General features: G+C 39.5%; 1 protein-coding gene and 2 long non-coding RNA genes across 6 annotated transcripts in view; 1 reads left to right on the forward strand and 2 right to left on the reverse strand.

The window, feature by feature from the left end:
- Positions 1-350: 350 nt before the first annotated feature.
- Positions 351-69,999, forward strand: ANO6 (anoctamin 6). Of its 3 annotated transcripts, none has more exons than XM_085043738.1 (20): positions 351-528; positions 25,297-25,373; positions 33,874-34,002; positions 41,828-41,893; positions 43,537-43,815; positions 44,173-44,286; positions 46,127-46,242; positions 46,655-46,789; positions 48,074-48,179; positions 49,410-49,470; positions 52,798-52,943; positions 54,432-54,509; positions 55,976-56,201; positions 57,084-57,253; positions 57,814-57,911; positions 58,873-59,003; positions 59,805-60,010; positions 64,145-64,355; positions 64,798-64,903; positions 65,827-65,979. In XM_085043738.1, the coding sequence occupies exons 1-20, from the start codon at positions 441-443 to the stop codon at positions 65,843-65,845; spliced, it is 2,562 nt and encodes an 853-aa protein (XP_084899864.1). In that variant the 5' UTR covers positions 351-440; the 3' UTR covers positions 65,846-65,979. The 3 variants fall into 3 exon arrangements, with proteins under 3 accessions (XP_084899864.1, XP_084899848.1, XP_084899856.1); XM_085043722.1 differs by having other exon boundaries at positions 352-528; positions 64,145-64,344; positions 65,827-69,999; XM_085043730.1 differs by lacking the exon at positions 41,828-41,893 and having other exon boundaries at positions 352-528; positions 64,145-64,344; positions 65,827-69,999.
- Positions 70,000-78,539: 8,540 nt separating this feature from the next.
- Positions 78,540-92,567, reverse strand: LOC146443385 (uncharacterized). Its single transcript, XR_014847109.1, has 3 exons — positions 92,388-92,567; positions 92,134-92,252; positions 78,540-78,649 (listed from the first exon to the last, which is right to left on the reverse strand). It is a non-coding gene; the product is annotated as an uncharacterized LOC146443385 (long non-coding RNA).
- Positions 92,568-131,763: 39,196 nt separating this feature from the next.
- Positions 131,764-144,179, reverse strand: part of LOC146443386 (uncharacterized) — a 15,707-nt gene continuing 3,291 nt past the window's right edge. The window contains exons 2-3 of one of the 2 annotated variants that reach the window (XR_014847116.1): positions 136,226-140,789; positions 131,764-136,110 (exon numbers count right to left, since the gene is read on the reverse strand). This is a non-coding gene — a long non-coding RNA (uncharacterized LOC146443386). Of the gene's footprint in view, positions 136,111-136,225; positions 140,790-144,179 lie in introns of those variants that run through there. The other variant, XR_014847117.1, reaches the window with a different exon arrangement.

The raw sequence follows: 144,179 nt of genomic DNA on the forward strand, positions 1-144,179 counted from the left end.
TGAGGCCAAACTTTTACCTGTGAAATAGTCAACAAGGAGTTGAATACATTAGTAGAGCTGTGGAGATGGGCTTTTTATTCAGTCCTTAAGCTCTCACCCTCCAATTTCCATTACCTTTTCCAAATAATTCTACCATTACTTGTTGCTTTGGAGCTTTTTGCCTAGGTGGGCTCCACATTTTCAGCAGTACTTAGCAAAGGTGAGTCCTTCCGCGCCCGGGTGCATATTCTGACGCTTGTTTAACAGAGCCGGTCGGGGCGGGCACAGGGCAGGGCCGTGCCGTGCCCGGCGGGGCGGGGGCAGCTCCTCCTGCCGGGAAGGTGCCGCTGGCCGCCCCGCCGCTCCGCCCCGCTCCGCTCCGCCCCCGGGGCTGGCAGGCTGGCGGCGGGCTCGCTCCCCGGCGGCAGGGAGCGGGCGCGGGGCGCCGCAACTTGGGCGAGATGGATGTGGAGAACCAAGATGTGCTGCTGGATCTGGAGGGGGAGGAGGAGGAGGAGGAAGATGATGATAATGATGATGGGGAGATCGGTGAGTAGGAGGTTGGCGGGGAGAGGGACGCCCCGGGACACCTTCGGGGCGGCGGTGGCTCGGCGGGGCTGCAGCCTGGGCACTCCCGGAGGGGCTGCGGGCGGAGAGGCACCTGGCGGCGCCGAGCCCGGGCTGTGGCCGGCCGGGGCCGGAGGGACTGGCGGGCAGCGACCCCGCTCCGCCGCTCACCGCCTTCCGCTAAAACTACCTGTGATTGTGCCCTGTAACACATGGGATGTCTTTGTCCGCGCTGGCGGGTGTGCGCCAGGTGTGGCTGCCTCATGGAGCGCCGTGGCGATGCTCCTGGTTCCGTAGCATCGGCAAGGTTTAGTGGGCGAGAAGCACCGAAAACTTTGCCTGGTCCTTTACCTCTGACGGGAGTGGAAGGAGTGAGAGAGGGCAGAAGCAGCACTTTGCAGTGAGTGCCCTGCCGGAGAGCTTTGGTGCCGCAGTGATCTCCCAGCAGAGGCACAACCCGTGCCCCGGTGCCGTGGTCCTTAGGAAATGCAAACATGCGATCGCCTCCGCACTCCCCGCTGCTCGCAGCATCCCTTTCCTCCCCGTGCTGCCTGACCGGCGTGCCTTAGCTTGACAGCCGAGCTAAAGAGGGAAATCACAGAACGGCTTGGGATGGAGGGACCTTGAGGATCATCCAGTTCCAGCACAGATGCCGTGGGCAGGGACACCTTCTAGCAGACCAGGTTTCTCAAAGCTCCATCCAACCTGGCCTTAAACACAGCCAGGGATGAGGCATTCACAACTTCTCTGGGGAGCCTCTTCCAGTGCCTCACCACCCTCACAGTAAAGAATCTTTTCTAATATCTAATCTAAACCTACTGTCCTTCAGTGACACCACACCCTCCCCCCAAAACAAACCAACCAACATCACAAAATCAAATATAAGGGGAAAATTGGCAAAGCAAAGAAAAATAGTAATTTTCCCGGGGGAAGAAAAGGCATATTGTGTCTGCCAGAAAAGCAGACAGTAGAATGGACAGAGAGTTTTAAATTCAAAGTGTATGTTAGTCTTGTTCCAACGCCAGTAGCCCAGGACAATAACATTGTATTTACTGTGGGAACGAATTCTATTAAAGTATTTCCAGAAAACAGCCCAAAAGGCGTTGTTTCTCAGCTGGTTCAGGCTGAAGGGATCTGTTAATTTCACTGAAGAGACACAGATTTACTTCAGTTCAAAAGCTGTTTTCAGCTGCATTAGCCAATATTCTAAAGTCTTTTATTTCTAGTTAACTTGTTAAATCTGACAAAGAAAGAATGCAGGCAAAAGTCAGTTAGACAAGCAAGTAGAAACTGGATCTGTATATATAAATTTTAACATATGAAAAGGGTTTCTGCTCATTATTATGTGAAAGGTTTTGAATGTTTTCACTGAAAAGCAAATAATTTTGATGATTTTTTAGTAGTGGGTCTGAATTCCTGCACTTGTAAAAAATTCTAGTGACAACAGCTCTCTCTGATACTCTTACTGCCTCCAAATACTAATTCTTAATAATGGTATATACAGCCTGCCACATTTATTCAGTTAGCTCACTCCAAAAGTGTATAAAGTTTGAGCCTCACCCAATGCCTGTGGAAATCAGGGAATGTCTTTCCTCTAGCATTATTAGCCTTTGTTTCAGATGGGAGTATCCCTTGACTTGCAGTAATAGTCCAAAGACAAATTCAATTTTCCATATGAAGTGAGGCAAAGGTATTGTTTGACTCCACTCCCTGAATTAAAGGGTGGACCAGCACTGCAGTGTATTAATCAACAGATGTCTTTTCCATTCTTCACCCCAGAGAGCAACTGAATTGTTTCCTACTCATGACTTTTTATCCAACTTGGGGATAGTTCAGCTCTCAGAGCCAGCAAATAATGAGCTTCATATACTGGATACAACAGTTTGGAACAACTCGTGCTATGTGGCAAAATTGCCTAGAAATTGAGCAGTGATGATTAGATGAGTTGTTATGGAAAGCCTGTTACACAGCACCTGGCTTTGTCACATTTGCTACTCTGCCTTGCAAAAAGCATGTGTAACTGTTTTAAGGTTTTTATATTATGTGTAATTACAGGAGAGCTATTTTATTAGGCTGACAAACTTGTAAATCATCCATTTACCTCCAGTTTTACTGTACCACTTGTGTCTGCATTTTTCCCGAGGACACCGTCCCTGGTTGAGCAAGTAAACAGGATTTATGAACTCTTTCCCATTCTATTCAAGATCAATCCAAAGTGTTTATACCTCATCAGAAAAGCATTATTATGGAATATCAAATTTTGTGGTCATGGCACATAAAGGGAGAGATCTGTCTCATTTTGGCATGCAGTTGGTTTTGGTTATCCACACTGATGACTAGCAAACCTCTCACGTCAGAAGCAGTATTAGGCAGGCATCCAAAGAAAGAGCTGTACTCATGAGTCTCAGCCCACAGGGAGGTACCAGAGCTGCTCTGCCTTATGTACAGAGCTTTGAAATGAATTGTTTGGGTCAGAGCTGTGATTAGGGAAGAAAGTGTTGTCCTGAGGTAAGACTTCATGACAAGATGAAACTTTTTCTTTCCAGTGCTTAAACAAGATGGGCAACTTTTTCATTTGGACTCAGACTGTTCTGAAGAGGATGGTTACATTAGTGGCATCAAATTATTTCCATAAATCATAAAGTTTTTCTTTCCTTGGTGTAAACTTTACTCCACATCTAAATTGGTTGGCTTGTGTTTGGGAATTTACAGAATATCTGAGTATGCTTTCTGGAAACATTAACTTGTGCAGACATATATATATATGTATATAATATCCAAAGGCATCCATCCTGACTACCCATCCCACAAGAAATACTTTTGTCTTCATAGGGATATGTTAGCAACTTGCTTGCTCTTTGTTATCAGGGTTTTACTCAAATATATATCCTAGTTGTTCCTTGAGCCTTGAGTGTTCATCTACCCATCTTTTGACACTGCTGCATTAATGACCAGACCATGCTTTATACATGACCAAGAAAAGGGTGTTCATATGTCAGCCTTTTTCTTCCCACACAATGTAGAACTGCTGATGAGGATTCAAGGAGAATTCCAGCTCTTCTTTCTGAAAAGACTTTCATGCTGTTTTTCAGGACCCATTTTTAGTAACTACAATAAAAATGTACAGCAGTACTGGTTTATTCAAGCAACATTAATTGTGGAGTCACAGCCTAAAATAACCAGTTTTGTTCAGCCCACTGTAGAACTGGAACACTGCCCTAAGGGGTGGTGTTGTAATCCAAATGGTGTAGAGTAGGCATAGCTATTCTTCACCTCATTATTTTTGCTCACTGTTCTGTTCTCTGCTTCTTTCCTTATGGCATACACTGAATTTAGTCATGCTGCCTGCCTTGAGCTTTTTTATTTTCCTATTCAATAGCTTCAATAACTTGATGCTTCTTGTATGACCCTACAAATATTGTTGATATCATAGAGTGTACTCCAATATGAACATGCAACATACCAACAGTGTCCTCCAATCTACTCCAGTTTACCTTCACGATGGTGTGAAATGGACAATTTTCTACAGAAGTCTTCTAAAGTTGATGGAAAGCCTGAGCAATTAAATTCCATGTTTGAGAAGTGTGGCTTCGTCCTGCAATTTTTTAAGTATAATCCCCACCTGTGGGAAATCTCAAAGGGCAGGAGGTGCAAGGGCCAGAGCTAATAATTTTTTATAAGCAGACTCTTTTAAAAAAACATAGTTCTGTTTCTGAAAGGACACTTGCTTCCTTTTCAGTCTACTTACAGTAGTAAAACTGACCCAATCCTCTCTTTTCACACCTGCTTTTCTTCTCTTTTGCTTCTCAGACTTGCAATAAACCTAAAAATGACTGGGGCACGTTGCAGTTCCCCGCTCTCCCAGAGATGGCAATGAGCTGTCTGATGAGCTGAGAATCAGGAATTTCTGCTCCCTGTGTTCTGTTTGCAACACCATTCTCACACGTGTACATCTAGGAGATGAGGAGCAGGAGCAAGCAGGAATGTACACACATGGTCTCATTTATTCTGAGTTACTATTGGGGCAGCAACAGACTCTTCCTGGTGAGCTGGGACTTGCACAGGTCCAGACAACACTGGTCTGTTACACTGGTCAACATTTAAACTAATTTTCATGCCTTCATGTCCTTTCTCTTGTATCTGTGACACCAAGGGTTTACCTACATTTCTTCGTCTCTTCATACTTCAGTAATTTTTTTTCCTGAATTTCTGCCACTTCACTGTCACAGAATCCAGGCCACAGTGAGACACAATCCAAGCCACACTGTGACATCTACCTTGTCACCAAGGACAGTTCCATTTGAAAGTACCACCCACTTTTTAATGGTGATTTAATAATTTTTCTACAAAACTCTTAAACCCCAAATTGTAAGAATATAAATATTTAATTGCAATATAATTACCAGTTTGCAGTTATTTATTATTCATAAATTCTGGAGGAGATCAGATAATCAGGCAGGAATTTAGGAAACTTACAATCTTCACAAATGTACCTGATTTTCTTCTATTTAAAAGGGTTTTTACCACACCTGAATTCCCAGTTGTCTATGAAAAACTTCCTGTACTTTGAAAGTATTCTTTGGAAGTGTTTTGAATTTAGCTGTACTGAACATATGAGTGCATTTTACAGAGAAGTCTACAAACTGTAGGAGGACTTACCTGTCACTGTATCAGCTTGTGCAATTTGCACAACTTTAATAGTAATAGTTTCATTTCTTTTGCTGGTTATTAAGTAATAAATTTTATATTGGATATCTATCACAAGCCATTCCCTGAAATTTTTCCTCTATTTACACAAGCCACAAGTTCCTTTAAGAGGAAAAATACTTTACACTTTTATGCTCAACATCTTAAGATTTTTTAAAAATTACTTTTCAAGCATTATCTTTTGCCAAAAAGAAAGCTCATTAAAACTAATATGTAGGAAAAAGCCAGAGTTTTGTTACAGGCTGCAGAACTCCAGCAGTTCTATATTGTTAGTTACTGAAAATAATGCAATCAAAAACTCACAAAAACCAGTCCTAATGTCAGTTGATTTGCGCTTTATACAGTATATCAAAATGCAGATAGAGAGCTTGAACTTGAGGAGACCAGAGACATGGAAGATGTACAGATACCATAGCAGATGCTGTGTTTCCACACAAAAGGACCTTTTGAAAGTAATTAGAGAAGGATAATTAGTAAGATCTGTCACTATATGCCTGGGACATTCACAAAATCACAGAATAGATAAGATTGGAAAGGACCACAGCAGGTCATTGAATCCAGCCTCCCTGCTCAAGCAGTGTCATCCTGGAGCACATTGCACAGGATTGCATCCAGACAGTTCTTGAGTATCTTCAGTGAGGGAGACTCCACAGTCTCTCTGGGCAATCTGTTCCAGTGCTTGGTCACCTGCACAGTGAAGAAGTTCTTCCTTATATTCAGGTGGAACTTCCTGTGCACCAGTTTGTACCCATTGCCTCTTGTCCTATTGCTTGGCAACACCAAGAAGAGCCTGGCTCCATCCTCTTGATATTCTCTTCAGATTGTGATAGACATTGCTGAGGTCCCTTCTCAGTCATTTTCTCTTGAGGCTGAACAGGCCCAGGTCCTTCATCTTGTCCTTGTAAGAGAGACGCTCCAGCCCCTTCATCATCTTTGTCACCATCTGATGGATCCTCTCCAGGAGCTCCACGTCTACTTGTGCTGAGCAGCCCAGAACTGGGCACAGCAGTCCAGATGTGCCTCACCAGGGCTGAGTAGAGGGGCAGGACCACCTCCCTGACCTGCTGGCAATGCTCTTCCTAATGCACCCCAGGATTCCATCGCCCTTCTTGGCCTCAAGGGCACTGCTGGATCATGGACAGTTTGTTGTCCACCAGGCGTCCCAGGTCCTTCTCCACAGAGCTGCTTCCCGGCCTGTGCTAGTGCCTGGGGTAATTCTGTCCCAGGTGCAGTATCCTGCATTTGCTTTCTGAATTTCAGAAGGTTCTTCTTTGTTCATCTGTCCAGCCTGTTGAGGTCCTTCTGAAAGTCTGCACAGCACTCTGGGATATCAGCCACTCCTCCCAGCTTTATGTTGTCCATAAAGTTGTTATCATTTATGTCATTCAGTTAAGTTGTTATCATTTAAATCACCTCATCCTATTATTTCCTCATACCTGCCAGTTCCTAGGAAATGATGGGTTACATGCTGTGCACTTGAGGTCTAGTTTGCCACACTGGACATGTGGCAAACCCCAAGGAGGATCTGATACTAAAATGGGTGCTTCCTGCTATGATTAAAAAAAAAAAAAGAAACTAACACAAGGGTGCTTTTGTTTGATGTGGCATAAATTAAAAAATCTTTTACCCCCTAAAAAAATCAAATAAAGTAGCATTAGCCTAAATTTGGGATTAGCTGGGGTAGGCAGGAAAAGGGGTTACTGACTGCTGTGCTTTTTACATAATGCACAAATAATAAAATTAAATATCCTGTGCTTGACATGAGAAAACCTTTAGAAAAGGTGCTTCAGGCCTTAAGCATGTGGAACTGCTGCAGTTGCATGTTTAATAAGATAATACACTTAACAGAGTGTGAATGTCAAGGAGGACAGCACTGAGGCAGGTGCCATGGGTTGATTTGTGTGCTGTTCTTATACTGAGGAAACAAAAGTGAGGAGAGAAATATTATGCAAGTCCTGAGCTCTGTATCCTGATAACAGAAAAAAATCAGATTGTTTTTACTGGACTGTCACTTATGCCACAATGCACTTCTTTGGCATGGTCCTTTCCAATGGTCTGAAGTATTGCTGTGCAGGATATATATTATTATATCGATATTTGATATATATTTTTTAAATTAAAATATTCCCTAGGGCGTGGGCCTAATATCACGTGCAATTTTCAGTGTTTTTTTATTCAAATTCAGGCTTAGTGTGAGTGTAGGTGGAATAGTCTTACCTCTGAAGAGGGTGTGTCCATCTGCTGCACTGGCTGTGAGGAGAGACCACTCAGACATTGCTACCATCTGGTGTTACGGCTCAAGTCTGGTGGCTCTGGAAGCTGAAATGAAAACTGGAGGCTCTAATGTCACAAACGTGAAGCAGCACAAGTTGATTTGGCTACCAAAAGGAGTGTTCCCATCCACATCCACCTCAGAGCAGCAGCCTAAGTCTTGTCATTCTGGCTTATCTTTCATAGGGGAGTCTCGGTGTAAGCGCAGCAGGAATGCAAAGCTGCAAAGAAGGACACTGCACACTTATCTTCTCATTGCTGGTGTCTGTGGTAACTGAAAACTGGCAGTCATGCGCACTGTCACCAAACAATAGATTGTGTTGGGTAGTCAGGCTAAGAATGCAAATTTCTGAGCATAGATCTTTTGTCTTTTCCACCCCTCACATTTTACTTGGGCACCCCATATCTCTCTGAGGGCTTTGAGACAGAAGAAGTGTTTTGATTACTTTCCAAGGGAATATACAGGTATCTGAAATATGTTTTTGCTTGATTCAATGGAATTACTCTCTTCTTACCTACCCCATTCTCCAGCATTTGATAATAGCAGTAGACATATAGGCTCAGTTCCCTGCATGGACTTGAGAAGTAAGCTCCTGAAACATCCTTAACGAATGCCAGATTCAGACTGGAAAATTAATAAAATATATTAAAATACAAACTGAACTTTAAGAAGTGTAGTTACAAGTCTGCTGGACCATAAATATTCTTTTAATTGTTTTTGTGCCTCGTGTGGTAGAAACAGCAGCTTAGTTTCAAAATATTTTATAAAGGCCCTTCAATTTAGTTTTTACAGTAAATAATTTCCTCTAATGCACTATTCATCAATATTATTTAGACACAACTGAAAATTAAAATTTTGTAAGAACTGCTACCAACAGCAGATTTTGCTTTGCTTTTACTCTTTCCCTTCATTTCATTTTTTTGTTGATGGATTTCCCCTGGCCCCATTAATCTGGTTAGTCAGGTTCTCCAGCATTTTTTAGATATGATTTATCATGGGACATTAAATATTTGCATATGAGACTGCTTACAGTACAGTCATCAGAATGAGCTGTGCAGCAGTGCTCTGGAGGGAACAGCTACCACCTCTTTAGTGTTTGAGGTCAGCTGGTGCAGTGGGCTACATGCGTGGTAAACCTGAGTGCCCATGGGGTGTGTCTGTCCCATAGGCTTCTAGCATGGGTGGACGAAGATCATAGAATCATAGAATGGTTTGGCTTGAAAGGACCTTTAAAGCTTATCTAGTCCAGCCCCCCTGCCATAAGAAAGTTGCTCAGGGCCCCATCCAGTCTGACTTTTAATGTTTCCAGGGATGGGGCATCCACCCCCTCGGGGCAACCTCTTCCAGTGTGTCACCAACCTCATTGTTAAAAACTTATTCCTTATAGCTAGACTGAGTCTACCCTATTTTACCCTAAAACTATCACCCTTTGTCCCGTCTCTAAAGGCCCTACTAAAAAGCCTGTCCCCATCTTTCTTATAGGCCCCCAATAAGTACTAATATGACACAGTAAGGTTTCCCCAGAGCCTTTTCTTCAGGCTGAAAAATCTTAGTTCCTTTTTCCACAGCTGCAGCAGAGACCCGTGACTTGTTCTGCAATTATCACTATTTTGGGAAATTACAGTCAGATAAGGAGTTGCCTCTGTCTAGGGAAGAGTGGGAGCAAGAAGTACTTGTGCTGAGATGCCCTGCACCTCCTATGGTGTGGTGATGCTAATGGACTTGTGTCAGGAGAAGGTAATGAGATAAGTGACTTTTCAGTGGGTGAAGTATTGTGAATTCTTTCCCTCCTTTTTGGGAGGAATAATAACTAAAAATGTCATCTGGATTGCAGATCAGGTTGGAAAGTATGAGAAGTGATTATAAAATATTGGTGGTGTAGCAACCCTGCTAAGGATGCTGGGAACTGATATTAGTAATCCAAGGGTGCGCTGACACAGTGGAGGAGTTAAGAGCCATGTCCTGCTTGTGGAGAGGCTGGGATCTGTTACTGTTGTTTGAGAAAGCCTGAGATAAGCACCAGACCTGCGCTTAGATCACTGGAGAGACTCATGTAGCACAAACCAAGGTCTTGACTGAAGGTTCTCATAAAATAAGAAGTGTTGAAGAAATGAAAAGAGTAAGGAAATGGATGAGAAGGCACAACATCTGTTGAGTTCTGGATACAGACTAAGAAAGAAAGTAACTAAAAGTGAAAGAGGATGAACTCTTGACAGTATTCACAAGGGGAGAGGTGGCCAGTGCAGCTATTGAGAAGCAATTCTTCACTGTGAGGGTGGTGAGGCACTGGAACAGGTTCCCCAGAGAAGTTATGGATGTGCCATCCCTGGAAGCGTTCAGTGCCAAGTTGGATGGGGCTTTGAGCAACCTGGTCTGGTGAGAGGTGTCCCTGTCCATGGCACGGGGGTTGGGAACTAGATGATCTTTCAGGTTCCTTCCAAGCCAGGCCATTCTATGATGCTATGGTTCTGTGATTCTATTCACCTATTTATGTGGTCAGGAACTCATTAAGCAGTGGCATAAAGATTCTCCCAATTGAGTTCATCAGGAAAATAAACTACGGAAGGGACTAAGGTAATATAGCTATGGATGCAGTGAATTGAAATAATTAATCTGTGGCATTTTCATGCATATTTTTAATATATAGTAAAAATTGCAATGTGTTCATTGGTAAATTATCCAGCAGGAAAAAAAATACTATCTTTATACCATTAGTTATTTGCAAAAAAATTCCACTGCTGTAGGTTTGGCACTGCAGTTAGACATAATAACAAGGCTGAGATGATAATCCAGAGGGCTCTAGCTGTGCCAGAGAGTTTTATTAGTTTGTGTGCAATATTAGTAAGGTTATTGGTGTTCTTTTTCTGTGTGTTTTTTCTGTAAGTAGTCTAATGGAGTTTTTATAGGCATTAATGAACAAGGATGAGGTCAAGCAAGGCACGCTTTACCCTTGTGAGCAAGTCTTTTGACTAGTGTGGGAATAGCATTATTTTTGCAAATATTATTCATAGTAGAAAAGGCAGAATTAGTCCCTAATGGAGGGAATATCTTTATTAAATCTTTCATCATCTCCGTATATGCTGATTTATTCTAGGAAAAATAATTAAATTCATTTAATTATTCTGCTGTCTATAAAATACAATAAAGAATTCTGCACTAAAGCACAATTAAATCAATAAACTGATGGCAGCGCTTAAGACACAGCCCAGCAATAGCTCCTAAAATATTTGGTAAGATTTAAACATACAATAAGTTAAAAAAAAAACCCTAAGACCTGAAGCATAGAAGAGTCAATGCTGGATTGTATTTTTTGACTTGTTCCTTGCTGATAATCAAGTGAGGAGAGAAAATGCTTCAAGGGCAATGCAATCCAGAATTACATATTAAGCTGATTTGGAAGGGACCCACAAGGATCATTGAGTCCAGCTCTTATCCCTGCACAGGACAGGCCCAAGAATCACACCAAGTGTCTGAGAGCATTTTGAAATGGACTCTGCCAGGCTTGGTGCTGTGCCCACTTCCATGGGGAACCTGCTCTAGTGCCCAACCAGCCTCTGGGTGAAGAACCTTTTTCTAATATCCAAACTAAACCTCCCCTGACACAGCTTCAGGCCATTCTCTTGGGTCCTGTCACTGTCACTACAGTAAAATCTGAAGAGTCCTTCAATTGCTAAAACTACAAAGTATTTCCTGATTAGGAAGCAAAAGTACAGTTTGTTTCTAAACTCTGGGTCCAACACCAGGAATGCTTGCAGGCAGGAGTCTTTGCACATACCCACAAGTTGAAAAGTGCCTCTAGGTTTTGACTTTAAACTTAATATTTTCATCATCAAAGTAATTAAAAGTATCTTTTTGGGACCCTCCTGTAAACACACTATATTAACAGCTGAGTGTGAGAAATACTTTTAAGCAAACATGCTGAGAATCTCATTACGGAAATTCAAATACATCTCCTTTGAGACATGTAAATTTAATAGCAGTGGGTATAATTTTATAAATATATCTCTAGATTTCTAATTAGATAGCTCATTGATCCATAGGCATTGAAGTCTGACCAAACAGCCATCTGCAATTACAATTGGGTTAATGATTGCAGCTCCCAACAAAAAGGCTCCATAGCTGCTGCCTGGAGGCTTGGCATTGGTGAGGAGTACCAAGGGATCAGCTTGGCTGCTGAAAAACCTGGGTTTGGGGCAACTGCTGTGCATGGGCTGCCCTCCTGTAAAACACAAGGAAGGCAGTGTATTCTTGTTCCCCCTGTAATGGGGCAGTAATCTTTGTCAGTATGCTTGAGGTTGATCTTGGCAAATCTGTCTCATGACAAAAGCAGAAGTGGCTTGTCTTCTTTATGTTTCCTGCCTTTGTGTTTCCAGCTGATTTGTGTTAGTTGGTCTGGGATAAAAAACAAACAAGCAAAAAGAAATCACATTGTTTTAAGCAGTCAAGAAAACACCTTCTGGTTCAAGAAGGCCCTTGGGGACCTGCAACACTGGAGGAGGTATAAAAACAGCTGATCAGACTTTTGGCCAGAGATGTAACTCTACAGTCCCCTCCAAAGTGTTAGGTCACTGTCCTACAGAAAATCAGCCTTCAGAGTACATGCATGTTTATCAGGCCAGGTTCTGATAAACCCAGGCAGGGGAGGGAAAATGTTTGCACAAAAATAAAAAACAGCTTGTGCTGCTTCTTGGTTTCATCCTTTCTACTTCTTAAAATATCAGCAATACTGTGGTTTAACAGAGCTGATTTAGAGCAGATCTCACTAACTCCTCTGAAATTTCTCAGGAAAAGAAAACATAAAACCAATGATATTTTATGAAGTTTGGGTTCAAGTTTGGACTCAAGCTTCTGGTAGCTGTTACATTGCCACAGTTTCACGTGCTTGTCTCAGGCAGTGGTAGGAATATAGTTCTCACACAACATCATAAACTATAGAGAGAACTCTATATAGAGATGTTGTGTGAGAACTCCTATAGTTCTCACACAACATCATAAACTGCTGAGGGAGCAGGCTGCTGCTCGTTTCTGTGTTCCAGTCCATGTAGAGATGTATGAAAAGCCAAACATGAGAACTCAAACATGAGAATGATCCTTTTGAAGTAAGTAGAGCCAGCAGCATCCATGAATTTTTTTAGGTAAGTGTTGCAAACTTGGTCCCCAGTGACTGGGGGAAGCTGTTCAGTAGGTGTTTTTCAGTGTGTTTTTGTTCAGTTGTTTATTTTCCAGTTATTCATGATGAAAGCGTGCATAATAATAGTCCATTTATCAATTGTGGTTTGTTGTATCCTTGTCTTTATTTTTATCTGTTTCCTCGAATGGAGGAGAGTTTAATTAAATGCATTGTGAATAGATGTTTATCCTGTGCTCTAAGATCAAATGTGTCCATCAGAAGAGCTTCTGCATCTGTCACTGTGTACAGTTCACTGAACAAACCCATTAACCCTTCTTCTCATTAGGATTTTCCTTAGGAACACCTTGCATGCAAAACTAAACATCAGAGAAATTCTGCAGTTTGCAGACACTAAACTAGATGAAAATCTGTGGGTAAAATCCTCTGCTTTGTGTTCAGATCAGACTGTATGACCTCGCTGGTGCCTTCTTTTCTTACAGTCTAGGAGGTGGATTCACAGATTACAAAAGGTCATTTTTCTTACTTTTGACACAAAAAATGGAATCTGCAGTAAAGCCACTGTGGTCTCCTCTTCAAACACAACAAATCTCAGCATACTGATATCAAGGGATAATGACTAACTTCCTAAAAGCCCATCCCACTTGCATTTTCCCTACTGTTATAATGAGATGCATAAGCATTCTTATCTCAGCTTAAATGAAAAACTAACTCTCTAGAGGCTGCTTGTTGGGTTTTGGTTTTATTTCATTAGAAAACTGATTTTTTACATCTTCTCACTTCCACGGTTTTGGAGAAATGGATTAGAATCTCAGTGGAAATGAATTTGTGCAGAGGGCTATCCCTGGGTCTCTCAGCACTGGTTGTGCTCTCATGGAGATCTATACTGTTGTACAAAATGAGCAAAGCCTGTGGTTGTTCCTGTGCTACTGCCATCTGGTATGTTCATTACATCATAAAGCAGTTTAGCAAGATTCTTTATAGACACCAAAGTAAAATGTCTTTCCCAAGCTTCCCAAAACAAAGTTTGCATTTCCTCCTCTGTATTTTTTTTTCTAAGATTTCATGGAATTATACTGTGGTGTAGGTGAGATAGGAAGACAACAAGGGTTTGGCTCTTTCCTCCTTATGATTCTTGCTGCTTGGTTTTGTTATAGCTGAACGGTATCTAAAATTCAATACTAGTCATTTTTCATCAGCATCATTAGAGTATATTCCTGAGCTGTGTTAGCTCCCTCCTGAGATAACCTATCAAAATACCCATTTGCTGTATTTTTATTCTGTGCCAAGCACAAGGAGACTTGTACTTTTAAATTCATGCGTATTCTTTCCTGAGACATTTTTAGAGTGAATTCACTCACTGTGGGATGGCTAATCTCCTATGAAGGGGTGGCAATTGCCAGAGAAATCTAGAAATGGCACTTTATGCCAGACTATCACTTGTTTACTGTGCTGGGTCTAAAGCTTCCTCGGCTATTCCTGCATTGAAATACCTGTTCAGAGTGGTGGTGGGTGACCATACTGAGATCTGAAATATGACACTACCCAGAGAATAATCCTTCCATATAGGGTGCTTATAAGCACAAATTTTAAGATAGGTACCTGATACTTTATTAACATTGTTGCACGTCAAGCAATCAAAAAGCTCTTGCTGTCCCATGGGCAGCACTGTTCCTATGTTTTCTCAGGCATCTTTGGCATCTGCCTCAGAGCTTGTAGTAGTATGTAACATATCTGAGAATATTTCTAATGTGCCACTTCATGGATAGGTGATTAGAAACTTGCTGCTCCTCACTCATCTCAGAGGCAAGAAGTATAAGAAGCAGTTGCAGATGCAAAAGCATTTAGGATGATCTAGAAAATAAAATACTGCTTCTGTCTGATTGCATACTGTGGGAGCTTCCCTGACTCTGTGCCCTCATCTTACAGTTCAGAACATTAAGTGGTGGTTTTGACCCAAAGCACCATTGGATTCTCCTGGGGCCAGGAGGCTAGGCTAGGTGGGCCACTGACCTTGTGTAAAACTAGTGAATGGCCTTAGTGCTCACTCACTGGTGAAAAGGAGCAGTAAGACCTTGGACAGAAGGCAAACTATAGGACAGTTATTCTGCTGTGACATAAAGCTGAGGACTGGGAGCAGGCATTCTGCCCAAGGGCAAAAGGCAAGAACTAGTGCTTAAGGCCTGCAGCTGAATGACCACAAGGCAGTAGTGTGTTTCACTCCTCACCTGACAGAAAGGACAAGCCACCAGCTGGGCTCACAAGCCAGATGACAAACCACCCATCCCAACTGCTGAGAGCAGCCAAAGGTGGGGCCTGATGGTGGCATAATAGCATGGGAAGCTTATAGCATTATCAACCCTGCCTGAGCTCAAGGCTTAGTCTGTAAATATGCAGTGCCTGATCTGTGCAGTCACCTAAAGGTGAGGGCTCTTTACCAGTGACTGGAATGACAAGGACCTTCAGCATGACATTCTTTTCCAGAGCAATCTACTTCATTTTTTTCATCCTTGCCTTGTTAAATGACTGTAATGACTGTTGAGATCCTACATCCTTCTACTTCCATGTTCTCAAGGTCCAAGGAAAAAATGTTTGTGATCTCTCTGGAGTTTGATTTTATTGCCTTCACATTTTCCAAATGTATTTGTGTATAAATTTGTTGAGTTGGTGTTTTCATATGCATTTAGTTTTTAACTTTAGTTGAAGAGTAGACTTTTCATTGCCAGGCAGAGGGAGAGAATTCTTATTTTCCATCAGCCTGCTCACACTACTGTTAGAAAGCTGCATGTACATGTGTCCTTCTTTCTAATGCCTCTTTTCCCAGAAAGTAATTTAAAAACCTATGTCCTCAAAGCCACGATTACCTGGCATGAAACTGTCAGACCTTGCCCATCTGTAGTTGCTGGGCATTATGAGTTGAATTTCCAACAGAAACTAGAACTTTTATTTATCGTGATTCTAATAAGCTAAAACAACCACACTGGTTATGGTTTTTTCCATCATGGTACTGAATTTAACTAATTACATTATTCTAAACTGACTTTTAAAACTCAATAAATTCGATCCACTAGAAGAAGTGTCTACAGTTACTGTGATTACTTTTCTTGCAGTGCATTTTGAGATTTCTCTGCAGCAGCACAGAGTGCTGGTACATATGGACCACTAATCAAATTGCCTGATTAGGTGAAATTCTAGACTTTCAGCAAAGTTTCCTTATGCCAATTGCAGTAATAATTGTTACATCATTTCTGCTCAAGGGAATTGCTCAAATGCTTCAGATGTAATTTCATTTCTAAACTGACTGTATAATTAAATAATACAGTATAGCCAGCAGTAATCTTTCTCCATATTTAAATGTAAATTTTACCGGTTACCAGCAGGAGCCATAGCATCCCTAATTGGTTGCAGCTAATAATATATTATGACTAAAAAATGTTAACATTAAGGTTATGAAATCAAGCACTTAGAACTGGGCAGTGTCAGCATTAACATTGCCCAGGCAACTTCCATTTTCCTGCCATTTGTTTAAATGCAAGTTACAGTTTTTATGTACACAATCATACTTTTTCCCCTCCTAAGTCCACTGCCTCATTCAGTAAACTGGTAGTAATTGCAGATTTCTTTTTATCTTCCTCATAAAGAGCATGGCTCCATGTCTTGTTTAACTTGAATTATCCAGTCATTGCACAGAGCACTTTCTTTCCTTTCATCCTCTGTGTTTCTATGGTACTTTTGCCACACCTGAACACTATATCTAACAGGAATGTGAGTGTGAGGTTGCCTAACTCCTGTTTTTGGGAGACGTGGAGTTTTAGGAATCCAGGCTCTTTTGATAGGAACACAGGCTGCTGAAATGATTACTAAGATGTGGGGAAGGTAAAATACTTCTGAATGGGTTGTACAAACACAAGATGCTGAACAGGGAGATCCAGATAGCACTGGCAGGAATCCCTAGAGTGTGTCTTCTGCAGGGCCACAAGAAAATAATTCCTTTTCAACCACTTTTGTACAGTCAGGTCTCAATCCCATTTTGGGTTTATAGATTATAAACTCCCTGCTTTTCCTATGAAGTTTTCTAAAAAATGCTCACCAATGACAAAAGCTTTGGGACACATTTTTTCAGAAATAAGAGCATTTCCCAGTCTTGCTATTACAAATACCACACCATACTTCATCATAGAATCTTTGTAGAACAGTTTGGGTTGGAAAGAACCTTAAAGATCATCTTGTTCCAACCCCTCTGTCATGGGCAGGGACGTCTTCCACTGGACCAGCTTGCTCAGAGCTCCATGTGTTCTACTGAATAATGACATTGTGGAGCGTACAACTGAGGTTATACCCAGTCTGGACCCTGGCAACCCCCAGGGAAGTACAGTGCCTGACAGCAAGGCAGGACATTCCTGTTAGCCACCAGTTGCAAAGTCATTATTTCAGTTTGCACTTCTGGAACTGAATGTTTTGGTTACTCCCAAATCCTGTTTTAGGGGCCTATATATCTTCTTCAATTCTATAGATACACATTAATTTCAGGATGTATATAGCTCAATGCACACTTACTTTGATTTTTAATTTGTTGTTGTATAATTTCTTTCTAATCTACTAGATAATTCCTATTTAACCTGAACTTGTATATAAATGCATCTTGTTGGTAAGTAGAGTTAATAAACCATAGAGAAAAACATGTTTATTAGTTGTCTTAAACATGCTGAATACTTTTTTTAAAGTGCATTTATGAAACATTTTGCATTTAAAATAATTTATTAAGCAAGGGAAACTTTAACTGTTGTAATGAAATTGGTGTATCGATTACTGAAATTGATTGATTCATGCTGGTCACTAAGGACCACATGCTATGTTAGATTTAATTTGGCATAAAAACTTTCAATCTGTTTGGACACTTTTGAATACATCAGCTAGAATTTATCTGTAACTTTATATGCCTAATATGTTCTGCAAATCTGTCCTAATGCCCTTTGGGTTCTTAAAATTAGTGTATCTCATCCTTTGCCACCTGGATTTCATTTACTGCAATAGGAAAAAAATGCAGCCTCTTCTTCTTGATCCCTTTTGCAGACAAAAACAAATTATTCCAAGTAAAGAAATTTTTCTCTCAGAACTTTCTAACAAAGCTAAAAATCAAAGTTGTCTGTAAGCTGGTGCAGGATGCAGTGACCCAGCTGATCCCTAATGTCTTATGTTCTTAACGTGACTGAGGTCGTTATTTTTATTAACTCTAGAAAATAAGAACTTGCATTTTTTACAGCAGAAATGACAATGTTTTCATTATGGTTAAAAATGAATGAAATAAAGTATAAATGCATGTATGTATGCCTCAGTTTGGAAGAGTGTGATGGAATCAATCATGAAGAAGGCTAGGCTGGCAGTCAACACTACAGTAGTTTTCTACCTGATTCCATATATAACTAAACCAAAGCAGCTCTTAATTGAAAAATGTAAGAAGTCTTGTTTGTTGCATCGTTTTAATATATCTGAGTTACTAGATTATAAGAAGATGTATGTGGAGAAGAGAAAATTATTCAAGCCCATATTCCAGCATGAGATTAATACCTGGAAAGATTATCAGTCTGAAGCCTGCTGACTTAATCAGTTTATTCCATTACTTTATACTTTGACAAAGTGAGCCATGTGTTTACCATGCATACAATCAGTTTACAACCAAAAAGCATACCAAATATTGTTTAAAATTATAGCGGGTAGACATGTTAATACATTCTAAAACCAAAGGTTGTTCATCTGCCTGTTGACAGATGAGAGCCAAAATAATTCCTTCTGACATCCATTTCAGCTGTAGGTGAGTAAACTGTTTAGCTTGAGAAAAAGCATTTGGAATATTCTAATTAGCAACTGAATTTCTGCAGTGATTTACAGTCAGCTCGAGTCAGACGTGGATACTGGAGGAAGCCAGGCTGGTTCTGGCATGCACTGCAGCAGTGTAAAACAGGAGCCAACGTTGGCTTTTCTGCAGATTAATCTGAAATCACAAAATTGTAACTAAAACATCATTAGCCCAGTGTTTTGGTTTTGAAACTGAGGTTGGGGCTAGTCCAGGTCTGACTGAAGTGTTTCAGGAATTTTGCCACAGGTTTTGGGCAATTGGCCAACTCTGAGTTCTGAACACGTCAGAGCTGTTTGACAATTACTGAGCCCCCTAAACATTCCAATTCAGTATATTTTAAATATTTAGGGACTGCTATCAGCAGAATCAATTCTACAAAGTCAAATTTTGTGTTTTTATAACTGCCTGCTATTTACTTTGTTATTTTTGGTGAGCTACCCTGACTCAGACTTTCAATACCCCCTATTATATTCCCAACTGAATCTTTTCCTGTTTAGGGTTAGCCATGAAAGAGCATTTAGTTTTGAAAGTCATTCCACATGTTCCCATCCTTTGTTTGCACAGCTGTAAGAGAAGATAACTTAATGGAAAGAACAGTCTTTCAAACAAGAAAGAATCATCTTCTAAGACAGCCATTTCACTTCCTTTGTGCTCCAGTGGCATCTATACCTTCATTAGTAGGTTTCCTTGGGCTTCTGAAATGAAAATCAATGTTTTTCTTATTATGTGGCATAGATCAGGTTTTTTGGGTTGATGATACCTGCAGGTCTGCACTGTGTGAGTGCACAAAGTATGTAATTTATTGACAGCTGGAAAGCCATTTTGGCATGACTACATTTTAACATTACTAATTGTCACCGTTTTTCTCACGTACTCTAAGACTGCAGGTGACCATAAGAAGAGAATGAGACTTTCACATGGAAGGCAACTGTGTAGATCCCCTATTACCTGTAAATAATAAGTTATAACACATAGTTTGATATAAAAATAATTCAATTTCACTTCAAATACATAATTTTTATGCAAGTGAAGAGTGTGGGGTTTAGTAGCATGTATTCTTCAAATGAGGTCTGCAGGTATGAAATAAAACTAATTTAAACACATTCTAATCACAGAACTTAATGAATGCTACTAAATGCAAGCCAATAGTATTTTGGTGGAATGAGGCGAAACCACTGATAATTTGTATTTATAATGTCTGCTCTCATATATGCCTGGAGAAATGGGACATCCCAGAGATGTATCCCAGAGAGCCACTAGTCAGGAAAAATCAGCATCTAGACAAACGCCGAAGTCTTTGGATCTTCTTGTTTATCCCAGAAAATGGGAACAATCTGACTCCATCCAGTTCTTTGTGCCTCACAGTGGCAAACCTGATATGATCTTTTCATTTAATTTTCATTAGAACACACAGACTTTACTAATCACTATTTTCTTTTCTAATGTGATGACACTGCTGTCAAACATATCAGGAAATGTATCGATTCAGATAAAAATTGCATGTAAATATTTCCTGATACTTTCCAGTCAGTCAGTGAGGTATTTTGTTATTATAGTAATTTTCTTTGCAATCTCTTCGAGGCCCAAACAACCTGAGCGTGTAGGTCAGGTGTTGTGTACATAATGTTGGCACATTTCTGCGTGCAGTAACTGTTGTTGCCTCAGGCTCGGCTCTGTGAGGGCAGGGCTGTGAGCAAAGCTTGAGTGGGGCTTTGAAATCTCATCTACTCAGTGTTCTCCTCCAGTAAATGCGTGCTGCCCATTCCCCCTGCCGTGCTGTGGGGCAGCCTGTGCGTGCAGCCAGGTGCTGCAGACCAGCTGATGTGCCCCAGCGCTGTGCTCTGGCTTTGCAACATCTCCTTTTCTGTAACCACACTGTAAACTCCCATCTTTGGGGAGGAGGCACTCCATGCTGCAGGCAAGTGCCACTCAGGCTCTCAGCAGATGTTCTTGAGCACATCAGTTTTGTACTTAGAAGAGCACAGAGTTCTATTAACTTATTTTTCTCCCTGAAAGAAGAGGATTTGGGACTTAGACTGTTTAAAACTTCTGTGAGAGACAGTCAGCACTCTCACAAAATACTCTGAGGGAAGTGAGAGGTGATATGATCTCCATATCAAAGCCTGAGGATTCCAGATGCCACTTCCTGGCTTTGCATTCATGGTTGCTCACGAGATATCATGTTCAGTGCCAGGGCTAAGATCTTGTCCTTGACAATGTCTCACAGGCTTGTTAAATATCAGGTAGTATGAGTTTAGTGTTGTAAATTCTTCTTGACTTCTCAGAATAATTTGGTGCCTATTAATTTGGGTTAATTGAGGTGATTTACAAGCCTAAAGAGTGCTGCTGCTCTTTTTCACCTCTGTCTGTTTTCATTTGAGAGGCAACCAATGATAGCAAATAGATAGAATTTCTTTGTCACAAAAATATTGGCATCTTCAGGCATGTTTGAAAATGTCCTTGGTACAGAGCCAAGCTCAGTGGTCTTTCCAAACATCGGCTTATCCAACACCTTTGTGCTTTTCTTGTCATTAATGGGGGGTTTTTTGACATCTTTTTTTGCTTCTGGATACTGCTTTTTTTTCACTCTCAGTCCTCTTTAATTTAGGGATTCAAAGAAACCTGTTTCATCCCTACTGTGTGTGCTTTGGACAGCTTTCATTATTTCACTATTCAGTCCCAAGGAGAAGTTTAATTCTTTCTATTTACTACTTCTTTATATTTCTTACAAAGGAAGAGCAGCTTCCATGTCTATCAGTAGGCCATAACCTCTCACCTATAGCAATAGGTAGAGATTGCTAGTAGTAATGTTCATTAAAGTCTTTACATTTGAATTATTCATAGAGAAGGCACAGTTGTTCAGTGAGAAGTCACTGAACTTGCGAAACCATTCACTGTAAATATCAATTAACTAATGAAAAAAATGGATATTTTGCATTGACTATCAAGGAATTTTTTTTGTCTTTATTCAGTCCAGTCAGAAATTCTGGCTCACCTATGAGAAAGCAAAGTTGTAGAGAAAACTTGTAAAACAAATCACTGGTAGAATCAACAGCAGGATTCATCACCCATGGCCTGGCCAAAAGCATGGGCTATACATAGGTTAAAGTAGTGTAGGGTTAACATGGAATTCTCTGTACTTCTGTATAGGCATATTTGAGGTAAGCTGTGAGGTATTGACAACTCAGTTTAGTGTCCTACATTGAAGAACAGTCTCCAGACAGCTGGAAATACCACTGATATATTGACAGCTCGGATACCGCCAAGATGTTCTTAGAAAGTAGTTTGCACATTTTCAGTACTTAAAATTTTTACAACATCTTTTCAGAGGACTAGATCAAAGACCAACTGCTATCATTGAGCAGACACTCAAAACTATGCCTACAATAGAAAGAAATTAGGTTAAATGTTCTGACGAAAGCATATGTTGCCTGGATTGCTTGAAGACCGAACTTGATATATCAGTCAATTAAAATCAGCATATGCTGGCACAAAGTGAGTAAATTTCTTTATTCCCTTGCACTTCCTTTGCTTTACTTGGCTGGGTGATAGAACACAATCATGTAGCCTTGATGTACTGTGACTTGAATATTAATAGGAGTGATAACATTTCTGAAGAAGATATAAGTAAGCAGAACTATTATTTTAATAAAAAATCTCAACACAGTGGCCTTTGGACATAACTATAAGAACACTATGACCAGATTTACACTCAGAGGAAACTTGACCTGAGGAAGGACCCCAAAAGCTCATCTAGGCCAATCTTGTGAAGTTCATGCCAGATTCAACATGGCCTAAATTGTTCCAGGATACTTAATTCATCTGTACTAAATAATCTGTGATGTTGAAGACCTCACATGACCTCACCTGCCTTTCCAGGCACTCTCTTCTACTGTTCTTGCTGTTAGAAAGTTTTTCTTAGTGTCTAGCATCAAGCTTTTGTGCTGCAATCTTTTTTTGTCCTCCATACTTAAAACTGACTTTACCATAATGCTGGAGGGGAGGTAGGAGAAATAAATTAAGTGATTTTGGGGGTATAAAAAGCACTTTGTGTGGGTGCAGCTTTTTCTGGCAAAGCTGGTTTTTGCAGGTACCATTTTTGTATTTCTGAGAGACTAGAATTATCTCTTCCAGCTAGAAACAGCACAAATTGGCACAACTGCCCTTGAAAACCACTGTCAGAACAAATCTTATCTAAGTACACATTCAGATATTCTCAAGGCTTTGTATTTCTTGTTTCACATGAACATTAATCTCTAATCAACTTGAGAGAAGTTCTCGGCTGTTGTCTCATAAGAGGTGAGAGTGGCAGGTCTCTTTTACATAAGTTTTTCCCTAGGGACAATGACCCAGGGACTGTACTGAGCAGTATTTCAAGTACAAATATGTTAAGATGCTAAATATTGATAAAATTACAAAGTTTTCATGGCACCATATCAGGAGGAAGGTATTCTGGCCAGAGACACTGATGCAGAAGCAACTTGTACTCACAAATTTCACAAGGATAATTTTGACCAGCCCCAGATCCATCAGGATTTGGTAGAACTGGAGTTCTTCCTCCTGTGAATGCCACATTTCCACCTTCAGCTGTGTTTGAAGGGTTTGCTAGACAGGACCAATGACAGGGGTGTGGTTACTTAGCAGGAAGGCTTAGCACTTCAGCTCCTGATTCTGCAGTTCAGTGGCTGAGAGTCTTCATATCTGTGTCCACATCTGCATCTTCTGTGTAATGGCACACACAGAGTTTCAGAGAAAATATTTATATTTCAAAGCAAGATGCTTATCTTTCTCATTCCCTCTGCCTGTTAGATGTGGGCAGAAACATTCCTTCTTCTGTGAGTTTTCAGAAATACTTTGTATCTGGATATCTTTTTGTCCAGAGAGAGAATAAAGAATGAAGGAAATGCAAAAAGATGTCCGTTACACTGACATCGAAAATATGTATTTGCCCTTCTCACCCTAGTCTAAGCTGAATCCATTAAAACATAATGATGCAAATGTTCAGCAATTTTTCATTAGTTGCTGAGAGATGCTTGTATTTTCTGAGTCCTCATGTTATTTTCTCACAATGGGACGTTTGCATGCTGCACTAATACACATTTTCCTGCTCTTTTTTTTAAATGCTGGGAAATGTTTCTGAAGATCTTGATGTTTTTGAGAGCTTGCAGACCTTGATTATTCGTCTGGGCAGACCTTTGGGCTGCGGCTCAAATATTTCAGAAAAGATTCATGGACTTGATTTGTCTTCTCCCTGGAGCATATATTATCACCACAGCAGAGATCTGGAAACTGACACCACCACCTGGAACTAAGTCTCTACCAAACTATGAAAGACTATTTAAACAAGAATTTTCTGCTTAGAGGCCATGAGAGAATTCATAACAAGATTTCTAATCTTGTTATGCTCTTTTCCTAATTATTTTGACATATCTTCAGCTGGTAAAGTGAGCATCATCAAGGAGAAAAAAGAAAGCTTCTTAAAATGTCTTGAAAATTTGGCCATTTAGCAATGAAGTTTTTAAGCAAAAAAAAAAAAAAAACCCAAACCAAACAAAACAAAGCTAAACTAAACCAAAACAAAACCAGGCATATCAGTTATGCTCCTCCTGGCTTTGTATCTAATGATATGCTCCTCCTGGCTTTGTATCTAATGAGTGTTTAGCTATTCTAAAAGTACTATAGATTCGATTATTTTAGAGTTTGGAGATCTTCTTTTAGTGTTATAGTATTCTTTGGTGGGTTAAGGTTATCCTTTTCAGACAACACTGGCACTTAGGTACCTTTGCTATCCATGACCCTTCCTCAGTGCAGGACAGACTTAGCTAAGAAACATCTCAGCATTAAGGATCTATAAATAACAGATGGGATCCATCTGCCTCCCATGCATAGGCAGGAAGCATCCTTCTCCCTTCAGCTGCTTGATGTTATCTTCAGCCTCAGGATGTTATCTGACTTCTTCTTAAGACACAAAAATAGTTGTGAAGAAACAAACCAAGAAACCAAATACCTTGCAGCAAATGTAGAGCTTCTGTAACTTATTTCCAGTAGCTTTGTTAGGATGAATTTCTGCATTACCCAGTGCTTGATTTGGTAGCCAGTTTTCCCAGTGTGCTTGATAATGGTTTCATGCAGCAGCAAATTTGACAAGGTCATTTTTAATTTACATTGTATTTTCAGGAAACCAATTCAGTTTCCAGGTTGTTCATTTTTAACAGGTATTGATGAAATGGGTGAGGAGTAGCTGAGGCATCAATACACATTGAAATTGTTGGTGTATTTTTAGGTTATGTGTTAATGAGTGAATGTTACAGTATCACTGCCTGCATCACACTCATTCCAAGCCTTGTGAAGAATTCTGTGGTACTGTTACTTGTTATTGCCTGAGAAGTACAGTCAGCCTGAGCTAGGGTTATTTGTGCAGTTGGAGCCAGTTCTGGTACCCTTATTCATGGAAAAATAAGCTTAACTGCTTCTACATTGTGCATAGAGATTCTGAAACACTAAATAACTAGTAAAATACTAGTAAAGGGATGCTTTGCATCACTATAGACTGATCAGGATGCTCTCCTAGCATTACCTTGTCATCCTGGTGTTTCACTCTCTTGCCACTTGCTGATTTTAACTGAAGTGTGAGACACAATCGTTCATTTCTGAAACACTAAATAAATGCAATAAATGGGCTTCTCCACAAATCCTTAATAAAATATAATTAAAAACAATAAACCCATAAAAAACCCATACCACAAAACATGCTAAGACATTTTAATTTTTTATGTTTCATTTTAGTCTTGGAACTGAACCAGGTGATTATTCCCACTTACGGAACTGTGCCAGACCAGCAAAATCTTCATACTCCTGAATGGGTGGGTATCTGTTTACTTTAACTGTGACTACCTGTAAAATTTGCTCTTCTAGATATTCAGCAGCCCAGTAGCTGTTGCTGATATCCCCATTTCACTGAAGGCACCTGAAGTCATTCACTCAGATCTAAAAGTACATGTTGTCTTAGGCACTGGACTCCATTACAAGTGACCAATATAAACTCACTATATACTGATACGTATACATAGACCTCCTGTCTATATGCAATTTTGTTCACAAATATATGGGATTTCTGTTTATTCTATACAAGAATAAACAGTTCTGAACATACCCTACATATAAACACACATACACTGTAAATTCATACACAGCCAGGTATTGGTACACTAACACATGAGCTCAGCATTCATTTTTACAGAAAGCTTGGAGACACCAAGAAACTCCTTGCTTCAGAGACTGAACTGCCAAGAAGGAAAAAGACCATTCCCTTTGTCCAAAGTTGAAGATTCCCAGCTCACCTAACACTTTCTGCAGGTAATGGGCTCCTGGCTCTAGCCCAAGAACCCCTGCCTCAGGTCTCATAGGAAACCAATACCCAAAGTAACAGGTAATGAGTTTCTTTCTGGGAGGTGGACACCCTCACCTGCCCTGCCCTTGTGTTCTGTAGAAGGGTGCTCATTTGAAGCTGTTTAAAAACATTTGAAGCATGAGGTGCAACCAAGAGCTTCCACTTCCCAACTGAGTGCTCAGACTTGGGTGATATGAAAAACCTTCTTAGGCTCTCCTTGTGGGTCATCAAATTTTTTTATGTATTTCTATTAAGGGAAATTGCATCAAAACAGCTGGAATGTCATATACGTGGTGGTTAGAACAGTCTCCTTTGAGCAGCCTTGGTAGAATTTATTTTTATTTTTACTGAAAATTGATGGCCAAAATCAATTTTTATTTTTGGTTACACGTGTTTACCAGCAGTTGTAGTTTCTTCTCAGCTTTAGCAGCATATGCTCTGTACTGCTCCTTCTGTGTCAAGTCATCCTTGTTGGTCACTATATCGTTTCAGTGGGTTGGAGAGGCCAGAAAGATAAAATTGAGATGTACTGAACCTGCCTGCTAAATGAATTAGGGCTAATTGTAGCTAGAAACAGAAACTGAAGAGGAAGCCTAACCTGAAATGGTTGAATAGAAGGGAAGTACTATGCCTTTTGTCTAAACTTAGATCATGCTTTGCAGCTGGAAGTGTTCTGGAAATTTGCTTTGATTTTGCAAGTTGCTCTGAGAAAGCCAAAACTGTGTAAATTATTGGCTAATAGGAACACTCCTGTTCTTCTTATGGTGCTTTCTCTAATTACAGGATCATATGCTAAGTTTGCCACATCCCTGCCTCATTTGGCGCATGAATAGGACAATTATCTCTGAAAAGCCCAAATTCTGTGAGGATATTGTTTGTGGTACTTCAGCAAGGTTTAAATGTGGCAGGAGATTGCAGCAAAGCAATGAAATGCTCTTACCACTAGAGAAACTGAGTTTGGTCCTAGATGATTAGGCAAGCCCTGCTATAGGGTTTCTATGCAAGACTTACAAATTCACAGCCAGCTTTTTTTTTCTTGAGTGCCAAAGGAGAACATCCATGCCTCTGTTTGCATTAGTTCAAGAGAGTGACATATGGGCCTGGAATTTAGTGTATAGCTCTTTGAAGAGAGAGAATTGCTGAGCTCTCTGGAAAGATGCCACTGTCCTGGTGCATCAAGCTGTAACTCCAAATTTAGGAGACCGTGAAGAGGTTTTAGCATTGATGTTTAGATGCCTTATGTGATCACCATTAAAATGAGAGTTATACTGTTACTTTCTCTCCTGGGGTATCTTTTAAAATTAAATTTCACATTTGCAGAACACTGAAATTCTATGAGGAGACTACCAAAGGCATAGTCAGAAGGAAATTCCTATTTTAGGCATTTGAGCTATTTAGATGAGGTGTAAAAAGAAAAACAACAAAACACAAAAACAAAAATACATTAAATAAAGAAGATAATAAGGAGTATTCCATAACTACTACAAGGAGCATAGAAATATGGCATGTGATGCTATAATTTATTCATGTATCATAAAAATATTTACAAGGAAGACAAAACTGCACAGACAACATTAATTCAAGCCTTTTCTGAGTCATGTTTCATTTTGCAGCTTATCAGCTTTGCAGGTAGATAATTTGAATTTGCATGTAACAATAAGATTTTTTTTTTTGAGAGTGAATATCTGTAGAGAGGAAGTTAACTTCTTCAAACTGTCTATTACTGCTACCCCTCACATACAATTTCTTCAGCAAGTAGGCTTCTGGGAAGTTCAAAAGAGTGAATTTCCCAGCTCTTGCATCCCAAGAAAGATGGGAGTTGCTGAAAAGCAGGTTTTCAGTGAGCACTTTCCTAATTTTCTTTAAAAGCAAAGCCGTTTGGTCTCTTTCTAATCAGGAGTGACTGGAATTCCTCCTGCAGCCAGCAGTGACCTGACGCTCAGACAGGAAGTCAAGTGGGTGTCTGGTCCAAACTTAGCTCAGGGGACAAGGCATCCCAATGCCTGGCCAGTTACCAGCTGCTTTCTGTTGACAGAAACGTATGACTGTAATGACACCCCGTATTTGTCTTGTCTGCTTGTCTTTCGTCTCAGTTTATTTCAGTTTGTTACATAGCTAAAATTCCTTTGCATGTTGAGGAAGTAAAAAAAACCTTCTTCTGATGAAGTGCTTGTTAATATTCACATTATTGTGAAAAAGAGAACTAAAACAGTCCTTTGTTGTTATTAATAAATAAAGGAAAATGTTAAAGGCACAACAGTTTTATGGCCCTCCAGAGACAGACCAACATTATTATGCAATATGCAAATAAACTTAAATCTTCCAGTACTATCTTATATATTATATATATCAATATCACCCAGAAATAAATGCTTGTGTTGGTCTTAATGTCAGAAAGTTTTCTCTATTGGTTGCTCAGAACCCAAAGCAATAAAAATATTTTTATATGGCTGTGACAGTAAGAAGAACTTTGTGTTTCAGTAATATTTTCTTTAGATGATCTCAAAGTCCTTTATAAATAATTATGTTTCCTTATACCCTGGTAATATAGCTTGTTTTCTTTTTATTTACTTGTTTTAAAGTTTCCTGAGGCAGGTAGAGAGAAATAACTGTGCTCCTAATTAGCCACTCTGAAATTTTCCCCTTCATAAAACCCACAACTGAAGTGCAACCTGTGGATCCCCCATGCGACTGTCACTGTGCCCCAGTGGGAGGAGTTTTTGCAGGTGCCTGTCAGCAGAGGCAATGCTACACAGGCTCTGCTCTGCTCTCTTCTTTCCCAGTACTGATTTATTCCCTGGCATGCTGCAGGAACCTGTTTTGAAGCATATCTGAAAATTATGTGAGGTTGCAGACAAGTAGTTTATCCCTCTAGTAATGATTACATTTGGCACTATTGACAGTCACACCAAAGGCTCTTTTAGGAAAAATAAAGCACTTCTTTTATCTTTCCAGTTAGAGAAATCATTCCTGCAGAATCTCTTGTTATTTAAAAAATCCAGCTTACAATACTGTGCTTGTTCAGGGTATAGTAAACAATAAATAGCTGCAATTCCTGTGCACATAGTTTTCTTCGTGCTTGTCTCAGTGCTGCCCTTCCCACCATTACCCCACTGAATGTTTAACTGTGTCATGCCTAGAGAAGCCTGGAAAAGTGAGGCAGGTTTCTTGGTAAGGCAACCATTTTTCCTTCCTGGCACATTGCTGTTGCTGAAGGGAGCTTTCTTCTTGTGTGTTCCCTTTAATCTACTGCAGGCACCACATGTAGCCATGGCTACAGGAGCAGTTCTCAAGAGTGGGACTCAGCACTTCCCCGTAGATACCAGCAGCACTGATTTTACGTGTGGAGGGACACAAAGAAGGCCCCCTCGTGAGGAACTCCGAGTCAAGGGGCTGAGAGGGCCTTCCATGAGGTGGGCATTTGAAGGCAAACCAGTTCCCTCAGCCTTGTGTGCTGGGGCAAGCTCATCTTCATGTCCCACTTTGCCCCTTTTCCAAGTGCCAATCTGTCCCGGGGCCTGGGGAAGCCAATGCTGTCGGCTGGTGATGGCTTGTGCTGCACTACCAGAGTGCAGGAAGCTCCTTATTCCTCTGCCAGGATGGCTACTGGGGGACATATTCCTGGAGTAGGAGGATAAGGTGTGTAAGGGAAGGGGAGTGCATGGCAGAGGACCACTGATGACCAGCACCTCCAGCGTGACCACTGCAGTGCAGCGCTGCCCAGCTCCAGCAGGATTCCAGAGCCTGCGTGTACATCTGCTGCCAGTGAGGGCCTGAGCAGTGGGTCTGTGCAAAAGGCTTTTGGTGCTGAGGAGGCGGTGTTTGCATTGCACACATTTCTGGGCTTTTTGTTACTGCAGGCTCCTCCAGTCTCATTCCCTGGAGTGAAGAGCCTCTGATGCTCCCCTGATCTGCCCTGTTCCCAGCTGGAACACAGAGGTGACACCCACATGGACATGGCCATGCTGCCTCTAGGCTAGCCTGTGTAAGTGTAACCTCAGTGTTACAAACACTTTTATGCACAGCCAGGTCCTTGTCTCCTTCAGATTCCTTCTGTTAATGAAGCAACTAATATTTCCTCATTTCCCACTGGCAGGCGAGCAGTTTGTTGTACAGCACTTAGAGAGTTCCAAAAGGCTGCAGACTGTGTGCTAAATATAATTAGCATTTCACAGCTATGGATATTATATTTTTTTATTTATTAATGGTGTTAATCAATATTAACTTGCTGTCCATTAGGGTATTATTTAAACATCAGAGTGCACAACTGATTGCCTCCATCCGTACATAAAAATGTGATTATACCAAGGCTAAAAAAATTAGATAGTGCAGTAAATAGACCTGTGTTTGTTTCTTCCAAAAAAAAGAGGTATGAATGGGCCTGTTCGTCATTTGGGGTTATAATTTGCTACTGATACTTTAAAAAATTATGTATTGAAATTTCAGCCCCATTAATTGATGTGTCTATGCACGCAAGCTTGTGTGCATTGGTATGACAGTAACATTTGTAAAACTGTCAAATAATATTACATATTAAAAAAACCCCAAAACAAACATTGTCTCAAAGGAATTGCTAACTTCAAAGAAATGGAAACCATCTTTTTGGTTTCCAGTCCTCTTTTTCCCCTTGTAGCTATGTTGAATAATATATTACTTTTCATTACCAGCTATCCAGTAGAGATTACAAAATACACCACACATGTAAGTTAATATGGTTGTTGAAAACTTGGATATTACCTTCCCTTTTGCATGTTACTTCTTAATTCTAATTGAGCAATATTTAATGCTACATTACAGTCTATCTGTGTGTATCTTAATCATGATCTCTTAAGTATTCAGGCTTAATGAGTCAATTCTTTATTATTTTATTGATATATAAAATGTCCATGGAAAGGTCAACTGAACAATGCCCTTGTGATTAAAAGCAATGGAGATTACATGTAAGAAGTTAGCTGCATAAGTAGGAACTTCTGTGAATCTGGATTCATGCAGTCCACTATTTATTAATCTTTCAGCTATATTCAATTTATGTGTGCATAGTGTGTGTGTGAGAGAGAGAAACATGTATGTATACAGTAACAGTTATACACACATGTGAATGACAACACACATGTAAGTAAATTCATCAGTCGGAATGCTGGTTAACAGGCAGATTTTATTTAATAAATAGGTTTATTATAACTATTTTATATATAGTTTTCAACATAATAAATTACTATTGATAATCTGGTTATCACTGCTTTTGTAAGCTTAAAAAAGACTACATTTAAGGGAAAATTATTCAGTGAAATTATACAAACACAAATTAGGATCAAAGCTTCTTATATCAAATCTCGGTTTGATGTCTGTTCTTTTCCTTGTCTTTCTTCTCTATCCTGAGGATGAGTCATATCAGAAAAAGTGCTAAAAGTTGTAGTGAAAAAAATTTAAAGCTATTACTGCTTTTATGCATTCAAGTGTCAAAATTCACAACTGAACTGTGTCTCTTTAAACAGAAGTTGTTATAATGATATTTCTAAGATTCCAAAGAGGAAAATCCTGGTTAGAAAACCTTGTCCTTTATGTAGTGGCAGCCCTTCCCCCTGTTATTCATTACCACAAGGCTTGGGCTCTGTGTTTCCATCATCGCGACATGGAGCCATTGTAGCCCACAAGGTGACGGAGCCTGCTGCAGTTCCAGAGGAGAGCAGAAGCTCCCCGCCTGGGCTCTCTGCCTGCTGAGCTCTGCTCTCCACACCTCCCTCTGCTGCTGCTCCAGCACCTCCCAAGCTGTCTCCCAACAGGGGCTGCTGGCTGTTGTTGGTGCTTTCCTCCCAGCAGGGAATCTTGTCAACATTAAATCATCATGGTTATGTTTTCAATGAGACTGGAAATGGTAGCAGCAGGGCTATGCTTTACACCCATGACTAGTCCTCAGCAGGAGGAAAGCTTGTCAGGGCCAATTCTGATTTCTTGATGGGATTATGCCAAATTCATCTCACAAAAACTTAGAAATTCACACCTGTGACTTGCTTTGGCTGATAGAGCAACTCAGTGTCATTGTGGTCTGGTGATGTTATCTGAAAATTGAGTGCATTTTTTTTCCTAAAACTTTATTCACAGCCCGAAATTGTGTGTTGATTTGATGACTACCCAGGTAGTTTCTGAATCCTAGCTCAGGTTGTGAAACTAACATACAGAATGTGTGTACACTGGCCATATGTCAGTATATATATGTGTGCATGTATGTGTGTCAGCAGCTGCTTGCTGTCAAGTTTGTCACAAATCCCAACACACAGGTGGCATTCAAAGAAAACTGTTCTATTCAAGAATCTGCTCAGACTTTTGAAGCAACTAAGTTAACAGGACATCTTTGCAGCAGGTCCTAGCTTTTTCACATGCAATTTGAAAAAATAGTGAGTTTAAACTCCCTGAGTTTATTTAAAATATGGAAATTTTGTCATAATTATGGGGAGACATATCTTGGTCTACTGTTTTGGTTCAGCCAATAAACAGTAACAAAATAATCTACAGGGAGAGGGTTTGAAAAAAAAAAAAAGAAAAAATTTGTTTTGGAAAAACTGACACATGTGGTTCCTAAAACACTGTATGCTCCCTGGAACTCAGATGAAGACTGACATTCTTCTCTGTTCTTCACAGTTGAAGAACAACCAGTTCAGGCTGTACTTAGGGGTTTCTGACAGCCTAACCATGTCTCCATGGCCTTCCTGTGGACCAGACAACCCAGAGCTCCAAAATCTGACCTGGCATGCCTCACAAAATTTGGTCTGAACTGGCAGGGAAATTCCAGGGATAGGATATTTGGGGATCTTTTCTATGTTCACTGCATATGCAAGAGATTACTCTATGTCATTTTGCCTGACCTGATCCTGTCTTGGGCTAGCCTCCATGCCCAGTCAGCTGGAGGCCAAGGCTCCTCTGCAGTTCTGTGTGGGAGTCTTACCAGCTTTGGAGATCTTACTCTAATGCCATGGGGAGTCCCACTTCAGGCTTTTGGTATCTTTCAACTTCAGTGGCACTGCCCCCATTAGCATCACGGACAGATTTGGCCAAGTACCTGAGAAGTTGGTGCTCATTACATAGCGTGATTCTGATAACATTGCAGCTGTATATTACCTGAGAGGAGGCTGTTGTTAGTGTGTGACAGTGCCCTCAGAGTACTCTAAGAAACTACAAAATTGTTATTCAAACATTCAGGTTTCCCTGTCACCAGTGTGTCTGTATCGTTTCACGCATGAAATAACACATTAAGATGTTATTAGTGGATATGACAATCTATCCTACTTTCCTCCAGGGACTAGATAATGGCTTCTGGATATATTAAAACTTTTGATTTTGGCATCTATTATAACATGATGGATGTGTGGCATACAACAATGTGGTTTTTGCTTGCTGAGATGTGGATAAAATGAGAAATAAATCCACATAGTATGTGTCTATTTGGAGAGCTCATCTCTGCTCTGGCCGTGTTCTTTGTTCTCTGGACAGTGGTAGGTTCGGGTATAGGCATGCATGAAACTACAGCTTGGGTTTTTTTTTTTAATAATTGTAAAGATGCTTAAAATTCTGCAGGTAAAGGAGCAGATGGGAATGCAGTAATTCTGAGACTCCCATCAGGCAACAACAATCTTGTAGACAAACTATCTAATGATATGTCCATGATGGCATATAAATTACTAGACAGATGCGTTATTTGGTACTGCTGCTGCATCCCAATGCTTCTCTCATTATGAAAAGAAGAAAATTAGGTCAAAATTTTGTTGATTTGATGTCATGCAGAGACCTGACAAATTCCTCTGCATAATTTTTTCTTTTTTCTTCTACTCTGTGCAACTTTGTCATTTTGGTCTTCCTGTTACACTAGGCTGATATATGTTGAATTTCTACGTTCACTGAAATACTGTGTAACAGGAAGCAAGTAAGGAAATAGTGAGTAAAAATTTTCATATTAACTTATGCCATCTGCCTTCCAGGTGGATTTTGATGATAAGCCTGACTCCTTGTTCTTCAAAGATGGGCAGCGAAGAATTGACTTTGTTTTGGTATATGAAGATGAAAGTAAAAAAACTACTCATAAGAGAAGTGACCGTAAAAAACAAAAGGTAAGGTTTTTTTCATATATTGGGTGTCAGAGCTGTGAGCAGAAAGTACAATGCCCTCACCCAGAACAGCAATTTCTTTGCCTTAACCTCAGAGTACTCTTGGGAGCTGGGAGACTGAAGTCCATCAAACTGAGCAGGGAACAGAAGATGTGAGCAGGAAAATGCCACTCTCAGGTTAGAATTAGATACCAGGGTAGTCACACTGGGGCAATTTTCTGTACCTGCAGTGATTCAGTTAGGTCCCTAATGGACTTTGGTAATAAAATCAAGAGTATTCAGAGGAACCTAGAGAAGGCAGCTGACCAGGTGCTCCAGATCACAGATACGAACACAGCTGCTGACATTCTGCTGACTTCTGATAACGTAGCTAGGTTGTTTATGGGAAATACTTGTACATCTGCCACCAGAATTTCTCCCTGTATGATTCTTTCCCTTGATACTTCAACAGCTTTGTCCTTGCTAGGGACCTTGCAAAAAATTTCTGGTTCAAGCCAGTGACTTGTTGACGCTCCTTAGTGTCCATAGCTCCTTAGCAATGAACCACTACAATAGGTTATTTTTAACTATTAGTTTTTTAATCATTTCATCAGTTCTGTCAGAGAACTACATTCATTATGGCACACAGGGTCACAAAAAAAAGCTCAGCCTTGCCACTGAGAAATAAGCATCCATGAGATTGTAGTTCCCTTGGCGTCTGCACTCCCCTACCCATCCACATCTTTCTCTGATTTAGCAACAATCCATGTTCCAGCAGCAGCCTGTGGTAGACACAGGCAGGGACAAAGATATTGCTGAAAGCAGCTCATATACAAACAATAATTTGCAATTATTAGAAGAGTAGAGAATTAGAAGAGTAGAAGTAAAGAAGCCTGTATCTAAGTTGGTTGATACTCATTACACAGTGTTGTTGTTGGCATTAACAGGACAGCCATAAGGAATATCATTAGTAGGGTTTGAGGGAGTCCTGCCGTGGGTGGATGTTGTATTACACATGATCACAGGATCAGCAATAAAAATTAATTGAAAGAGGTAATTAGATAAAAAAGCTGCCCTTTTGGAAAGAATTGTTTTTATCAATTAGCATTTTACATTTATGTTTATAATACTTGGCCATTGCCCAAATATATTAAAAATATAATGAGCATCTTTTCTAAGTAGTGATGGAAATTAAATGTGAGCAATGGAGTAGTATTTTCAGTGCAGCATTAATGTTAAGACATTAGCCAGAATAAAACCATTAATAATTAGACCAGGAGGCTGTGGGTAAGCACTTGCAAAAACACTTGGCTTTCAAAAGCCTTAGTCCCACAAAGATTTGCAGCCACGCTGATTCTGTGGTGTGCTGAAGAAGAGGAAGCAATCTACCCACACACAACAGATGTGAGGACAAGAGCACATTGGACAAATGATCAGATAAGGGGAAGACTGAGTGGCTGGGGAGCAGTTCTGTGGAAAAGGCCCTGGTGGTCTTCATGGAGAGCAAGCTGAGCAAGAGCCAGCTGAGCAGCCTGACAGCAAAGTGGCCAACAAATGGCCTGTATGGGCAGGAGTACGACCAGAAGAGTGACACACCTGACTATGTGTGGATGTGTCAGAAGGAAGCTGAAAACAGTATATCCTTGCTCAAGTAGAAGCTGAAGCAACAGGGGGACTATACATGTATACCTTATATCTGAGATTGAAAGTAAGATGGCATTTATGGTACCGCTTTACATCCTTAGAATTCCAGGGAAATATTCTAGAACATGCAACATTTTGGCCTACCACAGTTCCCAGAATGGTGTGGGGTTGGTGCAGCCCAAGATACACTCAGGTTTCATTAATGTTGGCATAAAACCTACTTTATTGACACTGTTATTTATTTGGTTGTAATTTTTTCTGAGACAATTGACTTCTACCCTTGTGGTGAAATGCAAGCAAAATAAGGAGTGTTGCCATTTACAATCAGTTTTAAATATTATATACATCACTGTCTAATCAATGATGAACTGAAAATGCCAAATTTTATAAGTAGTATCTTGTGCTTTAAGCGTGAATAGGTTCCTTGCCCATGCTACTCTTTCTTTGACTTCCCTGACAGTTTTATAGAGCTATTATCCAGAGCTTGGTTGTGCACAGAATTTGGAAACGCCAGCTTACTAAAAAATAGGATATTCAGTGAAGTCTGTTCTCATAGGGTGACATCCTCATGTCACTGGGGTCAGGAGCAAGTTTTCCACTGGTTGTGTGCAATGTTAAACATAGCTGGAATCTAGAGATTTGTCATTGGTACAAATTCTGTCTGACACACACAGCACCCCACCAAATTGCATGATATGGAAGTCACTTCAGAATTCAAATTTTTAGTTGACATGTGTAGATTTCTGAAATGAAATGTTTTGTGTGCTACAGTGGTGGGGGTTTTGTATGATACTGAATGTGGAGGAGTCCCCAGATACTTATGGAGTTTATACAGAAGGATTTGAAAATCAGACCACAACCCAGGTATCTAGCGTACCAGATTCAGAGAAAGAGGGCACAGAACCACCTGTTCTTCTGCAGCAAGAAAAGTACCAGATCCTGGAATTATTTTTATACTGGATTTGAATGGCTTTCTGTCCTTTTTCCAATGAATTGAATTAATGTAACTGAATGGTCCAGCATTAGTTTATATTAATAAGCAGTATTATTGGGAAAATATCTCAGAGGACAGCAGGAAATAACTAAAAACAGGGGTGTGATTTGGTAGAAGCAATGAAAATATGGGATTCTGAAGCTCTTGGAGATCCACAGTGCTTCTCTTATTTTTATCTGTTTGTGAAATCTGGTTTAGGGGAGGCAAAGTCAAACTAATGAAATTATGACCTCATGGAAGTTTCTAACATAATTTATAGATCCAAAAGTTAGTGGATAAGTTTCATATATGCAACTCAAGTCAAACTCCAAACCTTCATAAATTGGTATATGATTGATTTTGCAAGCACTAACAAAAAAAGAGACTGCCAGGAGAAGATTCCAGGAACTGTACCTTGCAAGCAATTGAAATTCTTGCTCAAAGCATGTTTTTCAAACCTACAATCTATGTACCCTATTTGTCAGGATAGCTTATCATCAGAATAGAATTTAAATATCACCAGTATTTTCAGGAAGGCTCCCAAGTGCTAGTTTTATCTGTTGGAATCCTCAAGGAGCTCATTGTTGAAAGTCAAAGGATGAGGGCCAGAGAGGTAAATTCAAAATAAATCAATGCAGAATGTCATTTTAGTCCATCAATTTCACCCCAACAGAAATAAGCAGAAAGACTGTCAGAAATGTAAGTGAGAATGTGGGCATAACCTTCATTTCCAGCCATGAAGGAGTCTGTGTTTCTCAGAAACAGACAGTTGGTTTTTTTTTTGTTTTTTTCAAATTGAGTGAAAACTATAATTCATGGAGAATACTACACAATCTCATTGAGATTTTTTGAGTACAGTCTTACTAAGAATTTCAGCAAGGCTAAAGAATTTTGTCTTCATAAGCAAACAATGAGCAGTTCCTGCATCTATACTTGTCTAGTTCAGATAACCAACAATAATAAAAACACAGAAAAAAAAAGACTAAAAATAAGCTTGGATAACTTTTCAAACACAAATTGTACTTATCCTACTGCTTAGTATGTGTCATACCTGTGGTGAGAGAACAACACTTGGTTTTACATGTAAAAGAGTACCTTTATGCCACTTTATTCAGTGATTTGAGGCAGTAGAGAATGACAGGCTCTGCATGCTTGTGGTGCGTTCTCGCAACCTACTCAGGAAGTCTGATAACAAGTATGGAAGGGACCTTTGGCACTGGGAGGAGGGCAGCCACACCTGCCTTCACCTCTGCTGGATGGCTTGGTTTTGAAGCAGAAAATCACTGAAATAAAACCTCTGCTCCTGTTGCAACCACAAACCCAAATTTTACAGGGAAGGAAGGAAGGAAGGAAGGAAGGAAGGAAGGAACGAACGAAGGAAGGAAGGAACGAAGGAAGGAAGGAAGGAAGAAGGAGGGAGTTACTCTGCAGTTACTACTTGCATTCATGGGACCAGAAATGGGTTTTTTCAAACAGGATGACTAGAAGCCATTGTTGAGGGCAGGGTTAGACTGCAGTATTGCCAGTTCCATGTGGTCACAGATCAGGTTTCAGAAAACCATGAAGTTGGCTTAAAATCAAAGGGCATCTCAGAAAATATATATTTGGAGTTCTTTGGGTTTGCTTTTTTGGGGTCTTATTCTCTATAGCATGTTCTGCTTCACATTTTTATGATTATCTTCAAACATGAGGGAAAGAAGCTTACAGAGCAGAGCATCTCAATCAATTATTTTCTGATGCTGACAGCTGGGACTTTGAGGAAAGCTTCCAAATACCATCAAAGAAACTGTGAGGCAGCTAATATTGATACAACGATCCTCTTCACTCCCTCCAGCTGATTTCCATAGGGGAGGCTTTGGGCTCCATGCTCTTTCTCTTATTGACTGATTTATCTGTTGCCTGTCAGGTAAGGCGGAAGAGGCTATTCAAGCTCTCTTTCCTTGCTAGGATTTTACCCCTGAAGCTACACAGATATTGTTGTAGGGACCTTTTCTCTTTGCATAAAAGAAACTTAGCAAAGATATGAGTTGGTGTTCCTCTGTCACTTTAATCAAAGCAAGTCCTCCCTACCATTTACAAAACACAGGGGAAAACATGCTGCTGGTCTGCTACCAATTTCCAGGCCCACAATCTTTTTAATCTCCTCAGCTTTGCAAGACAATCACCAGACATTGAAAGCACCATGGTGAAAAAGCAGCTCCTAAAAACTGACTTTTCCACATGCCTGTAATACTTGGCAATTCCTTCCATTCTGCTTTCATTTTCATAAGACTCTATATGATTGTGCTTCCTGTGGTGTCTTAGTCAATTGACTAGCCATTCAATCATCAAAACCTATATGAGGTTTAGATCAGCAGCATTACCATGATTACTTTATTATTGCAATTTAGCCTTGCAGGTAGCTGAGCAAAATGCCAGATACTAAAATAAACTTTGGATGATCTCCACCTTCCAGCCTAATAAACTATTATATCTATATACTGTATTCCCCAGTCAATTCAAAACCACTATAGACTCCTCTGGGTACAAGTCTAGCTCCTCCATAGATCATTATACACATAATTCAATCATTTATATAAAGTAGCAAAGCCCCTAATTAGCAAAGCCTCCCAGAGGCTTTGTTTCTCACTACTTGCATTCATGCATTATTAGAAACCTTAATATTGTCAACATTCCTCTAAGATTTTGAGGGCGAAATTAATTTTGGAAACTCCTTGCCATAATAAATTATTAAAGGAATCTGATTAAAAGATTTTAAAAAATAGTATTAGACTTTTGCAAATGAGAAGTGCCCTGCATCTATCTTTCTGCTATTTAGAAAGAAAATTAAACAGGTATTTAGCCCCCTGCCTGTTTTATTCGCTGAAACAAAACAGAAGTCAGGTTGAAATATCGTCATGATTAACTGTTACTCACTTTAGAAAGAACCATGTGAATATGGACAAAGCAAAGAGGTGGGATTAAATGCAGAAGTTACTACTAGCATAACAAACTGCTGTGTGTTGTGTACTACATATAGGAATGAACTGGTAAGAGGGTTGAGTTTTGATAAAACAAAAATTCCAGAGGAAATCATTACATAGTTTACTAGAAGCCAAGGCAACTGTAAACGTTTAGCTTTGAAGGAGACTGGAGATCACTATTACTTATGAAATATTGAAAATGTGAGGAAATATGTTGCTGCAAGGAAAACACTCATTCATATTTGGGATTCTAAGTTGGAGTTGTCAGTACAAGGAGGATAATTAGATGTATACATTATAAATGTGTATGTTACACACATATATATATGCAATGTTATATACACAATGAAAAAATATAAAGAGCATTATTACTGTCACCATTACTCAAGTGAGACATGGAGTGTGCTATCAAAGTTTGGGATTGTGGTTTTATCCTGAGAAAAGCAAGGAATAAGGAGAAAGGTGCTAAGTATTGATGAGAGAAATAAACAGATTGAAATATTTGGCTCTTCTTGTGCCTAGCTCAAGTAGAGTGTGATATTCACTGAAATAAAAGGGCAGAAAACCAAAAAAAGATAAGAACAATATCTTTTAACAAAATATGAAATTAATCCATCTTGATCATTGCGACATGCAGCTGCTGCAGCTGAGAACTAACAAACTATGAATTTGGGTAGACTGCTCATACTGTTATTCAGTTCTATAGCTATGAATTTCAAGACTTTACTAGAGTTTTGTAAAGATAGCTTTTTCTTGTTTGGGGACTTTGTACCATCTTTAAATATTCAAGAACTGGATGAAACTTATTTGGGTATACAACTGACCTGTTTCTGTGGAACTTCTGAAAAGTTTTAACCTTTTTGCAGAAACATCTGGATTTTTCCCCTAGAGTAGGTGGGCCTTGAGTCTAGCCCTGAAGACCACTTTCTACTTACCTGTCAAAGTTCCTAAGACTTTATGTAAAAGGTCATTCATTGACCCTGGTCCTTCACAGTAGCAACAGGTCTGGATCCTGTGCAAAGATCTTGAGGCAGCTGGTCTGGCTATAGAGAACCATGTGACAAAAAACACTGGGTCATTCTTCTTTTAAGCTCCTGTATTGGGAGATGCCAAATCCTTTAAGTGCATGTAATCAACAAAGAAATTGGCCAGTGGCATGAAAGCAATCTGGTAGTAAGAAAGTAGTATCCACAAGTTACTCTGAGAACCTCTCACTGCAGGCCTAGCCTAGCCTGGTACACTAATAAAGCTCTCAGTCCCCAGTGCATTAAAATCATCTTCTTCCAACAAACTGCTCACAGAAGAGCCCCCAGCCCCAGCTGCCTAGAGGTGCCCCCCATTCCCCGTGCTGATATACTGACATGCAGACTGTAGGCCAGGGAGAGCTGGCAACCCTTGACTCACATAAACAAATAGATCATTGAGCAACTATCCAGTTGGTGCAGATAGCTTTTAAATTTGATTGCTTCACATAAAGTTTCAAAATTTCTTATGAATCCCTTATGGAATTATATGTTCTGTACTTGAGGGAAAAGGGGATGTTTCTTGGGAGGAGGTCATGTGTATGGAGAAGCAGATTCAAGATTGGAAAGACATTTCAGTTGTTTTGTAACTCTCTACCAGCCAAGTGCTGGTAACTATGAAATTAAATTAAAGTGATCCACAAATTTGATCTTTACTGAGGAAAACTTGTGTTGTTCTGGGGACGTTGAATGCTCCTGGAATAGCACCACTGATTCTGTAAGTGCTACAGCTCTCAGTTTCTTCCTTTGGGGATGTAATCCATTGACTAAAATATAGAAGGATACTACAGTTTGAACCACTGTGTGAACTCCTATGATTACTATGAAAGAAGCATAAAGTTGAATGTTGGTGGTAGGAAAGTGGGATGGAAAGCATTTTAGAAGAAGACTTTCTAAAGGAAGATTAATGTAGTTCAATTAGTGACTAAATGTGAAAGAGATAACAATTTCAGAGATAGATTTCAAAATATTCAAAATCTGAGTCACACTTTTATCTCTGTAATGTACAAGAAACTAAGAGGATAGGTTCTCCACAATTGCTTTTAAAGGCAATATTGTATATCAGACAAAAAAACTGATCAGGATTAATTAGTACGTAGGACTGTACGTATCACCACAGTAGCTATCAAGTGGGCTATAGACATAACAACATAATGATTGATTTGGGAAGCAATTCCATTCTTCTATGCATACATATTTGTGAAATTTGGAACAGATGTTTTACAGTGTTCAATATCTTTTAACAGAGGAAGAGACAAGTATATGAATCAAACCTGATAAACAACGGCTTGCAACTAGAAGCGACGAGGTCGGTGAGTGCTATTCTCTGTGAATGGCTGTTCTGAGAGCAGAGCTGCCCCTGTGGGATTAAGGAAACTCGATATGTGAATTGACTGTGAGATTTCTCTCCCCTCAGGAAAAAAAGGCCCACCTTTCTTCTGTTAGTAGTGTCTTCGTGATCTGATTCAAAATTATTTTAAACTTTATGTCTTTTCCTTCCTCTGCAAAATAAAAGATGGGAAGATGGAAGATTACATCGTGAAGCTAGGAGATTACATAAGTCATGTTTGCTCAGAGCTTGGAACATAAAAATTACTGTCTTAACCCCACAGAGAAGTACTTCCCCTACTCTGGCCATGTGGTACGGGTGGGAAGTCAGTGTGTGTCTGGGGCAGAGTGCTCCTGGCAGAAGAGCAGTACAGGGCTCCTGCATGTGACCCTGCTTCTCACAAGGCCTGGCACTGAGCAAGTGCTTCTAACTATCGTGCCTTGTATATTTTGGACTGCAATGTCACCTGCAGGCAGTTCAAGAGCACTGTGGTAATGCACACCAGCTGCCAGAGCTGCTGTTCCTTGCAGGGAGGGTTAGAGTCCCTCCAAATCCCTTCTCTTTCTTCCTCCCCTGCAGGGCTGCAGTGTTCCATCTGTGTCTCCTTCTCCAGGACAATCACTTCCAGTATAAGTTTGTTGTTGTTTGGTAGTCTATAGCGAGCTCCAGAAATGGTTGTTTTACACCTTCCTCCCAAATTAGATTCAGAATCCATAGCATCACAGCATTTATTTGCTTTCTGCATTGAGGGCTCCTGCTGCATGGTCAAGAATGCAGTCTGGCTATTCTTAAGAAAGTAAACTCTTTCTGGACAGCTGCTGCAGAGCTGGTGCTATACTTACATATTGCAGTTTTCAATAGCTCTACTGTGATCATGACAGAAAAACATTTGAAACTGGATGTTTCCCCTGGCTAGATCAGATATCTGACCAGTGGTCCTGAGCTACATAAGAGAATTTCATGTGGCTGAGGCTCACTGATGCAGGGCAGCAGTAGGTCTACCGGCCATGTGTAGACAGGAGGCAAGAGTGACTGTCAGGGTGCTTGGTGGTGCTGGTTTGGGCATTTCAGTGGGAGCAAATGTGCCCCATCCTGTCTTTTTCAGCAATCTCATCTAATTTCCCTTTCCCTCTGCCCGTTCTCTCTAGGAAGGTTGGAATTCTTGTTGCCTAGGAGCACCCATGGGTGCCTAGCCTGCTCCCAGTGAATCATGTCACCCTGGGGTTGTAACTGAGCTGCTGGGGAGTCACTGGCTGCTCCAGAGCCTTGCCTGCCGTGTCAAGCTACAAGTACAAGGACTCCTAATGACCACATAAGGGGGAAGCGTTACACTTAAATTGTTTTGTAAAATTAAATTACTTTGCAGAGATGTAAACATTAAGCATTAAGGGAATATTTCACTGTCTTTTTTAGTATACCTTTATATGCCTTCATCTGCCTGAGTGTTTCCTCATGTCAGTGCTTTTACAGAAGCCAATGATATATATGCTGGTATGGACAATGAATTTGACATTGAGTAGGTCATCTGCGACCTGTAAAGAAAAAGAAAATTCTAGATAGTTCAAGAATTGTTATGATGAAAAGTTCTTTGCTTACATACATACTTTCAATATTCTTTCATCTCAGGTTTTGGATGAGAAACTTATTTTTGTGAAAGTGCATGCACCTTGGGAAGTGCTGTGCACGTACGCCGAGGTTATGCACATCAAATTGCCTCTGCAACACAATGACCTGAAAACCCGAGACTCAGCTTTCAACTGGTTCAGTAGACTGTTCAGGGTGGATGAAAAGATCATCAAACCTGAGCAAGAGTTCTTCACTGCCCCTTTTCAAAAGGAACATTTGTCCAACTTTTATATCCAAGACAAAGACACATTTTTCAATCCTGCAACTAGAAGCCGAATTGTAAGTCCATGGAGTATTTCTAGCATTTACTCTTAAAAAGAAGCTATTCCTTTTATCAAATCAGCATAATCACCTTCACTAAAGCATCCAGAAAAATTAAAAGTGTTTGGGATGCAGTAGTCCTGTGTAATTTATGAAATATCCTGGACAATCCAGAAGGAAAACTTTCCTTACATTTGTCCTATTTCTCTTCCACCAGAATTTAAAGGAGAGATTTGAATGGTTTGTATACCCTGTGCAGTTAAATTTGTCTGCACTGCTTATTCTTTCCTAACTTGATTGCATGCTGAGACAGGTATGGCTGTGTATGATTACTTTCAGGTTGCAAGAGAAACAAAAAAAATTTTTACATTTCAGGTTCATTTTATCCTGTCCCGTGTGGAATATGCAACAAAAAACAATGTGAAAAAGTTTGGCATTAACAAATTACTGGACACTGGAATCTACAAAGCAGCCTTTCCCCTTCATGATGTAAGTCCAATGCTTGTTACTAAAATACACTTCGAAATAGAGGTCTGAACTGTATCTAGAGGGGTTTATATCAAACAATACAATCGCTATTCATTGCCTTATTCCTAGACTGGTGTTCTATCCACATAGAAGAATAGGATGTGGTTTGGCTAAAGAGATTTTCTTCCAAAGCACTGTTGGTTAAAAATGCATTTCTATAAATGAAAAACAGTGTATTTCACTTGAGAGTTCTTAAAGTTGTATTCTCTGGGAGATATATTTCAGTAAAGTGCCTGGACTGAGAGATAGTTCCCATGACACACTGCATTATCAGTTCTAAATCAATGTTCAATTTTCCAGTATTAAAATTCCTGTCAACACTGTTGATGAAGATGTAGACTACAAATCTCATCTTAGGATCTGTCAAAGTCTTGCACAGTGAGAAATGCTCCCTGAGTTCCGAAACATTGCAACATACATGCATGAGACTCAGGTTTCTACAGGAAGACTCTGCCCAGCCAGTCCAGTGCCTCAGAGGTGATGTCAGAGTCTTGCAGAGAAAAGCTTCACTGGTTTGAATTTTACCTTGCAATAAGAAATCCAGCTTTTGCAACTACGCTTCTGAAGCTTTTTAAATTACATCATTTGAAGAAGAAAGTTATAGTGAAAATTGCTTTGTATACTAAGGCTACCAATAGCACAAAAAAGAAGAAAATTAAGGAGAAAAAAATCAGATTTCAGAATATTTGACAAAGAAGAAACTCCATGTAAGGCTGTGAATGCAACAGAGAGAGCAAAGACTGAGGGCTGATTTTCTGTATTTTATCTATTGCACAACCACAACCCCACAGCTTGTCCCTCTCAGAGACACCATTCTGTGTCCAAGGTGTGCTCTGTCAAGGAGACATTGAGAACATGGGAGGTCAAGACTGATAACTGCTTCAGCTGCATGGACTTGGCTTAAAATATTTAGGAGGCCTCCAAGGTTTTCAAATAAATTTTTAAGGCAGAATCAAGACAAAGCATGTTTCTTGTAAGTAATCAAAGCTTTACAGAATAGAATTCATGTAATTTGTGACTGTCCATTTTTAAGGTTTTATTTAAAGGTTTAAAACCTGCCTCGCAGGCTATTTCTATCCTGGTGTGGGGAATTTGGACTCAGTATGACTAGTTATCAATGACTGTCTTTCCATACAATTGAAATTATATATCACAGCTATGCTGAAAATCAAAAGTAGTGATAGATTTCTACAAACATCACTTGTCTTGTTGTATCACAGATACAGAATGGAAGAATGTCTCAAATAACATAGGTTTTGTTGAAATAGCTTTTTTAATAGCCCACTAAGAAATACAAGGATTATCTCCATGTGAACTCTCTTTTAAATTTGAAACAGAGACTAGTGGCCCTGGATTTTTCCCTCAGACTTTCCAGTGTATTCTAGTACAGTATTATTTTGAAGCAAAGCATGTGTAGCATGTTAAAACTACTTAAAATCCATTTTAACTCAGTCCTGTTCCCTAATTAGAATGGATCCTTTTTTATTTTCTATTCCTAAGTGCCAAGACACTGACATGTGCTTAGATTTAAGTTCATGATGAGTCTCTGTTATTTTCAGCTCACATATGTACACTGTTTGCTTCAGCATTCAGTGCCTTCCTGACAACCTTCTATCCTGGATCCTGCTGTGCTCTCAGAGCTGCCTTCCTGCTCCTTTTCCTGGCTTGCAGCAAGACTACTGCAAGTCTAAAAGGCTATTATAGGCTCTAGCTTCATGGCATAGGGATCATCTGTAGAGATGAGAGGTGAGCTGCACTGGTTAAATTAGTGGTATCTTCTCATGGTTTTTCTGTTTTGCAGTCAAGTTTTAAGCACCTGTCAACTGACCCCAACTGCCCAAGTGAACGATATCTTCTCTACAGAGAATGGGCTCATCCTAAAAACATTTTCAAACTGCAACCCCTGGATTTCATCAGGTTGGTGTGACTGGTGCTGGCCTAATGCAGGGAGAATGAGAAATCTACATAATAGGTCTGGTCTTAGAGATGTCAAAGACACAGAGCTCAGTTCTGAGGGAAGATACATACACCCAGATCAGCTCATGCACAGGAGCATACTTTGAGATTGGTTTCATGAAAAGTCAATTTATAAAAAGGTAACCACTTAAAATTTTTCTTTGGGAGCATGATCTTTTCTCTTTTTCCTTTTTTCACCCCATTTCTATCCTTTTACAAAACCATGCAATACCACTGCAATCCCAAAGCTGAAACCAGAGGAATATTAAAATATGGGTTGGTATAAAATGTATGAAATGAAGAGCCATTTGAAACAGAAATGCAAATTTCGTTGCATTTCAGAAAAAAAAAATCAAACTTTTCTCCTCCACAGGAAGTACTATGGAGAGAAAATTGGCATCTACTTTGCCTGGCTGGGCTTTTACACCAATATGCTAACTGTGGCTGCTGTTGTGGGAGTTGGCTGTTTTCTTTATGGATATCTGACAAAGGACAACTGCACATGGAGGTACCTGATCAGGCCTAGTTTAATATCACATGCGATTTTGATCAGTCCTGTACAGAGGGGAATAGTTCAGGGTTTGCAAGACACTGCTTAATGAAGGAGGCAAAATTAAAAGGGCCTGAGAACAAATGCTATTGTGAAGTTGAAGGCAAAAGCTTAAAGTAGGAGATAAGAAAACAACAGATATCCATGGACCATTACAGTAAAAGACACCCGTGAGTTTGTCATTTCATAATTTTATTTATATTTTGCACGAGGTTCACCATACCTAGTGTAGAAACACAAAGAAAAGAGTGACAATCAGAAATCAATACCAATTGCCATAATTTTCACTGTTGTAAACCTTAAACGAGATACACAAAGACCTTGATAATTTCTTTCCTCTAATTTGTGAGAATATGGGAAGAGCAACAGCACAGGGCCCTTCAGCTGCATAGGATACATTGGAAGGCAAGGCATAGCCATGACACAGATTCTCTCATCACAACACAACAAAATTCAATCATGGCAAAATAACCCAGGGGAAAAAAATGATGGCATTGTGTCAAATGAGCTACAGGCCATCAAATTGTATACCTCCTCCTGGAAGGGTGTTCATAATCCATGCTGAAGGGCTATTCTACAGCTCCTCTCCTGTGCCCTATTTATACCCATTTAGCTTTTTGCCAGTATTCTAATTTAGTTATACAGCTCATCCTTTCCCTGGTGTTTACCCCCCTGATGTATGCATAGAAAGTAATTACATTACCTTTCAGCCTCACCATGCTGGGTTAGTATGCATGAGATAGCAGCTCCTTTGCCACCTCTTAGAAGACAGATCTGCCATCGCTTGAATCATTGTGGCAGCTCCCCTCTGCACAATTTCTGACCTGATCTTGATTAGAAGACCAGAGGGATTAGGCAGCTCTTTGGGCTCTGCAGCTATTCCTCCTTCTGCTAGGCAGTGTTCCTCTTCCTTTTCCCTTTGGACTTGATATGGTAGCATGTGTGAGCATGCTGCTGTGGGTTTCCTATTGAAGACTGTGAGATCTTTTAAGAGCTGTTTTATTTTCAGTGTGGGCAGTTTTGAGAATTACCACCACATACAAGGGATGGAAATAATTTTCCTCCTGTGTCATCCATTTTTGAGGACTAGAATGGAAATGGGGATGTGTTGCCAGGGCAAGGGGTGGGGGCAGATCACTGGTGAATTATTCCTTAATTCCCTGAGATTATTGCACTACCTTCATGTGTGAAAAAGCACCAAGAATTTAGTGTTGGTGAGTGACTGACTAGTTTTGTTTTTAGCCAAGAAGTATGTGACCCCAACATAGGAGGTAATATCATAATGTGTCCTCAGTGTGATAAAGCATGTACCTACTGGAACCTCACCATCACTTGTGAATCATCCAAGGTAACTACATTTACAGCTTGCAGACACGCTTTTGAACTTTAGTTGCACTTTCTCTAGTGTTGCATATAAAACAGTGTTGGTCCTCCATTAATTTCCTGAACTGCAGAACTGCTAGAAATGTGCAAATAATTGTTCCTTTTGATACAGTGACTCAACTTTGAAAAGTAAAAACAACAGCATTAATTGCTCCAATTTGATCTGAGATGAAAAATTCAATTTTCTTTTTATTTCACAGAGCTGCCAATATTTGATATGAGACTAAAATGTTATTTTAATTGAAAATTGGTTTCATTTGGGGGTACTTCTTCCTTTTGAAGGGAGGAAAGATTCAGTTAAAGCCTTGATTCAGTAGCTCTGAATCAATTTTGCTAAGGAAACATTTAAAGCTTGTTTTGACATTTCTAATTTCTGCCTCCTCCCTGCGCAAAGAATTTATCTGGATCTATGCCTTGAATTTTATCCGTGTTGTCAAGGAGAAGATGGGTACAAGGAGAGGCTGGTGTTGGCTATGACAGAAGCTGTGACACAGCCATGTCCTGTTGTCTGCTCTTAATTCCTGCCAAAAGAAACCTCACTCTCTTGCCCCATTGCCTTGTCTCACCAAGCTAATGTTAGCCTTTCATCATTCCTCTCCATAGATTCAGTCCCAGAACTGAGATTTTTCAGCTATTCATCAAAAATACCTTGCCCAGCTTTAATTTGTTGCATCAGCAGGCTTAAAGGGTAAAAGAAATAAGAATGCAGGGAATAGGCTATGATGGAAGAAAAAGGGTAAATAGTGACCACAGAGGTATCTCATCAGAATGTGGTTTTACTAACTAGCTTATTTGTTATCCTGCTTATGAGAACCAGATGTGTCTGTGGCCTTTTAGTGGCTGTACTAAAACTCCATAATTCTATACTGAGTTCCCAGAGCAGAAGCACTGTTTTTCCTCTTCCTATGCAACAGATGGAAGGAGGTTTGACAGCATACCATTTTACTATCCCTTGTACTGCATATATGGCTTTTATTTTTAATTCTCGATTTTGCATTTAATTTCCGTGATTTACTGGAGGGTGGTGTACATGGACAGAAGTTGAGGAAACACTATCCACAAAGGTTGTTTATGAAACTACATAAAAACTGAAAATCAACATTTTCAGTAAGCAGCTTCTGTTCTGGGTCAGTGTAGAAGAATAAAAATGGTCAGTTATATTTTAAGCCATTTTTTTTCTTTTCCACTTTTCCAGAAACTCTGTATATTTGATAGCTTTGGAACACTGGTGTTTGCAGTATTTATGGGAATATGGGGTAAGTCGATTTCAGCAACTGTGGTTTGTTATCTAATTTTGGCCAAGCCTCCAGCATCAGCCAAGAAAACATGGATAAATTTGCACTGACTTCATTTTCTAGCACTTAGGAATTCACTGGTAAGTAGCTCTATAGAAAACAAGCACATTCACAGGAACTCATCATAAGAAAACAAAAAATTGTAGATGTTAAAGTTGTTCTTCAGTATCTGTTCTGTTTCATTTTACTTGAAGAAAAATCTGAGGGAAGTGGTTAAGGCTGCCACATGTTCATCCAGCAGGAGCCAGCCAAGTGCTTAAGTATATCTGTCAGAGGAGCTGAGGTTTTTTCCCCAAGATTTTTGGAGATGCTTGTGCTATTAACAGCTGTGTAGATGCACAACACAATTGAAAAACAGTAATTTGTTGTATTTCCCACGATTTTTTTTCTTCCTGTCTTTATTTAAGAAGCTGATTGCAAAAAGTGTAGTAGTTACAAGCACTAGATTTATCTTTTAGCAGAGATAATGTATATAAAATCAGGATGTTTCCCATAGGTGAAAACCTTGGTGCTGTATTCAAGGATTAGGCAAGGTTTATTTTCCTAGAAAGAGTTTATTTTATTCATTTTAGCAGCTTTGTTAACTGGCTTTTATTGGACTGTCTTGTCCAGTAATTACAAAAATAATTTCAATGTTAGGTCTGTATACAGGGTGCTATAGAGAATGTATCACATATAATATTTTGAATTCGTATATAGGCTGACAAGAATGCAAAAATTGCTTTCTTTGTAAAACACATTGTATTTTTATTTCCCTGTGATGACCTAAAGTGCTTCAAAGTAGCTCTTGCTTTAAAGAAATGTAAGATGAAATGTATCATTTCAAAAAGAAGTTTTCTTTTAAAGCATGTGCCAAAGTCAAAACACCAGCAGGGAATCCACTAAATAAAAAGTTATTAGAAGTTTGATACCAATGTAATCTTCTCCTGTCATCTCAAGAGTTAATTTATTGGCAATTTGTTTTTTAATTAAAATTGTCTTTCCTGTTTTGAAGAATGGTTCTAAGAGCAATAATTACAAAGTTAAGCTTCATGGTTATAGTGATGGCTGCAAGGTCTATTAGTATTCTTGTTGTAAGTCCACTATATAAAGAGGTGAATTATGTTACAGAAATTCATCCAAAATTGTACTGAATCCAAATGACCCATGGTCCTGGTGTAATTCCAACTGTAATTTTCACCTTGCTCTATTACTTTTTTTGACCTCCTGGTCCAAAACAATTAAAATAATATTAGACTTTTTTGATATATTATTGCATCATTATCATCAATACACTTCTAATAATTGCACTTTTTTTATGTGTGTATTCCCTTCAGAAATCTTAAAGCACTATGAAACACCAGGGAATTTGGCCTCAGGAGTTAGCCCTTTTTATGTATTAGTGCACTGCCAATTCTGCCTTTGATGGTAAGACTAGATTGGCAAAGGTCATGAACAAGAGACAGCAGCTTCCACTTCACTTGCTGCCATTCCTGGATCCTCTCCCATAGCAAGATCAGTTAAAACAAGAAATGTTCTCCAGTGGAGGCTCTTCTTTTCAGACCTTGGTGACACAGCTTCAGAGGCAGAACACCTGGGCCAGCCTGAGTAGTAATGTTGGGAGACACAGGAAAGGGGACACCTTTCATCTTCATTCATCCTGAGGTGATCTTAATGCTCTGATCTCCTGATTCTGAAATGTCATTTGTTTCCACTGTTGAAACAATCTTGCTTCAAAATAAAAGGAAAATGGCAAATGCAGCAGGAGCTCATTTCCTGCTCTGAAAGACACAACTTGGCTAGTAGGGGGCTGGGAGAGCTGTGCCTGTGTTGTGTGCCCTTCTATCACAGTTAGCACATGTGGCTATCATCACAGAAGGAGCCCCTGCACTTCTGGGCTCTCCAGCAGCAGCTGAATTTGCAGCTGGAACAAATCAGTATGGCCTGCAGCTTCCTGTGATTTGGGATGGGCAGCAATTAGAGATTTATGGAAGACCAATGTCCTTGCTCTGCAGGAGAAAAAAAGAAGATGAGACTGTCTGGTCCACTGCTTGCAATGGCTTTGCTGCTTCTAAGCATGAAGTAGCGGAGAAGTCCTTGTGAAAGAGGCCCCTGAATAATCAGGAGAGCAGGGTTTTCTGGAGTTTTGCCTGTGTGCAGATGCTAAGGTCATCTCACTGCCCAGCCCATGGAGTTTCCTGGGTTTTAAATGTTTGTTTGGGTTTTTTCAACCACACCTGATTTTAGACATAACCTTTAATGTTTGGACTTGTAACTGCATGCCATTGAGGTTTCATCATTCAGAATGAGGGGCCAAACTAGTAAAAAACCCTCAATTTTAGGGTTAATTACTCCCAGACAATGAGAGCAATGAGAGTGCAGTGATTGGATACTACTATTCCTGGAACCAGTGCTGCAGAGACACACCACTCATTTAATCTGAGACTGCACTGTCTTCAAGAATGAAGAATCCAGGTGTGCCAGGGAGCGTGGTACTGACACCCGGCATCCTGAGCTCCTCCTAGCCTTCCCATCTGGGTGTGTCATTGCCTCTGCTGCCAGATCTGCCTCCATAATGTCTTGGGACAAGGTAATGAGTTTGGCTGGATTCGCGTTCAACCATTATCACTTAGGCATCTGTACCTGATCCCTCAGTGCTTCCAGCTGTAGGAGCACAGGAAAATGGCTGGCCCAGCCCAGGAAGGTTCTAAGATCCATGCCATACAAAAGAGCTGCAGTCTCTTCAGGTTTGTGCTAGCAGAGGAGGAAAGACAGCTGAATTTAAGCAGTTTTACCTGAACCATCATTGTTTTTGTAATTTTCAACTTCATAACTTGTCTACACAAAAATTGCAGCTTGAGTGAGCGGGAGATCTTCCCTGTGACAGTTTTTGGCCTACTGAGTTTTATTTTTCTAGAAGTCATGCACTTCCCAGATGGTGTCTTCACCTATCCAATCAGCTTTGTTTCTTAAGCATCCCATGATAAACTGTTTCAAAAGCAGTCTGCAACATGAGATCCAAAGTGCTCATATTCTAGCCTTAGGCAGAAAGCAAATAAAGTATATACATTCTTCAGCATGTGGCTACAGCACCATTTACCTCAGGTATTAAAGTACATATATATCCAAAGGCATAATTGCATAAAGGAGTAGATCCAGTTGTTTTCACCATTGCATTAGCCAATAAAGGTTTTATTCCTTTATTCTGCAAAAAGCTGTGGGGAATACTGAGACGTGTTATAGCCCAGAGTGGTCAAGCAGTATCCAATACTCACATGGTATTGCTCATTTTGTCTATCATTTGGATAGTTACCTTTTTTTTGGAGTTTTGGAAGCGCCGACAGGCTGAACTGGAGTATGAATGGGACACGGTTGAGTACTTAGAGCAAGAAGAGCAAGTTCGCCCAGAATATGAAGCTCGGTGCACTCACGTAGTCATGAATGAAATCACACAGGTAAGGAATATTTTGATAACTGGTGATGGTTACTGCTACAGACATGCTGTGAGCAGACACTATGAAAATGGTGAATCTGGACTGGAGCTTTATGAATCAGCAGTGCCTCAAGTTGATAAACTGGCCTGGAAATAGTGAATTTATAAAGTGCAGATGGAGGGACAGGGAATTTATACTTAACTGTAAGCACTTAAAAGTATTTGCCTGTTTGAGGACCTTGTGCTGCTGAGGTTCCTGTGTCTTAAATAAACAGAAGTAGGCATCATCCCCAGCTTAGAAGAGTAAGTCTACTTTATTAAATCCCCCAAGAAATGATTAAATGTTGCTGCCAGAGGCCAAGATCACAGAGTATTTGCTATCTTTGCCTAGGAATGCATCAGGAAAAAAGGTGAATGGAAGGAAACATGTTACATGATTATATGTGATGCCAACGCTGTTTTTTTAACCAAAGATGTTTCTGTTTGAAACGTATAAATAGCTATTGTTGCTATGTGCATACGGATGCAATTATGATTGATAACAACAATCTTGCAGAGACAAGGATAAACCTCATTTCAATGAAATAGGGTTCATATTTATGAGGATCTTAGTTTAGATCTCTATTTATTATACATTTGAGTAGCTTTAGCTTCGTCAGCTTACTCAAGTTCAGTTTCACTTTTTATTATTCTCTGTCAATATATTCTGTCTTTTATCTGATCCTTTGCACTACTTTCACATTCCATCCATGTTATACTAATGTTTATTAGAGGGCACTTGAAAAGTTTCAAAATTAACTGCCACAGTTAATTGCCATTTGGCAGTTCTTATATAGAGCTTCTTTTTATATCTTGTACAAAAAACTCATCCTGTTTAAAAGCTTATAAACCTATGCCACCTTGAACGTATAAAATCATAGCTAGAAAGTTCTTTTCGTACAGTTCAAAGAGTGAGAAATATGCTAAAATATTTTATTTTAAGCCTCAGAGATTCTTTGAAGACTCAGTGAATTTTCACTGCACCACATTGAGGTAGGCATTTTCCTTGGGGAAGCCATCGCATTGTTCCTGTGGAACACATTGAGAAATACAGAGTTCAAGGACCAAAATTTTAGTGCCTGCTAAATTTAGCCATTGAAGTTTGAAAGATAATGACCTTGGATGCCATGATCAGCCAAGAGGGATGGGTCTATGCAGAAGGACTATGCACCCTGTCATGGCTGAAGTCAGTAAGATCTGAAGACATTCTACCTCTGTGGAAGTAATTTTTATCTTAGAAGGGGCAGCAAAAAAAAAAGACACTTTTTATCAGGCAAGGCTTCTGAAATCATGAATAAATGTTGAGTTTCCAGGGAACAAAACAAGGTAGTTTTTTTTCTTTTTTTCCTGCCCTCAATATTATAAAGGGTTTAATTTGTGCACACAAAAAAAACAAGAAGGAAAAAAGAAAAAGGAAAGGTTGGGTGCTTGGTCAAGGTTGGTCCTTGATCTGTTTCTTAATCTTTTACAGCAAGAAGAACATGTGCCATACACTGCATGTGGGAAGTGCGTACGGATGACTTTCTGTACAAGTGCCATCTTCTTCTGGGTAAAGTTCTTCTTTCATTCTTTCCCCTCATAAATTCGCTTTTCTAGTGAGTGTCTAAAAAATTATCCTCCTGAACAGAACAAAAAATGGCAATGGAACAGGTTCAGTTGGTTTTCCATCTCATGCATAAATCAAGCCCATAAGGTATGGACCCACATGGAAATGGTAGCTGTAGTCATCCAGTACTCATTAGCATCCAGTATCAAAATATCCTGCAGCTGTAGATTGTGAGTTATGCTTGTGAATTTGGTCCACTGGTTTTTCCCTCATTATTTTAAGACAAATGTCCTTGCTTTTAGAGGGGAAATAAGGCTTTGGTTTATATGCTGTCTTCCCTACTAGTTTGTCTGACTTGTTCCAGCTGTATTCTTCCATATTGTGTCTCACAGTCCATGACCTCTTTCAGGTTTTGTGTTTCACTTAACAGAGCAAAGCTGAGTGCTCTTTAATCTCCTAGAGCTGCTACTTTAATTAAAACTAAACCTTGAAAGCAGTCCAGTCAACCACGACACAATATATAACACAATGAGCAGGCCCAGAGAGATTGCCTTGAAAAGCTCTGTGTTTTAGCATATTGCATGTCCTCCTCATCTATAGCACAAATAGCAGCTGGAAAACACCTCCTTCTAGGTCACAGGATACCTATAGGAGATAGAGTGGTGTCTGACAGCCCAGGAGAGCCTTAGCATTGACACAGTTGAAACACAAAGGAAAGAATATTGACTTGCAGTTGGATTTAAATAGACCAGACTTCATGTTGGAGGGAAGAGATTTGTTCTATGTTTGCCACTTGTGTTACTGCACTGTTGCTGTGCACAGGGTCAGGGGAGGTAGTTCATGGCAGTTTGCTGAGATAGTGAAAAAAAGATACACAGGTCTCTGGACCTCATACTGAATAATAGCTAGAGAACTAGTAACAAATAAAGGTGGGGAGAGAAGAAGAAAGAGGAGATGGCAAGCAAGATGAGTTACATGGATCATTATCGCAACTCCTGCAGACTACATGACTTGGCTTAAAATTTTTCTATTCCTTTGAGGGGTCTGTAGTCTGTAATAGTATCACATGGAAGAGAAGGTGCAGCCCCCTCCATAATCAAATGCACTAAATGCTAGTGCATTTGACCTCCTGTCAACTGTCCAATATCCGAAAAGGAGTTTTCTCCCATCACATGCCTTGAGGTGTAAGATTTGATTATGCATCTCATTATATTGATTCACATCAGTACAAACCTTGTTATTAATCATAAAACAGACCATCTCTTTTCTTTCCTGCAGATTTACTAGGCTACATGAAAAGGGCTTCTTTTATGGATTCACTATTTATTGCCTTATTTGATCATCCTCTTGCAATGGAATGACAGGCACAAAATTGCTTTACTTTTGCCTATCATGAAAAGTGTTTCAAACTCACTTTTTCCTAAATCCAGTGGTTGAATACAAACATCTTTCTTTCATTCCCTTGGCAGATCCTTTTGATTATTGCTTCAGTTATTGGAATCATTGTCTACAGGCTCTCGGTTTTCCTGGTATTCTCCTCATCGCTGTCACAGCACATTAATGGAACAGAGACGATCCGCAAGTACCTGACTCCACAGACAGCCACGACAGTAACTGCTTCACTCATCAGCTTTGTTGTCATTATGATTCTCAACATCGTCTATGAAAAAGTGGCAATCCTGATTACTGACTTCGGTATGCTGCTGCTGTACCTCAGATAGAAATGTGGGGTAAAATAGCTAGAAAAATTAGCATTTATATGTATAGTAAGTATTATGATAAATGAGCACCTGTACCTCATATTTCAGAATTTTCCCACCAAATCACACACTACCACCCAGACATTTTCCAATGTTGATTTTCTCAATATCAGAGGAATATGGTATTCAGCTCTTTGCCTGGAAAGTCCTCACATAGGCAGCATGAAAGATCAATTGTTTACAGTTTTGTGCTTGTGAAACAGACAAAGCAAAGAAAATTACTACTACAACCAAGCTTTATGAAAACAGATCAGTAAGGCATAACACATTCAATTACATTAGCTTTTATTTATGGGGAAAATAGCTATTTTCTTGTAAATAAGTGAACTAAGGTCACCATTCCAAAGCTGCATACCACTCTGATGTTTTTAAACAGATAAACAGTCACAAATAATGTTATACTCTATATCCAGGCCATCAGTATTGAAGTAGCTATTTTACTTTAGATGTATGAAGTAGTGTGGTGTTTTTATTTAGTACTGTTTCATCAGTTCAAAGTGCTACATTTGCATCTTTCCTGAGTGTGCTGGATTTGGGTGCTTTTTTTTTCCCCTGAGTTATCAGAATTCTTGCTTCTTCTCTTTCTTTATGGTCAGCAAATGAGTTCTTTCCTTCTTACAACCCATACAGTTTTAGAATTAAATAATGGTTAAAGTATATATGGGGATTATGTACAATCTAAATGATAATGCTCTCAGTCATTTTAAGGAATATGAGGCATACAGATACTTTGCAGCTGAGGCTCTAGAGCAGCTTGGGGGTTACTTGTAGATTGGGTTGGGGATTTTTTAATTTATTTACTTTTCTTTCATTGCAGAACTTCCAAGGACACAGACCGATTATGAAAACAGTCTGACCACAAAGATGTTCTTGTTCCAGTTTGTCAACTACTATTCTTCATGCCTCTACATAGCTTTTTTTAAGGGTAAATTTGTAGGTTACCCTGGAAATCCAGTTTATTGGCTGGGAAAGTATCGCAATGAAGAGGTAAGAATATATCATGTATAACGTGTAATTAGTCCAGGTATTCTGCCGCAGTTAGGACTGTATAAAGTAAAACACAGTTGTACATATTTAACATTAGGGTTTAAAAAGTGACTGCCTCCTAAGCTAATTGCCTCTTCACTAACTCCTAGCATAAAAGAATATGGCACAAGACCAGCTGGGCTTGGAAATGTATTCCACATACCCAGAAAAGTGTATTTTACCATGGTCTTACAATCTGTGAATTGGCACACAGGAAGGAGAGAATATCAGTAGCAGCATTCCTATTCTGCTGGGTGACCCTCAGCTGGTGATAGCACAGAGCTGCATGACTTTGCCTTTCACTCTTTCACTGGTGTTTTGTCAGCCTACCAAATGTGACTATATGTGGCCTGGAATTGGCTTTTGCATACCATACTGGAAAGGTTTTCCTAGACAGTCTCCTCAGATTGCTTTAAGTAATGTTATTATAATAAACCAGGGATGCATTATTTTAAATGCTTCATTCATGCCTGCAAAGTTACCCAACTTCAAAAAATTTTCCTATCTCTCCCAACCTTCAGTGTGATCCAGGCGGATGTCTCCTCGAGCTCACAACCCAGCTTGCCATCATAGTAGGAGGTAAAGCTATCTGGAACAACATTCAAGAAGTGCTTCTTCCGTAAGTTCAAACTATGAAGTAATCTGCTCTTTCATATTTAAAAAATACTGTTTTGCTTGATGCCCTCAGGCACTGAGTTTGGTAAGTGCATATTGTATTCTGAAAGGAATTCAATGAGGGGAAGTGCAAAGTCCTTCACTGGGGAAGCCACAGCTGGAGTGCTGTCCAATTATGGGCTTCCCCAGTACAAAAGAGGCATACACAGTTATACTGAAGAAAGTCTAGAAAAAGGACACAAGGTTAAGAAGTTTAACCTTGGAATACCTCATATATGAGGAGAGGCTGAGGAAGCTGGGATTGTTCTGCCTGGAGAAGAAAAGGCTCAGTGATATCTCATCAGTGTGTACAAATACCTGATGGGCAAAAGAAGAGGAAGACAGAATACTCTCTGTGACTAATGCCCCGGGACAGGACCAGGACCAATGGGTGCAAACTGAAACACAGGAAACATCTGAACACCAGGAAACATCTTTTTGTGACCAAGCATTGCCCAAGGAGGGTGTAGATTCTCTGCCGTTGGAGATAATGAAAAGCCATCTGGACACTGTCCTGGGCAACCAGCTCTAGGTGACCCTGCCTGTACAAGGCAGAGGTGCCTTCCAACCTCAACCATTCTTTGATTCTGTAAATTTTGTGATCAGAAGGAATTAATGCTCTAACCACTGGCCTACATTTTGCTTGATATTTTGTTATCTTGAATGTTACGTGATCATTCTTCTGTACAATTTAAGTATAGATCACTGTGATTCAGATGTATTGTCCCTTTACACTCTTATTTATGGTTTGTAAATAACCACTTCTAGGATGAGGCAGCAAAAGGAAGGAAGGAAGTTTTCAGTAATTCAGAATTAAATAAATTGATTGTTTAAAGCTGTAACAGCAGAAATGTCTTTTTTTTCATTTACGGACCTTTTTAGGTTCTTTTACCAAAGTTAGTGTTCTTTTTCTCCCTGGCTGATAGTTTGGTCAAGAATCTAATTGGAAGACACTCTGCAGCTGCCAGATCAGAAAAAGTTGTTCCATGTTGGGAGCATGACTACCACCTCCAGCCCATTGGAAAACTTGGACTGTTTTATGAGTATCTTGAAATGGGTAAGTAACAGTTCAGTTTGGATTCACTACCACTGCTGGACACAGATAAGTTTTAAAGAAAATGTTCATACAAGCAATGCTCAAAAAGGTAGAGAGAGGAGACATTAATGTTTTCTGAGGCAACTTTTGATGAACTATTACAGATGGTTTTGCAAGCTTTTATTAAACAGCTACGCCTTAATCCAGTTTATAACTAGGAAACAGCACATGATTGTACAAGGAGGAGTACTGCTGCTTCCTTGCCTAGTCCTGTGAGAAATGCATTCAGAAGGCAGACCACTGTAATGTTCTGGTGTTGTACAACAGAGCCCTGTGTCTGACTGCTCTGCTGCCGGTCTGCAGTCACCAGGACTTGTTGCTGGTAATTTGGGAGCTGGCAGACCGTGGCTGGTTTGTTGCCTCTATCCATTCTGTGACAGCACTGCCAGTGTACTTACAGCAGTACCCAGACACCAATAAGATGATTGTTGGTTTGGGCCTTCCAGTTCAGTACTGAGAGATAGTCATGAGATTTCCAGGTCTTCATGATAAAGATATCAGAAAGAAATGGACATTTAAATACCCAGAATAGTTCCACTTGGTGTGTTGTGACTTGTAATATTTTGCTGTCCCCTTCACCTAGCAGGTTTTTCCAGTACTGTTGTGCTACTATTTTCTCATCCAGAAGATTCATTAGGAACCCAGCTACTCTTTCTTGTTTCTTCCATCTGAATTTGGAGTATATAAACTATACATGCCTACACTTGCTTATCTCCAGTAAGTGAAAGCCTCATTGACGGATGTAACCTCTCCCTTTCACAGTTATACAGTTTGGCTTTGTGACACTGTTTGTGGCTTCATTCCCCCTGGCTCCTCTTCTGGCTCTTATCAACAACATGTTGGAAATCCGGTTGGATGCGTGGAAGCTGACGACCCAATTCAGGCGCATGGTTCCACAGAAGGCACAAGACATCGGCGCCTGGCAGCCCATCCTGCAGGGCATAGCCATTCTGGCCGTGGTCACCAATGTAAGTACAGTGACAACAACTGCAAGAGATAAAATGCCTTCACTGCAGGTGCCGCATCCAAATGTGGGAATGCTGCGTGTGGCAATGCAACTTAAATGACCTCTTCTTAAAGCAGAAATTCAGCTTCTTTCTTGTGTGCTCAGAAATACAATGCATGCTCAAAATTGCAGATCAGAATGAATTTTTTGAGAATTTGGACACTAATCTCTTCTTCAGTTGGACTTAAAATTTTTAAGTACACAACAAAGAAGCTGAATTTTAAGAGAGTTCTTTTGAAATATTTAGGAATAAAATTCTGATGAATATACTCCTAAACAACAAAATTCAGATCTCTCACATTTTTTGTATCAATTCACCAAGGTTTTATTTGTAGGCTGCAATGTGGGAAGAAAAATAAGCCATTGGTATTTATCACTGTGGATTATTTGATTGCTTGTTCTTAAACAGTAGCTAATACGTATTAACTTACAAAAAATTCTCACTGCTGCCCTTTATTAAAGGAGCAATGACCACTGGTTTCTACTGGAGGGACACCACCACCACACATTATCCATGGCAAATAGCCTTTTTCAACAAGGTTGCTGTTTTCTTCTCTTATGAGAGAGATCCAAGTATGCTATGCTATTTGATAACTGTCTTTCCCAGTCAATCCAGCAGGATGTTGTAATACCTACATGAAATTAGAAGTTGAACATATATCTTAAGATTACTTTAAAATACTGTACCTTATCATAGTTCTTGAACATATATCTTAAGATTACTTAAAATATTGTACCTTATCATAGTTATTATGGTATTCAGGTCAGAGTTAAAGTGGCTTTGGTGAGCTTACATTGGATCAGACGTGTGTAGGTTTCTGTTAGGAATGTGTTGGTGCCCTGCTTTCTGCAGTTTATGTCACTGTGCAAACAGGGCAGCAGCCACTCACCTCCCTGGGGCTGATGGTGTGCCAGGGACTCAGCAGAGACTGTCACATTCAAACAGCCCTGCTGCAGGTGTTGTGAGGACATCAAAGAGATTGGTATTTATTGCTAATGAAGTGTGGGCCATAAAGCCATGTGCTAGACCAAATGCTAGAAGCAGTTTTGTTCCTTTAAGTATGGTTCTTTTCTTGTTTGACATCCAGGAACTGATCCAAGTCACCAGTCTCTCCTTTACCAACCCTGCCTTGATTTTACCTCAGTACTCATAAAGTGTTTCTTCTCTTCTACACGACTTGTTACAGCTGATAATACTTGGGAACTGTATCATCTCCTCCATGCATTTGTTACCTTTGTAACAGCTGCTAGTGACTTGCAAGCAATTTTTGCACAAAGCTACCAGTTTTGAAAGTTGCCATGAGGCGCTGAACTTGCTATTGAATAGTACCAAAGCATCTGTTGTTGATTTGAAGACTGATTTTAATTAGTTATGGTATAAATGGAAAACTGTGTGCAGTAAAGCTCGGGAAGCAGAGAATGTGCTGTTTGTTTGTAGTTCTCCAGTGCAATACTCTGAAATGCAGCCTATAATTCAAGAGGAAAAAAAGTTTTCCTTTGAGAGGATGCTGTAGGATTAGCTTTCGTATTTCTGTCCTTGAAGCTCTCCGGAGCACATCTGGAGATCATTCAGAGAGAGGGAGGAGAGTGAGACAGGGTTCAGATTTAGGATGATGAGAGACCTGGGGCCTTGCAAAAAAAATCAGTAAGTTCAAGTATTAGGCTGTGTCAATACCATATTCCAGCATCTTTCTAAATGATACAAAGAAGCAATGTCAAACTCATTTGGTCCAAAGGGAGAAGGAATTTTTTTGCCTTATTGTTAAGTTGATATTAATTCATTTATGGTCTGACTAGAAGAGCTAATGAACAGAAAGAAAATTTATTTTACAAAAATTTTCTCTGCTTGTAATTCAGACTACAAATACTCTACTTGTACTCTACTTTTAACTCTACTTCAGAGTTAAAAACAGAGTAATTTAGCTGTGAGGTCGTCTCCCTGCAACTGCAAGACACAGTAATATATACTTCTTGTCAGTCAAAAACACCTACTCAGCATGTAAATATAAACAACACATAATTTTCACTTCATTTCACACTGGCATGTAATGCTTAAAAACAGTATTTAAAGTGCATGCCAACTACATTTGATGTAAGCCAAAGTGCAGTACAAGAAAAACACCTTATCCTTGAAAATTTTCAATGAGTTTATTTTAGTGCTAGGATGCCTCCCTTTTATTTCTCATCAGCCAAACTTTCTCTCAACTGAACTCACTTGTAACAATGTTCTGGAGAACTAAATACAGATCTTGGACCACAATCTCAAAAGGATTGTTTCTGCAGCTTTTATCTTAACTACAGTTTAGCTTGTCAGTTTCTTCAAAGTAAGCCAACTCAAAAGGTAGGTCACTTAGGATAGCATTCATCGTTGGCAGTGGTGCTACTTGAGGTCGGGTGGGTCTTGCACCATTTTCAACTCCCTGCTCTTTCCCTTCGCTGTCTTTTCCCCTCAGTGCTGTCTCTTGCATTGTGCTGGCACCAGCACTTCATAAACACTTACATGATGAATCAGACTAGGGAAGGGATCCAGTGGTGATTCCCAGGCAGACCAGCATGGTCATCTGATCTGCTGCATGGGGCCAGGAATGCCCAGGCCAGCACACAGCACAAGGCAACGGCTAGAGGCAGAGGCAGGAGGTTGTTTAGCTAGCACTGCCACCAAAGCATTGTTCAAGGAACTGTAGAAGAACTTTACACATTTTTAACCCTTTCTCCTCTCTCCCCTTCCCTTTTTCTACAACGGTTACAAATACCTCTTCAGGCTGGGACTTTCTGGCTGGGAATGCTGCATGAAAATGGACAATTTTTATCCCATGTCATGAAAATAAGGAAAAAACAGACTTCATGAATTGCAGACTGGCATGGTGGGGAATAGAATACAGATATTAACCAGATTTTATGCTCCTCTGTTACCCATTACTGCTTGACTTTGCCCCTAACTCTGTCGCGCAATTTTCCTGTGTTTTTTTCTGCCTCTTTTATGCATCTCTGCCCAAACTTCCCTTCCCTTGATCCCATCAGATCCCTCCTTCACAACTTTACCCTCCATGTCTCTGCCCTGGTTCTTTCCATCCATGTTGTCAAGTGGTTATTTTTATCTTGACATGGGAAAAACACTTCTCTTTCAGTCCTGGAGTGTGGCTGGTCACTCCTTGCCAGGTGCTGGGCACCAGAGACGCCTGTTGTCATGAGCTGGCAGGGCAGCCTCTTGCTAGGTACTCAGCTGCTCGTCTTTCCAGTGGAAAGTCTTCCTCACAGGGAAACCTTTTGAACTTGCAGTAGCAGAGGAGGAAATTGGATTAAACATAGTTAACCTGTCCTCCAGAATAGGATGTTTTGGGAAGTTCATGAGTTTAGAAAAGACTTCCCACAACAAACCCGCAGATCAAATTTCCTACCCAGTTTGTGACTAGCAGACTGAGTAGGACAGGGACTCTCTTGGGAGCAAGATAAAAACAAATGGTCACGTCATGTAAAACAGCTCTATGGAGCTGCTACTAAAAAAATTATCTTGGCATCAAGAGCAGTTTCCACATGTACTATGCTATAGTAGGAAGCAACAAGTACCAAGATGAATTTGGGCTGGCTAGCACCCCAGAAAGGGTGGGATGTTTCTAGGATCAGAGATGGATAAGTTATATATCTAATTTAATAAATTCCCTTACTCAAACATCAGGGAACCTGGTGAAATTTAATTTTCTGTTATTGAAGAACTCTTCTGTTGTTTCCATTAATTTAAGCCAGCAGAATTTCTTTAAACATCTCATAAATACTCATAAGAAACACATTTGCTGATCTCCTCTGCATGCACATGAAAAAAGTGGTTTATAGTATCACTGTTTCAAGCATTCAGCAGAGCTAGGATAATTTAGAAACTATACAGAGTGCACATGCCAGAAAGAGATTGTTTTGTGCCCATGAGAGACTACATGTTCATTTACAGAATGAACAACTACTGACAGGAAAAGCACATATTTTCTATTTTTAGCTCATACTTTAATTTTTGAGATGATAAGTATATGGCAAATGAATGCATATTAAAACTTATTTCTTTAATGTTGCTCTGCTTTTTTTGTCTTCTCTTTCTGAAATGCAGGCTATGATCATTGCTTTTACATCTGACATGATTCCTCGTCTGGTTTATTACTGGTCCTTTTCAGTGCCTCCTTATGGGAGTCACAGCAGCCATACTATGAAAGGCTATATAAACAGCACGCTTTCTGTCTTCAATATATCAGACTTCAAGAATGCAAGCAAGCCATTTTCCCCTTGGCTCGGGAACCAAACAACATGCAGGCAAGTGTCAAGTAAGCATTTGTCATTTTCCAATGACAAAAATAATGGGGTTTATGTCTAAGTTATCTAATTCAGTTAACAATACCCAGTAAGAAATATTAAAACACATGAAAAGCCAGCTTATTTTGAATGGAAGTATTCACCCATAAGTTTGTGCTGCTCAGAAAATTCTTACTTTAATTTAGTTTTCTCCTAGCTGATCGTTTTCAAAATAACCTGATCGTTTTCGTTTCTTAAAACTTTTATAAGTAATTCTTAATAAAGTGGCAAAAATAGGACATTTCAGCCAAACACGGCTTATTTTGCAGACACAATTTTACCCATCGCAGTAGTTCCCCGAGCTCGCTGTTCTGGACACGTTCAGCAGGCCATGTCGTGCTCCATCCTCTGGCCGCAGTGCCGTACTGCAGAGGTGCCAGCGCCCAGCTCCTGACTCTCCTGCTTTGCTTTCAGGTACCGGGATCTGCGCTACCCTCCTGGCCACCCGCACCAATATGAGCACAACATCTACTACTGGCATGTCATTGCAGCCAAGCTGGCTTTCATCATTGTCATGGAGGTCAGTGTACAGGGTTTTGAGCATTGCTCACTTAGTCTCTTCCCTCCATGCAGAGAATCCTTCAGAGACGTTCAGTCCAGGCACAGCTATCAGAGTTGGTGATGTGTGCTAGCATGAGCAAGAACTCGGGAGATGTAAATGAGGTGTAGCACCATTAGAAAAAGAATTCCCTGAAATCATGACATCAGCTGCTGATTGCCCCACATATCTGCAGCTTCTTTTCTCAAGAACTGTAGAATTATTTTTAGTAGCAGAAATAGAAGGGATGGGTACACTGAAAATATTTTTACATGTACTTAGAGGAAGTTTGCACACAGCATCCTGAATGTATGTACATAATACATGTACACTGGCAGCGTGAAGTCTATAAAGACCATCTCTGTAAGTCTCTAGGTGATCAGAAAAAAGCAATGGCTCCTTCCTCTGAAGCTACAACCTGGGCTTATGAAAGATGGGAGTCAGTCCAAAATGAAGAAAGAGATATATTGGGTATTATTAATTATAAAATATACTTAGGGCTGATCCAAGTTCTGACTGAAGTAATCAGACACATGCAACTGGTTAGAGCAGAGTTCCTATAGCAGAGGAGTAATTGCCCCAGAGTCATTTGAACAAATCTAAAAAAATCTTGTAGGAAACAGTGACCAGTGTTTCCATGCAGGAGGGAAGCACTGGGTACCAGGGTTTCCCCAAAGCAGGCAGAGAAATCCTTGCTCAAATCAGGATTGGAAAATCAGAAATTCTATTTTATCAGTTAATTATTCTATTTTATTAGTCATGTCTTCTTAAAATACAGTTCTACCATGTTAGATACTGGTACTGAATCAACTCAGAGTCTTAAGACATAATATGACATTTCATTTATAATCATAATAATGTCCTGTTCAGCCTGACTAACATTTTTTCATTTTCACCTTTCCCAGCATGTCATATACTTTGTGAAGTTTATTATTTCATATGTAATTCCGGATGTATCAGAAAAGACGAAGAGCAAGGTCAAACGAGAAAAGTATCTCACACAGAAACTCTTACATGAGAATGATCTCAAAGGTGTGAAAAAAACCATGGGTAAAATAGCCGACAAAATTATCAAGGGAGCTGAGAGCACTTTCCGACCTAAAGCTGAATAAGTACTTTTTCATATGGGAGAACAGTATTTAGCCAACTAATACCTGTCCAGATATTACCAAGCCCTTTGGACAATTCTCTTTACTAAACATTGTTTCTTGCAACTCTTACATACTCATTTACCAGTTTCTCTTGGACAAATGCAACCACTGTAATTCAGATAAGAGTTACCATTTTTTTAACAGCTTTTTAGGACATGTTTTTTAAAAAAATACAAAGATGAAAATTATTTATCCTCTTAAGAAGATGCAGGTTAATTCCCAAATACCTTGGCTGCTTTCTACTTTTCTTAGGGATCCGCTATTAGATAACTAGTTTGACTTGAATGAAACCTTAAGAACAGGAATGATTTGTGGTAAGAATATCATCGCATCTAATGTAGAAGTTTTCATTGTTTGCTAATGCAAACCCCAGCTATGAAATGAAGAGGAAAGGCCAAAACAAGAAGGAAAAACAAAGAAAGTACAACTCCAAATTACACTGTTAAGGCATTGGAATTTACATACTAAGCACGGTTGTTTGCTACTCTGAATTAGCTATGCTAACTGAGACTTAAATGGATAACAAGATATTTCAATTAATCATGGACTTGGATCACAAGAAGGACCAGTAATAAACCATCCTGTTCATCAATCTCTGTGTAAACAGGAGAATTGCCTTTGAAATCAATGCATACAAACTGACCTTACAGCACTCCAAGTAAGTAGAGAACTCAGGCATTTTATCTTTCCCCAGTCAATGTACTTTTATTTGTTCATTCACCCATTGTGAGCTAAATGGTCATAGCCTTGAAGGTCTCCTACCTGTGAAAGCAATAAGTGTTAAAATTCTTTCCACTTACGAAATCAATATTTGTGGAGGGCTGTCTTTTGCATTTCTCTCACACCAGAACATGCTCTTCCCTGAGGTTTTGACATAGGACGAATGTGCAGCTGAACATTTTGATACCAACATTGCATGATAAAGTGAACTCTGACAAGGCTATGAATCCATTGAAACTGGAGATTGGAATAAACCACTTAATAGGCCTTAACCATGAAGCTTTAAATAACAAGAAAGGATGTCAGAGATGTGGAGGCATGTGCTACAGCCATCAGTCATCTTCAAATCAGGCTGCAGATCTGCTTGCTTATTTTGGCTCCAGCTGCAAACTGGAAATTAGGGAATTACAGATTAAGCATGTATATGGAGAGCTACTTTGTGCTTGAAGCAGTGATATTCGAGATTATTAACTTGCTTTCTCTTTTAACAGTTTTAATGGATATATAAATAATGAAAACCAAAACCTTCCTAAAAAAGCAAAAGTATGCCTGTACTGTATAAACCAGGTGATTACTTTATATTTGCAATTTTATTCTCTTCTTAAATGCAATAGATATGCAGAATTTTTAGGCAGATTATTCATATAGCTTTTTACATATGAAGTCCATTTACAGAAGCTAAATAGCATTTAGATGCATTTTATCCAGTCAATAATCAGAAGGAATTAAACCTATGAATTTTGCAGCAAAACTTCCAAATACTAACTGCTGTGTAACTCAAGCTTGTCTTTTGAAGCAAACCCTACAGAGCTATAAGATCATTTAGATTGGAAAAGATCTTTAAGATCATCAAGTCCAACCATTAACCAAACACTGCCAAGTGCAAAACTAAACCATGTCCCTGAGTGTCATATCTACATGTTTTTTAAACACCACTCTCTGGGCCCAGCCATCCAGTCAACTTTTTACCATGCAAACAGTGCACCTGTCCAAGCCGTGAGCAACTCAGCACCTTTGGGTGGATCCCATACAGCCCCAGAGACTTGTATCTGTCTAAGTGCTGTAGCAGATCACTGATGATTTCCCCTTGGATTATGAGGGCTTCATTCTGCTCACAACCCCTGCCTCCCAGCTCAGGGGCCGGGTACTCAGAAAAACTAGCCTTACTACTAAAGACTGAGGCAAAGAAAGCATTGAGTACCTCAGCCTTTTCCTTCTTCTTTGTTACTGTGTTTCCCTTCCTGTCCAATAAAGGATCGAGAGTCTCCTTAGCCATCCTTTTGTTGCTTATGGAAACTTCTACAGCAGTAGCCAGATGAAGTTCTAGCTGGGCTTTGACCCTCCTAATTTTCTCCCTGCATAACCTCACAACGTTAGTCCTGCTGAGCTGCCTGGTCCGTCTTTCAAAGTTCACCAACTCGTTTTTTACCTGAGTTTCAGGAAAAGCTCTCTGTTCAGCCATGCTGGCCTTCTCTTCTTTTAAATATTTCTAGGGATGGAGACTCCACAGTGGTTCTGGGCAACCAGAGTTGCCAGTGCTCAGTCACCCTCATAGTGAAAAAGTGTTTCAGTTTGTGCCGCTGCCTCTGGTCCTGTCACTGCATAATACCAAAGTTTTAGTTAAAATATCATTTTGTCCCAAAAACTGTTTCAAGAAACAATTTTAGTGAACTGCTCAGGATTGCCGTGTACAAAATGAGTTGGGTTAGAAAGGACAGTCAGCTCCTTTCATACTTGGAGCTTTTGATTTTGGCTTTCAGTTGGACCTTTCTCATTTGTAGTTGTGTTCAGATGAGAGATGCCCTTTTCATTCCCTCATCAGTGATCACAGCACCAGTGTGCCTTAAATACCTTTCCAGGTGCAGTGTTAGAGGGCTGGGGCAGGTAAGGAGATATCCTGTGATAAAGAGGGGGAAATGCAGCACAAAATGGACCATTTCAAGTAATTATTTGGTGTTTGAGAGGTAAAGAGATGAGGAAACAAAGGACTTATAGTGTGAGCAGTAGCAGAGCTTAAGGCTGTTCTTCAGGAGTGCCTGGTCTTTTGCTCCTTGTTTTATACCTGTGGACTCTCCAAGCCATTTCTTCCTACATCACTTGGTACCCTTTCCTAAAGGGGGAGTTAGCCCTCAGTGTCAAAAAGAGTTTCTATTCCTGCCTTGAAACAACAATTTAAAAACATGCTACATCCACAAAGCCTGTGTGTCTGTGGCTTGGGCTCCTCCCATAATAAAATCCTAGTCAGCCCTAAGTGTGTTTCTATGTAACCATTTTTGTTCAGATGATTAATGTGCTTTTAAAACTGGACTTCCACTTGTCTCCGTTTTCCAGGCAGTGCTTCCCGTCACAGACTGATCTCAGTGCACATGTTCCTTTTGGTTCAAACTGACCCAGAAGGCAGGTGTTAGATATGCACTTGATGGTCGCTGACAGGCACTTAGTCCGCAGAGCTGAACCCAGAGCTAGGCTGGAGAGAGCAGTGAGCTCTGCACGGGCATCACCTAGTCAACATTAACTTCTTGCTCTAGTGATTTGCTTCTGAAATGCCATGCTGCTTCCTAATGTAGCTGTAAAATTTCATCTCAGAAGGCATTACATCAGGAATTCAGTTCAGTTTGCCATGTGTACAGTATTATTCACGGCAGAGTTCTGAATGAAAGAAGAGGGAAACCAACACAGTGCCTAATAATTGCATTTTAATAGTTTGATTTAAGCTGTGCAGTTTCTGTAGCCTTTACCTCCAGCTGCTGAAATGTGCTCTGCTTGTATGCAGGAAGCTCTGCAGAGGCATAAGAACAAAATGCTGGGGGGCAGTTGCCAATATATGAGTATTAGTAATTTTTTTTTTTTTTTTAGCCTGGGTTACTTTAATTAAAGATCTGCTTGAAGGGAAAATTAGCATTTGTTTTAAATAATGAATCCTTTTTACCTTTTTTTTTACACTTGATATGTAGGCCAGACTCTTACTTTTTACAGATCTGTTTAAGTCAGGGTGAATTTGGACCAGTGACCATTTTGTTGCCTTAACAAGCACCATAAATTACAGACTATCACCACTGTTTTAGACTCTGTGTATGTCAATAAAATTCAGAATGTAAGAGTGTATTTTTTGTATTTTTTCTAAGAATGTTTGCTATTAGTTTCTGAATATTAAGATTTCTCTATATTTATTGTCTTTATTAAATAAAGTCTATTTTAAAATAACAATACATCTGATATTGATTAGTGTTGTTTGTTTTTCCTTGAATGATACTGCTGCTGCCAAATGCCACATTTAAATTATTACAGTGTCATCCCTGTCTAATTTCCATATTCATCCTCTTTTTCAGTCTTATTCCATTAAACTGTTACTAGTGCAGAAATTTATCTCCTGTGTTTTTCTGCATCCCCTACATGGAAGCCATTCCTTTCAACACCAAGTTGATGACAAGGACTATTATGTTCTCATAAAAATAAACAGTTTAGGTCTTTATAACCTTTCACTCCTGTCATGGTAAACCCTGTGTAATGTTTCAGAGTCGTCATTTATTTTTTCATCTGGATAGAGTCTTAGATGCTCCCAGCTCCAGGCAGTCCACTCTGTCTCTCCCTGCCATCCAGCCAGCCAGTCATCACTTCTCTTCTGCTTCTGCTCTGGCTCTTGCTTTCTGCTTCGAGGAAATCCTTTTCTAAGACTTAGAGAACATAAATGTTAGAGCGTAATTTTAAACAGAGACCTTCTTTGCACTGCATTCTGTTGGTTTTATTTCACGTAGGGATTCCCAGGATCTGCTTTCAGCAGCTTTATGATAGTTGTAGAAGCAGAAGTACTACCACTTTTGACCTGTTTTCTGCTGACTGAGGGCTATGTGTTTCACAAATGCCAGTACCCACATTGCTCTGCCACTCTTGCTTTGATGTGGCTTTGTCAGAGCAAGAACAAAAGAAACTTGAGAATAAACCACAATAAGGATTTTTGTCCTACAAGCAGAAGGATATAGTGTCATCATAGCCCAAATCCATATGAGGATTGTGCATTTTTAAATTGAGTGGTACATTTAAAACTGTTCAAAGGACAGGCTTTAGTTATTTTTCTACTTAATACACAAATAGCCAAAGTAGCATTTTACTTCTGGTGATGCTAGAATGTAGTTCTTTCTGTCACAGAGCAGATGAAGTGCACTTATGTTGTACATTCAGTACATACCAGACGAAAGCACACAGTGCTCTGCCCCACCTGGAACACCCAACCCTGTAATATGCTCTGCCTGCACATCACCAGAGATGTCAGCAAAGGTATGAGCAACTCACACCAAGTCTCAATTTTTCTCTGGTATGCCTACCTGGCATTTCCAGTCTATTATATGAGGCTGCTTTTCAATACAGAGGAGCAAGTGATGGTGACTGCAAGTTCTATTGTTACTTGAATTTTTGTGCACCTCAAGCATGGATCAGGAGCAGGTATGCAAAACACTGAAACTATATGGATGTAGTTAGCTATAAATAACCTCAACACAGATTGGAGCAATATTTTCCTCATAAGAAAATAATGCATTTTAATAGCCTGATAATAGTAAAAAATTCTTTTCAGGAAAGTTGAAGAAAGTGGTTTTTATTTGCAAGCTGGAAGCGCATCAAAGCAAGAACCTTTAAAAATTGCTTTCTAAAATTTATACTGCATTCTTTAGAATGTAGCAGCATACATTCTGTAAAAGCAGTGCTAATTGCTGAGATTAAAGTTACAGTTAATCAGTCAACAATTGTATCACTTTTATCAATATATACTATTCTCTACAAATATGTAGATGATGGTAATATCCTAAATGCTGAAGAGAAAGCAAAAGGAGAAAAAGGACACAAAAGAGACCAAGGAGAAAATCCCACTGCATTCCACAGTGCAACATGCACAGGCCAGGACACCAAAAAGCCACCTCTAGCATAAGGAGAGAGAGTTGGGGGGAGGACAAGGTGGGGGAAGAAACTCATATTTTATGTTGGGCTACAGAAGTGAAATTACGGCCAACTGTGATAGCATTAGCGCAATATCAGGGATGGGGGGAGGAGGTGTTAGGTATTCATATTCAGGTAAACCTCTCACATAATTTCTCAGGTTTTGGGTGGACGTCACACAAGTGCCTAAATGAGCTGTGCTGGGAGCCACAGCCACCTGCAGCTATCACTTTACCTCCCCATTCTCTGGCATCCCACTTGGTCTCCTGTTACAGCCATACTGTGCTCATTCATGCAGTCATGTTCTAAACCAGTCTGGCTGCTCACAGTGAGCAGTAACTTGTAAGCCTCTCTGGAAGGGCACTGGAGGATCTTCTCTTGCTGGAGCCAGCCAAGCCAATGGAAATTGTGACCGACATCCCCAGCCTGGCATTCAGCCCTGAACATCCATCCTCTCCACTGAGGATTGAGGGTGCTTGGGGTTTGTCATATTCTTGGGTTTTACAGAGCTCAGAGTACTCTGGCTTCCAGGGGTTAAAATTAATTGTCCTGTGAAAATATTTTGGCAGCCATGCCAGCATAAGGAGGTGGGGACCCTGCCTTCTCCCTGCCACCCGGGAGCTGCCTCCTGCCAAGCCTTGTATTTGTGCAGCTGTCCACTGGGCAGGGGAGCGCAGCCTCACGGATGGATGTGCTGGCATGGGTGGCTGGGCTGGCACAGGCAGCCTGTGGCCACACGGCCATGCAGGTGGGAAGTGGAGATGAGGGAGTAGGAGAGGCAGCCCAGGTTGGGAATTCTCTGGCCCAAGAAATCTACTAAAACATACTCAAATGGGTTCCTCATCCCACTCATCATGAGTTTAAAAAAGAGGGACTTGCCTGCCTGCCTAAGCTGGTTACACAGATGAATGGGCAGAGTTGTGCCTTTAAGAATCCCCTGCACAGCTGCAAACAAGCAGGTCTGGTCTTGGCACCTGGTCTGTGTCCTCTGAATATCCCTATTCAGGTGTAGCTATTGTGCTTTGAGCTCAGTCTTCACCTGAAGCCAAGTGAATTTTCCAAGTTCAGACATGCTCTCTGTGTGCTCATATCTTTAACTATATAGAAGATTATATAGATGGCTAAAAGCTTTCAGGGTCAGGCCCTTAATCATTGTCCTTAATGTGACTTTGCAAATAGTACGGCACTGTTCTTTCAGAGATTGCCAAAATGTCACACGGACTCTGACAGCCCCAGGACAATGAGGGTGTTTTATGACAGCAACCTGCAGGAGCCAGCCGTGCAGCTTGGGACAGAGGTGACACCAGCCAGGGGTATTTGCAGGTGGTTTTGGCCAGAGGCAGAAGTCACAGGGTGAGGGCAGCAGCTGCTCCATCCCCAGCCACACAGCCCCCAGGTTACAACACTGACAGCTATGCCAAAACAAGAACTGAAAGCTTCTTGCCATATCTGCTGTTAATTAGTAACTACTTACTTAGACCTGGGAAAGGCAAAAACTGATCTACCTCCCCTGGAGTCCTGTACCTCCAGATTAATGAAATGTTATGGATGGGTTACCACTCATAGCGGCTTTCTTTTTAAAAGATGCTAAAATACTTCCATTTATCTCTCAAAAAGGTACATGTATATGAACACTCAACATTGTATCACTGGTTTTGCACATGACTACAAATAAGAGAAAAAGGCTGTATTTGTGCTCTTCATAAGTAAAAGCTTTTACTGAGAGGCATATATAAATAAATAAAAAAGCCAAACAGATTTTCTTTTCTTGTCAGCCTGCTCCTGTATTTTTTCCCCAGTGATCTATAAGGGGGAAAAAATGTCACCATCCCCCAAGAGGAGCCATTAACAAATCCTTTCTTATCTTGCAGCTAAAGTAATGACATCTTATTGACAGTGCAGCAGCACAAACAATGTCTTATTGAAAGCGCCAGTGCTGGAGGATTTGGGCTGTCCTCAGGACTTGAGAGCAAGTAATGACAACAGGTTTTACTACTAAATCAAAGACAATGTCTGCTCTAGTTCTCCAGTGCCTCTAGCAGTCCCAGGCACACAGAAGGTGTGCACAGTTCACCAAGGTATCACCCACCTCACAAACTCAGTCAAGCACGGGGACCTTACTACAAGAAGTATGCCCAAAGTAGCGAGCAGTGAAAGTATGATCTGTGCTACAAATGGGAACAGTGCTGGAACTTTTCTTCAACACTGCACTTGACATGTGGATTGGCCTGGAAATACAGGTCCAGCCATTTCTTACAATCTGGTTTGGCCTTGTCAGAGTCCATGACAAGTTACTTGCTAATTTCTATACTTCATCAAATTAATTAGTCCTGCTGCAGACATTTTTGATGGGCAAACATGAGTTGGTGATTTGGGTTTTGGTTGTCATGTCTGTGTATGCTTTTATTAAAATTATTAACGTACCTTTGTTCTTTAGATAGATTCTCATTCTAGTAGCCTACTCTCAGGATCTTGTGGGTAAGAAGAGACTTTTGCAACCCACATATCAGAGTTAAGTCCATTGTATACATATGGCTTTGTACAGATGAAAAATCAGTCAGACAGAAAAAGCAACTGTGCCTCTCCAATACACCCTAGCAAAGGGGAAACAAAAATGCAGAAAACAGTTTGCTGTAGCACTGAAGCCTACAGCTTCAAGTAATGTAAACCACCACTGTCAGAGCTTGATCATATCCCGAGTCCCCAAGCTTTCCTGCACATTTTTCAGCTATCACTTGTGTTTAGTTAACATCCTGAAGAACCAGCTCGAGATGAAAAACTGGGAGAAACCTAACTAAAATCATACAAATACTGAATATTCTTCTACCAGCTCATCACAGGGCCAGATAGCCTAGAATATTAATCTAGAATTATATTAGACCTTAAATGGGTCTAACAGATTTCTGCTACCCAGAGGTTATCATTCTCCCTCTCCATCAACCTTCACGACACACAGCATTCCTCAGGCCCTTTGCGAAGATGAATCAACTCATCAGCCCAATAGCAAATTGTCCTGTTTTTACCTATTCTATTATATTCTGGATAAATGAATCAGCCTGGTCCAAACAGCACCAGAACTAGAGCAAGGGTTGAAGGAACACAGTCAGAAGCTGGGGGATCAAAACTGCCCTGTCAGGGGTAATGATGTATTAGATCAACTGAGCCATCCTCAGCCTTGCATGGGATGAACTACAGTTCCATTACTTCACAGAATAGCAAGTTTGTTTACAAATGCTTTTTATATTCTTGTCTTTATTTTTGTGTTTGTAAAGCCAACGCATGACATCTGTACAGCATATATATAATAGACTAAGACAGAATGTGAACATACATTAAGAAAGTGCTCAATTTATGAGTATTAAATTTAACAGATCTTAGGTTAAATGCAACTTACTCTGTTGAGTAAACAAAGATTAATATTAAACCCCCGTTTATGCTAGAGCAGGAGTGAGCAATATGTGATGTCTCAACTTGTGAATATTCATCTTCAAAATGCAGCACCAAAGCCATAAGGAAAGTGGAAGAGGACCAAATTCAAGCCCCCTGAGGAAACTGAACATCCACCAAGGCTTGACCAGTAGAATGCTGAAGGACCTGTGACAGAGCAAGGCTTGTTCTCACAACTGGCTTCTCAAAAGGCCAATAATAATGCTGGCAAATATCTGGCTCAGGAATACCACTTCCATTTTTCAGATATCACTCTTCAATTAAAGCTGAATTCTCAGGAAAATAAAAACTTATCAAATATTTAAATAGATATTTTAGTGGAGAAAGAAATTCTTACAATAACCAGTCAGGACATTCCCATTGGTTCTTCTCTCATATTTACTACTGTAGGTCCTACAGGGGTGTTAGTGGCTTTGTGCAACACCTTCCTAGATTATTCCCGATTAAATGTACAAGAGATGATCTGTGTGTTCAGACAGCCAAACCCAAAGAGCAGCCTGTATACATTCAGCATGGTAGCCAAGAGGGTCTCCAAATTCCATCTTCTTCACCCAGGAATAAGATATAAGTGTGCCCAAACCTCAATTCTGAAGCGGAAAGGTTTTCCCTTATCCAGCTTCAGAATTGCCTGATTTGTACACATGAATAATAAACATCCTCTGATTTGTCTGGCTTTTGCAAAAATTAGAAATACTCAACTTGCCCACTTAGATATCCCATAATGAATCACATTTGTGCAAATATTCCCTAACCTTTGCTTTCTCCTGTTGCTTCTGGTTTTTACTTGGTCTTCCAAAGGAGGACTGACTATACTTGTACTTCGTAGCTCATGGTCAAAACAGCATCAGGGCAGTTCTTCTCTGCCCCACTCTGGTGTGCTCTTTCAACAGCAGAAAGCTTATAAGGATCCAGCAACCACCACGTCTAAGTCCAACATCTGGCCCCAGCCAGCCTCAGACATAAGCCTAAACACTAACCACTCTAAGATCATTTTTTACTTTGTATTTCCAGTGTGACAGGAGTTTCATCTCTTTAAATAAAAGCATTCTCTGCCTTTAAATACCAACATTGTCATCTGGCCTACCTATAACAAAACCATTATTAGAGTTACTTAATTTAATTTCACAAATAGCTGAAGGAGTACCAAAAAAATCCCATAAATTAATGTGTGGCTCTTTGCATTGATTTCATTTATTCCTGTTGTCTGGCCTTAAATGGAATTGTGACTTGAAAAGTCAGGGTACACTGTAGATAAAATTTTTGATTGCCCAACACTGGAAAGGTTAGAAAATTGTAAACACACAGTCTGAACAAGGAATTTACTACTTCAAGCATCTCCGGTATTGAGTTCATAGGCCCCTTAAGTCGACATTATCTAATTAATGATCCTCAATCATACTGGTAATACATGAATGAAAAAGTTAAATTTGGTCACAATTTGTAAAATTCTTACAGAGAAATCTAACCTGATATTTTTAACTATTTTAATTGCAGAAACATAAGGTGTAACACAACTATTCTTGATGCAGACAAACAGTTTTCCAAAGAGGATATTCCATGCTCAGTATAGCCAAGTATGATGAATCCCTCCTACTCCTCTTTCTCCAACAAAACCACTGGAGATTTTTGCACTTGACAAAGAAGATGCTTTGAAAATGTAAAGTGCATTTCAATAAATGATGAATTTCTCCAAAAGTCGTTGGAAATTTACTTTGCAGAAAGATCAGAAGATCCATCTTTGGTCTTTTTTCCTCTTACTTTGACTGACACAAACCTAGGGTTCCATTGCCTTCCAAGTCAAGAAGATACATCTCCATTCAGCCAAGGTGGAAGGACATTGGTGTGGATTTTTATTTTCATTAAATAAAACCTGCAGAGAAGATAATCCCTATTGTTAATGAGCTTCAGATATACTAAAGAAACAAATGAAATATCACACACAATTTCTAAATGACCATAAGTAAAGAAACACCACAAAAGGACAGCAGTAATCTGGTGAACAGTCCCACACCTTGCCCTTCTCCAGAAGATCCCACCTCTAAGGTGACACAAAAACACATGGTCCAAGCTTTTTTTCTTTTTATTGTAAAACTTATATTATCAAATACCTTAAAGTAATGGCTGAGAAAACAAACTTAACTAGCAGGCTGATACTGATCTCTGGGAGAAGCAAGGGGCAGGGCTGGAGTCGGGGCATTCCTCCAGCTTGGGTGATGGCAACACCACTTAAAAGCACAGCAAGGAAAATGGGCAGGGAGGGCAGAGGGAGAGGAGCCACAGGGCCAAGTATCACCTAAATCAGCATGATAATCACATTTCTTCACAGAATTTTGTCCTTAAGAGAGGTTGTTCTGAGCCTGCTCCTTAATAAAGGGGATAATAGCTCATGAGAACAACAATCACAGGAGATATTTCTAGTCAGCTTTTGTTCTTGTACTTGGCCAGTTTATGTGCAGCCTAAGGGTATAAATAGAGAGACTATAGAGGGGATTAACAGGCTTTCTTTCTAGCAGGGCTCATGTGCCAAAGCGATGACTCTATTAGCATTGCTTCCCCTCAAAGGTTTGTTTCACTCAGAAACCAGCACAAAGGCACCAAACTCCTTCTGGGGCCCCATTTTTTCCCCTGAAGAGGAGGGAGGCCTCACTTGTGGATCTAAATACTTTGGTGTTTATTCTTCTATCTGGGATAACCCAACCAGATTTTCCACTTCCCCTTTGCTAGCCCTAGTCAGAGACAAGGTTTCTGTGGGGATTTTACACCCCTACAAGCTCCACATCAGCAGAGTCACTTCTCCACTACAGCACTTTAAACACTGACTATTATTTGATGAACAGGTTGTTAGAGATGACTGTGGCATTTCACTCTTCTGTGCAGTGGCAGCCTAACAGAACACTCCAGAGGATGGAGAATGCAGGGATTTAAAAGCTAAGCCTTGCCTCATGAAGTTTCAGGGCTCTGGAGCATAGACATCTATACTTGAACAAGCCACATCAGGGCCCCAGTGTAATTAACAGAGAAAAACTGGCACTTTTCAGGTGTGATCTTTCGGATCCATTTTGACTTATGCTCAGATGTGGCAAATCACCTGGAGGTAAACAAGAACTGGCTGAGTTGTCTGCAGGTGACCAGACAGGGTTGTATTTCTGCTCCTGTTCTCTATCTCCCAAGGACAATTTCTTTTACTAAGCTCCCAGCTGCTCAGTCAACCCCCAGCTTCTCAGTTTGGAGGGTTTTTGTTTGTTTTTAAATACAATCTCATTTTTGCAAACCTTTTTAAAAATTAATATTCCCTTTTTAGGGATAGATCTCACACAAACGTAATCATCATGGAGAACTCGGGGAGGCACAGCAGAGAGTGCAGTGACTTCCCATGGAGTGAACAGCTGGAGAATAATAGCATGGAACATATCCATCAGCAGAGGAGCAACAGGACTTTGCATAGGACTAGGCATAGGATGCATTGGATTCACCAAAATGTCTGCACATGTGATTAAATTAAACATAATCACAAGTTTAGACACTTCACTGGACCAGCTCTAGGTTCCAGCATGTCAAAGGATGAAGCCCTCACAGTCTATGGCTGACACCATTCCCACAGATGCATCTTTAAGCAATTTGAAAAACTAATCAGTCTGATTTTGACCATCCATGTGGTGGACAAGGTCTCTCTGGTGGGCTGTAATCAGCTGTGTGATCCTGTCCGATATGTGCAGGGCTCAGTTTAAGCAACTGGAAACAACAGCCTGCATGACAGGATAATCATTCATCCCAGGTGCCTCGTGCATCGCCAGGATGAAGGCTGAGAGCCATCTCAACAGCTAAGCGTGAATTACTGCACCATAATTCAAAGTCAGTGGTATCTTTTATTAATCATTTATAGAGCTGTGTATTATTAATATATGCAGAAGCAGCTGTCTCTCTCTCTCTAGTGGAATTTGCTTTTGTGAGTGATTTGGGGGAGACCAAGGAGATGAAGAACCAGAAGCCCAGCAGAGCTTTCCCAAAAGAGCAGGAGAGCTTCAGAAGTAGGTCACAAAAGCTCTCAGTAGGTAGATCGGTCCTTCCCTCATTAGGCTAATTTTAAGCACCCAGGGCCAGCTCCTTAGCTAGTATAAAGGAGTTTGGTCCCATTGATTCCATTTCAGACAGACATATTGACACTCCCTGAAAATTAGGCCCACGATTATTTAAATATAAAGAAATGCACTGCAACATACCCCAATTACAAGCCCAAAAGACATACTGGGTGTGCAATAACACTAAGCATGCCAGCCAATGCACTGCAGCAACAGTAATACTTTAATGTTCCTCAAGACATGGGGCCAAAGTGCTTTTACTGCTTCATCATGAATACATTACAGAGATAAGGCTGTCTCTATGTGTTTATTAAGCAGATATTGCCTTCTTATTCACTGGTCCATGTTTTCTGCTTACCAACACATTAGAGCAGCCCTACTATGACTTCTTCCACTTGAGAACTGAATCTCTGAACACTCTGAAAGATTAAAAAGCACTCTTGGTTTTACAGAAATCAGCTCCTCCGATTTAAATACCTAATTAATTTCATAGCAAGCATTTCCCAGCATTTTTTCTTTTCAATCCATTTATTGGCATGTTCCCTGAAGCACCTCACAATACAGCAAGACCAGCTTGCTTAGTTTGCTAACATTTGTAATGTTCCATGAAAAAGCAATTTTAAGGAATGAAGTATCCATCTCTTAGCAACCTTTATAATTAAGCAAAAAAGAAAAACTTTTTTTTGTTTTTTTACAAGAGCTAAATAGGAAATATTTTCCCTCCCCAGACAGTTTTTAAGAGTCCAAATTTATATATTTTGCAACCAAAGGAAAACCCAAGACCTTGGGAAGTTTTCCACAAACATATTTAAAAGCCTGGAAAAGGCTGGAGTAAAGCTTTTTCACCAGGCGTTTGGGGAAAGTACACTGAGGTCCTATGCCAATGTGTAATTACCTAAAATGACAGTACAAAATTATTTCATTAGAAGTAACTCAGTGAGTCCTTCCCAGCTAATTCTTATCCCAGCTACCATCCAGCATCTGAGCACACTCCTGCCAAGTTTGAAACCAGGGAAGCCTAACTTGAGTCAAAGCTTTCAGAATGCCAGGAGGGAGCCTGGACTCACCCCTATCGTGAAAGGAAGAAATGTTCCTCCCTGTTCCTCTTGTCCCTTTTCCTCCTCCCTCTTCCTCCTAGCTTGGAGCAGAAACAGCACATTTTAGCCAAGAACCTTTCTGTAAGGATCTGTGTCCATAAGAAAAAGAATATTTTTCCTTAACAGCTTCCACTTGGAATAAGCAGTTTAAGAGAAAAAAAAAAAAAAAAAAAAAAAAAAAAAAAAGAAAAAGAAGTGAAGGGTGATATTAACTCCTTAGAAAGTGTGTCAACGAGAAAAAAAGTTAATATATAGATCTCACAGTGTGAAAATTAACATCATTCTATAAAGCCCCAAGTCTGAAATATTGCTGCTAAAACACATCTAAGTCCATAACATAGAGCAGAAAGCACCTGAGACCTAACTTTTCCTAGTTTTGTCATGCAATTTGATGGAAATGAAAAAAAACCAGTTTCCTTGTGACCCTTTCCACTTAGTGACATGAAATATGTTTTGAGACCATTTGCAATCTGAAAGCTGATCCTGGCAAGGACTGAAATTTTAGTTGACAAAAAAGTCAGTTGTATTATTGTTTTCATTTCACTTTTAGGCTGATTTTCAGTGGTCTGTATTTGTCAAGAAGTGTGTTTTATCCTTGCTGGAAGGCTTGAACAAAACCTGATCAGTGCCTTATGCGTGTATTATAACTTGTAGAAGGGTGGAAAAGTTCCATCACTTCTGTATTGCTTAGTAAAAAAGCTACGTAGATGCTAGGTGGTTTTTAAGATTCACTATTTTCAGCTTAAGAGTTAGAGGAATTTTCAGTTAAAACATCGGAGTGCTTTTGGATCTGGATCGTAGGAATGTGCCAAATTTAGCTGAACAAATTTTCAGGATTTTAAATTAAGAAAAAGTACAGTTGACATAGAATCTTGCAATTAAAAAAAAACTCCGATATTTACATTAGTTACAAATGTATGCAATATTTTCTAATCTATAGCTTACATTGGTTATTGATAGTTTACCTTAGAAATAAAATGAGATGTACAACACTGAATGAAATTAAGTACTGATTTGCATTGCTTTGTGTGACTGGATTTATATTAAAACCTATTTTCTTTATCGTAAAACCAGTCCCCAAACCAGAATTAAATTTTTTGGGGTTTTTTCTCTACAGATAGGAAGACAATGCAACTGCTTGATGAGTCTTCTGCTAGGGTGATGACCTAAGGGGTTCCTGAGGGGCTGAAGCAAGGCTGAGTAGGTCTGAGGGTCAGGGTGCTCCCAGGACCAAAAACCTTGTGGGGATAAAGTCCTTGCTCTGAGCTGCTGACTCACCCAGAGACAACCACCACTACTGCTTGTTTTCCAAACTCAGAACCAGGAGCTGATGAGAAATCGGTTGCTCTTTCACACCTTCATGATCTATTTTTTCAGGAGTACCTCTCTAGGACTAGGTAATGGTAATTTAATGGGCTATTTCCTCCAATATCCACCTTTTACTGGCTAAATGCAATGCAGTTCACCTGTCTGATGGATTAGGAGAGCAATTCCTCCTTGTGTGAAGTAAAGCCCATAAGTCACAGACTGCTCTGCTCTTCATCTGAAAGTGCAGTGTGAAGTTCCACTACACTTTCAAAAGACAGGGTGAAGAGGAGCAAGGCAACAACTAAATTATTTTTTCTGTACTCATTTATCTATCGCACTTCTGATTTCAGGAGCTTCCTTTTTAGTGAATTTAGTTGCCCCTGCAGCTCTCAATCCTTCCCGCCCTTAGCTGAAGCGAAAGGCAGGTTTAATACAGTTCAGAAATGTCTCTACATCAGAGGAAAGCACGCTGTCATCCATCACCGCGTTCCCAAGGGATGCAGAGCTAAGGACAGCAGGGCAGGTGCTGCTGGTGGCTGTGGGGGAAGGTGAAGAAACCTTCCCCACCAGAGGCTCCACGGTGGCTGCTCAGCGTGAACAGACACAACCCCCTGCCCGTGCTCCAGCATCCACACCCATCAGCTGACCACACTCAGAGTGTCCTATACAAGCGTTCACAGAGGCAATAATTAAGTTATTTAAGCATCTTATTTTTGCCCACTGGGATAGAGGCCAATATGATGTGATCTAATATTTCTATTTCTAGAATTTCTAAAATACGGTCTAATTTGAAAATGGGCTGCAAAATAATGCTGTTAGTGAAGGTTTTAAAGATAAACAATCACTAACAATCTTTCAGCCAAGTACTAAGCTGTGTGGAATGGAATAAAGATGAGAGCACTTCACAGCTGAGGCAGCACAAGTTACATTAAAAATTTCAGTATGTTGCCATGCTACATGAGTTATGTTAAATTATTTTCCTTATATTTGAACTTAACAGCTGTTCCCTCTTTCTTTACACAGGACATTCTCCCATGCAAAATCATTAAAAGCCTATTAACATGAAAAACCAACCAACTTTGAAAGTTAATAAAATACAGATTGTTACATTTGTTTTTCTTCTTCTATCAGAAGAAGGAAGGTGAAATGGCCAGGCTCATTGCTAGATATTAGCTGGTATGTCAGGAATGGTAAACACCTATCCCTCCTCCCTTGCAGCAATGCAGGGCACTCTTCAAAATTCATTAGAAAAATAACTTGCCAGATATCTTTATAATTTAACCTTTGCATCCATATTCTGAGAATTGGCTTAGGAACCTCTCAAACTGGGAAAATCTCACAAGAAACAAAGATGATTATACTGTATTTCCTACCATTTTCCTACTTAAGATCCCTTGAGAAAATTTTGCTCTAAAAGCAAGTGGCTTTTATTCTAGAAAAGAGCAAATATACAAGACATCAGATTAACAGATGGGAATTAGAGGCCAGGATGGAAAAACTTATATGTTCTTGACTGTATACACAAACATTAAATTTCAAAGGTCACCTGAAAAAATATTGCAGTTGCACAACACTATTATTTTTACAGTTGACTTTGCAAATGATTTTCACATGCATTAAAAAAAAATTTAAAAAAAAAAATCAAAAGACAATGTGATATTTGGGGCATAAGTAAGCATTCCTACACCTAGTCATCAGAAACCTTATAGTCTGTGCTTTAAGATACACAAACCTGTTATTTTTGCCTGGGCGTTAGCAAGGCAATTACCTTACATATTTTTTTATTCTGCTATTATTTTTACCCACATATACATATTCAATTTCACAAAAGCATCCCAAATCCACCCTACCGCCCCCATAAACTGAGATCTATGTGACAACCTAAATTCCTTAGATAAACTCCCCCCTAAGTAAGGTTAACATGTACAAAGGCCTCTGAGAGTGCAAAGAGGAGCAGTCACAGAGGGCTACAAGATAAAGCCTCCCAGCTTTTTTAGCATTACAGCTGCTGTCTCTCCCCAAATCCTCTCTAACAACTGTACAAACCATTTCAAGTGAAAAGACATTAATTGGGTCAGAAAAAAAATGAGAAGTAAAACATAACAGAAATATAGTAATATGATATAGCAAAGGGAATTAAAATTTAAAAAAAACCAAAAAACCAGAAAGTGTCTGTGGAATGCATCCCATCCAGCTCCAGCTGCTTTGCTTTGAACTTGGGGGGTGTCCCAGTTTTTGCAGGGAGCTCACCTGCAGCCTCAGCCATCTCTGGAGTCAGGCTGAAGCAGCTGGGGGACTCGCTGCAGCCAAGCTACTTGATATCAAAAGTAAAGACTCTGCAGAAGGAAAAAAGGGAGTCCCTTACACACCTACAATCTGTTCTTTTTGAGAGAAGGTTGTTGATAGTGTATTTGAAGTGATAAGCACTATCCAGCTTTGTGTCTAGGGCTTTATGCTACATATTTAAGCTAAAAATAGTTTTTAAAAGCTAATCAGAGAAGGCCGTATAACATCAGCTAGGAAGTGTAGCTGGTCTGATAACTTTTTCTTCCCATGAACACTTAGAAATTTGAGTTTTCTCTGAAAACTAAATGATACTTCCAAACACAAGAGATTTAAGAATAAAATCCCCATTAGCAGCTATTAACAAGAGTGATCAGTGTAAATCCCTTCATATTAAGAGAAGAATAAAGTGGATTCAAAGACTCTCTAAGGAAGAAAGAGCAGTTAGAAACAAAAGCCCCAGAGACTCAGATCTCCCACCAGGCTTGGGAGCAGGAATCCACTGCCATCTCAAGGGCTCGGTCCCTGCAATGTCCCACCTACTGCGTTGGTCCTTCCCATTTCCCAAATGACACCCTGTCTGTAGGTGTTTGCTGGGCTGTAAGGAACCCACCAGAGTGCCCAGGCACAAAAGATGCATTTTTAACATTTCTGGGGTCTGCTGGGTTGCATGCCCAGATGTGCTGGGAGTGAACCACATGGTAAAAAGTGAGGACATGGCAGTCTCCATCCCCACTGCTGCTGAAGCCTTGCAGCAAAAAAATAAATAGTCATTGAATAAAGTAGACTGACATGAAATTGAATTTACAGAGAAAGTACAGCACTATAATCAGCTGCTTAGGGAACTTGTTTGGCTGAGTCCTCAGAGATTGTTACGATGGCTGTTGCCTATGAAATACAGTGGCACAAGGTGGTTTTAGGACTTGGTCTCGTCATATCTCACCATCACCCCCTGAGTTACCAAACACCAGCTGAACTGAGGTAACTGATTACTTGTTTCTGCTGCCTGTGTGCCTGCTGCAAATGCGTGAGAAACTGTATTTGCCCTGACCCAGTTCCATCCCTCTGTGAATTCTGCTTTCCACACTGACCACAGGCTATGCTCACAAGCTGGGCTGACTCTCTCAGCTCAGATGATGCAGGATAATGACTGGACTCAGGAGCTAACTCCCCAGTGTGGGGAATAACAGGAGTAACTCCCCAAGTGTGCCTTGTCTCTTCCTAGGAAGCATGCTCGCTATCATCTTTGTGTGTCCCTTCTCCCATCCAGGGAGCATCCAGCATCCCCTAAGCTGCACAGCTGCACCAAGCTTTACCAGCACCTCTTATAACCCAGAAAAGTCTTGTTACAAACCATTATATCTTCAAACATTATTTCCTGGTTCCATGTGTGTTCATGTATTATGTGTAAAAGTATCTCCTTTTTCTTTGACTTGGAATATTCTCAGACTTTCTGTGACTACCCCTATTTTCTTGGGTGGGAAACAGGGATGACATCTGCTCCTCCCCTATATAAATGATTTTTAGCCTTTACACCCCAAAAGGCACAAGGCAGAGAGCCTGACTGCACAGCCAGCTGGCAGGGAGCAGCAGGTAGCACTAGCTTAATTCAATTCCGTGGTCGTGGACCTCTAAAGGCCCTTTAGTGGGTCACAAGGAGTGTATAGATGAGTCCTTCTAGTTCTCTTTATATTTTGTCTCCTTTTCAGTTTTCTCATCTCTAAGGGAAACAACTCCAAACTTATTAATCTCCATTCATATCAGAGTTTTCCTCTTCTCCAATTATGTTTGTCACCGTTCCCTGAACCCTTTTTACTTCTTTTGTTATTACTTTGAACAAAGAGGGATAGAACAGCAGAAATAGAAGCAGTTCTCCAGATATACAACTTGCAAACGACAAAAAAACAGGTCAAGGCTAAACCGAACTCTGGATCAGCTCTAGCGAGGTCAGCGGAGTTACCTTAGGAATGAGTGTGCTCCTCTTCAGTCCCTTCTTGCCAAATTCACATTCCTTAATACTGCTCAAGCTGTGAAAAGCAACTGTGGCTGACAACGAGCTGTCCACAGCGCATGCAGCTGAAGTCACATTAAACATATTTTAGCTGGAAATGTAGATACACAAAAGCCATTCTGAGTATTTTAGCAAAAGCATGCCTAAGCTCGTCTGTACAGCATTGCAACACATGGCCAGAGAAATGATCTGGCCATCTGAAACTCCAGTTCAGATTACTGCCAAAATGAAGGGACAAGAAATCTACTGCCAATTAATTAAGGCCCTGCCTTTTGTTCCCATGGCTTGTGTCATCCAGTGCTGTTTAACAGGTTTTAGATCTTCTCATTACACATACACAGACTTTTCCTTGCTTTTATTTTTACTAAATCCTTCGTTTTAATACACCAATCAATACCATAAATTAATAATATACCACTCGGGATATGCTGCTTTTCACTTCCATTTCAAATTGCCTAATTTCAGCATTATGCTCAAGAATAAATAGGAGACCTTGATTTTCTATAACATTTATTATTTTGTGCATCTTCCACTCCATATTGACTCTATTCAAACATTTACTTTTTTATTTGCTTTCTGAATCAAGCAGCTGTGGTCCCTCCATCTCTCTTTATACAGAAATATCTCCAGGCTTTTAGATAATGCCTGTTGGTATGGCAAGACTCTGTTTGGTCCAATTGCTCTCTAGCATAAAGGAAGCCTGATGCAATACAACTAACTGCCCATTAAGTATAACAATGAGTTATCTTTGTGTATGTTCTGAGCGACTTTCAACCAGGCAAAAGAATTTGGACCTGTATCTTGATTAGTACCATCTTTCCTACAACCCTGTAGCCATTACAGCACTTTACCTAGTCTGTGGCAGCTGACAGTAGTTCTTCCAGAGCTTCTCAGCTCCTGAGGCCTTTTTCATCCAACAGTTTATGGGAATGTAGAAAAAAAAGTAAGATGGAAGCATGATCAGAAGAAGTGAACTATTCCAAATAATGGAACTGTGCTGGAATGTCCCATCACTTCTCTACCTCACAGCAACACCTTCGTGGCCCAGACCAGCAAGATCTTCCCTCAGGCAGATGTTTTTGACTTGGCAGTGTCTATAATTGCTTTCTGTATTAAGGATGCACAGTGCAGTATGGTGATTTCTATTCTGTAGAGTCAGTGCTCAAAGAGAAGAAACCAGCAAATGCCAAAACAGATTTCTAGTGATGTGTATGTTAATACTGAGCTCAGGAAGGTTTCCCCAATCCAGAATTTCTTTATCAAGAGCCAGATAAAAAGGCTGACAGTAGCCCAATTTCATGCAAGTGATCAGGTTTAATGATGCCCTGCAGAGAGCCTACTCTGCAGCTGTAACCACAGCCCCTCCCCAAACTGCACCAGAGCATCCATGTCCTCCCCCTCCACGGGGCTCGAGATTAACCTCCTTCCCTGCGGATGCAGCGAGCAAAGGGCTACACAGACACAACATGCCAGTTCCCAGCTGGACTCTGCTGAATAAGAGTGTCACAGATCTCTGTAAGATTTGCAGTCATAGCCAGCCAAAGGCATATTCATGAATTCTCACTTTGAATCCCATTCCATTTAAAAAATGCTGTTCCCTTGAGGTTTTTTTTTTTCAGTACTTGCAAACCTGCCAGCTTTTTTAACATATAAATAGGAACATTTAGTAAGAAAACAGGGACATGATTCTAACTCTATCAAAATACATCTGACAGAAAGAGCTTTCAGGAGAGAAAGAATTGAAACGATTCACTGCTTTTAAAGAATGGTTAAAACTCCATCTTTCATTACAGCAAGACCTAGGAGGAGTGGCTTTGATCCCTCAATATTATCGGACCAAAGGCAGTTAATACCTACTTCTAGAGTAGCAGCATTAGCTATTTTACAGAATTCTTTAAATTACTTCCAGGGCTATTAAAGTCAATAGTAAAATACCACTGCATTTACCCAACCAAAATTTCCCCACCAGATCAGCCCACAAAAGGCTTTAGAAGTTACAATATCAAGTGTCAGAAGTTCAGAGTTGCGACACTTTTAGCCAGCTTCATCCCACCAACTGTGGGAACCTTAGCCAGAAACAAAAATCTTGCAGAGCTCCTCTGAAGTTAATGGAGAGCTCCCAGCAATAATGCAGGCTGACTCTTACATGGGATGACTCCAAGACCCTGTCCCACAGAGAAACAGCCAGCCTTGGGTGGTACACCTAGGCTCCCTGTTGTATATGTGGGGACATACACATGCCTCTGAACAGGATCTAGGAAAGCCACCTGAAGGAATAGGGAACTCTCTCATCTAGCTGGCACACAGCTGGGGGGAGAACCTTTTCTCCCTCAGCCCCAGGAAGATGCTGATGCAACCTTCTCAGTTTCCTTGCTTTCTAGGAGCCATGAGGACACCCATCCAAGTCTGTGGAAGCCTTGCCCATTCACCTCTGCCAAGGCAATTTTAACCTAAATCTTGTTGTGGCCACCAGCATATATCTGGATGTCACTCTCCAGTTTCTCCAGGTTAAGTTTTCAAGGTTTTATTAAATGATTGCATGCCTGTTGAGCTAACAAAATAGAAAATTACTCTCTAATCTAGTCACTTGGAGTAGGCACAGAAGTTTCTGCTCTCAAGATTATTCAGTTATTTGATATAAAACATTGATTTTAGAAGAAATCAAAACACTGATCTGACAGAAGGAATTATCATGTTTAGTGGAAATACGAGAATACCTAGTTACTCTCAGCAACAAGATGGTGTTGGTCATGTTCCCAACATATCATTCAAAATATTAGGGACTTTTCTGGCAGAAAACTAGATGTCTGGAGACTTATGATTCTGCCAGGGTCAGCTAGCAACAGAAACAAGATTTTAAGTATTTAATTATGGTTTGACATCTCTACAAGTATGTAGGACGTGCTAGGAAATCCTACTGCTTCCAGATTTCTCTACAACATAAATCTTAGGGGAAAGTCCAATGACTGCAAAGAAAGAGGACATGCTGGACTCATTTAGTCTTTTTCCCTCTACCACATATAGATGGAGGCACAGGTGTAGCACATTGCCATTCATAATTCAGAATTATATAAATAAGTATGTAATTTTTGAATGATATAAGGAATGAGATGGCCTGCTATCTACATACCACTCATCATGGCTTATTGGCATAGCATGTTTGCCAAATATGATAAATAAATAGGGTTTTACAAATTAGTCTGAGAAATAAAGCTCACAATGTTAGATCCATTTAAAAAATATAATCATACTCCTATGAGACAACATTGTGCCACCTATAAGGTTACTACAGTTATATACAAGACTGGGAAGAGACTAGAAAAAGTAATGTGTGGATCACCACTGAAGGGAGTGGATAGTTGTGTATTTAAGCAAGTAAGCAGCCTGAGGAAAATAAAACATCAATATAAAACCATGAAAAAATCTGGGCAGAATGAAAAAAAAAAAGACAACATAGGAACACAGAAATAGAAAAAAAAACTAAAAGAAGAAGAGCTATCAAGGTCATCAGCTGACAAAGATGCACTTGTACACAGGAAAAGAACAGTCTTCTATTCATTTATGTGTACTAGGCTTTTTTTCTGATTGCTTAGAACTACAAAATGCTTTTGCACAATATATTCCTTATTCTATAAGGAATATTATATATATATCTATTATATAAATTGCACACATGCTTAATATATAGACATATTTTATAATATAACAACTCATTCCTTAACCTTACCGTGAAAATGTAAATTTTCTGGCTTTCAGTAATAAGAGAATCAGATTCAGGTTAATGAGAAGATTTGTCTGATTAACCTTCTCCACAGTCAATGACTTGTAATGATCCATCAGTAATCCATGCCTAAGTAGGGCTTCCAAATGAATTAAAGCCATGCCCAAATACATATTTATAGAAACAATCATAGGACACTTAAAGTCTGGACCTATGTGTTAATCAATGAAGTTTGGGAAAAGCACGCTTAGAGCATTCAAACCTCTACATATGCACTACATGTGACCAAATTATTGGAGTTTACAGTCTTTCTGGAAATATATACTCAGGTGTGAATTGGATCATTTGAAGAAAAATGGTCACAAGAAATTTAAAAATACCCAGAGATTTCCACTTGTAAATAAAACAAATCTGCTGAAAGATAATAGTGCTTAGCAATTGGAAAGTGACATTCCTGTATGTAAAATTAGTTGTTGGTCTTAATCCAGTTAGCAGCCTTGAGAAGACAGCTGCATCTTATGCTCTGATGGAACAAAGCCTGGAGTTTGAAAAATAAAATGAGGAGGTAATATAGACTTCACTAACTCTGTTAATGCTGTGGTTACATTGCCCCCATAAAATCATGTCGGGAAATTCCTTCTTCCACTGCCTTTCCATGTCTGTCAAAGAGATAAATACAGATGTCCTTTTTCTGAAGATGCCAAATAAATATATGAAATGCCATTAATTCTACTTTAAAAACTACAAACAGAACCAAACACACAATGTGCAGGTGGGACCAGGTCTTGGCCTTTCAGGTATTCACAGGGCTCATTTTAAGAACTGATATGTTGAAACACTTAGGACTTCTGTTGCCATTAGGACTTCTGTTGCCAGCAGGAAAGGCACTGCTTTCCAGAGATTAAAAACTGTTCCTTTGGGAGGGTCACAACATAATATTCCTTTGAAACACAGGGAATTGGTCACTGTGCAAGAAGTGGTAACAGACTCAACACACTAGAGGTCTGCTAAAATATGGCAATTCTACTCTTTCTGTGATTATCAACAGAGTAAGGACAATAATTCATTGCCAGTAATTTACTGGATCATTTTTGATTTTTCTCTTTATTAATAGTCACAAACAGAAGTTCAAACTTTCAAATATCGCTATTACTCAAAATTAGTTTTTACTCCCTCTATAAAAATGTCACATAGATTAGAGAATTTACTAAAATAAAAAAAAATTGAGATTATGGACTGCATTAGTAGGCTATATGTTGTTTCAGGCTTCAGTCAAGCTCATATCTGAATATTACAAATTAATATGTGATGTAAAATTTACTTTTGAAACAAAGAACATAAATGGTGCCTTTTCTACTTGATCATGATGCAAAGTTGCAAAACTTTGAGTACTTAGAAAACCAAAGTATGTGCTGACTTTCAAGTGTCAGATATTCAGACACAAGACCTCTTTTTAATAAGCCTAGCCAAAGGACAGCCCCAACCCACAAACTGTACTAAGGGAAGTATCTGGCCACCAACTTGGTTTGTGTTCTTCAGCACCACCGTCTTAATTATGTTTTGCTAATTATATTATTGACCTTCCTCTGAGGAATCTCCTCTCTCGTGAAAACAGTATTAACTCAATTAATTTAAAAATGGAAGGTGCTTCTGCTTTCTTTAACGAAGCAGAGAGCATTCTAAAAATGCCATAAAAGGAAGGGTACGAGAGCACAAATACCTCTACTGCCTACCTTGGGCCATCTCAGACTAATGGGAATTACTCTCTTTCTTGTTACCAAAACCACAGACTGTGAGAAGAAATAGGCAAACTACATCTTCACCATAATAATCAGAAAATAAGACGTGCCTAATGTAGGTCACAGCTCTTACAACTTAATCTAATCTACTATGATCAGAGCGCTGTTCTTTAAAGAAACAAAAAGAAAAATATTTGATCAATATGAGCAAAGACAAATCTCAAAGGATTTGTCTCAAAGACAAATCTCAAGGAGGCAGGTAAAGATTGTGCTCTGGTAAACAACAGGAAAAATCACAAGGAGTGAGGTCTGAAAAACAATTTGCTAAAAGAACCAAAAGACAGTCAAATCTCTCTCAAACATGATGTGGGCTGAAAGCTAGGTGGACTCCATAACCACAAAGAAGAACTCAGAGACAATCCCACTGCATGGGCTTTCCTGGTGACAATAAATAGAAGCAGCTCAAATATTGTATTATTTAGGGGAATATTTAGGACACAAAAATAAGATAGGTAATAATGAATACCTTAAGGTATTTCCCCAGAGTTGTAAAAGAACTGCTAAGTGCAATGCTCAACCCTCCCTTTAAAAGGGAGATGTGAACTCAGTTTTGGAAAAGAAAATTAGAAAAAGTCCAAACACCTATAGATGTGTAATTCTGACATAGGAACACTGACACAGGAAACTTATTGTAAAGCCAAGAACTTCTGTAGGGAGAAAATCTTACCTCACAAATGTGCTGAGCTCCTTGGAAACAGTCAGTGAGAGCACAGATTGTGGTGGAGCTGTTAATGCAGCATGCTGGTGTTTCCAAAGAGGTTTTGAGAAGGTCCCTCCCAAAAGGTCCTTAAATAAATGAAACTCTTGTAGTAAAAAAGAAGGGAACAAAAGGACAGGGCGGGGTGGGGGGTGGGGGGGGGGGCGGAAGGGAGGGCAGGGAGAGGTTATTTTTTCAAAGAGACATTTCCAGGGCAGCCTCACCAGCATCTATGGATGGTGTGCTCCATGTACCCAAAAATCAGCTCAGAGAAGCGAACAGCAGAATGGCAGGCAGGGTTTGTAGAGGATACAAAGTAGTTTAGGGCAGTATAAACAAAGGCTGTCTGCAGTGTGACAGAGGCAGCTCACAATCTGACACAGGTGGGATTTTTGTTACCTAACCACAGCATAGCTGTTAGAGAAACTAAGAACCACCTGAGGCTCATTTTGTACTCAGTGGAGAGAAACAGGCTTGATTCCCCTGGTCTGTTTGGGATATATACACTAGACTTGGAGGAATCATGGCCCTGAGGATGCCTCTTTGTCTCTGCTGCCTGTAATAGGTTCACATGGTGCCTGGCTCAGATGATGTTTATCTACATTTAGTCTGATGAACTGGGTCTGAATATGCGGGCTGTAAACTAACAGACAAAAATTCAATGTCAATAAATGTAAAGTAATGAATATGAAGGGAAACAACATTAACTAGACATATATAACATAATGGATTTTAAATTGGCTATTACCATAGAGAAAAGGGAACTAGGAGTCTCTACTGGTAGGTCTGTGGGAAGCTCTCAGTTCCCTTTTAACTGTGGTCAGAAAGACACACAACTTTGTCAAAGTGTCAGATATCTGGGGACACCAAGCACATAATAACACAAGTACAATTTAGGGCAGGTCAGATGGGAGCTTTTTTAACCATGATCACAAGGAACAAACATTTGGACAGCATTTGTCTCTCTGCTCCCCTGTGCTCTGCCAAGTGATTGCAGAGACCCAGCCTGTAGACTGTCAGTATGTAAGAAAGGTATAAAAGTCAAACCAGAAATGGAATGATGGTGTTGTGTGGCAGAGGTAGACTGTAGATGGTGTGATATTACCCTCACTGGTGACAGCTCAGGTACAGTTATTTAAAAAACCATTGTAGAAATGGTACTGGTGTAGGAGAAATACAGTGGGGATGATCAAAGGTGGGAACACCTCCCAAATGGGGAAATATTAAACCAGCAGAATTCATTATGTGGAAGAAGGGGCAAGGTTTAAAAGGGTCCTAATAATGCACAGTGAAACAGAAAACTGTGACAAAAGGTCGAAAACACTGAAAGACTTGAAGATCTAACAGATTGATCAGAACTGTGATCTTTCCACAGCAAATGACCTCAAAAAAACCCTGAAAAACTGAATTATTTTTGATATATAGCATATGTGATATAAATATATATTTTTATATAAATATAGAATATTTTAACAGTCTGCATATAGGCATTTGGTAAAATGTCTAAACTGTTGATTGAAGACTGATTCTTCAGAACTGCCAAAAATGAAAAATCTAACAACATGCAACAAAAATTTGTGAATTAGCAGTTTCCATGTTGGAGACCTTCCAAACACAGTAAGGCTATGAAAAATGTCAGAAGAATTAAAAAGAAGCATGAATCTTCTTCCATGTACTTCAGAATGGGTATACAATATATGGCTCCATGCAGGAAAGAGAGGAGATGTACTTCCAGATATTGCAATCACTTAGAAATGCATCAGATTATATTCTGTCCTGCTTGAAAGAAAATAATAGACCCAACTCAATATTCAACAGTCCTGTACTAATGTGATGTTAAACACAATGTTTAAACTACAGCCTTTGCAGAGACTGGAGAAATGTTCCAGAAAAGAGGTAATCCTTGCTTGAAAGAGGCACAAGCTCAATTTCCTTTATGGACCCTCTAGTAGTTGCTCCCAGAGCAGAAAAGAGAGCAGAAGCTGGGCAGGGGCAGGAGGACTATGGCAGTGGGACAGCAATGCCAGTGGCACTGGCTGTGGGGGCTCTGCTTCCCCTGGCTCCCACTGTGACACAGGGGACACTGAAATGTTCAGCACATAGCAGGAATTTGCCCAGGTCCTCTATGGGGATGTAGAACACAAAGTCTGCTCTTTTTTTACCTTTCTCTTGTTCAGAAACTCATGCTGGATGATGTAAACCTTTGTGGTTAACAGCTTATTTAATAAAATATTGATTTCTTTTTTTCTCATACTTTAGGAAATAGAACCTTCAGGCATTTTGATTAAGTACTGTAGCTTCCTCAAACTCTTTTCAAGGTCTAACAAAGTCTAAATCCTAAACTGGCTGTTTCCTGTTAAATTATATCCACATTTTCTACAACTCCTATAAAAATAAAGTATGCCCACCAAGATTGTCAATGAAGGAGAACACCACAACTTCTCTGATTTATCCAGCAACACAAGTCCATCTACAGCTACACATGAGAAAGTGTGTGAGGGTAGTTTTGAGAGGAAAATACTCTCACTGAACAGAGGTGTGAATAAATAAAATCTGTAATAGTTACTTACTAAATAAAACTAACCAAAGTAGAAAATAAATTGTATGTATATATCAGAGAAAAAAAAATTCACGTGTAATTTAGATAGTATAAAGTAAGTGCAATTAGACAGTATAATAGACGGAAAAAGTGTAGTAAAATAACGTAAATAAACAGAAAATGTGTACATTATTCATTTCTATTTAATGACTTATAACCTCAGTACTAGAGATGAAGATGTACTATGAACTATGGTTTAGAAATTCATCTCTTGAAAAATTTTGAAAACAGAAACCATCAATAATTTTTAATCATAAATGAAAATAAGATTACCTGTAGAGTTCTGAAACAGGCTTTAACTGAATTTAACCTGATGTTATAATACACATAATGGAATACAGATATCTATAGAGAACATTTTTCAAGATACTTATGGTATTCCTATTAGTGTTCATTATTAGTGTTCATCACAATGTAGGTGAAACAGAATTACATTACGGAGTAACAGGACATAGGAATTGTAACTCCAAACTGATAAATTTGGAAATAAAGTATCACAATCTGAAACACTGCCTACAGAAAACACATTTTAAATATTTGTCAGTTTCTTTCACCGGTAAGTTTGTAATGTTATGGCTCACATGAAAATTTATTTTAAATCAGATTTTCTTTTTTTTTCTTCAAACTTGTGGAACTTTTCTGTACTATATTAGACTCTCTACCATCAAAGAGACTGAATATATACTGGAAGTATTTCTTAACTGGGTTTTTGAGTTTGCTCAGTGAAAAGCATCTGGCTGCATAACAGTCTTAACCAGCTTTAAAATTTCTGTCACCAAGTAGGAATAAATGGGTTCTTGGTTAATAGAGCTTGTGATCCTTGGCCATCTTTAAGCTTTGCTTAAATGTGAGATAAACATGTTCACTGCACATAGGTGAAATAATTTTAAAGTGTGGTCTACACATGGATGCCAACCTAAATTAGTTGAACATCTAGTCAGAAATATTGTCCAGAGCACTCACAGAAACCTTACACAGATTGCCTGTCTGCATATTTTCAGTACAGTCTGTAAGAGATTGTGCTGGAATAAGCCAGAGGTAAATGCTGTTATCTCCTGTATGCTATCTGCACTGGCAAAACTAATGTGTTACAGCCTTCTCTTTTTAACTTTACACAATTAAGGCTTGTGGCCATTAGAAGACAAGTCTGGATAAGATAAGAGGAAAAGCTCTTGCACATAAAGGTATTAAAGAAAACTAATACAATGCACTAAAAGGCTGAATCAAAGGAAAGTGAAAGATCTTCGAAGTATTGACACTACTGCTGAAGAAAATGCCCATCAGCTTAAGTACCTTCAGCTTGCTCCTTTTACTGTGATGGGAAAATAGAAAAGTATCTGTTTTCTAGATCCAGACACTATCCATCTCTATGGCATATCTAGCAATGGACCTGCTAGAAAACAAAAGCCTTTATTTTTGGAAGAGGAAACTTAAGTGTTGGAGTGTTGATATAGAATCACAGAATCACAGAATCACAGAATGATTTGGGTTGAAAGGGGCTTCAACAATCATCTTGTTCCAACTCCACTGCCATGGGCAGGGGCACTTCCTACTAAACCAGATTGCTCAAAGCCCCATCCAACCTGTCCTTGAACACTTCACACATGGGGCATCCACAGCTTCTCTGGGCAATCTGTTATAGCATCTCACCACCCTCACACCAAAGAATTTCTTCCTAACATCTAATCTAAACCTACTCTATATCAATTTGTACCCATTACTCCTTGTCCTATCACCACGGTCCCTGATGAGGTACCCCTCTCCAGCTTCCCTATAGGCCCCCTTCAGATACTGGAAGGTTGCTATGTCTCCACAAAACTTTCTCTTCTCCAGCCTGAACAGCCCCAACTTTACCAAACTACATCACAATAAAAAGGTTAAAGTGTGTATGACTCCTTAAACAGAAAATTCAGAGGCTGTATCTGAGGAAGTTCCCCACCAGTTTGGTCTATCCATAAACTACAAATATGTGTCTTGAAGGCCCACACTTCTGCTCAAAAGCAAACCTGAGAAATAAGTTAGGTACACATAAAATATGACAAGCTTGATGAAGATCCCTAGGTTTCAAAAGCCTAGACTAAAACCAAATGTCACCCAGGACAGAATCAATAGCTTTGCCTTGGTTTTTTTTGCCTTTTTAACACTTGATCACCATTATTGGTCACTGTGAGGAAAAAACAAGACATTGTCCTTTCCCAGCTTTATTTAGAATAATGTTTCTGGTTGGTGGGGTTTGTGTTTATAGGAGACAGGATGAGAGACAGGAAAAGGAGTTTGCTCTCTAAGGGCAAAACATGCAGCTCTGAACTGAACGACCAGAAAAGTGACCCCCACAGTAAGTTCTCCCCTGAGAATTAAAATTATTGGTGGATCTGGCTTGTTAATAAAAGGATAAAATGCACCTTTGCAGCTCTATAGGATAAAAAACATTGAAAGGAGGTTCTCTGCCACATGTTGGACAGTAAAGCCTCACAGAGCAGTGCAGGGAGCTGTGGGTGGAGCTGGTCCAGGACATGCTGCTTCATCACCTCTGTGTGGTGAAATTCTACCTTCACAGCAAGAAATTATTTTTCTACTCTGAATTATATGACTATTGGTCCTAAGGTCACTAAAACCAAAATACTGACTGCAGCAAGGGTAACATTTTAAGACTGTCTTGTGCTTTGCAGGAGCACTGATACAGAGGAAGAGTTGGCACCTGGTGCTGGAACAGCAAAGGTGCTGCACTCTGCCCCAAGCAGAGGCAAAGGTGGGGGTGTGAAAAACACAATCCCAGTTCCTGAGGGTATGAGGCAGCCAGGACTGTGAGCAGACACTGCTCTGGCAGGATGCCCACAGCCCAGAGGGCAGATGCCAGCAGGTGCTGTGTACAGGCACTCACACCCCAACATCCTTGTCCTGCCTCTCCCTCACAATCTCCAAGTCCTCCTGAAAAGCCTCCCACCTGAATTCCTGAGTGGCAGCGATGGCCTCCACAGGGCAGTTGCCTTGATACAGGATGTGGGGAGTCCTCTGAAAGAAAAAAACTTGAAAGACCTTGGTGAAGGCCATTCCTGACATGTTTGACTCCCATTTCCAAATACAGCACCAGAGTTCCTCCTGTCTTTACAGCTGATGAAATTTTGCTGTTGCTAGCAAACCACGTTTAGCAAATGGAGACAATCAAATAAAAATGAAACTATACTTACCAAAGAAACACAGTTTCCAAAACACAGACTTTGGCTAGAGACTGTGTTTTGCTTAAGAGTCTGCCAGGAGATCTGCGGACTCTTTTGTAAACAGTTCTCAAACTGGTGTTTGTGGGAGAGACACATGGGAAGGGGATGAGAGACAGATGGACATATGAAATGTATCCCAAAGGAAGTTCATCAGGAAAGAAAATGTTCCAGAGCAGCTTTGATGTGATCTAAGAGAACTGCATACAGTGGAAAGAAGGTGAATAGGGAATTGTTCATCGTTTCCCATTGTTTCCTGTTACACAAGAGCTAGAGAACACCTCATGTTTAAGACAACTGCATGTTTAAGACAAACAAAAGGAAGCATTTTTCCAACATAACAGAGAATTTAATTGTGTAATTTATTGCTACCAAAGTTATAATGACCCATAAAGGAATTTAGATGAGCTTGTAAAAGATGGGATTACTACAACTGTTTAGCAGAGTGGTTTAAGTGCAATTGAGAGCCCCACCAGTCCAAACTCAATACCTGCAGAAGATGAGATGGTGTCCTGTGGTACGAGATGGTATTCCACTCAAGAGAACCCTTCATGTAAATTCTTTCTAACACCCAAACCCTAGGCTACATTGATCACTATTAGATTTAGCATTGCGTACCAGAGTCATCATTTGATCTAATTAGTCATTCTCACATTCCAGAAGAAAATACATGCATCTTTCAGGGTTCTTTCTGACCTTTCAATAGCTGAAAATCTCATGCAGTAAGACAGAGGTTAAAATGGTCCATTCTTCTACTTTACTCCTTCTACTCTCTTCCTTTGACATAGAGTGTTTCGTCTTCAAAAGGGCACAAAAATCAGCCCGGGGAATTGCAGGTTGCTCAGCCTACCATTGTTTCCCCAGGAAATCATTCAGTAAGTCCTCTTGGAGTGCACTTGTGGCACATGAAAGAGAAGGTGGCTGGGAACTCTCCTGGGCTATATTAGCAGTTTGAGGGAAGGGATTGTCAGTGTACTGAACCAAGAACAACCTGGGAAAACTGGAGTGAGTTCAACAGAGGCCTCTAAGCTGGGTGGGGCTGGAGCATTTGCCCTTTGGGGAGAGAGTGAAGGAACCAGCTTGGTCAACCTGGAAGAGAGGAAGCTATGGGAGGAGCCAGGAGCAGCCCCCCAGCCCCCATGGGTAGGTTAGCAAGAAGGCAGACCTGGGTTCTTCACAGGGGTACATGGCAGGAGAACAAGAGACAAGAGGCATAATTTGAAACAAGAGACACTTGGGTTAGTTGAAAGGGAATACGTTTTTCCCTAACAGGCTGTGATAGAGTCTGCCTAGAGAGGCTATACAGTCTCCGTCTCTGGAGGTTTTCAGGACCCAAATGGGTAAATCCCTGAGCAACATGGTCTGGACTCAGAGGTGACCCTGCTTTGAGCAGGAGGCTGGCCTAGGGACCTTGTGCAGTCCTTTTCATCCTGAATTATGCTATGAGCCTATGATACTGTGATAGTAGAGACAATACTGCCTTTCACCCAGTTCCATTGATTTAATTACTTTCTCCATCCTGGTGATTTTAGATTAATTGCTTTAGTTTTTCAAAGAAATACATTTCGATGTGTGCTTTTGTGTGAGTGGTGATTACTGTCTTAACTTTTGAACTATTAAACTTGAAGTCCTGTGTGGCTAGCACAGTTTTTCCCATGAGAAGTTTTCTTGTGTTTTGCAAATAAAGATAAAGTTTGGATGTTTTTGGAACAGTGTCCCAGAACTTGGGCAGTGCAGGCCTGGCCAATCAGGCCTGGGGGAAGGCTTCTGACTGACCAATCTGGGTGACTTTTGAGAACTCTATAAATGTGATGAAATCAAAACAATAAAGGTCATTCATTCTTGCCACTGAGAACCGATGCATTCATGACTCTGCTAGCTGCTCAACAGCGACAGTCCTGCTATGTAGAACTGCCAGTATTGAGTTTAATTGCTTCTTCCAGTTACAGTAGTGTTTTCAGCTAAGGCAGGAGATGCTGTCCTCTGCTATTGTGAGACAAAACAGAGATCCAGCAATTCAGGTTGATGGACCAGCACTGAGTGAAGCTGTGGCACCATGAAACTTCAGCTTCTCAGTCACCCCAAATATCCTGCAGGGAGACAGTACAACACATATTCTAGCACAAAGACCCGCTCCAAGGTGCTTTTGGGGAGAGCAGTAGTTTTTCCTAGTAGAAAAAGGGAGAGCTGACTTTTAAGCTGTGCTAAGGGACCTGAGCCTTGTGCAAGGGAAGGGTGAAACTCCCAATATGACCTGTCCCTGCTCAGGTTTGAGAGCTACATACTGTCTTTGAATGGCAAACCTCGCCCTGGAAAGAAATGCATACATGAGCTTCCTGTTTCAACATTCCTATGCAAGTTTTTCTAGAATAGGGAAACAAGTAAGCCTTAGGTTATTCACAGGCTGGGAATAAAGTACTTCTGTCATTTGTTCAGGCAATTTTATATTTTTGAATTATATGGAAATAAGAGCAATTAGCTTTTAGACTATTGCTCCTTTCACATATTTCAGCCCCCAATTTCCCATTCTTCTTTACAGGGCAGCTAATAGTAGATGTTTTGCTCAGATGGCTTTTAAGAACTGGAATGCACAGAATACAAAATAGTGTTTTCACATTTTTCCCACTGCTCAGAAGGCTGCCCAGTACACATTTCATTCCATACCCATGTTGCTTCTTTCATACCCTTACAGTTGTATGCATAAGATTAGCTTCTACAACATATCAGTATTTAGCAAACAAACAGTGGATTGTTGCATCACACATGCAGACTATTGCATTGTCTTTTGCATTCATGAGATTTGTGACTAGGGACACTTTCAAAGTTTTCCTGTTGCATCAAGCAACCTGTTAAAGGCTGACATCAGATACATGCAATTTTCTATCTTCTTGCATAAAAAATGAGTTGCAAGAAGCCACAAATTTCCTGGTAATTCAGTTTACCAAAACCTAATGTTTAATATTTAAAATATATAAAATATATAAAATTTTAATTGTGTTTTTGGATTTTTTAATGTAATGGTTCTGGACCTTTTACAAAAAAAGACAAAACCTCAAAAGCACAAAAAGCAGAGATGCTTTCTCCCTATGGACACCCTGAGCCAGGACTGCAGGGTGGTGTCAGTCAGTGCCCAACTGACTGGCAGTGTGCCAATCCCAGGCTCAGCGCTACTGAGAAATGCAGTCTACAGCTTCCACATCTGAGCGAGTAGCTCTGCCCAGCCACCTTTTGCATTAACCTCTTGTCAGAAATCTTAAGAAAAAAAAATTTTCAAAGTGAAAGATTGCAGAAAAATCATTAATGAATGTCATGTCAATAAATACATTTAACCACAAACTTTGGTTGCGTGGGCTTCTTCCTGGGCCAGAAGGAGGATGGGAAAGAATGATGATTGCAAGATATTCTAATAAATTAATGTGTTGAACTTAAAAGAATGGAATTTGGAACAGAATGTGGAATTTGATACCATTGTCTTGGAATCCACGGATGTCTTGCATGTAAGGAAAAGCTACTGCACATTTTTTCATAGTAAATCTGAATTTGTTTAGACTAGCATCCAAAGACTATTTCAACTCTGTTCAGTTAGAAAGTCTATAATTTTAGAAGAGAGAGACTGAGAATAATAATTAGCATTTATATTTTGGATTATCTTCTTCACACTGAACACATGCCTGTGCAGAGCCTGCACAAAGCTTGTGGGGCAGTAGTGGACATCCTGTACTGCTTTATGACACGAGACCCAGCCTTGGAAGAGGATTGTTTTGCAAATATGAATTTACCTGTTATACTCCCTTCATTTTTCCCTACCTGAACCCTGAGTACCTGTGTTACAGCCAAATGGTGTTTTCCAGTGTATTTGTCTGTTGACATTCCTTGTCAGATGATTAACTGCGATTTATTGTCTTATGCCAACTGCACCTTGCGTGTTTCCCAGGTTCTATCTCCTGCAAGGACAAGGGAAGATCCATCCATGCTTCTTACCTCTTACAGAGAATCCTATTAAATATAGCATCATTTGTGCTAGAAAGTGCAACATCATTTTAATTAAGTTCTTTGGTTTGGACTTTTCAATTACAGTAGGAGAAAGTAACTGTTTTAGGGAGAAATTCTAGTTCCACTTAAACCATTAAGCATTATTAGTACCACCAAGGTTTTGGGAAATTCTGTGGCATGGGGTAAATCCTTTGCATACTACCAAGTCAAGACCAGAGTTATTATTTGGGCTCTATGAGATTTCTGAATGCATAAAGCTAATTATTTTTATATTTTATTCTTTGTATTTAATGCAACAGAAAGGGGCTATGGTATCTGTTAGCAGTGAAATTATACTTGTTATTCAATAAATCTCAGCATCACTTAGCTTTTTTAAATGATAGAGGTTCATTTTTGGCTAATTTTGTGGTCCTGGTATTAAAGCATCTGTAGCCTCTCATTTCAAACAGTTTTTCATAGTAATATGAAAAGAGCTCTAGATGTGATTAAGATATCAGCCAAGACGTACTCAAGTGATGCAATTATCACTTACTATACTAAAGTCAAAAGAGGAGGTACTAAGATAAACAAGTACTTTAGAAAAAGCATTGTTCTAAGTTTACTTTTATTTTTCCAGTAGTGCTCACTAAACCATGAGATACATGCAGTAAAAAAAGTGAGGTATCTTTTGGCACAGGTTTTATTCTTTAACTTTTGGAGTAACCACTAGTGGAAGCAAGATACCTCAGACAAAGCAGGATTTAAAATGATCTATGATTCAAGATACCTGTCTGCAACACATAATTTCCCATAAAACCAGATCACACAGAGACGAATGGCAGTCATTGCCATGAGCCTTTTGCAACCTGCTGTTAGAGCCCTCCGTGAGCTCCAGGTACATGGAGCATTCAGTCTGCATGGCACTGATTAAACCATCAGGGTCAGAAATAAATAGCAGACAAGATGACGGAGGAAAACCAGCTGAGGCATTAGTGCTTGCTGACAGTATCTTTGTACATCAGAAAAACGTGCAAATTTTCTGATCACTGTACTTCCATAGCTTCTTCAATTAAGCTGTTCTGTAAGTTATTATACAGTCCCTTGCTTAGAGGGATCCAGGATATGAAGGAGCCTCAGCATTCTCTAACATATCCCCACTGAAATGAATCACAAGACACTCCATCAACCTTACACCTATAAGAAAATATTTAGGAAAGACAAAGGCTCTAAATCAGTCAATGCAAGCCACAAGTAATTTCATTAGACTCAATTTATTCAGTCAGTACAGTTTAGGTAAGGCACGGTAAAAAGGTGTCTAAACAGTAATCCAGTCTCTGTACTGCCTTGCACGATGAATCACAGGCTTACGGATTTTAGACTGGGCACAGATTTTAAATCGACAGATTGTTGATAGGTTAATGGATACCCCTTTTCCTTGATACTCTCCTTCACATGAAGAGTTGCAGTAAAAGTTCAGGAGAGATGAGTGATTGTACACTGTTATTTTGTAAAAATAATATGCCATATGGCATGCCTTATTTAGGCAAGTGCACTAGGTTCTTATTTTGGGTTTTCTCTGCTCCCCACAGCTTGGAAGTGCCATGAAACCACAGAAAACACACACAGAGAAAACAATATTAAAAGGTATCTAGTGAGTTATGTTACATTAGACAGACAAAAGTTAGACAGTCAGTTTCTACAGTTTGCCAAAGAAAAGGCTCAGGGGAGGCAAGATCACAGAATATAAATACCTTCAAAGGAATGGGATTATTTGCATCACCAGAATATGACAAAACAAAGAACAGGGGCTTGAAACTAGAGAACACAAAGTGCAGTGGAGTAATTAAGCACTGAATGAAGCATGGTGCCTGTGAAGAAGGGGCCAAGAGGGAGGAACGAGGTCAGAAGAGAAGACTTAAACTGATAGAGGAGGAGAGGATTACAAACATAATTAATTGAGTGTTCCAGAAGCTGGGGGATTAGGAGCAGGCAAAAGCTATATCCTTCCTCCCTCCACAGAGGAGCTCCAGGTCCTGCTGCACACTGCCCACCAAGGCAAGACATCCTTGTCTTCTGTGATCTTCTCTGTGCAGGTACCACTTGTCCAGGAAGAACCAACCTACCAAAGCAAGGCTGTCCTGAACCCGAACGATGCACCCAATTTCCATCAAGTCTGCATCTACTCAACTGCCCCAAGGTGGAGAAGTGTTCTTGGCCTGATCATCCCAGAGCTTAGGTTTTGCTACACACTTCTCTTCCATCACTCATAACATACTTTCCAGTGAGGTGTAATAGAGCTTTTTCCTTTAACTTTCCAATCTTTTATGAGAGTTATAAGATTTTATTAAAATGTGCTACATTAATAGTATTTTCTTAGCTAATGTTTTAATACCTTACAGTATTTTAGGATTCATGCTATTTCTTTTCCCTTCATGGAGAACTCCAAATATGCAAAAATGAATCTCGATTTTAAAGGAAGAAGGAAGCAGGTTTTGAAAAAAATAATAAAGACAGAATAGTCATTGCTTTTGAAGTACAAAGAAGAATGTCTAAATCATTGACAATACAGAGTCAAAAACAGTTCTATGCCCACAACTGTCACATATCCTTTTTCTCACTGACAATGCCAAAAGGGAAGATGAGTTCATTATCAAAATAATTTTTCAATATAAAAAAATGGATTGTGCTTATTGGAAAAGCACTATGGTCAAACAACAAAATGTCTTAGGAATATCAGAAGTAGGACATGGGTTCACAGAAGAGAATATACTTTCACATATATATATTAAAATGGCCTTTTAGTTTAGGTTTTTTTAGTTAAGTCATTGGTTCCAAAGCAGACATAAGTTTAAGGCATTGCCATGAAGTAAAATATGCACTTGTGTTTTGGCTAAAGAAAGAAAATTTCAGAAGATGACAAATTATCATAGTCAAGAACTATTTCTGGAAAAGCAGTGCTTGATTAGTCCATATTTTAATCAAGTAAACAGAGGACAACCAATTCCATAAATAATATTGCGGTTTATGTGAGTAAAAATTAGCAGGATGCGATCTTTACAGACTCAGTTGTTTTCAGATTAATTGGAATACATAATGAAAGTAATTACACTCTGATATTTTGGTGCATGTCTCAGTGTATATTGGAAGGAGTCCAGTAAGTTGTCTGTCTACATCTGATTTGTAGAATAATGATTTATCATTTTAAATTGCTCCTTATGAGCAATAGGCATAGAGTATTTGTATAAATAGTAAATGTCACTTGATTTTTACTTTTCTTTGCCCCCAAAAAGATGTCACTAAGAATAAAATATTAAAAACAACCCTGAGTGATTTGCTAAAAAGAAAGTCCCTTTTGAAGCTAAAAAGTGAAAATTGGCCTGTTATTCAACAGGCCCATGTATACTGCAGACCACCCAGACCCTTCCCCATGAAAGGCTGTGCTTCCTGTGCCCAGGGGATGCAACTGGCACTGTCCTGGCTCACTGGCTGCACAGTTGGGCTCCAACCCTGTTTGGCCTGTGCTCTACAACAGCTCTAACTATGGGCACTGTCAGAGTAGAGCACAAAATTTAATTTACATTGATTGCCAAAAATTTTCAATTTTTTTTATAGTTATGCTGGACTTAGTATTTTTAACCTCTTCACACATTTTTTTCATCTGGCCCAGGTACTTTTATTCAGATGATTAGTTGTATATATAATTTTTTCTTTTAATTTTTTTTATGTCAGATAATAGCAATGGACACACTTTCTGACGATTATTTTTGTCTTAAGATGTTTATAAGCAGTATTCAGATGAAAGATGGAACTAAAATTTTAAGAATACACAAAAAGAGCCTGTTAAAATGGCTTCTGCAGGTAAAATAAATTATCTTTTGTTGTTGTTTCACAAAAATGAAGCTTTTAAACTATGTTTTGTATTTAAAACTACAATATTACACAAAAGAAATATTAATTGTAGTTAGTGAACTAACATATTGCTTCTGGTCATCATGGCCCTCACTTCCAAAGGTATTTGCTGCTGAAAAATGCAGCTCATTACCTTGTGGGATTTCAGAATTACTGCAGTTGGCCAGCTGCTTTTCCTCCATCAAAATCAGTGCCATTAAGATGCTGAGGCACTTCTGAAAAGCAGCCATATATGCAAGAACATAATCACAGACATGTCCAGATATTCTTTAATTTTCAGATTCAACTGATGCTTTTCTTATCCATTTGGGAGCTTGTTTCTAAACTGGAAGACAGAAGCTCCTTTTCCTGCTTTTTTAACTCAGTCTATCAGCTTTAGATGAAATAACACAAATGAAGAAAATACTGTGTTTGCAACTCAACTAAAAATTCCACTGGAAGTAATTCAGGAAAGCTTCAACCAATACAGCAGAAACTGAAAAAGCTCCAAAGTTTAAAAAACTGACAAACCACAACACACCAAACAAACCCTCTTTTCTGAAAGACTTATACAATGTGAAGATTTATTCAATGTGATACATATTATTAGACAAAATGAGCTTTTGAACTCATTAACATCTGAGAATGGTAAGAGCAAATTTAGGCCTTAGAACAGACTGTCATTGCCATGAATATACATAGCATTTTTAAAGAAAAGTGTACTCATTTTAAACCAAGACCTTTCAATTTAAAGAAAAAAGGATGGCTTTTTTATATTGGTAAGCATGAACATAAACAGATGTTTATGGATTGTACCTCGAGACTATAAATATTTTAACCATAAATGATAATAACTACAAATCTGAAATGTACCTGCTTCCATACTGAGTAGATGATGCTGTGCAGTTATAGGTACATGTACAGCAACAACAGCGCTCCTCCAGCAGCAGCAGCAGCAATTATTACCTTAAGCAATACAGGACAGGACAAGAGAAGCAGTGGGATAGACTGTAGTGTTCAGATACACAAGCTACCCAACATCATTTATATAATGTGTTGGGGCTGAGCGTGATAATAAACTAATGTGGATTCACTATGATGACTCAGAGAAACAATATTACGTTATAAACTACATGTAATATGTTTCTCTTCAGAGTGGATGTGGTCTTGCTAAGCAAAATAGGTACCTTTGAAAGTTGTTCCTTTGGGCTAAGAGAGCTGCTTGAATTCTTGAAGATAAAGATTAATGAAATGCCATGCAAAGACCTCTAAAAGACTTAAAACTGAACAGAAAAAGGGAAAACAAAGGAGATTTTTCCTTTTCATATACAAATTACTTACTTGTTTTTCTATCATAAAAACCTTGTTACCATCAAAGTTTGGGCCTACAGGTTGGAGTGGGAGATCTGGACAATCCAAGTGTGTAATAACACAGTTTGAAACAGGTCAGACAGGAGTTTTATTAACTGTGATCACAGTGAGAGAACATGTCGACAGTATCATCCTCACTGCTCCCCCATGCTCTGCTAAGTGATTGCAGCCTGCAATCACTGTAATATAGGCTGTGTCAGGCAATTAAAAACGATAAAATAAAAGAAGTGAGAGAAACCAGTCATTTTGATGTTAAGAAATTTATGTATCCATCTCCAACAGGGACAGACTTCTTCAGTGGCTTGCGTAGCTGTCATAGCTCCAAGCAGGACTCACACAGTAAATAAGGTGAGGATGTGGAGCCTGTATTTTCAGGCATACTCTGTATTGCCTCCAATTAGCAGTGGGGCAGGGAAACAGACTGCAAGGTCCTAGTTGAAAGGACTGCTCTTTACTCAAGATAAACTTCCTAGCCAGAACTCTCAAATGTTAAATATCAGTAATTTTACCATCACACGGGTAAAATGTGACTCAGGCTGTTGACTCTTATGGCACATCCAATCAATTCTGCTTCCTCAATCATAAAAATCTGGCTTTTCTATTGTGCCCTGACACATGGAGGTGGGAGATGACTGTGCTTATAGTGAAAATCTGTTTTTTGCAATATGCTGGTGTAATCTTCCCAGTCACAAGAAGTTCACCAGGACATGTCTTGCAAGCAAAAGGAAAAACACCTCCTTGCTGATGCTCTTCTTCACCTCCTCCCAAATACACACACCAAATATTCTGAGGAATATTTCAATACAGAATAATGTCTTCCATGCTGTATTTTCCAACTTTCATGGACATGTTGTAATTGGAGTCTGACTGTGAAATAAAAAGGTACAAAATGACTGACAAGTCCCAAAGATGTAAAAATAAGCCTATCTAAACCCCATGCTGTTAAAATAGTTCCTGCATGGATTTTACAAAGTATTGTCTTTACTGGAAGATAAAGAAACTTCAAAGATGAGGCACTTTGGCTTCCTTTTTAAGCTTATAAAAAAAGTCATGGCATTGTTGCACTTAGTATTTCTATGAGCAAAGTAAAGAAACCCAAAACATTTCCACCACAATCATGCATACTCCTTTGTATACTCTCTTTACAACTTATTTGCCCTGACAAGTACACACTGTTGTTTTTTTATTTGTGGCAGGACTCATGTTAACATAAGCCGGTGTCTTTCTCACATGAAATTCATATGACTAAAATCAAACCAAATCAAAACTGTAAATACCTTACCCTGATTCTACAGCTGGAAGTTATCAGCTGTGCAAATAACAGATAACATTATTCTTACTCATTCCAGAAAGATTAATAAACTGAAAAATTTCATTACAGGCATTGTGTACCTTGTACATAAGACAAGTAATTTCTGCTTCTTAATTTTTCCTCAAATACTTTCATATATGCTTTTAGCAGTGGGGTCTTCATACAAATACTATATACTGGAGCCACTCAACCTCTCTACCTCCATGATACAAGTAAAAAAATTAAAACTCTTGGGTGTTCTTACCAGGGACTGTAACTCTGGCAAGAATTAGGGGCAGAGGTGATTTGCAACTCACAGTTTGGGAGAAGCAATTGTGGACTGAATGGCAAAGGCTCTTTGTAGTTAATGCTGCCAAACTCTTCCCGTTAGAAACCCTTCATTTCAGTCATTAAAAACTCTTCCAGAATTTAACTGTTGGGGATGAAATGTTCCATGTCTGATTTCCAAAAGAGTGTTAGCATAAATTGTCCAGTTGTTTTCAATAATAAAATCAGCAGAAAATATATTATTTGCCAATCATGCTATTTACCAGTGATTACTACAACAGTTTTGTCAATAATTCTGGCAGTATAATATCTTGAGGCAAGAAAATGAAATTTGGCATTGAATAGTCTTTGCGTGATGGATAAGTCTTTTGTTGTGCATCTATGTGTATAGAGGGGTATAATACTCAAATATAGACAAGTTATAAATAATTGAGAAAATATCTGATTGCCTATGCTTAGTAGCAGTTGATAAATAGCATTTCCACGGATTCTGTCCAGGCTAAGCCTATTTTCTTTCTGACCCCAGGATAAAGGAGGCTAAGCCCAGACTGTCTCTACAATTGCTTTTCCCAGCTGTGCTGTGCCAGCAGACAGACACAAAACTAAGGTGGAGGTTACATAAGGTGGTTACATCTATGGGACTATTTCCTGTGGTTGGTAAGGGAATGCATGGGTCTCCTTTCTAGACATTTTACCTAGCTAACTTCACAAAGCTATTCCCCAAATCATCCTTCCTCAGCCCCTTCGCTGTGCATTAGCTGGCTGTTGTGGTCTTGCAGAAGTGTGGAATTCTCACACCCGCAGTGTGAGCTAGGGCTGTACTGTCAACTAACAAAGTCTGAAGAATAACTGTCTATTGTTTTCTTCCTCAGAGTTCAAAATTTCTAGTTAAAGTTATTATTCATATTTCTCTGCTTCAGCTTATTATCTGAAAAATGGGACTAATAATATTCTTCATTGCAGCAAACAAGTATGGCAAGAAGTTCATTACTGCTTGCAAAACAGCTGAGTACACTAATAATGAACATGGAAAAAATGGTTGTAAGGAAACAAGTAATTCTGCATTACATCAGGCTTGCACAATGTGAAATTAATCAGCATTGGATGCTCGGCAAACACAAGGATAAAATCAAATACTGAGTCCATTAATGGATCATCTATATGAAACATGTTTCCATGCCAGGTGTCTGACTTTAAAAGGCTCCAGTGGAAGAAGTTAATTGACAAGAACAAAAAAAAAACGTGTGTTCTTTTAAAGATTGATCACAGTGCATAAACCCAAAGGAAGCTAGTTAAAATTGCACAGATTCCTGCCAGAAAGAAACAAAACTATATTTTACTGCTTGATTTTCTAAACTTTGTGTCCTTTTAACATGCTTTTAAATACATAATGGTAAACATGCAAATAGTAACAAAATGCAGAATGCCTACAGAGAAAATTATAATCTTATGGTTTGAAGTGCTGATATGCTTCCCTAGGAGCACCATTTAGACCATATGATTTTACAATACATAAACATACCACGAGCAAAACCAAGATCTGATTTAATACCTAACAGTATATTCCCAAAACCTAGAAGGGACAAGAACAAGATCAGCCTCAAAATTTTGTAGAAATCAGACCTTTAACGTAAAGAACTGGAAACAGAACTTGGGATGACAGCAGCGACGTGTTTTCCATTTTGTCCTGACATCTTTCTGGAGTTGATGGGATTTAGCAGTGAAATACAATCCAATGACAAACAGTAAAAATGTCTCTTTGGTGCAATTTCACAAAGCATTCCTCTGTAACACCAGGTTTTCCATGAAAAAAAATCATGCTAAGGGTGACAGCAGAAAAAAATATCAGGCTAAACCTTTACCCAAGGCTTTGGTTTAGAGTCTCTCGCCTGGTAGATAAGAGGGCCAAGGTTCCAAGCTGGAGGTTACCCATACTATTTAATGTTTCCAGTACCCCAAACACTACCTCCACCAAACATGGCTCCCTTCAAGTCCCAGAAGACAGGCCACCCTTGGCCACCCTCCCTGTACCATGCCATGGCCCTGGGAGCTCAAGGTGCAACTTCAGCTTCACAGTAGGACAACAGCATCACTTCAGACAGCAGCTCTGAGCTGCAGTCATAGGAATGCCACAGGGCAGCTGGAAGAGATGTAGAGCAAAGGGTGCAGGTGGACATGGGCAGCCTGTGCCCCGGGGCCAAAGGGTTGAGCACCCTCTCTGGTCTCACTTTGTTTAGCAGTGCAGGAGCAGTCCCAGGAACCTCTGCCATCTGAGGGGCCAGACTGCTAAGGGCTAAGGGCTTCCTAGCTCCTTTCCTCCAGTTCGTGCCTCTCACTGGGCAAGCTGGCACCCTTGGATCTCCTGTTCCTCAGCTAAAACCACCAGTAGCTGATTATGGATACAAGCCCCAAAGATTTCCATCCTTCTTACCATCACAGCTTTCCAAAAGATGGAGGTTTCTGGCAGCTTACCCTCTGTCTTGTGTCCCGCAATCAGGAGATTCCCTGGCACTCATCATCCCAGTGTATTCCCTAGAAGGGCCTGAACTTGGAACAAGGATTTGGAGCCCATGCTTAATAAATTAATCCAGTGACTTACAATAAGAAGCTTTCAAACACTCCCACTACACTTCTTTGAAAAATTTCCTTACCATACATTAGCATAAAATGATAAATATGTTCTGTGAGATGCAAATGATATGCGCTGTGCTGGGCTTGGGACAGTGACTTATGCATGTCACATGTCCCTCTGCCACACGCGTTTTGAGCTGTATGTGCAAGATAACCTGGTTATCTCAAAAGCTGTGGTATAGCTGGACTTTCCAACGGAGTCAAGAGCCATTTATAATCATGAGTAAAATTAAACTACCGCATATTTCTGTCTTCAGTATGGCAAATGAGAAATAATCACTGCACTACATTTTGTCATCACTGGGAATTTTTTCCAGAATATCTGAAGAACTTTTTGAATATTGCATTTAGTAACATGATTGATTTTAACGCATCAGTAATATATTTTTCTTCTTCCAAATTACACTTGCTGAAGAAACAGAAACATGTTGAACAAGGAAAGAACTATGAACTCAAAATGAAAAGTACTCTCAGTTTTGAAGACGCAATGAATTCATATATTTAATTTACTAATAAAACGAAATATTTCTGATTATTCTCAGGTTAAACATATGCAATGAGTTTCCTGTGGGACAGCTATATTTATTAAGTATAGCAGGCCACTAAATAGATGACATTACTTCATTGCCTGAGGTCCTGTGAATGTGCAAACACCCCTTATTACTCTCAGCTCTGTCCTGTGAGGTACTAAGTAACTTAGACTTTCATTTCAGTAGTAGCCAAAAGAGTTTTGCATTCCTTAGGAACAAGCACATGAATGAGCCTTCTCTATGTTAGCTGAAAAACTGTTTCACGCAAAATTTTACATTTGTTTTGAATGAGAAAAGTTAATTCCAACAGAATAGGATGACTATTCCAAGAGAACATTTGACCCACCAATTTCAGAATTTCCTTCAGTTTCTGAGAAATTTCCCATACCAACACAGACTGACTTCTTGTGTGTACGCTGTCCAATTTTATTTTATTTCAGAAGTCTTTGTTCCAAGTGCTCACAGAATCACTATAAAGTGTTTTATTCCAAGTATACTATTCACAAACAACTAGTGTAACTTCATTGTATAAAAATTTGTTGACATTTTCATCAATGAAACAAAGAGAATTGCCATTCATAATCTGCAAGTGATACACTAAATGAAATCTGTTAGTATGAAGTTCTCAGTAGAACACTAGTCACTCTATAAAGGAAAAATCCATTACACAACACATTAATATTGCAAAGGGATTCCTGTTTTCTTCCTTTTCCACCCCATTTTAACTTCTTTCCAGCTGAAAAGTGGGGTTTTTTTAGGAGTTTGTTCACATTCTTGGTCAGCAGGAGTTACCTGAACTTCAGACCCTGTGTGAGTGCCTCTCTCTGCCCTGTCCTATACCAGACAGTTTCAACAATGGACTTTGCTGGAGTAGTGATGATTAGTGAGGGCTCCATCTCATCTTCTGAGTCTACCCAGTGGCCATTGCTGGATAGACTAATCTGACTGCGTTGCACTTGCCAAAACAGTTGTTGCTGTTACTAAAGGAGAAATTCTTGCATCAGCTTAGGTAAACCAAATCTGTTATCACAAAGTTCACCAGGTCTAGTGGATGTGGACTTTATTAGAGCAAAAGATGACAAACATCATAGCAGAGAAGAAAGACATTTCATTTATCCCTTCCACAAATAAAACTTCTGAAATTCTTTTAACGCTTCAATTGTTTGAAGCACATTTTTCAAATGAAAACTGGTTTTTGTGCTTTTTAGATATTTTTAAGACCTAAACCTCCATAAATTTTGGTATTTTCAGCAGTCAGCATTTCAGCAATTATGTTCTGAGCCACTAGAAGCAGTCTTTAGTATAGGTCTTACAGGTGTAAGTACAACACCTTAGTTTGTTCTGTGTTACAACTAAACTAATTTTGTAAAAGATACATTAACATTTTTTTATTTCAAAAATGTATTTTAAAAAAACAACAAACAAAAACCAAACCAAAACCTAACCTAAACTTTTTAATCCCAATGTCCTAATGTATTCTTTAAAGCTTGTTTAATGCAAATATTCAGACTATATATTTAGTTTCTTCTGTTTCTTTCTTAAGACTTGTCTTTAGATTCTTCAGCCAATCAAGAACATCTGTTCACCTAAGGAACAAAAATTATGAGGTCGCTGATGCTCTTTTTGACTGTCGTTGGTTGCTGTTATTTCAACTCAGCAGAGAGCTATTGAACATGAGAGGATAAACTAAATGTCAAGTCTGACTTGCACAAAGTAGACATGCTGTCTGTTTTACTGCCCCGCTAGTTCACACCAGGTGAAGAATATGACCTAGCTGGGGGGGGGGGGGGCTGAGGGGGGAAAGAGGATTAGTCCTGCAGCACCCATTCATACACTCAGCAAATCTACCATCTGCCGTGAATAAAACGTGGGATGAGCTGCAGCATTTCACAAGCACAGTAGGAAAAACTGCGTTGTAATCTAATCACTGTAATCACTGCAATTACCCAACTCTGTAGCAGCACCAGGGAAATGGTCAATAAGTTCCTCTAGCTGTTGAAGAGCACAGTGTACTCACAGACAGGAGGGAAGGACAGAACAGGTTGTGCCTTGACTCCTGCTTCAGGCTGTACCTGCCTGACACTGCTACCAGGAACGGGTGGCTCAGAGACCAAATGTTCCCTATCACAAGGCCTGCAGCTCCCACGGACACAGTCTGCTCTGCCCTGGTAGTCACAACATGAATTACAGTGAGTTTGTTATGCACCTAGAGGTAATTGCCAACACTCAGCTGCCATGCCCTGAATTTCTGTTACAATATAATGTGTAATTTCCCTTTACAGTGACATTGTGGTTCAGGTAATTTCAGAAGCATTTTGTTTGCTGGAGTATTTATGTGTTGTATCCACCTTTACTCAATCAGAAGACAGCTAATTTCTTTGCTGTGCTAATTATGTCAGAGCAAAACACAACGTGTTTACACTTGTTCTTGTCAGCCAGTTTGAGAAAGTGATTCCCTTTGAGTGACTCTATCACCTAGTTTCTGATGTTTTGTTTGTGGACTACCTAATGACCTGTTCCTAAATTTCTCTGCAGTTGTGCATGTGGTGACTTGCAGGCAGTGCAAGTATAGTCCACACAGGGCTGGGTATTGTTCACAACAGCCTGTACATACCCAAACTGCAGACTAAGCTATAATAGTATCAGTGCCTGATATCTATTCATACTCCGCATGCCTGTGGTTACATGTGTCTACTTGCAGCCTGAGTCACATAATGATGGGTTACATCTGACATGCACTATCATATAAGTATGGAACAACAAGATTGGGAAGCATATATAAATATATATAGCAACACATCCAAATTGATTTTATGGAAGCAATTATATGACGTAGCTGCTCACCATAGGTGAGGAGTGGGCTTCTTGCCCTTGAAGGTCCTCTGAGTTGCATAATATTAAAACTGAAAATTAAGATGTCTTTGGAGCAATGGAATTCCTTTTACACTTTGAGAGCTGAATTCAAAATTTGGGTCAGCAATCAGAATAGACACATAAAAAACCAGAAATTACAGAAGTCCTGAGTACATATAAGAGCCTCTACTGACATTAAGGCAGTTTGACCAGATTTCTCCCAGTTCTTACTTTTGGTCTTGCTTTGGCATTCTCTCACATTGTAATCACTTAACAGGATAGAAATAACAGGGGAGAAATACAATCCCATTGCTAACTGCAGGGCTGAATATTCTGCCTCAGAAACCAAGTTTCCTGAGCTGGCCAAGATACTGATAGTGGGTTTGTCACCCACCCCAGGTCATGAACAGAGCCACTCTGTTCAGGGTGTTCTGTTCACACAGGCAGGGTCCTGTGCTGCTCAGCAGAAGAGTTCTACTATGAAAATATCAACATCTGAGTATCAGAATAGGGAGCCTGGATGTGTCTGCAGGGACAACAACTTCAGAGAAGGGAGAGCAAAGCGGAAGTGATGCAGCACTCTCTGCCATGCACATATCTGGTAGGGGTGGGAGAGGGTTTGGTTTTGCTTTTTATGAGAGAGGTGAAGGTAGGAAGATCAGATAGGATCGAAAAACAGATAACTCAGGAATTTCAAGAGTTAAACGGTTCATAAAACTAATTCTCCCTCTGAGATGAAAGGAGCAGCTTACACGTGGACTCAGCAGTGCAGCTGCACAACTCAGGTTTGCCCTCCATCAGGGATTTTATCATCTACAGCTTCTCAAGCTTGGTGCAATTTTAAATGAAGGTAAGTAGTGTCAACATGATGTTACAGATCTATTTCTTCCACGAGTCACATCTCTACCAGACATTCTGCTTCTACCCAAAATTTTTTTCAAACATTTTGTATGCAGGAACCGAAGAGTAACATGTAAAGGAAGTGCCAGAGGTGCACGAGACTTGAAGCAACCAAAGGCTTTCTTAAAGTGTCCAAATCTGAGGGGACACAGCTGCTCTCCTGAAGATGCAAGGCTCTGTCCTTGTGTTTCACAGGCTGTAAAACCAGGGTCCTGTGTCAGAAAACCAGCCTGAAATATTGGTAAACAGACTCTGTAAACAATGTATCACGGTCCTATTTGATGAAAAAAAAACCCAAAACAAAAGAGAAGGAAAAAAAGTACCAGTAAAAGCAGTCAAAATGCATATGTTTACAAGTAGGATTTAATTCTGCTCCTATTCTGTTATCTATATGCAGCCACCTTCTATGCTGTCTGCTTACAGCATTTGAAGCATTTTTCCTCCTGTGCTTATTTGTAGTTGCCATAGGAACTTTCTTATTTCCTGTCAGCTGATTGCCTTATTTAGTACTATTAATTGTATAAAAGGGTGTTGATTCTGGTACTGCAGATGCTGAAAAAAAAAGCACTTCACAGAAGGAGAACACACATTCCAGTTTACTCAGTCTTTTATTCACTTATTTCTATCAATATTTAATTCAAAAAGATGGGCACTGTAATAGCAGTTGTTACCACATCAGTGGAATCTGGAGTAGATCCTCTCCAGTCTTTTCTTCTTGTTTGATCTAAGTTTCCCTCCCACTACCATAAATATACTCTGAAATAGTATCTTTTGTCTGTGTAGCTTGTAGGTTCATTCCTTCTCGGTTCTCACATATCCAATTCTCCTTTTTTCCCCACAAAACATTTTCCAAACTGCTGTTAAAATGCAGAGGAGTGAAAAGAAAATTTTCCAACATATGAAGAAATACAGTCTGGAAAAATATTGGGATCTGAGGGGTGGTTCTTTTTGGCAAATACCAATTCTTCCTCTCTCACACATAATAAGATACTTTGCAAAAATTATTTTTCTACTAAATTTATTGTGTGGACAGAGAGCAATAAAGAATGACTGGAATTGACTGAAAACTACAATGGCTTAAACTGGCACTTTCTTTATCCACATCAACTGTGAAATTTCCACAGTTCTTCCCATGAAGTGGTCACATATTTGGAGAAAAAACCTGTACAACATATATATTTGCATTTGAGTTAGTATTACATGAAATGCCAATGCAAGCTTATTCTAGTCCTTCCCTGGAAAAACTTAGGAAAATAGCAGCCATGAACACAAAGTCAAATCCAGCTTAAAAACACATTCATTTTTCCAATTCATGTCACTGCTCCTCAGAAGATGGAGGAAAACAAGTAGCTTAGAATAAAGAAACTGGCAAATTAACAAACATTTAAATATTTGGAAAATAATTCCACTGGTGTGACTTAAATTATACAAACTTCATCTAAGGTTTTATTCTAGCATCCTAAAGACAATTTGAATCTCCTGACTGACTCCAGGGGCTGCTGGATTAGTGCCACTGAATGGGTAACTGGAGTATTAATGAGCTTGCTGTGACACTAGGAGGATAATATTCTGCTTGGGAATGTTCCCAAAGCATATGGTGTGTGCTCTTGCTGAGACAAGCACTGTCAAGTGTTTTAGTTGCTGTGACTCAATGGACATTTGAGGCAAAAGATTTCCCACCTGATCCTGGAAGCTCCTGCATTGCAGGTCCCATAGAGGGTCCCTCCTAGCCCCCTCAGCCCAGCCCCACCACCAGCAGAACTGTCATCAATTGACCCTAGGACAAGCTGTCCTGCAAATGGTAATGCTGATTTTATTTAGGCCCGGCTAAATTAAGGAAGAATATTTATTCAACAGCAAAAGCTTTTATTATTTTAGCAAGAGAAGAATGTACCAAGCATCTGTCTTTTCTTCTGAACGGGAAGAACTGAAGGTTTTAGGAACTTCTTCTAACCAGTTTTTTCATTCAAAAAATGGTTTGAAAAAGCACCTTCTTTTGTAAAAGAAAGCGTATACGTAGATGGCAGTTGTTTTTATTTATTACTGAGAATCAGAGAAGATAATTAGGCTGATTACTTCACTATAGGACTGTTTGGGAGATTCAAAGACATTGAATATTAATTTATATATTCAAATATTGAAATTTAAAACTGAACTGAGAAAAAAAATTCTTGACTAGAATTTGCCCATAATGTCTTTTCCTGAAACAAGTCTCCTAGTTGAACCAGGAATCAAATAGTTACTGTAATAAAATAATGCTAAATTAAGTAAATATTAATGGTAAATAACTATATTTAATTTAAATTAGCATTATATAATAACAGTAAATTAAATAAATGGCAAATTAAATAAAATAATTCACTGCCCCAAACAATTGGCAATTTCTATTTCTTTTCAAGAACAGGCTACAAGCCTGATCTCTTTTAAAATATGGGAAAGATATGGACTAATCTGTAAGGGCAGCCATGCCAAGTTAAAAAAAAAATTCCCCATTTGTTGTTACTAATATGCAGTGGTATTTATAACATCACATTAAATTTGAAAGAAACTGCAAAAGTATCCAGCTTCTTTGGGAGAACCATGGCTCAAGATCTGGGAAGAAGCAGCTTAGACAGGGAAAATCACCTGCAGCTGAAGTGGATGTTGAGTTTCCATCTCCTTTCCATAGGACCACTTGGGTCAGCCAGCACAGAGAGAAGTGCTGGGAGCTTGAGAGGGGCTGGTTGATCTGGGCAGTGCTCCATGGGGAAGCCTGGGTGGCCCCTGGGTCAGGAGATTCCAGGGTCAATTGAGAGAGAGCTGTGACATTGGATCAGTTAAATTGCATGTGCCCACCCAAGCCACATCCTGCTGGGGAGGAAGGGAGAAAGGAAGGGAGGCAGGCAGGCAGGCAGGCAGCAGGAAGACAGGAAGAAGATAAGCAGGAAGGAAGGATGGATGGACAAATCCAGTTTCACTGTGTGACAGCAGTGCGAGAAAGGTGAGAAGGAGAACAAGCCCGAAACACCCCATAAAGTCATAGGCCACAAAGACCAAAATCACTTCTAGAAACAAAACTGGAGTATTCTCTTCCTCCTTCTTGCCCCTGGCAGTGGAGACAGGAAAGGATTGCATTCTCACCACCTTACTGTGGGGTTGGCACTGAGCATGACGACATGTTTGCTTTCTCCACTGAGCAAATGCTGGCCCAGCAGTGACTCTGTAAGATTCAACAAAGGATGAAGCAAGTTATGAGAACCATGCCACTAAGACTGAGACACTAATAACATTACAGGGACATCTGAGGATACTGTTGTATTTAGCAGAGTATGAGAATCAACATCATCCTCTCTAAGTTATACAAATGAAAGAAGGTTATTTAGTGTCCATCTGGTTTTGTTCAAGAGATAGTAAATTATTACTCCCCAAATGTCTGCTGAAGGCTTTTCGAGCTGCCAGACAACAGGATTTTTTCCTAGCCTACAGATGTCACCTTCATGTTATCTGAGACCAAAATGACGCATTCTCACTTTTTATATCTCTAAGAGAGCGTGATTGCTTGTTTATAGAACATGGATACTAGTACAGCTCAGGGAACAAAAATTAACAGGCACTATCCAGCAGAGGGAGCACAGCAACGCAAAAACCCCTCCGCTGTAAGGTGAGGAACTTTTTCTATTAAAATCCACAATAACTGGCAGTCTGAGTTTACCGTTTAAGCACATGGCACGGAAAAGACAGAATTTAAATAAAAATAGAGAGACATGAGAGAGGAATATCAAACAAATACAAGTAGCAAAATAATTTATTTCCTGTTTTTAATATCTGATATAAGGCAAATGTTACTTTACTGCTGGAAAAATTGAGCTTTAAAAGAAGAGATCAAGGATGATCTTGGGCAGAGTAATAACATTTATTTTTAAATGCTGATTTTAATTTAAATAGAATTGGCTCCTTTGGCTGAAAGACTCAAGTGCTGCTTTCAGTCTGATGGTGCACTTCCTCTTGCTCCTAATGAAGTCATATATCAAAGAAATAACTGATGCACCCATTAATTTGGTGTATGTGTAATTTTTAGAGTTCAATATGACAGAAATATAACTAGATATGTTGTGTCTTCTGTGCCTGCTATACTTTATAATCTAATCAAGTTCAAATATTTGTGAATTAAAAAAGGAAACAAGAGCTAATACCTATTTTTATACGAAATTATCATAAACCAGAGAAAGAATCCATCACATTTTGATGTGACTTACGTGAACTACAGTAATTAAAGAAACAATGTAATACCTTTAAATTGTTGCCATCTTAAATGCAAACATTTCTCAGGGTGCATTTCATTAATATATTTATACCACAGGATTTTTTAATTAGTGCATCTAAATTCTAAGCTGTGCCACTGACTGTTATTTGACCTTTGGCAATTCACAGTCTTTCTAAGAGAGTTTCTGTTATCTTTGTAATGAAAATCATATTGATTTCACAGCTGGGTACAGTGTAACAGCAGCTTTGCCTGCTGGTAGAAAGTGGTTGAAATAAAAACATAATTTTAAAAGGAAAGAGAGAAGAAAGAACTGGATGTACTGATCAGAAATGCTAACTACAGATAACTCAAGATAGAATATTTTCAGTTTAACTCTTACTTGTTTTCCAAAGAAAAAGCCAAGCCTGATGAAGACTGATTAGCTGTATGTTCTGTTAAGCAAACTTAACTTCTCTCCACAAACTAGCAGTAAGATTAACAACTGAAACAAAACTCCTACACTGCTAAACATTGAAGATGTCCTCATCCAGCAGATCGTTCATTTTGTTGTATAATGTCCTAAGGAAATGAGGCTTATGCAGGCTCATTATCTACTCACTCAACTATTACCCTGATTTCCCTGGTAAGTTTTCAACCTCTTGGACAATTTCAACCAAATCTAGAACAACAGTGGAAGTCATAGAGATGTTAAAGACTTTTGACCACCAGATCCAACTAAGACTGCATGAAATTCAATGGACACTTGATAAATTTGTTAGTCACAAATGTCCCTGCTCACTAAAAATAACTCCAGAAGTAACTGGAAGCAAGGCATTGCAAGAGGTTTCTTATCCCCATTTTTCCTGGTTCTGGCCAGGACAGAGTTAGTTTTTGCAGTGACCAGGAGGGGCATGAGCAGGACCCAGAGGTTATTCTGTACCTGAATTCCAGGGGTGGGGGAAGGGTCCCTTCTGGGTCACGTAGTGTGGTGGAGGGAGAGGTTGGGTGTTGTCGGGGTTCCCTTTGGTAAGCACTCATATTTGATATTGTAACTGCTAAAGTTTGTTGTTGTTTGTTGTTTGTTTTAAAAATTTCATTGTTGTTTGTTTTAAAAATTTCATTGCTTTTTCCAGTAAATTGTTCTTATCTCAACCCATGAGGTTTACCTTTTGTGCTTCCAATTCTCCTCTCCGTCCCGCTACAGGGGAAGGAGTGGGCAAGAGCAGAATAGGTGTGCAGCACATGTTTAGAGTGTTTCAGTGGGAACACAAAAATGGGAAATGCCATTCCTAAACCACAACACCAATAGTGGTTTAAAGACACAGCATCTTTACACTGACAGGACAAGTTGATCCACAGAAAGTAAAAGCATCATCTTGGGAAAAAGTCTAAGAAATTATTTCTTAAGCATACCAAAAGTGTTTTGCTTGTATACTTGTGTATTTCACACCTCTTCTAGAATATCTTATTTCATCAGTCCAACATAAATTCATTTATTTCTACATAATTCTATTTTAGTAATGTGTTACAGTCACAATAAACTTATAAATTATTTTTAAAACATTATGACTTACCTAAGGATATTAAAATTGTAGTCAAAACTGTCTAACTTCAAAAATGTCTCATTAAAAGTTTCTTACTGTTTATGACCTAAGCGTTCTCATGATCCTCTACAGCCACATAAATGCAATACATTAACTTTTAGAAGGTCTTATTGTCTTTTTTCCATCTAACAAATAAAAATACCTTTTGCTAGGCCAAGACAATCCCTCATCATCCCACAACAGCCTACAAAATGTTTAGTACAGGCAGGCTCTTTAAAAGCCCAGCTCATTTTCAGTTACATGGCAGCCACTATCAAAACCTGAAGTGTGGTATGAACAGGTGTGGATGGTGACCAGAAAGTAGAAAAAAGAAAAAATTAATTAAACTCGGTCACACATGGACACACACATACACACATGTGCATCCCCAAACAAGCAGATAAACCTATTTACAAGAAGATACTCAATGTCAAATCAAAAAAGACAAGGATACCAGAAAGACAAGGAACTATTGGAGAGGGTTCAGCAGAGGGCTATAAAGATGATGGGGGGAATGAAGCATTCAACAGTAATGCTCTCGTCTTATGAGAATAGGCTGAGAGAGTTGGGCCTGGTTAGCTTGAAGAAGAGACAACTGAGAGGGGACCAGGGCAATGCACATGAACTATGTTCAAGGCAGGTGTCAAGAGGATGGGGCCAGATGCAGCTCAGTGGTGCCAAAGATGAGACAAGGGGCAACAGGCACAAACTGAAACACAGTAAGCACTATCTGAATAGGAGGAAAAATGTGTTTACTTTGAAGGTGACAAAGCAATGGAACAGGCTGCTCAGAGCGGTTGAGGGGTCTCCTTCCAGGGAAATATTCAAGGACACCATCCTATGCAACCTGCTCCAAGTGAACCTACTCTAGCAGGAGGGCTGGATCTCAAGAGGTCCTTTCCAAACCCAACCATTATGCAGTTCCATGAAATGTCTGTGAGATAAGAAAGAGCTTCAAAATGTGGTTGGAAATACCTGAAAGAGTCTGGGACTCAGCAGTTCCACCGCCCTTAAATGATCTGATTGGTCTAATGCAGATTCCCCCAGAGCCATGTGGAAAAGAAACCCAAGACTGGAGGACAATTTGACATCCACAAACTTTGTCATATTTATGAAGTTCTGAATAACACTGACGTGGGAAGGCATTGTGAACACAGACATGGGGAATAACGGACCAGAATCCAAAACCGCCCTTTCATGATTTTTTCTGTGAAGACTGCATATCAGGCAGATAATAGAGACTCAAATGTCCTTCTATGTAAGCAAGACTAGGTTTGGTAATGTATTGGCCCAACATTGGGAAGAAGAATTGCACCAATACAGTTCACCACAGGTGTCTCACAGAAGTCTGCACAGGGGCAACTGGCTTTGCAAGAATACAAAATACCACTACAACACACAACAAAATCCAACCCAAAATTTTGGTAAAGGCAAATGCTGTCTTTTGAAATTTGTTTCATATTTCTAGGAATCACTGCTATACAAATACATTGATGATAATGCACACATCCAGTCCAAGAGCTACTAGTCTCAAACTGAAAACTTGATAATGGAGAATCAAACCACTTAATCCAATTTTCTCTAAAATTTTTCACTTACATTTTTAAGTCTCATTACGCTTCATGAAAATATGCACCACCACAGAATCGGTCTGAAGTACTATATAGGGTGCCAACAGTATATTTAAGCATAACTTTTAAAACACGGGTTTATGTTACTATATAGTAAGACCCCACTGTATCTCAGGGTAGGAAATAAGCCCACGTGTGTGCTGCAAAAGTCTTCCTACATAGCTACATCACCAAAGGCACACGTGTGGGATAAGTAAATCATGAGCCCTGGATTACACACCATGCTGACACAATGCTCTCTGAGACTGGGGAGTGTGAGCTACCTATGCCAAACTTATGCCACTCTGCAAGACAGTGTAATTTCCTCCAAGATGTATTGTCTTCCTCCAGCAGCAAGTGCCATGCCTGCATCAGAAACCTCTGCTGACATAACTGGTCTCATGCCAGGACACCTGTGGCTCTGAGGAACACAGCACCCCAGCACTCATCTTCACACCCCAGCTCTGCACTTTCCAAAATGCTTGGTTCTGTGCTTCCCAAAGTTTTGTGTCAGCTCCGCCATCTGGTATTGCAGTGATTTCCTCCTCTACCATGGCATTAGTAGTATTTTGTTTCACAGAAGTGCTATGGCATGTCCCAACAGCATAGAAGGATTTAATAACAAAACCAGCAAGTGAAACTGCCTTTCTGAATTCCAACAGGTGTAACAACAATCATTTAAAAATCTCTGCTATTTAGGCATATTTGTTTAGATGCTATCAAGGTTTATATTCAACTTTTAAAAGCTCTGATTACCTGGTAGGATATACCATGGCTACTACATTTCAGAGAAACAAGTATTTTTTGTGGTGAGTGTTCTTACCACAAAGATCTTGGGTACAAACTTTTTCCCTGAATGCAATAACTCACATGAACCTGCTTTGTAAAACAACGTCTAGGGAAAAAAACTAGAGCCAAAACCAAAACTGAAAAAGTACCTCTCAGGAACAGATGAAGAAAAAGAATTTTTTACCCACAAACCACTATGGACCACTAAGGATGTGCCAAACTGATACTCACTTATCTAAGTTAATGGTCAAAAGGAACTATCTGTTGCTATGGAACTGTTTAAAATCCATTGTGTCTATTGAATGTAAGGAAGTGTACCTGTAAAACCACTTTGAACATGTGCCTGAGCTCTATTAGAGACTATGAATGCCCAGAATAGAGGTACTGGTTTTAAAAATGCTTCTTGTAACTATTATTCTTGTATTGTAACTATTGCTTCTTGTAACTATTTCCTTCCAAGCTTCTCAATTAAAAAAAAATTTTTTTTTATTGTTTATTAAATTTATTTTCATTTTAATGTGTTTTCCACATGAACACATTCTCAAGAGCTACAGCCATGGAAAAATTAGGTACACCAACAAGCTGCTGAATGTTACAGTTTCTAAGTGGGCTGGGCCACTGTTTATCTTTTCTTATGAATAACCATGAGTTTTTGTCTTCCTAACGCTCAATGGCATAATATGTTCCAGGAATTTGCAGTGAGTTGCATTTTGAAAAAAATACCAGTGGCAAGGTCCTATTGAGCTTGCTTTAAGCAATTGACTCAAAAACGATTTTGAGAAGGCAGAGCATCTTGCCAGTAACTTTTATCGACAGAGCAGCCTGTTACTGAGGCCAGATCCCTTTCAATAACTGACCAATTTTATTTAAAGAGAACTTCATATAACTACACCCTCTTCTGAAATCTACAGGGCATGTATCGAAGGCAGGAGTACAGGTATCCAAGTCTAACATTTACACTCTAGTGAAGCCTCCAAAATTTTGTCTGATTTCCCTGTTCATTGAGTAAGTGGCTACAACTTTTCCATTAATCAATTTCTACTGTTGCAGCTTGCAAAGTCTCCTAAATGCAGGTATCACTGGAGCCAAACACAGCTATTTCAATTACAAATAAATGTATCAATGGTGCATATCTGCTCTTGTCTCCGATGAGAAAGCTGAAGGGAGGAATGAGTGAGGTGAAGATTCTAGCCAGCTACACCTGGGTTTGTAAACCTGGGTGAGGTGAAGATTCTAGCCAGCTACACTCGGTTCATGAGTCTGGAACCAGCAGGCACAGTGGTCTCCCAGGGTCTACATCGGAAAAAGCCATGGAAGGACAGATAGTGTTTCCCGTGAGCCAGGACCCAAGACACAGCTGAGCATGGCTCAGTGGCACCAGGGGCAGTTTGTTGCTCAGCCCTGATGGTTGACTGTGTCCTTCTTGAGGACCAAGATCTCCTGATATCTAAACAGCTGAAGGGGAAAGAAACAGAACAATCAAGCCACATTTCAGTGACATTCTGCAGTAGAAGTGCTATGTCCCAGTCATATTACAGGCAATGTAAAGAAACTGCATTCAAGTTATAATGCACTGTGAAAAATAAAGAATGCCCAGAATTAAACACATATAAATCGATTCCAAACTTTGTGTCAGGAGCATGTGTTTGAGAATTGTGATTTGCAAGTCATCAGTCAGCCACTCCAGCCCAACCATTTTATTCTGGAAGAGTCAACTGCAAATACAGTAATAAGGACTTTTAAAGTTATTTCTGAAATGTCTACACTTTATCCTTTTAGATTTTTAATGGATTTCACACGATATATACAATTTTTGAGAACTGAAGTGCTACTTCTAATATTTCCAGTTAAATGAAATCTTTAAAATAGAGGGAATGATAAAATAAAAATCTAAAATATATTTAGCATTCTGAATGCAATTAGGGCAATTTTATTCAATTGATTTCTGAAGTTCCCATATGAGTGATCTACAGTGATATCATTCAGTACAACAGTAACAGGTGCTGAAAAAGTAATTTTAAACAAATGAATTTTTTTACATTATCTATTTTTTCCCTATTACAGCCAACTTTCCAAGTACTTCTGTGCAATTATCTAAATGAACGTGTATCAAAAAGTACTTTGCTCCAAGATGTATTTCCATTTTTCATTACAAGATCACTGGAGTAATAGCATTGTTTACTCTCTTTTCTACAGAAGGATTTTATCACTGCTTGAAGACACAAATAAGATAGTGTAAGTGTACATGAATCCTATCTTTTAAACTACAGTTTTACTAGAAGAATAAAATATACAGAAGAACTAGAAGGGACCTCCAGATGACACCTAATATATCGTCCTGCCTGCAGGAAACAGTTATTCAAGTACTCTGATCCTACGGATCTCCAATTGAGATGGAAACTCCAAAGGCTTGCCAAGCAATCTATTCCCTATCCTCACCAATAAAGCTTTCTGTAATTTTAAAAATAAATCTTTCCTGCTGTAATTTAGCCTATTACTTCTTGTTCTATCAAACAGAAGCAAAGGAAATAGATTGTTCTTTTCCTCCTTGGAGCAACCTTTTGTATTATAGTGTCTTCATTCTATCTTTTTTGTGTCAGACTAAACGAACATAATTTACTCTTTTTTTTTTCTTTCAGATTATAATTTCTAAACTTCTGTGGTTTTTTATCACTCTCCTATGGATTGTTTCCAGTTGATTCTCTTCTTCTTCTTTCTTCTTTCTTCTTTCTTCTTTCTTCTTTCTTCTTTCTTCTTTCTTCTTTCTTCTTTCTTCTTTCTTCTTTCTTCTTTCTTCTTTCTTCTAGAAATCTGGTATCATCTAAAACTGGGCATGGTATTATAATTCAGTATGAAATTAAGGTTTGTTAGTCCCAGATTTCATCTGATTATTTAAATACTGAAGCTAATCACCCCCCCTGGAGTAAGACACCAATGCTGTCATTCAAGCAAGTAACTGTCCTGCTAGAAACCAAAGTCAAAAGCTAGATTAAGTAAAGCACAGTTCAGTGAAAATCAATCTAAGGAAACTTGTTTTCCTTTTGGATTTGTGTATTTAGCCTGATTGACCAAACATCTAAGAAAACACAAACTCTGATTCAGGTTTGCTTGCATTATACTATTTCTAGGAGCTTTCTGGTGCCCACTAAGAGTGAAATTCCTATGAAGTTTTTCCCTCACTGCTGATTATCTGCCTGTAAGAGCATATTTCCAGATTCATGAAAACACAAACAGGGAAGCTGCCCAGGTAGGAGCCTCTGGGATGACAGCTGGAGTAGATGGGGGAACAAGGAGCAGGAGATGACAGCAACTGAGCCAAAAACAGCTGGCGCAGGTTTAAACAGCTGATTCAGGATTAGGCTGGGATTTTACAACTAGTTCTGGTGATTCCGACAAAACATCCCCTACCATAAGCCCACCTCACCAGCTATTCTGAACAACAACATCATTTCCTAAGCCCTACTTCACTGGCTTAGACCAGGCTACATGGTTTCCTTGCAACAGCTGTGAGCTATATAAACAATGCCTTATTACATCCTATCTTGGTGTATAGATTTTAGATCTCATGTTGTATTAAAGCATATAAAATTTTAAATGAGGCATGCATGTGAGAACATCTATTTCCTTTCTTTCTTCTTTTCTGTCCTCCCTCATTTAATTGCTCTACTCTTCTCTCAAGAGAAAAATATCAGTACTTTTGAGAGCAGGATCCCAACATTCAATATGCTGTCATTTATTTTGTTCTTACAGTAATTTTAGTAATAAATTTTGTTGTATATAGGAAGAGCCACTCAAAGATTACATAAGATATTCATTATGTGAGACAAAAGGTCAGCCTTCAGTCCTTCAGTTCCTGGAGGACTAAAGAATGAATACTCGTGTCACCAATAAGGATGCCAATTCCACTGCTAAGAGCTATGATTGTGACTCTAGGATTTTGGTCATAAATAAGTCAGAGGATAGTGATAATTCTATTTGCATTAATTTGAGAAACTTCTCTAGCAGACAAAATTTCATATAATCACAATTTGTAAATATGTTTGATATTTCAGGTTACTCTGAACACTAGGGATTTCAGGAACAATGACACAAAACTTGAACAGTACATCAGCCTTAAGAACCTGCTTCAGCCTATTGAGGAATTGTCACATTTGTTTATAGTTACTCCAATAACTTTGATATTAAGGACTACACACACTGTTAATTTCAAGAAGTTGTCTTGCTGTTATGAACCACCTTTTCAAAGGAATCAACTTTCTTTCCTAGTGATTATAGAAGAACTTTGGAGGTTACTCCTACCATCAACAATCCAACATTAGGTACTTAACACGGCCTCCCTTTTTTTCTTTGCTGATGTTAAGACACTTAAAATACAGTACATAATGTGATCAGTGAAGGGTGGGAGCCAGGAGACCAAATGGGAGAGGTGTAAAATCTCATGAAAAGATTTTCTACAGAGCAAGCAGTGACTGACCTGACAAATAAATTGAAGCAAGACCAGAGACAAGGCTGCTAAGACAGGTTGAAGAATGGAGCAGGCAGAAAGAGATAAATACAATTGCAAGAGAGAAAATCAGTTTGTCTTGCCTATGTAAGAACAGAGATAAGGACTGGGATATTACTGGAGGAACTGGAAGTGATTGGCAAAATGACTGGAGCCTTGAGTTCCTAGGTTAAGGTTATACAAAATAAAAAGATGTTAAGCAGAAGCCCAGATGAACAACCTCATAAATTAAATTAGGATTGGTTAGTTGAGGAGAATCAGAGCAAGACACAGGGACAGGGACAGGTATTAGAGCAGACTGACAGAAGCTGGGAAAGTTGTGGCAGACAAATACATAGCTGGTGGGAAAAGGCAGAAAAGGTGTCTCAGGCCCCAGATTTATTCATTGTCAGAAAATGCACGTTTCATCACAACTGAAGCAGGCCACATGAGAAGAGTAGCCTACTTATCAGCTATTCCATCACATCCAGCTTGCAGAAGTCTGGTGTCTCCACATACAGCACAGCAAAACAAAGATAGCTCACTATAAAAATATTCTCCTTTTAATAGGTCTTGACTGGACATATAGTCAAAGTTTCTAGATGTAGAAAAAGCTGCTAGGTTACCTACTTTGATCTCGCATCTACACAAACACCACAGATTCTCTTTCAGTAATGAATGCAATAATTTATGTTTGAGATCTTATTTGAAGAGATGGATATAGTATTGGTAGTTACCAATTATTTAAAACTTCCACACCATTCCTATTTGAATTCGGCGTTACTTTTGAAGCACTGGCACTTGGCATGCCTTTTTTCTCTTTGCATGTAACAGTTTTGTTCTACCCATAAAGCTATTTATTTGGTGAAAGCAAGCTTCGGTCTTCAAAAATTAATTACATAAAGATATTTACAGACAGACAGCAAAGATGCAAGCTCACATTTCCTACCATTTTTTTGATGCTTTCAAATCTATTTCAGGGAATGGGGCAAATTTCTATAGTAGACAAGACTGTGGACAAAGAACCCATAATATTTTGCTTAAACCACAGTAAGAAACTGTTTTAACATTGTTTTATCTTTAAATACATTGAATGCATATAATGTAACTAAGCAAAATGTGGGATGAATTTGCAGAAATTTCAATATTTGGGTTTTACTGGATATGACCATGTAAACAGGATGTAATGTTTACTTACTATAAAGTCCAGGTTAAGGACATTGTAAAACAATATTTTTCAAATAGCAATTAGTTGAAGACCAGGGAAAAGGCAAGTAGCACACCAGCTTCTTACAGGTGCAAAACCAGACTATTTAATTCATGCAGTGAAAAAATATTCCTGCAAGTGTAAAACTGGCTTTAGCCTGTGAATTTGGGCCAAGGCAGAGAAACGAGACATTTTTGTTGCTTGGCACCAGTTCTTGGAAGGTTCAAAGGTACTGCAGAGCTTCCCCGTCTCCAGTGAGGCGCTTGGTAGTTGCTTACATTTCTATGAACCTAAACTTTTGCCACAAGGCAAGGAATCCTAGCCTTAATACCTTGACAGCCCTTGAAAGCTGCTAGCTCACCTCTTAAGCCTGAATGAGATTCCCATTACAGGAAGCTCCCTCCCTGCCTCACCTGCAGGCTGAAGCACAACCCCCTCCATCAAGTGCTTGGAAAAAGGCATCTAAAGATGAGCATTTGGCACAGGCCAGGATATGCTCCTCAGCATGCCCCAGTGGCACAGCAAGTAGGAAACTCCCTTGGAATGCAGCCATTCCCCACCAGCTTGCTTGGGCAGCTTCCTGATCAGAGGTTTCTGTGAAATCCACTCCTACTTCTCCTCCCACACTGCTGAGGAAACCTCTGAACCTTGAGCTGGGCTGTGACTTCCTCCAGGCAAAGGACATCTAGAATTACGCAGTGTGATGCAGAGCAGAGGAACAAATAACCTGTCTCAAGCATTTCAGCTGTAGAGTAAGTGGGGGTGGAAGCATTCCGATCATGACCTGACTGTTGACACAACTCAGGAGGAAAGAGTAGTTCCCATCCCAATTCATGCTACTTAGATAATGAAAAAAAACCAACAAAAAACCCCAATTTAATGCCTCTCCTAACATTTTCTAATCTTCATCTGCAAGATAAAGCCTTCAAGGGCTACTCCAACTGTGACAAAACATGGTGCTGGTGGCTCCTGTAAGGACCTACAACTGCTTGCCACTGCTTTGGGCCATCCATTCTTTTATTATTTTCCCCTACCTGCTAACAACCTACTAAGGAAGATATGGAATTGGGCATTAGACAAACAACCCAATTGAGGTGAGGGACAGGGACAGAAAATGGCTCAATGTTTGGAGAAAACAACACGGAATAAGCCAAATGGCTTATAAGTTCAAGGTAATTTTCCTCTTTCCTACGCATGACTTATCAGACTTTCTTCTCTCTTTTATCTAAGTATGTTTGCAGCTTCAACCCAGTCTTGTCAAGTTTCTCTCTGTTCCTGAGAAGGGGCATAGTGATAGGAGGTCCAGAACAAGATGATGAGGTTGTTTCTCTGTTCACATGCCAGTAGGCAACTTCACAGACAGAACTTAGCATGCATCATATAATGACATTCAGTCAGAATTTGTACCCGATATGGATTTGGTACAACACTCGGAAGATTTTTTAAAATTTGTCAGCCAACTTAATTTAAAAGTTCTGGAGCTATTTAAAAAGCAAGCTCGCTGAAGTGTAAATATGGATCTCATTAGAGCCATTTTTAAGTAAGAACACCAAAGGAACTTATTGCATTTAAATGGTGAATGCACCACTGACTCACGTTTCGACCATGACCAGTTCACGTATAGTAGAGTCCCCATATGCAGCTGGCAGTGCCAAGCTGGTAATTTACAGCTAACTAAGTAAGGTTGAGGGTTGTTGTCCCAATTCCAAATGCAATGCAAACTACACTGCAAACTTTTTTTTTAAGTGCTTCAATTCACTCTCAAACAAGTGAGGAGACTTATCAAGGGAATGTGAGGGTGGGATCTATCTCATCCACCTTGACATACCTACATCAATGAAGTTTAGAGAGTGATTCATCTGACTAAAAGTAGATGCCTGCTTTAAAATTAGTTTACTCACTTTATGGATAATATTGACTGTTTTGACTAGATAACCATTGACCATGACTCCAGGCCTATCAGACGCCTCTGCCCACTCTAAAACAGGAAAGAAATTCAACGAGTTTGACTGAAGGCTAGGGATATTCCAGGACATGATCAAGTAAACTAGTAGCTAATATAGGCTGTCTTCCAGTTCTCATTTTAGAGGAAATATTGATGATTCTACAGAGACACCACCACAGCAGAAAATATACCAAGATAATATAGATAGTCATTACATAGGCATTAATTAAAAATTAGGGGGGAAATGTAGAAATTAATGATTTATTTTTAAAATCTTCCATAAGTATTAAGCTGTATTTTTTACAATGTTGTTTTATACTGTGCATATACATACCAACCATATATACACCATTCATGAATATTCACTGAGAACCAACAAAGTATTTTTATGTATCAAAGTCCTGGCACATTAGGAAGATCGTATGCTTGATAGTTTTCAGATTATATCACAGGCTTTAAATTATTGCTTCTAAAAAGATTCCAATCTTGAAATTTCAAAGCTATTCAAATAGAAATTATTTTCTTGACTATGGGGAAAGAGACTTATAAGTTACAACTTTTTTTTATATCCTTGTGACCAGCATGTGAGTGATGCTTTTATTATATGCACTGAATATGGCATGGGTTTTGGATCATAGAACCTCTTCTAAAATAAAACTGAAGAGCAACATAGTTGTTTTCTACAGACCATGATATAATTTAATCCAAGGCTTGAAAGCTGATAAATATTTTTTCCTTCCCCATTTAGCAAATCTTATTTCCTCTTCCACATAATTCTAATAAAATAGAAGACAGCATGTGGATTTGTTAACATACCACTGGGGAAAGGAAGGAGGTCTGTTTTATCATAGAGAGAGAGGCATTATCAAACTAATGATAAAATGCTGTATTTAAGACTAAATGTAAAAAGTTATCAAAAGTTAAAAATAAGCTGGATATTTTTCTTAAGGATTGTGATTATCCATTCCCTTGTATTTGTACTGTTACCTATACCTGTGGAAGTTGCTACAAAACTGTGAATGATTACACTAGAAGGAAAAATCATATATTCCATTAAAATATGTATCATGTTGATTAATTTTAGTGACACATAAAGTTCATACTGTTTCTTATAAAATGTATAGAATTTGATTGGTCATGAAGAGACAGATGACTTTTTTCCCAAGGACTACATTTAGAATGTGCATACTTTTTAACAAAATAACAACGTATATTAGCTTTTCATTTTATACTATTATTCTTGTAATGCACAGCTCCACTTCCAGCCCTGCACAACACAGAGTACAGCAACATCACCTTTTCATATAGTTTTGCAAATGCTGAAGTTAAGCAGAGTGTTTGGAAATGGAAATTAGTACATCTAACTCTAAAAAGGTGCCAAGTGCAATCAGGTACACCAGCTACCTACAGACAAGTATACATTAACCATTAGCAGATAGGAAACTCACAAAGGAAAACAACAATTAACAGTCCTGAAAACAACAGCATCACTCCAAAATATCTGCCACTTCCTACAACCTCCAATCTCATTTTAGGACAACAGGAAGGAGAACGTTCCTCAAAGTAATCCTGTTCAATCATCCTCTGAGGTCTTTCCTGACTTCAGAATGGAAGCCTACACTCTGAAAACAGATCCATGCTTTTTTAACTTGACTATTAAGAGCCAGATTCAAAAAGATGTTCAGTCCTTAGGGTTCTTCACTGAAACTTGCACTCCCCAAATGAAAACTCAGCTGCCATTTTTCGGTGCTCTAATGTGTAGCCATTTGCTGGTCTTTGCTTCTCTTCTCTGACGGACAGGTTGAAAGTGATCCCTGGAGGTCTGCTAGTTCAACTTCTCATTCAAAGCATCTCCAGCTAAAGCATGTTGCTCAGTCAGGTTTTGAATATCTTTAAGGACTGAGATTCCACAATACTTACTGAAAGCCTGTTCCAGCATTTGATTATCCTAAGAGTGAACATGCTTTTCCTTAGAGGCAGAATTTCCTGTATTGCAACTTGTGTCAATTAGCTCTTCCCCTGTCACCATACAACTTCAAGAAGAGTCTGGATCTCTTTCCTCTATTTACTATCACGCTCTGCTTATACACACGTACTCCAACCTGAGCAATCTTAGTAACACTGCTGCATTAAAAACCATGTGTCAGTTTCCTGTGCTAGGCAGCAAAAACAGTACTCCAGAAGCAGTCTCACAAGTGCCACAGCAAGGGAACAATTACTTCCCTAGACCTGCTGGTTACAGTTTGCTAATATAATCTGGGATGAGGTTGACCTTGTTTGGCCCAACTGCCAACTTGTGCTCATTGCGTCCACCAGTATCACAGCTCCCTTTCTACAAAGCTGCTTTTCTGTCAGTTCACCTCCAGCATGTGCAATACTTGTTTTTGCTGAGCTTGGTGAGACTCCTGGCAATGCATTCCTCCAGCCTCTCTTGGTCCCTCTGAGTAACAGCCATGCCCTCTGGCATATCAACTCCTTCCCTGCAGCCTGGTGTCACCCACGAATCTGCTGATAGTGCAAGCTCTCCCATTAGATCAGATCATTAGCAGTGAAGACATCAAACCGCATTTGACCCAGAATCTGTTCCTGAGAGGAGGACTGCCACTAGCAACCAGCTGTGGGATGGACTTTTTACTGCCAATCACAACCTGTTTGGCCTGGTATTTCAACCAGTTTTCCATCCACCTTTATCATCTGCTTATCCGTTCCATATCTCACTATTTTGACTCGTAGGATATTATCAAAGACCTTGGGAAAAGCTCCACTAAAATCAAGGCAAACAATACTCACTACTCTTCCCTTGTCCACAGAACCAGTTCACCTTACAATGATCAACCAATGAGGTTGATCAGGAGCAATTTGCCCAATGTAAATTCATGCTGCCTATTTCTAATCACCTTCTTGCAGTTCATGAGCTTAGAAATGGTTTCCAGGAGGAAAAATCTTCCAGAAGACTGAGGTTAGGCTGCTTAGCTTGTAGTTCCCTCGGTCCACATTTTCAGCCTTCTTGAAGATAGGTATGACATTTGCCTCTTTCTTCTGTCCATCACGGACCTCCCCAGTCATCAGAGAAGTTGATGGGCAGCAGACTCACAGTGCCATTGGCTAGATTTTGTATTTGCAGTCAGTCTAGAGTGTCCTATTCATCTATACTGGCCTTGCACCACATTTGCTTAAGTTTCTTGACTTGGAAAGGACCAATTCTGTGTTTTGAGGTTGTTCTTGAAGGTCAGCTAGCTTTCCCTGTGCCAGGGAAACTGTCTCTCTCTCATGTGACCTCGCCCGGCAGATTCCTGAACAAGTTGATATTTGCCCTCTGGAAGTCAAAACTGGCAATTTTATTATTTGTTTTTCTTGTTTGTCTCAGGATTTTAAACTATACAAACTCTGAGCTGCAGCCAAAGCTGCCTTCAACCTCTACACCCCCAGACAGATTGTTCACAAGTAGTAAGTCCAGCCAGAGCATCCCCTCTAGTTGCCTCACCAATCACCCGTGTCAAGAAATTGTCATTGGATTTTCTGCACTTAATCCATGCTTCAAGTGCTGACATGTTTGGAACCTGGTGTTCCATAGAACAAGGAGTTGCACTTCCACTGTTTTGACAGCAGAAACCTCACTTTGCCTTCAGAATCTGAATATCCTTATCACCTGCCACAGGGAATCTTGGGAGAAAGGCTCCTGTAGCACACCTGTAGTGCTGAGGAATACTGTGGCTCTGATGCAAAGGGCTAGTAACATATCCCAAGGGTATATGTGATAAGCTGGTTAGAAACGTGGTGCCAAGGCCTCTTGTGACAAGTGCTACCTTCATCACCTCTACCGAGGCTAGGAGCGACAAGGAGATGAAGAGGACATTCTCAGGTTGTTGGTGCTAGCTATGGAGATAAGCAGAGCAGCCCTATCCATGTTGAGTCCTATCCACTCACCAGTGTCCACGGAACACACAGCACACCAAGACTCATCAGTGCCACGGCTGGCATGTTTGCACACACTCCATGTAGGCTTTTACCAGGTGTAACAGTGCTGGAGATGACTCCATGTTGTCGTATGTCACTTGCTCATAAGCTTCCTTTATAATGTCATGTGCCCAAGAAGTTTTGATACAGTGAGGATTAGAGCTGCTTCCTTGAGGGAAGACTTATTAGGAGAATGGCCCCATAGTGATTCAGTAATGAAGAGTTTTGTCTGTTCACAGCTCCTGCTTATTTAATGTTTTATTAGATTCTTCACAAGTGGAGGAGATAAACTTATTTCCAAATCTCAATCTTGAAAATATCCAACAGGCTCTCTTTATGGATATCCAAGCTCAACTTCCCTCCATCTCCAATGCCTGCAGACTCCAAATTTTAGGTCTTTGGATACAGTGCAAAGTTTTGGGGTATACAGACTGAAAGCTGGCAACAGAAAGAAAATATAGTATGGTTGTTATCAGCCAAAAAGCCTTTTCTAACTCATTTTTGTATCATCTGTGTCCATCCCACATGGACTTGCTGCATGTAAAATGAAAGTTAGTTTTCTATTTCTGTTTTCTTAAAGACACCACAAGATGACAGTTGTACCCCACTTGCCCTGAAAAAGAAACGAAGAGCACAGTTAACTATTCAGCCAGGTGTACTCCCTTCAAAATGCTTGTGGCAACAGGGCTACAGAAACTAGAGGAAATATTTATCAAAAGAGCCACCACTTTATCATCCTTTTAAAGAACAACAAGGAAGTGTTGCCAGCACCTATATTGCCTTGACTTCAGGTTTCGTCCACTCCCACATCAGTGATAGCAAGGGGGACAATGTTCTGTCCTGCTGTTGGTATCTGAATAGTGTAGATGCTGGAGCCTTTGAAGGTAGAATACAGGAAGAAGGAATCCTGCCTTTCTCTGATTCTTATTTCTACATTTTTTTGTACTGATGCTGCCCTTCACACAGTGGTAGCAAGTTCCTTTAAAAGGCAATTTTTTTGTCCTGTACATTTTCAGATGAATTAATCTTTATCTATGTTGCAATACAGGTGTGTGAAACGCTAACGTCAAGAGGAAGGAAGGAAGAAGAGGACGAAGATGAACGATATGCTTCCTTTTGGAAGCAGCACCAGTTTAAGCTGTCTTAAATTGTGGAACAACTTGCTGTTACCTAACTAGTAAGAGTGGCTCCAGAACTTGCCACCAGTTTTGAGTATTTAGTGCATAACTGTAAAAAGCCACTCTGCTGGAGGGCAAAGTGATCACCTTCATAAGCCAGCTAGTCAGACTACAAATGCTACAGATTCATAAGCTACTAGCTTGGCAAGTCAACTACTGCACTAAGTTAGTGATATCATTATGCAAATTATTTACCTGCAGGTTTTCACCATCAGGGATTTACCCAAAATCTCAGTTGTGCCTATAAGTAAACAGCACGCTAAGAGACCCGTGTCAGTCGAGAGGAGATATGATGTACACACATTTTCACATCTCAGAGGTGATCCCATGAAACAACTGCCTCCTTAGATACATTACATTCCATATTTTGATGATGTGAGCTTTTTAAATCAAAACTTATCCAATAAAAGAGCTAGGAATTGTCTGTTAAGATTTCTCTTCCCCAGAGGCATAAGGGGCTCTTAAAGAACATGCAATATTTGTCCCCAAATTATTTTATGTATGCAGTCTTAAGTTAATACATAATCTGGCACACAATTCAAGAGCTACTTCCTGTAGTAGCTAGTTTGTGGTAATGACATGTCATTTCTGTAGATTGTGTAAACTGCTGGCTCTGTTTTCATACTTCAATAAAATCTGTTTGCTGAGCTTGTACTTCTTTAATTACAATTACGCAGAAGTTCAAACAACAAAACTTTATTGTTCATGTCTGTAAGTTAAATAACAACTGCAAAATATAAAATGTTTTTAAACCAAAATAACAACGTGCAAAACACTGCTAAGTTCTACTGAAATTACAGTGTACTTTAAGAAGTGACTGATATGCAAAGAGTAACACAAGTACTGTTCTGCTTGCAATTCTCCCATCACTCCATACACCCTTATTTCTTGTCTGAATAAGTGGTTCTTCATTGAGTATATAAGCAAGAGTAGTAGTATGGCTAAACTCTGGGATCAAACATTACAAATGTATAAACTTTCAAACTGTGCCTTGTATCTTAGACAAAAAAATTGTATTTTCATGTTAACAATCTATTTCTTCACATTTACAAAAATGCTGAAAACTCCTTTTTTAGAGATCAAGATATATATATAAAGTACTTCAAAGTTGTAAAGCCTTACTAAAAGTTAATTGGCAACACTGCTGCAGAATATTAACTCAACTGGTGAGTTTCTTTGCAAGTATCTTTACTTACCATCTTTGAGTAGTGAATTGGCAGCAGTTTTGTCCAATTAATTTTGACATGAGTGAAGGATGATAAAGTGAACTGCTTATCAGTACTTAAATCAGGACTACTCTTAAAGATCCATGAGACATTACACAGAATACTAGTACTTCAGTTTTAAGAGATGATCCAACATTTTCTGGAAAAAGATGTGTAACTCCTGGACTGCAGTTCCAACAGACATGCATGTATATACAAAGCCCTTTTAGGTAGTTGAGTTCAGGTCCTGGAAGAAATGCTGGGAGTTGAGACTTGAAGAGCTCCTGTTCTCTGGCTGATAGGTGGGGGCACCAGCACAAAGAACAGCACACAAGCGAGACTGGTACGGTGCTGCATTTGATAGTTTGTGCTCCAAAGGTGCCACCCGAGATAGCTGGCGTGCAGTGGCCTCTCCTCCTGCCACACCCAGGCTCCTGCATATGCCTATTCACTACTTCCTTTCCAAACGTTAAACTTCCCATAACTTTATTTGCATTTACGAAGCTGTGGGCTTTAATATTTACACCTACTCCATATTTAAGATCAGAACGCATTACTAAGGCAACAACAAGTAAATTTGGTGATCAGTGGCTTTGCTTTAGCTGATTTTAAAGTTTGTTCCTAGCATCCAGTGTGCAGTACTCTGGTGTGGCAACAGACAAAACTCCAGCAGACAGGACACCCAGTTTCAAAACACCCGAGAGAGCTGCAGTATTTCAATGTGCATGACAGCTTTTTAAAAGGCTGGTGACAACGTATGTTTTGTGGTGTTTTGTCATCTACTAAGGCAGGGGGAGATGCGTTGAGCTACCTAAAAGGCCATATAAAATCCTGCCGGCCAATTTTTTCCTTCAAAATTTACAAACATCACATCCACTCACTTTCCATGAAAAGATGTTGAAGAATATTGAAGCTACTTCAATGATTTTTTAGAGAAGTGCCTGTTTCTCTCCAGCTAGCACTGAACCAGTTGCAGGCATACAAGTCAGATACACTAATCTCTATACTTCAGAGCCACAACTAGTCATAGAAACAAGCAAGAACAGACAAAAAGCAAGTCTGTCTTTTTGCATTTTCCCTGGAACCAGAAGAGCCCCAAAAAGCAGACCTTTGGTGACTCTTCATTACAACAGACATTCAACATATCATCCAAATACCTAGTGGAGTTTTTAATGAAGAAATTTTTTATAGAACAGTATTACTGAATTCAAGCCATGAACCTCTATATTCTACTGTAATTGTGCTTATGAAGATCATATACTGGAATTGGAAACTGTTCTCTCTCCCGAACTATAGGGTTCTTTTTTGACTTTTTTTTTTTTGAGGTTTTTTTTTTGTGTTTTCTGCTCTCCTCAAGAAAGAGGCATGTTACCATGGAGTAGCCCTTGGTGTTCTAATCACAAGACATGTTCCAAACGTTTTGTGAAAATGTGATGGGGAGTGGTTAAACAGAAATAAAGCAAACAGCTGTGTAAAACTCTTCTATCATTCTCAGACCTAACTGAAGACAGTAGTACCAAAGTGGGAACAAAAAAACCCTTAACAATATAAACACTAGCCATTAATCAGTCAGTCCTTTCTTAAAACTTAAAACAAATAAAAAAAGCAGACAGTACTTACTAGGCTAAGCCTTTGTTTGCAATGAAGGCACCAGAACCTCTTGAGCAGAGATCAGCTAACTGTAATCAGTAATCTCTTGGGAATTCTCCCTGGCCATTCAGCTAGTTAACAAAACTGTTCCACTCTTTCACTGCGATCCTGTAACAAGTTAGGACTGGATGTGGTGATCACAGGTCCACACAGCAAGGATACAGTCTGGATGCTGCTGAAGACTCAGTCTGTGTGCCTAACATAAGTGCTTCAGCTATCCAGAACCCTAAACCATCTGAGGAAGCCAGAACCAAGAATCACCACTATAAGGAACATTTTTTACTACTTAGATTACAAGTACAGGACTTGCTACCTTCCTCTCTGTACTGGACAGCGTTATTCTGAGTAGTAAGCATTACATTGGAATGAGCTAAGCATATTAAAGGATAGCTGACTTTCTGTATTTGAGCCCAGGTGCACAGGTATTTTGCAATCACATTGCATATAATGACTATAGAAGCAAATACAGCCAAACAGCTAGTAGGATATGTTTTCAGGGCTGAAATTCAATAGAGCTTCAGGTTCCAAGACACCTTATAAGAAGAAAAAATTGAAGATACACTTTTTTCTGACCTCGAAACTACCTGAGTTTAAGTTTTCCAGGCCATGTGTCTGCCTCAAGCTGATGTTTTCAAAAGAATTTTTTAACAAAAATGCGAGTGTGAAACTAAGGAAGGAAAGAACCTCCAATTTTTACTCAAGTGCAAAAAAGCCCCTCTTAATGTAGTTGAAAAGGCCTTTACTTTGAAGAGAGAATTTGAAATTTAGTCAGAGAGTAGCCTTTGAATCAGGGATATGCCTTTTGGGCAGTTCTCCTACTGAACACTGTGATAAAGCTATAAGCTTTTAAATCTCAAGCTGCACATGCACAGCAAAAAATAATAACAATGAAAAATACATTATGAGCTAGAAGTTGAGTTTTCTGAAAAACCTGTGACATCAGCAACGCTGCAGGTTGGTCCTTGCAGAGCTCCTCCTTCCTGAGGCAGCAGCAGGGACACTCACGCTGGGGCTCTGCTGTGCTCCGTGCTCCCTCTTCTGGCACCCAGACCCGCGCCAAGAGCCAGCAGCAGCCTCGGGGGGAGGGAGCGGGGGGGGGGGTGTTGGGAGGCCACCGCAAATGCATCCTGTTGGGTACATACCACTTCTATTTCTGTCTTTATCAGGGATTTACAGAGTACCGAGTTTCTTGTATCGAACTGGCGGCCTCCAACGAAGTGCTTCTCATTTTCTGAGTTCCAAATTCGAGCCTCTAGAAACTAAATGCAGAAATATCAAGGAGAATCTATCATATGCATACAGCCTTCTCAGCACTGCAAACGTTCAGAGGAACAGAGCATCCCGATAACCCTGCTCTACTAAAGCCCTAATGATGCAGACAGGACCACAGCATGTACCCACAAGTTCAAGAAAAAGCCTATCGCTGAATTTAACACAGCTCTAAAATTATGGCTAGCACTCCCACTGCTGAACAACCTCTACCCTCAAATAACCTGTACATTATATTCACTGAAACTGTGCTTTGATTAAATGAAAACCAACCCAATTTAGAAGCCATTCTTTTATTGAATCCCTCTATGCCTTAGCTTTCTCAGCATTATAGTGATGATAATGCTCCTAGTTCAGAATTTTGGGAAATCATTAGTATGAGCATTCAGATACTCTCCTAATGATTACACTAGAAAAGCCTGCAGGAAAAGAAAAAAAAAAGCCTATTCAGATAAACACTTAACATCATGCAGATACAGAGAAATAACTTTTCTATTTTTTTAATTCAGTGAGCAGTTTCCATCTCAAACTGAACGATCATGCATTAAAAAAAGTGATCATTTAATTAGGGATTATCATAATACACATGCATGATGTCAGATGGAAAATTAAGCAATAAGTACTGAATTCTTCAACCTTAATTTTTTATTTATGTTAAGGTTTGCATGTAATTATACATAATTTTATATTCAGATGCAGACAGAAACTATTAGACTTTTATTTAAAGTCAAGAACTCTTTGGCAGATAAAAAAATTAATAGATTGAATGTCTATGTATTTTCTTCTACAAATAAGTAAATTGGTCCTGATAGGAACTTGGCTGCCTCTAGCTACCCAAATATTTTTTAAAAAAGCAATAAAACCCCATATATTTGAAAGCTTAATAAGCATATTCTGGCAAAAGTAGATGATTCCTTAGAACAAAAATTAAATGACACGGGGAAATTTGCACTATCAAATACATACTATAATTTCTGTATATTGGCAAACATGACACAAACACCTGGATTAAGGATACACAACTCCGTTTTCATAACTTCTAAGCACAATTAATTCCAATGGAACACCATGGAGGCTCTGTAATAGCTTGGCAACCTCTCAAAGGAAAAGCTGTGACATTATTTAATTTTCTTCAAGCAAAGTGAAGAATGAGCCCGGACTTATTAAAATAGAGGTAACAGATGAAACACAATATTCTAAGGGTTTCATTCACAGATAGGCTTACTTTACTTTTATTGTCTTATAAATCTAGCCAAACTTGTAGCATTAAAGAAAAAAATAATCTGCTTTGACTTTGTAAAGTATCACCTGAATAACTTGAAGGATGAAATGAGACAGGAAGCAGTTTCATTCTGAGAGACCATTCTGTAAGTTCAGGCCACTCCTATTTATGCTGGGGAACTTACTACATGCAGTTTGCGGTGCAGCACATGACTCGAGCCACTAGGAAGTTCGTGTTCAACAAGCCGGAATAAAATACTTAGAACAACAAAGCAAGCCAAATTTCTTGATTTGTAATCAAGTGTGAATAGTACTAAACATTCCTGTATCAGCAAATGCTGGAAACAAACTTTATGGTAAATGCATCTAAGGAGACCTGTATCTAAAAATCACCTGTGACACTCCTGACAGCACATAGAGATTGTGTTTTCCTCACTCCCTTGCTCTCATCTCCCTTTCTTGTTCTTCAGCAGGATTGCGAGAATTCTTCCAGCTTCTTGACTATTTTCCATTACATGTGAGGGAGTCTCATGGAGGGAAGAGACCTTTCCCCAGTATGCCATTTCCCCACTCTGCACACAAGCTAGATAAGGACAAGGCTAAACAGACTGGCTTGCGTAACACTTTTGAACATGGCTACTCCGAATACCCACAGACTGCACTTTTGCCTCTTGGTAAAGGGTTAGGGGACTATGCTCACTTTTCTCTGAACACCATGAAGTGCATCTCGGCTCAGAACCAGACATCAGAACCTGCTCTGTGCATCAACTGCTCTTAAACATAGTGACCCTGAGAACCTCAGAAGCCCCAAAATCAACTGACGGATGATAGAGGAGCATATATGCACTCTGTATCTGCTCTTTCCTAAGCAATTTTCATTTCTTATAAAGAGAGTTTGCAGCAAGATTCTGGGTTACATTAAGGTTCAAAACTCAGAACAGCTCAGCCTAATAAACATTTTTATAATATCTGGAGATTAACAGTCACAGATTCCCCTAAGAGCTTCAAATGCTATCAGGTTTCTGCAAGCAACAGGAACTGATACTCGACTACATTCGATAGCCCTTTGTAGTAAACAACTTCAAAAACTGTTCCTTATTAGCTTTTTTCCCCCCCAGTTATATTAGACACAACTGTAGTTAAAAGTTTAAATCCTATGTTTTAAGTGTGATTTTCAAATCTGGTATCCCATCAGTGTTTTACCAACACACTAAATTTGAGGGGATTTGTTTTCCACTTACTCTGAAAATAAAAATACTTCCTTTTATCTGGGCAAAACAACAGCATTCAATGTAATGCACCCATCTATCAGTGGTCTGTAAGGCCAAACCCAGATTAAGCATATCACCAACAGATACACTGAGAACCATAATTAAACAACAACCATTTTCTTCCTTTCAGAGTACATCTGTGGGTATTCATGTGTTTTCACTGCTTTAAGTTCTTGATTTGCTTGTGCAATTTTAATAGATTACTTACTTTGTATGTTATTTACTAAAGTTTTCAGAAGTGTTTTTCCAGCACATATTATATTGAAATGCATAAATTGTCATGTGTATTATCTGTCCACACATTCACAGTTGCACAAACTACTTCCCTTTTCATTTATGCCTATATAAAAGTTAGGTAAGGCAACGGCTTACTCAGAGAAATTTCAACATAATTTTAGCTACTGTTGACTATCATTTGAATTGGTAAAAATATAAAGATGTGACTGTGCTACGTGACAAGGAAACATTGCTGGCAAATCTGCAACACTCTCCTACTAGTAGGATTTCACCACTGACTTCTAACATCATGAAGTTACTAGGTTTGGTTTTGCTTTAAGTTAACTGGACCTTCCCCATCCAAGTACGACATCATAATTCTTAATCTACAAAACCCCTTTAATTTGGAGCCAAATTCAATCTGATCATTTCTGTATTTCTGAGCACGGTTCCTTTTTAACATTCAGAAGAACTCTATCAGTTTTGCATCTCAATCAAACTTTCACACATTCAACCAGAAACATGAATCACACTAGTGCTATTTCAGGGAACAGTGTACAGCTATAGTGGCAGGGGGAAATGTGCCATCCACCAGATCACACTGACACAGAGGTCATCATAAAGTAATGTGTGAGATTAAAGGTAAAGGTAATTTAATAAAACCAAATACTT

The sequence above is a fragment of the Lichenostomus cassidix genome, chromosome 1Aa (genome assembly GCF_008360975.1).
Source record: "Lichenostomus cassidix isolate B80296 chromosome 1Aa, HeHo_3.0, whole genome shotgun sequence".
NCBI classification, from domain to species: domain Eukaryota; kingdom Metazoa; phylum Chordata; class Aves; order Passeriformes; family Meliphagidae; genus Lichenostomus; species Lichenostomus cassidix.

Excerpts from the sequence above, each read along its gene's own strand:
- ANO6 (XM_085043722.1), top strand. The coding sequence starts at position 441 with ATGGATGTGGAGAACCAAGATGTGCTGCTGGATCTGGAGGGGGAGGAG. Across the intron at positions 46,790-48,073 it reads AAGGACAACTGCACATGGAG|CCAAGAAGTATGTGACCCCA; the intron begins GTACCTGATCAG and ends TTTTGTTTTTAG. Across the intron at positions 49,471-52,797 it reads AGTATTTATGGGAATATGGG|TTACCTTTTTTTTGGAGTTT; the intron begins GTAAGTCGATTT and ends TCATTTGGATAG.